We start from the raw sequence: 144,179 nt of genomic DNA, 5'->3' as shown, positions 1-144,179 counted from the left end.
TAATAATGTCTAAGGCTGCAAGATTGCTTGAGCTATTCCTGGAGGCAGCAGCTGCTGCAATACCTACTATATTACTAGAAACTGATTTATAAAATTTTGAATATTAAATTTACAATTACAGTCTGTGTAGTGAATCATACTCATTATCATAAATACATCTGTGCATATATACACCAAAACTGGAGTTTTCTCTATTCCTGGAATATTATTCCATTTATATACCTTTTAATGTAAGCCAAGGAGTTGTTCATTTCTTAAAAGCTAATGGTGAGCTAAGAATAAAGTGAAGATCCAGTGTCATAAATGGGCAAATGCTGGGTTTGAATAAGGTGACTAATTGTACAGTGGTAGCTCCTGGGAAAATACAGTCACCAACAACCTAGACAAAGAAGTAACTCACATGCTAATGAAAACTCCTGACTATGCTTTGGATGTGCTCTGGATCAGTTCTGGAAAAAAGAATAGAAAGAAACTGAAAAACAAACAATCTCTTTCTTGGTCTGAAAAACTTGATAAAATGCAACAAAAATTGGATTCCTTCAGGAAATATACTGGGTGATCTATCCAAGAAAAATAATTCAAGTTATACATACTTACTGTGGTGGACAAATCTGGAAAGCAATAATGTGAAGGACTGAGAAATGGTTGGAGTGGCTGTGCTTGTGCAACCTGCAGCAGGAGGTAATTGCTCACCTCCATACAACTCTGACAGAACACAGGCATTTCTAGGTAGCTCATTACACACACAACTTGAAGGTCAATCAGTGTACAGCAGAAATAACTACTGAGGGGGTTTTTGAATAGACAAAAGAGGGACGATTGGTATGGATCAATATTTATAGGTTGGTGAAAGGAAGGTTAAGTGGTTGAGAATCAATGAACTTGCCAAGTATCTATAAATCTAAGCAGCAAGAAGGAAGAGGAATTATTTAGGATGTCCTGAGGCAGAAGGAGGGGATAAATGAAAATTTAAGCTGGATAGTAAGATAAAAACTCTGATGCAGAAATGAACTGCACAGTGTAAAATTCTCCGAGGGAACTATTTAAACATCATTGCTTGAAGACTTAGAGTCTTGACTAAATGTATTTCAGCAAATAATTTATTTCTATTAGCATCAGGACATGCCCTTCTCACAAACTCCCCTTAATTTTGGTCTGTTTTGTGTGTGTCTTATGAAGTGGCAGCAGGGGCTGGGCTGGCTGTGAGCACTTGGCTGTGGTGCAGCAACATCCACACAAAAGCAGATCAGACCCGACAGGACCTCAGACCAGTCCGACCTCCCCAGATCTGTGCATGTCGATCTACATTGAGTGAGTACTCCCAAAAAACTCTTAACCTTGTAAATCAGAGCTTGTATTAGAATATAATCTACAATTAACTTCTTTTTAAACTAACATCTGTCTTTGCTGTTTGTGAGTTTGCAGATTATGTCTTTCCTTCCAGATTTACTTTTTAACAACTCAGTGACTTTCTCTTCTGGTCCTTCAGAATATTCTTCATGGGAGCACTAAGTGTCTCACTGATTTTGGCTACAGTCAAAGCTCCTTATAATGATTTTCTCATTCTTCTTTTGTCATATTGTGCCAGTGGGACCATTTTCACCAAACAGGCTCAGTTGCTTCCATGGGAAGAAGCAGCCTGCCCATGGGTTAGATGGGTCCATTGAACCCAAACACACTTTCAAGGAAAATTTGCAGACTGAGAAAGTCCAAATCAAACACTTACAATCCATTACAACCTCCCATAGTTTTAATATCCCACCTGTTGTTCAGGCAGGTTCAGACAAAATCAAAACACTCTGGACTCTTTGATAGTGTATGTGAAAGTAGTTGGAACCTCAAGTCACAGATGACCCAGATAAAAAAATACTAAAAGCTACTGCTGCTTCTGGCACTACCAGCTCTGTTGGAAGCCACAGTTAGGTGTGTCACCTAAAGATGAATCAAAGACAGATTTCCCACAGGAACCTTTGCAACCCAGTAAGATACTGGTGTCAGGGAAGTTTTTCCTGATGCTACCACAGTGTGTTCATCTGATGCCAAGACTAAGTTATTCCATTACATTCACATTAGTATTAATTTAGAAACTAAAAATCTATGCAATTATATCCCAAGTTATTTGGGTTGACTAGCATGAAGTAGCACAAAAATATTTCTCTGATGAGTTGGTTTTGTGTTCTAGGACAGATGAAGAGACCATTTTCATTGACAGGACCCTTTTAAGTTTCAAGTGTACTTTACCCTGTAGAAATGTCCTTTGGTGTGGCTTGTTTGGGGCTTTTTTTAACATCAACACGGGAGTACAGCATGTGCCCGGGAGTGAATAATGACTCTAAGATTATTAACATGTTGTTATTAAACTACAGGATAATCACTGAGCTGTCAAGTGTCTGTGTGTGCTTTTCATCGGCCCCACGTGACTCTGACTCCGGCACTGAGCTCCCAGTAGCTTTCTTTGATCCAAGGAGACTATTTTTCATGATCAATTGCTGAATGTGACCCCTTTGGAATTGCAAACAGTGGAAAGAAAACAGACATGGATAAACACTACTGAGTAACTAAAAAAAATATATTTTTGGTACCATTTGAAGTCAACCTAAACTCACTTTTCAGATGGCAATATACTGCTAAGACCAGTAATAGCGAACAAGCTGCAGCATAACAAAAAGTGTGAAGTTCTCCAGCAAAACACCTAATTCTGCTTTGTGGACTGGCTGATGAGTCACATACAAGGCACCTGCATCAGTTTGTGCCAGGGCCTTTAGTACATGCCCCTCTGGAGTTCAGTTGCCTGAGTCCAACAGTTTAGTGGGCTGAGCCCAAGAATGGTGCCTTTGCGGACAAGAACTGCTGTAAGGAAAGGCAGAAGTGAGGGCCTGCCCTTCCCTTCCTTTGGGAGTTGATTTTAAGCAGAAAGTTAACTATTGTTGTCCCCAGTTACTTTCCAGCCATGATCCAGCTGTGTCTGCCCTGAGCTCTAATCTCCAAACTTGGACCTGGACCAGGCCCACTGGCCGGTTGGTCTTCCTGGCTTGGTGCTGCCTTGTCACTGAGGTGATCACTAGGCTATGTTTGACCTTGATAGTTGTCTCCGGCATTGATGCTGATGCTGACTTGCTGATCTACATCCCAGGTCCTTGGTGGGGTCACTGCTGCCACCGGCCTCCTTGTCATGCTCACCTCCCAGCTCACCTTCCACAGTCTGGTGGCCCTTGCTGCTCTCTGACAGTTTGTCTCTTCGCTGGTTTCATGTACCTGAGCAACCAAGTTAACTCTGCTTGTTTCAGGAGTTCAAAATAAAATATGTGAACTTCCATTATAATTGCTTTTTGAGGTCCAGCATGGTTAAGGTTTTAGGTAATGGTATATTTTGCCCAAACAGATGAGTGAAACTGAAGGCAGATAAGAGATACCCTGTGAAGTGGCATGTTCAAACTACAGTTCACCTGCTGATAGGCTTTAATTTCTACCATCCTGCTGCTGTGTCTTTTCAGCTGTGAGAGCCACTGTATAAGATAACAGTAGCTTTTTCCACTGAAAAATTCATTTGTTTTGGTTTTTGGGTTTTGACAGGAAACCAGCATTAAATCACCAAGTTGTGTCATGCTGCTAAACTGCATGACAGCTTGATGCACCAAGGGATGCTCCTCACTTAAAATGTAAACTATTTATGCTGTATATTTTTCTACCTAAGGAGTCCACAGATTTTTTGCTCATAATGGCTTTCCTTTTTTCCAGCTAAATTACAAAGAAGTGTCTGCATCTCCATTCTGGTATCACTGAAGCTATCCAGCTCTTGTACTGTTATCTTACTCTACAAAATATTTTTCTTCTTTATGGTCATTATTTTAAAGCATGAAGGCAATTACATGTTTTTCCAGTGAAAAGAAGATTTGTATATCACAGTAACCAAGCTGCTGCTTCCTCCTGCTCATTCTGGCTTCTAACATAGCTCCTAAAGAGACCAAATGACTGTTTCATCTCCCAGCTGTGCAAGATGCAATTCTGAAGTAGAATATAGAAGATTATGGCCCATTATAGGTACCAGCAGGAAACTACTGCTGCTCAGAGTCTGCAGTTACAGAATCTTAGACTTCTCATTATAGCCCTTGCTGTATTTTCATACCTCCATTTAGCTCCACTGAAGATACCAGGTATCTTAATCTACTTTCCCCCTATAATTTCCCTGTCCTATGTACTCCCTTTATTTGTTGTTGGGTTTTGTGTTTTTTTGACAGCCCTTTGCAGCAAACCATTTGTCAAAGACTTGATAGTTTCTGACTACCAGGTACTGTATATTGTTTCTCTGGGGCACACCCCTTACAGAAAGGTGCTCTTAGCTCTGGTTAGGGAAGACTTTTCCTCTGATCTTGGCACTCAATGCCAAAATTATCCTTACAGTCTAGGGAGAAATACTTCTCACATTTTGAGATTTCCAAACCTCTTCTGGGTTGCAGGACCCAAAACGCTGTTTGGATGCTGCGAATTATTTGAATTCATTCATTTTGATGAAAAACTGTACCTTGGACTTTTTAGATGTCCTTTGTGATCACTCCTAACACAAGGTAGACTTTTTCAGTTTTAGAGAAGCAAAACACTAAATTTGCATTGTGAGATTAAGAACCAAGTCAGAGAAGTAGAAGATAAAGAATAATGGAACACTGCATACAAGGACCTGACAATAATCTATTTCCTTAGCTGTCACATTTCTCAGAGGTGCATTCAGGCAGTGGGGGCCAACAAGGGAGTTGAACCACATCTGCTTGAAGTCTTATTTCTCAGGACCAACCTTCTCCTGGCCTATTAACCTTCTGTTCAGACTCTTGACTGTATGTGTGCTATCTAGCATTAACCTTGTAGCATTTTTCAAAGTGCTACATAATTTCCTTCCAACTTCTCAACTTAAGGAAACATTGTATTGGAGCTTTGATTAACTCTCACTGTCACTGAAGGTACAGTTTAGAATTTGACCAGAGTGAACTGTGCTTGGAAAGATTTTGTTGATGCTTTTTTACAGACAGTATGTTGACATTTTGTACAGATGGAAAAATCTGTATTTCTTTCTCCCACTTAGCGTTCTCCTACATGTGTACACACAGTCCTTCATGCATATGTTTTCCAGTTTGATAAGGAGCAGATCATCACAGTTACAAGAGGGGAGTTTTAAACATCACTGTTTTAATTGTGTATGTTTACTCCTCACTCACAATCAGCAGCTACATCTGTAATTAGATTTGACAGCAAACAATTCCATTTGCATAATATGAGAACTTAATTTGTGGTAATAATTATTATCCTTTTTTAGGGCAGAATTTGCAAAGGAATTTACATACCTAACCTACTTTTATGGTTTTTAAAACCATCTTAGGCACTACTGTATGAATTAGCTGCCAATACCTTCAAAACCAGAATTTGGTATCAGTGTCAGAATATGCTACAAAAGTGAGATGAATGAAATACATCATTTTTATTTCAGTTTGTCTTTGCATTTCATTTGGGACACAATATTAGAGGTTGGATTTTTGGGTTTGTTTTTGGTTTTGTTTTGGTTTGGTTTTTTTGGTTTTTTTGGTTTGTTTTGTGTTTCGTTTTTTTTAAGAGAGAAGTTCTGGGTATTGCTCAGTTTTTAGCATGGGTTCCTGAATTCTGCTCTAAGTCCATGATTGTTACCTGCCCAACTTTCTTTCACAGAAATACTGCTTTTTCACATTTCAAGCTACCTTCTTTTTTCTTGTTTCTGCTTCAGATTTTCATTTGTTTCAAAGCTTCTGTTCCCTGTCATTATGTATTTGAGCATAACGGCCTCATCAGACAAGCATGTAAAGAAAAATCAGCAGATGTATATTACTTACATTTCAACAGCTTCAGCCAAACTCTGTCTGGACTTTGACACTTGATTGCACTGGTGTATTGAAATTAATGCTTTCCTAATTGTAGACAGAAGGGCAAGCACAGAAATGTTAATGGCTGATTTCTGACTTTCATGCTTGACCTGAAACCTGCTGAAGTCCATGGGAACCCTCAAAATCTTTGTTCAAAATCCATCAGAGGCACTGAAATCCCCATTATGAGCAGTGGCAGTTAATTGCTCTTTAGCCAGTATTTATTATGCATGCTGCACAAATGGAATATTAGAACTGGCTATGAGATACAAAAAAAGAAATAAGTTGTTTTACTAGGAATAAAAGAACTCCAGCTGGTTTAGATCTTCAAAATACTTTAGAGACTTCTTTGAGCACCTTTGGAAAGTTCATATGTGTGCCACGACAATTCAGAAAGATGAGAATTGCTGGAGAAAGAACTTCACAATGAAAACATGAATACTGTTCTACTGTGTATGTGAGACTTAATAACTGAGAGTAGTTGCATGCTTAAAGTTAAACATCTCTTTATAATGCTTGCAGATTTGACATAAAATATTTTTACTATATTTTGCTATATGATGGCAATATAATTTTGGATTATAAGTAATGCTCTACTCAGATAACTGGAAAGTTGTGATTGCTGATTGTGTTGCAATGACTTACTCCAAAACTCAGAAACCAGGATGACTCTGGTACTATAAAGCTGTAGATACTATCAGTATATGAATGTTAGAAGCTGGAAAATTCATTTAAAAACCACAAGAACCTGTCTCCTCAGCATACCTTCTGCTGAGACCCTCCTGTATCTTAGGCATTTGCTCTGTAGGCAGGATTTATAGAGATGTTGCAAGATGTGCAGGTGGGTGTATCCATATCATCTGTGTCATGATTACCACTAAGATGCCTGACTGGTGTTCCAGTCAAATAAACAAACCTTCATTCGCAACACCCTGTTTTTTCATATGTAGGTAAAAAAAAGTCAGTGTCAACGTTTCCTTCAGTAACATTTTCAGTCTCACCTGAAACTTTCAAATACTCGTCAGTAACCTGCAGGCAGAAATGCTGCCCTAGGTGCACGAGCAGTAACCCTCACAGCCACAAAAAGGCTCAGCAGTGCCACTGCCTGCAGTTGGACAGAAATTGCCTGAAGTCAGAGAGGGTTCTCAGCTGACATTTCTTAACTATTATTTCTGTTGCATTCCAACAGGGTCTAATTGTTAATTCAGAGCCCAGGCAATTTCCACAGTCTGTCGTTATATATTTATTACATATAACTGACTATTCATTTTCTACACTTTTCCAGAAATCTGAGAAATGCAAAGATCTACGACAGCATCAGCAGGTGCTCAGCGAATCTCCAGGTGAGTTTACATGTCACTGAAAGCTTATTCTCTCTCACAGATCATGGCAAAGTTGGACTTAATGAACTTCTTAAAAAGGAAAATATTTGAATGGCTGTGACTTGGGTTGTTCCATCAAGCTGAAATTGGTGTTGTTTTCCTATCTCCTCCATCATATCTGGTGATTGTGCCTGTAGAGATACTCTTTTTCTCAAAGTGGATCTAGCACCTGGCTAGCAAGTACTTTGTGCTGACTTTCCCTACATCACACTTGAGATAAACTAATATCTTGGATATCCACCATGTAATCTTTGAACATGCTGCATAAAGTAGCAGAAAGTCTGGGCAGCAGGACTGGGTTTGGCAGAATTTTCCAAATCTCTGACAACACAGCTGGGAGTATAGCTCTTCATGTTCGTTCTCATTAGTACAATCAGCTTCATCTTTCTTTGCCCAAAGGACACATTCAGTTGAGCATTTCCCTCCCATCTGCAATAGGCTAAAATTTATCTCAAATCTTTTCAAACTTTGCAGAATATGATACTTTGACAAGCACAACCTTGGAGGATCTAATCTTTTTGTCAGAGATAAAATGTGGCTCTTGACACAAAATCCATGTGATTTTCTTGTAAGCTTTACCACTGACATTGGATAGTTGGGAACGTTTGAAAAGCAGCTTGACCTTGTTGCATTCAAACTGTGCTTGCTGGAGTTTGATGCTTAGTATTTCATATACCCACTTTGAAATTCCATCATGCCTAACAGTTTTGGGTTGTTCAGGGGTCCTGTAACTGTTTGACCCTGGGTTCAAAGCTAGCAGGGGGGGACATTCATCAGCTTTGTACTGTGGGAGTTAGAGGCTGCAGGATGGATTTGGGGAGCTGCCTTTTACCATGCATTGACCTAAACTGTCACAAAATTTGCAACAAACTCATTCAGGCATGCCTGGTTTCAGAGTACCTGGAATGCTTCTCTTTGAGCAAGGCAATGTGTTCTATCACTTGCTCCTGCAGAAATCAGGACACTTCCTGCCCACTCACAGTTCCTAGGTCAGTATAACAGAGGATTAATGACATTGTAGCATACGGAACATTCTCCTCCTCAGGCCTGGGCTCTCCTTAGCTCTATTTATACCCCTGGATTTATTCCATACTGTTCTGTTTAGCACTATCTATGCCTAAAGTGCCGTGGCTGATATAGCCATTTATCAAAAATATTCCCTATTGGGTAACTGAAGTAAAACAAGCAAAAACTGGGGAAAAAAAAAATAAAAATCTACCACTGAAAACATGCAAAGATACTTTTTAAACCACAGTGGATAGCCAGGCAGTGTCCATGAGAGAAAAGGATGGCAAAGGCTTGTGTGTGCCCTGAGTGAGGTGGAACCATGCACAATATGCCATAGACTTGCTTTGCTTCTGAGTTCATTACGATAACCTGAAAAAACAAAAGAAAATGACACTTTTATGCTCACATATCCTGCTCTGGCAAACCTGTTTTTGAAGATGGAGTTATTTGGAGCATTTTAGTTTGATTTAGATAACTTCAGAATCCGTTGGGCCCAGTTAAACAAAAGAACCCTTTAAATACAAAGTTAACGCTCGTGTTCAGGGACAACTAGTGTACATTCTCTGTGTTAATATGATATAAACTTCTGAATTCCCTGAAATACAATTGATTTCTACTCATAGAATGGAATGTCTGTAAAAAGAATCCATAATCATGGGTGGTTCAGCTCTCACCATGATTTTTTGCTGGTATGTTAACTCCAGAAGCCATAACACATCTAAAGTATTTATTCATAACGTCGTCTTGTACACGTTGTGTATCTGCATATTAGACTGGAGAAATGCTTACACCAGCAGAGTTTGTGCTTCCAACAACCTTTTTTATTGCTAGCTCTTCAGATTTACTAAGCAACACAAATTAACTCTTCCTCAGAATACCATTCCATCAAATAAAACTGCCATTATTTGTAATTGTGCAACTCAGTTCAGGATGTTGCACTCGCAGGGTGACTCATCCAGGAAAGGTTCCATTTCTGCACTGGATCTTTGCAGGTGCATTAACCTTTCCATTTCAGTCTATCTCTAGTAAGTCTTAATGTCTAGAAATTTCCATCTAGTGTTTATGGGTGTGTTTTTTTTCCACCATGGTAACCAGAAATCCAAGCCCACACCTGGTCTTACAGAGATCAGGAAGACTTTAAATTAAAATCCAGACAGCTTTTTGGTATAGTTAGTGTTATGCCTTCTTTATCTTTCATTATATTAAAACAAGGAGGCATGAAATGAAAATAAAATTCAAATTTGCCCTTCTAGTGTCTTCCCCAAGTCTGCTACACCAGTGATATCCCTGCTGGCTTTGAACTGAGCTTCTGAGACCAGTGTCTGATACGATCCTTGCCCTCTCAGCTGCTTCCTAGAGGAGTTTGTGCCACTGATCTGCTGACAGCCAGGTCGCAGTTTTTTCTTCAGCATTGTACTGAGGGCAGAAGTAACATTGTGCTGTTGGCAGCGGGTTTTCTTTTCCTCCCCCTCCACTTTTAAAGTTAATTATTAAACTCAATGCCAGAGACAAATGATTCTTGAAGACTGAAAAACTGGGATCTTTCTAACGGACCTGGATTAATTCCAGCCGGTTTTAAGCACCTTTCTCCTTTAGCTAGAAGAGGTGATTTGCATGAAGAGCCTCCTGACTTCGGTGTCTTTCTGGCATGTGAGGTTCGTGCTGGCAGGCTGAACCCTTAGGCCTGTTTTAGCGGCTCAGCTCTAACGCCGGTGCACGATCCCTCCGGAGGTAACTGCCCCGTCCCCTGTTTCAGGACAGCTGCTCTGACGGCGCGGGCCGGGCGCCTGCGGGTTCCGCTGGGACGGACCATCCGACGGGCCGGCCCGAGGGACCAGCCAGCCCAGGGCGGCGGGAATGTCGCGGCCGTTCCCTGGTGACAGGAGCCCCGCAGCCCCGGGCGAGATGCGGGACCCCCAGGAGGACGCACCTCCCGGGGGACCGGCCCCGCCCCGCCCCGCCCCGCCCGCCCGAGCGCCCGGCGGGGCCGCAGCGCCCTCTACCGGCACGGCCGCCGCTCCCCCCGCGCTGCCGAGCCGGCCGGGGCTGGCGTGGCCGGCGGGCGCCTCCGTGGTGTTTGCCCCTTTGTTTGCGCTTGTTCTCGCAGTGACCCCTGAACACGCAGCGGCGCCGCGGGGCCGGGCCGGGCCGGGCCGGGCCGGGCCCTGGGCCGCTCGGCGCTGGCGCCGCCGCCGCTCGGCGCGGTCCTCCTGCCCCCCGGGGGCGCTGCTCGCACCGCCCGCCCTCGGCCCCGCCGCCTCCCCCCGCGCATGCGCGTGGCCCCGCGGCGCAGCGCCCGCCCGGCAGGTTCCGGCGCCGGTTCCTGTTCCGGGCGGGGCGGCGGGATGGACCGGGAGCTGCTGCGGCAGGCGCTGAGCTACCACGGCCCCGCGCTGCTCTCCCTGCTCCGCGCCGAGCAGCACGACAACCCCGACTTCCGCGGACTGCTGCCGCCGCCGGGGGCTGCCCTCGAGCCGCCCCGCGGGGCCCCGCACCCGCCGGCCGCCTGGTGAGGGGTGCGGGGCGGTGCGGGGTTTGCGGGGCGGTGCGGGGTTTGCGGGGTGTGCGGGGCGCGCGGGGCGCTTCTCACCGGCTTCTCCTTCCCCCAGGAAAGAGACGTCGGGCATTGACACCGAGATAAAGCGCTTCATTGCCAGGAAGGCTGACCTGCTCTTTGCCCACGCCTGGAGGCCCAACGGGCCGTTCTGCGACGCCATCGAGGAGCATGAGGGTGAGCGGGGGAACCGCCGCAGCTCCCGGAGCGGCCTCCGGGCGTAAGGGCCCTGCGCTGGGGTTAGCGGTGGTTTTAAAAATCGGGTGGAAAAATTTTGCCGTTGCCTTTTATAGGCACTGTACACGCTTCCTGCTAGCGCAGGTGACTCGGGTTGTTGCACGTGTTTTGCCACGGTGAAGGATTTTGTGTTGTCAGGCTGTAGGTTGGCGGGTTTGTGACTGAGCGTCTCCTGTGTTGCAGAGTATTACGCTGTCATGCCTCCCCTGGAACGGTTCCTGGATGTTCCCAGGGAAGACAGGAGAGAACTGTTTTTTCGGGACATCGAGCGCGGCGATATCGTGTTTGGGAGGATTACTTCTATCCGTGAATTTGGCTTCTTCATGGTGCTCATTTGCCTGGGAAGTGGCATCATACGGGAGATATCAGATTTGGAAATCAGTGTGAGATACAGCTTTGATCAGTAGTTTGTACTGGATGAGTGGTGACTGTGTGATGTGTTGGTTGTCCCCTGCGTCTCTGGATGCAGCGGGAGGAGGTGAAGCTGAACTCGGGGATGGTGGGTGGTATCTGAATTTGTGGACAGCTCGTGGTGCTTTGTTGAGCCAGCAAATGCTTCTTTTTATGACCCATACTCAATATTTAATACTTTTGAGTTGAATATTTCATCGTTTACGGTTGTGTAAGTTTTTGTTTTAACTAAGCTCTTATTTTAATATCACAGCTCTGATGTGATGAACTAGTATGTTAAACTAATTAACTTCTGGTTTGATCTTGGGAAGAAAAAAGCCCAGCTTTTAGTTTTGTTTATGATAGTTCTGCTTTCTTCTGTTGCAGGCTCTTTGTCCCTTGAGAGATGTTCCTCCTCAAAGCAACCATGGAGATCCTTTATCTTATTATCAAAATGGGGACCTTATTCGAGGCAAGTAGCTGCACAAGTTGTTGGGAATCTGTTTTGAGATGTTTCTGTAACTTAATCCAAACTTTTATTGTTTCTGTAGCTGCAATCAAGGATGTTGATCGTTACCATGAGAAGCTCACGGTGTCACTTTACAGCTCAGCTCTTCCACCCAATTTTTCCAGTACAAAACTGGGTGTAGTTACTTCTGATGACCTCCCGTTACATTATAGGTAAGAACATGCTCTTCAACTGTACTTGCTTGGTGTAGTTAGTGAGTCTGAAGAGCATCCTTGACAGACTGTTATTTATACTTGTCAATAGTGTTTCTGATTAATTGGATGACTGCACACTTTCTGTGGTTTATCTCTTTAACATACCTGTTTCTGAGTATGTCAGGTGTGCTTGGTCTTCAGCATCTTTGCCAAAATGTAAGGAGAGCAAAAAGCAGAGTGAGGTGTGTGTCACTGTGGGACTGCTTTAATAAAAATAAAAAACCTATCCAAACAAAGAAAAAACCCACACAGCAACAAAAAATACACCCGACAAAAACCTTGAGAGACTGGAAAATGAAATTCTTAAAATTTTTAATTGCTATTAGAAGACAGAAGGACACAACAGCTCTCTGCAATGTTTGTAATGTTTTTGTATGTCCTGGAGGTGCCTGAATGGGTGCCAGAATAGGTCTCATTTAGGCTCAAGGATGCAGAGGTTGCCAAGTAGAAGAAAATGTGCCTGTAAAAGAGAACAGCTTGTGAGCAGTAATATATATATCAATACAGGCGTTTTAATGTTAAATGTAAGCACCATAAGATTGAGTCTAGTGTCTGTGAGGTTGTGTTTGTGTACTTTGCTGGTGTTTTTAAGGCGAAGCATGGAAGTTGCTAACACAGGAGAGACATTTGAAGAGGTTTTGCATCGTTCCCCGGGCTTCGCTAATCCGTCATTAGTTGAATATCTAGCAGAAAAACTAGGACTAAGTGAATCAAATCCACCCTCTTTGCTGAGAAGCCTTCAAATGTAAGTGATTTTTACATTGTCCCTATCCTATAGCTTCATGGAGATTATTCTAATCCATTGAAATAGACTTGTGAGTGGAAGTCCTAGACCACTTGTACTTAAAGCTTTTTCATTTTGATTTGCGTGACTGCGGCTTACGTGTCCTTAAGGATTTGAAAGGAGACTTCTCTAGAGGAAGAAATTTACATTTGAAATTCTGTTCCTCTGAATAAGCAAGACACCTTCTCACACACAAGGTTTCATACCAGATACTTCAGGAATTTATTGCATAGAAGTTGTCTACATCTTTGGACTGAAATGCAGGATGTTTAAGTTTCAATATTTTCTGTTTGATGTTTTTTCAGAACGCTTATTTTTATAATAGATCTGATCTCTTCGGTAAAATAGTCTCAGACATATGCAATGATTGATGTTGTGAGCCCTGTACGTATATTAGGCCCTAAAGCAGGTGTGAATATGGTGTATTTTTGTTACATGTACCGTAGCTGTACTAGTTCAGTTCAGCACTTTTAGAATGGGTTGGGAAAAACTGGTTTCAGAAACGTGAAAGAACATTCATGACTGAGGAGGAGCAGTAAGGCATTGTATAAATAAGATTCCAGCTTATTTCAAGTCCACTACATATTTTGTAGAGTCAGAAGGTCAGCTTGATAGTTTTGTTTTGTTTTTTTTTCCTCACAGTAAAAACTTCAGTGAAGAAGATTATGCCCCTGCATTGAGGAAAAAGCAATCTGCATCCTGGGCCTTGAAATGGTACGCGATACCTTTTCTTGTCAGAGCTTATTGTTAGGTTGGATTAGGTTCCAGGTTGTATTTCTTAAAAGGAAATACATAGTGAACCAGTTTTTCCACCACATGAGCTGTGATCTAACTAGGAGCAGCCCTAACTGCCAAGTGGGTACAGGATAGATCAAGTTTCGCCATTCAGTTCCAAAACACACGTCAGGTTAAAGGGAGAACTTAGAATATTTATAACACGCTGGTGAGATGACAGCAAGATTTGTGACAAGACCGTATACAAAGTTTTCCATTTTAGAATTGGGGGTTGAAAGTCCTGATGCTGCTTGTCATGCTATTTTAGCCTCAAACTGTAGATTTAACACATGCACTGCCTATTTTTGAAAAGTTGTGTTTCCCTGGCTGCATTTGAAACAGCAGCTCTGGAGAGGTGCTGTTGCATTCACACTGTGCAGTGTCTTTGGGCAGGCTACAGGGTGGAGGAGGCAAAAGAGAGACTGTTCTCCTAACAAGTTTGTGGGTTTTTTTGTAGCAAAGCTCTTGAATCTACTAGCTAAAAAAAAATCTGAGTGAAGCCTCAGAATTTCTGGTTTCTATGCTAACAAAACAGTGCTTTTTCTTAAAGCAGTAGTGTTTTACAACTTTGATTAACTGCAGAAAATGTTGCTTATAATGATAAATATATATTTTCATTTTTTTTAAGGAGCCTGAAATGAAAAGTTCTGAAATGCTACTCATATCAGTTCTCTTCCAATAAGTTAATCTCTTAGCAAATATAGAAGAAAGGATCAGGTATTTTGAAATGTAAAACCTCAAAATATTTGAGTTTGAGATGAACTAGTTTCAGTGTGTGCTGTCTACCTATCTCCCCTTGTGTCATTGGTCTAATGGTGATTTTTAGCTTTGGATTTAATGAAGCCAGTTCCAGGTTAATAGCGGTTGGTCACGTATAGATTTTTGTGCAGAAAAGTGTCTTAAGTATTCATTCCATAAGTGAAAAACAGTGTAATGTAGTAGCACTGTCTGCAGAAATGGTCTCCAGTGACTTAAGATTTTGGATTAAAGACAGTATATTGTTGTGGAATAATGTCAATATCACGTTTGTTTGAAATGCCATGATAACCAGGTCAAGTTTTATTACCTGTCTCTTGTTTGGAACCATAATTTGTGAGCAACTGACAGTATAAAATCTGCATAGAGTAACTGTGCCTAATATTTTCTAAATATTTTTCATCAGTGTGAAGGCTGGGGTTGATTATTTTAAGGTTGGGCGCCATGTGGAAGCCATGAATGAGTACAACAAGGCTTTGGAAATTGATCCACAAAACGTTGAAGCTTTGGTAGCACGTGGAGCTCTGTGAGTCATCTTGTTTCATTGGTTTTTTTCTACTTCATGAAAGAGAAACATCATTAAAATCCATGCTACTTTTCTGTTGTCCTAGATATGCAACAAAAGGAAGTCTGAACAAAGCTATAGGTGATTTTGAAATTGCTTTAGAAAACTGTCCTACCCATAGAAATGCAAGAAAATACCTCTGTCAGACACTTGTGGAAAGAGGCGGACAGTAAGTGTTGGGGTTGTGTTTCTCTTTGGTTGTTCACAGGTTTTCTCACAGTATTTTTTAATACCATTCTAGTTAGGACACAGATGGCATCTTTCCTTCCTGATTGTGTGTTAAACAACAAAAAGTTTTTGTTGGAAGTATACCTACTTGTGCAGTTGGTTGACACTTTCTTCTCTGTCTCAGTTGAAATCCTGGCTAAATACTTGAGGTTTAATCCTTGATATCCTTTCACTGGTAGGGTACCAGGCTTGCATAAAGTCTTGTGAAATGTTTGAATATATTCCAATAGGTTGTTGGATTTTTTAAAGAAAGTATTTGTAAGAAAATGATGTTCTGAAATACTGGTCTACCCCTGTAACACAAAATTTTATTTTTTTAATATTCAGGTAGTAGATTTCTTTTAAGCCCTATGTTAAGTAGAGAAAGACAGTATTTTTGAAAGTGGAATTGAAATTTCAAAGAATAGCAGTTCCGATGATGATTAGAAGATAATAATGTCAGAAATGCCATTTTATTTCTTTACTGAGGTGGGCTAAGGTGGTTGGGTCTTGGAGGGATGCAGTGGTAGTGTCATAGTGCAAATAACAAGGTAATCCCAAAAATAAGAAAAAATGTCAAAATCTGTTGTTTAATTGTATATAAATTATCACTTGAATTTAGGTTGGAAGAGGAAGACAAACTAGTAAATGCTGAGAATTACTATAAAAAAGCCTTAAGTTTGGATGAGACATTTCAGGAAGCACAAGAGGCCTTAACAAAGCTCCGTAAGCACATGCAGGTGATTCTTTACTTTCTCTTCATATAATATGCTCAGTGACAATACGTGAACATAAAAGGTCATACTAAATCTTTTGAACAGGGAGAGTTCAAGTTGGTTTGTCTTATTCTCTGCTTCCCTTCTCCACAGTAAATCTTTTATAGTGAGCATTATGGCTGTACCTACCAGAAGAAAGGTACCTCTTGGTGACTCCACTGTTTTGAAGAGGGTAGTAAAGAAATGACAAATAGTGGAGACAGGGAAAGAGCAAATAACTGTCAACCCTGTCAGCTAAAACAAGAATAAGAGTAGTCCACCACACAAGCATGATTACTGATGTTAAAACATTCTGTGAATACAAACATGCAAAACGTGAGACACTTACACAAGCCAAACAAACATTCCATACCATTGGATCAGCCAGATCCTTGTCATTTGGAGTAGTTATGAAAAGATAACCAGTCAAAACTAACTCACAGGAGTGTCACAAGAGGGGAAATTAAGAGGTGCTTTAAAGGGAAGTGGCAGGAGGTGGAAGGGTGGGTGGACAGGCAGTTTTTAGCTTTCTCCTCTGCTGTCTGTTTTTCCCCCCTCTTCTCTTGCATGCAGCATGTTTCCCAGGTGAGCCCTGGTGGGGCTCTCTGTTAATCTGAATTGTTGTCTTTTTTTCTTTTGTTTACCTCCTTTACTTGTGTTGTCTTCCAGAGAGGATCAAAGAGTAAAACAGCACTGAGGAGCAGGCTTGTTTTGTTCTATGCTTCTGCATGTAAGGAGTTACATAGACTGGGTAGATGGCCCTGGGCAGTTCTTCAGTTGGTGGAGCCATAATGCTGACAGGCTGTGTTGAAAAAAGGGGGAAGAGGAGATATGACAATCTTCTTAATAAAACTGAACTACATCATAGCTAAACCATTGTTGGCTGCGTTAAAAAAAGGTGTCAGTCTCAGCTAAAATTGTGAAGAATGTTGTCAGCAAGAAGGAGACCAATTTTACTCTCCTTTTGCATTTTCCTGGTATAATAGGTCATTGCTGCAGCAGATGAAACCCAGGGTACCAGCTACTGTTGGAAGATTTGAAAGGTGTTAGCTGCTACTGAGGGTTTCCTTTGTTGTGTCTGTTGCTAAGTTTTGAAAACAATAGACTCTTTAACTCACTCTCAGTATGAATTAGACCTACTCTTTATAGCTATAGAAGGCAGAACTATGATCTCTAATAGACTTAATTAGTTTAAGGATTATTCATTTGATGAGATATTCTGTATTTACCTTTGTTTTCATACCTAAGTCTGATACTATCACTGTTGTGCTAGAATGGCTGAAACAGCCCTGAAGTCTTTTTTCCTGTAATACTGATTATGTGTTTTTCTCCAATGCATTTTCTTCTGAATTGGACCGTTGTTGCTGTATCTGACACCTGGTGCTGCTCATCACCAACAAACCCTTGGAACATGATTTCTTACGTAAACTATGCCTCAAACTGGTCTGTGAAATTGTTACAAAACGGTTTGTATTGAAACATGGCCAACTTGGATACATTTTTAAATGGGTTCTGCCATGTTTTACTTGTGAACTACAATAATGATACTTTCCCTCTAACCTTTCTCTTTTTTTCCCCCCCCTTCTTCTTTTCTCTGTGTTGGTAATACTGTGTTTTTCTTGCATATTCTGTCTATCCCTTTTGGGCTCCATGCTTCCTGGTGTGCTGGATCACGGGTACCACTGCAATGGCTGGTTGAATATATTCTTTTAATGGAATAAAAACTGCAATATGGTCCTTAATGTAAACCTGATTATCACAATGGCTAATGCCAAACTCCTGAACAATATTAATTCTTGATCTGGGAATCCTGGTAAAACATCCCTGGTGTAATTATATATTTGAATGGGGTTTGGGACATGGGGAAAAATACCCGTGTTAACACTTCTAATGTAATTTTTTTTTTATGATGCTTGGGTTCAAAAAAGAAATCTTTGGAAATGAGGGAGAAACAAGCTGCCAAAGAAGCAAGACAGAAAGAAAAGAAAGTAGAAACAAGTGCAGAAAAATTGCGTAAGCTCTTAAAAGAAGAAAAAAGGTAACTTTGTTATATTCAGAATACTAATTGTGTGGTAAAAAGTACAGATAAGACTATGGGCAGTCCATTTCCAAACAGGTTGTCCAACAGTAAGCTAGGTAAGCTGCTTTTCCTCCAGAATTTTTTTGTGTATAGAGTCCTTTAGTGCATAAAACCTTTAATGGAGATATATGTGGAAGAGAAGTTGTTTGAACTGTACTTCACAACATGAAGTATTTGCAACACGTAATGCCATATTAATCTGGGAAAGATGCCTTTTATAGCAAACTGTTCAGGGCATTTAATCTTATTTCTTTGATAAAGAAAAGACATTTGGAATTGTCTTGCCAGATGAGGCTCAGTTTCCATTCATGCCTTACAATCCAATTTCACCCAAACTGGGGAATACAGGTTTGCTTTCTACGTGGAATTTTTTCCTGATACTGAAGATTATCTCACAGATTAATTACATTTTGTAGGTTGAAGAAGAAAAGGAAAGTTTCAACTTCCTCCTCTTCATCATCATCATCATCATCATCAAGTGATTCTTCATCAGATGTCTCAAATTCTTCTTCCTCCTCCTCTTCCTCAGCTCACAAGAAATGTAAGAAAAAGCATCGGAAGAGATCTGCGTCTGCTCACAGCTCCAAGAAATACTCATCTAGAGCTTCTTCTCATTATAAAGATCAGATAAAGAAAGAGGAGTGGTATTCGCCTCCGGCTGATACCTCTGCTTCCTTTCTTAACCAAAATTTTGAAGTGGAAAAACTGCTGGAAAGGCAGGACAGCTTAGTGTGTCCCAAAAAAGAGGTAAAAGAGAAAGACAGACACTATTCTTTTTCAAGGACTTCAGGTGATGATGAAGACACTTTTGGAGGTAGGTCTGAAGATTCAAGAGATTCTTACAGTAGCTCTAGAACTCTGCCAAGTAGTAGCAAAACTGAAAAATATGGTAAGACAGATAGATTTTTCTCCAGTCAGAGAGGATCTTTGGGTTCTTATCATAAATCAGATTATAAACCCAGGACACGTTATTTTAGGACATCAGAAAGGGATGAAGAGTGGAGAAAAGAGCCATTTAAAAAACATGGTTTAGGTCAAGACAGGTATTCTGTGTCTCCAGCAGGGTCTGACTATTCTGGCAAGTCAGTGGGAAAGCACAGATCATATTCTAGTACCTGCATACGTGAAGGTGAGAAAAGTGATGATTGTGGTAGGCACGTGTTAAATCAGCACAAAAATGAAAGTGAGTATAAGAGTAGGAAAAGAAGTTATGAGGAGACACCTAAAACAAAGGAACCAGATGAAGAAGTGTCTTGTAATGACACAGCAGAACCAGAAAGTGGCATTAAAAGAAACTTGCCCCAAAACTTAGTTAACATATTCAATCAAATAGCTGAGTTTGAGAGGGAAAAAGGTAGTAAGCAAAAGAAACAGTGAAGTACCTAAAAAATAGTATTTTGGTGAGTGTAGTTAAATCAACTTTCATCCAAGTATCTGTTGAGGAGCCGCATGTGAGGGGTCAGAGGAAAGGCAGAATTTGTTCTGTCTTACAGAATGTCTCAGAATACTTTAAGATTGTATCGTGGAAAGAGATGCAAGGATACCTTACATAAAATACCAGTTATTTAAAATCTAAGTCTCCTGTGCTCTTAATCTGGGATGTTCCTGTACAATATTCTCTGGTTGACAGGTTGAAATCCTCTGATACCCCTGGGCTGTAGTTAGCTGTAACTCACACAAAATAGGCACTGTAACAACAGGCGTGTTTTGGTTTTGTTTTCTTGACCCCTGGGGTACTACTGACTCTTGATATTTTTGTGTCAAACTTAGCTTCCAGCTACAGAAAGGTGATCAGTGAATGAAAGTCATGTGCTATCGATGTATACAGCTGATCTGATCATTAAATTTTCTGAGTTTTTTGTAATTCTTCGTCTTGCCTTGATATTTTGGCTGATGTTGCTGGGATGTTTCATACTGGTGCACTGGTGCTGTGTGCTGCATGGGTGGTTGGAACCCTCCAGTGTCTGTGAAGGCAAGTGTATTCCATTCTTTAAATGCATCCAACATATTCTCTAAGTAATGTAAAAAAAAACCAAAAACACAACTGAAGAGTTTTAACACAGTGTTTATTTTGTAGGTAAGCTCAACTGCAAGCCTTTGGGTTTTTTTGCTTTTAGCTATTTGCTTTACAACTAGCTTGAAGCAAGCAGTTGCATTGCTGTGGAAAAAGTTGTGCTCTGTTTACAGTGAGATCTCCAAAGATGGCTGGCAGAAGATGCTAAGGTGCTACTATCTGGCAGACTAGAGAATGCCAGTTGTACTTCAGCTGCAAGTTTTCCAAACAATTCCATAGATAGAGGCCAGTTGTAAAAGAGGTCCTTTGTAGTTTTGAATAGAAAAAGTAGAGTTTCACTGACTGTCATCAAACACTGTCATTGTTCAATTAAGATACGATCTGAGGTGACCGTATGATAAATAGTCGAGGCTGATCTTGAAATGAAGCATATGCTTTCTTTCCTGAGTTGTTGCAATACAGTCTATTTTGACAGCAATGAAGATGCCAGTTTGCAAGAATTAATGGCTTTAACATAACTATTTTTCATTATAAAATAAGTGAATTAGTAACTTTTGAGGGGTTTTGCCTATCTTTAGTTTTTTAACAGTAAAATGATGAAGTAATGTAAAGGTTACTTCATCTTATTCTGTAAAGCATATGCTTAACACTTCTAGATCATTTCTTGCATACTGTAGAAGAAAGTCAAAATATACATTTCTGACATAAATTAATGCTAAGACTAAGTTAATGCAAAGACCTTGTTAAAGAAATAACAGATTAACAAATTAAGAAGTCCTAACTAGAGTGAAGCCTTTAGCGTGGCCTTCAAAAGATTCCTTAAGGCTATTTTTTGCATTCATAAACAGCAGAGGTGCTTGCTTTGCTGGGTGGCTCTGAGCCAACAGCAGCTGCTTCAGGGCTGGTAGGCAAGCTCAGATTTATGACTTTGAGTGAAGTCTGACTAGAGCCTGACCTTGTGCTTCTGCAGGATCTGAAAGACAAAAATTTACTCATCAGCATACAGAAATTCCTATATCTCAAATAGAGCTTCTAATGGTGGCTTACAATAAAGCCACCCAGCAGCAGTGTTTACTCCAGGGAAGATCCCCTACAAAGATCTTGGTAGGCATTAACACTAATCATTTAAGTAACCTGTGGGAATGTTGCTAGAGCAGAACTGATTCAACATACTACATCCATGATTAGTTGAAGATATGTTGAATGGGGGGGGGAAAAGGATCAGTAATACATGTCTGCCTGCCTTATTTTATAGGAAAGGGAGCTCACACTGCCAACTGCAAAATGTGGCTGGAGTTCAAACCTGTGCTTTTACAGTGTGAAACTACTTCTTCATTAGAGCACAGTTAGCAAAAGTCAATGAAATTATGTAATTACTGTTTTTGTTTAAACTGTGATGCTGAAGCAAACTTAATTCTATGGTAGAAAATCTAGCAAACTTAGTGGGACAATATAAGGAGAACATTTTGATAGAGTGTTCAGGAAGTAGAGATGAGATTGAGAACACCTTCAGGAGTGAGGAATTCTGTCATTTAAGGACTAATTTTGGTGGTTTTGACTTTAAAACCAACCAACAAACAAAACAACAGTGCTGGCACTTACGGGGTAGAAGCTCCTGAGCCGTGTGTGGATGGTGCTCGAGAACTTCGACTACTACCAGCAGAAGCAACTCTAGGAAGCTCTAAATTGGCCTAGAAAATTTGGAAGGAAAAAAAAAAAAAATTGACTTAAGTGTTGTATAATAGGACTGGGTATATCAGGAGGGTTTCTAATCCTTTGTAGTTGAAGAGATGTTGAAAGCACCAGGATTTTTGTGGCACTTAACTGGAAGCTCACCTGTTTAAAGTACATTTGAAAGGGTGTAATTAAATCAGGATTTGCTTCTAGAACCTCAGCTAACAATTTATCGATGTTTTTTTTGAAGCTCTTCAAGTCACGAAGATCAATGTCTCTTTCTTCCTGAGTTTCTGTTTTAGTTTTCTTCAGAGACCGAATTTCTCTGGATAGTCTGGAACACTTTTAACACAAATTATTTTTAAAGCATTACCATGATGAAAATACAACACTTCTCCACTATTCTGCTAAATTTACATTGGTTGGTTTCAACCATGCTAGTGTCTTTACAGTTACATTGTCATTAGTGAATATACAGACCTGTTTTATAGCCCTTTCTAGTTTTAGCTTCTGTTCTTCAATGTCTTTGTTCAGCTGCAAAACAAGAGCTTGTTTTTCCTTGTTTTGCTCTTGGAGAAGGGCCTTCTTCTTCAGTACTAGATCAACATTTCTTTCCATGCTCTGCAAATTCATTTGAACAATAGTTTTAGTTTATAGAGCAGTTCTGATATCCTTTCACTTTCCATATTACTTTGTGGGAGGGTCTGTTATCACTACTACTTGTTTATAAATGTAGCTTGAGCAATTAGTACTAATGATAACTCAATTCAAAACTTTTTACCTGTCAGACTATTTAGTAGATAAATACCTGGATAAAGAGACCACCAGGTGATTTAAGAATCTTTAAAAAATTACTTGGAAGGTACTACTATTGAAGTTATAGGTGTGTATTTCCAGATGTGCCCATGAGTAGCATCTACAAAGGATTTACTTGGCTTTCTTTAGTAAAAGTAATACCATTTAAACTGAAGCACAATTAAGGCTAATAAAACAGAGTATGTTCTCCTAGAAAAAAACTGGAGCCTAGATCCCTTAGGACACAAGATGTGTGGCTTTTAATCTTTGCAGCACTGGGCAGGATGATACAGTACTGTGGGGTATGCTGCACAGTGTGTTTTCCTAGATGCCAGAAAAGAACATCTGGAATTTTGAACCATCTGGCTACAGAAAGAGAATTTCCTCCTCTTTCACTACGATTTAGATACATGCTGCAGCCTTGCCTTTTTGACTGGAACTTTTGCCTACCTGGATATCTTCCTGAAGTTCCCTGATCCGTCTTTGCTTGTTTCTGTGTTCTTCATCAACAGCCCTTTTCTCCTCCTCTAGTTTTAGTATTTCCTTATACTCCTCACCTGCGATCCCAAACAATGAGGCAGCATTAATGTTGGACAAGCAGTGCATACAACTCAATTTTCACTTCAAAATAAGTTGCATCACTGAGTATTACTGTATTTTCCAGAATTCTGAGGCATCTCCAGTATCTAAAAATTTGTAGTTAGGTAGCCCATATTTTAAAATCTGCTGTGACACTACACTAAAATATTGCCGTTTAACTTTTATTCTTCCTCGTAATTTCCCCAGATGACAGGTTACTAATTTGGCTTAACCCCTTGGATCTGATAGACAGTGATGATGGTGTAGCCTAGGGGTTGGTCTTCATCACTACAGCACATGAATCTAAGCTGCTTGGGTAGTTGCTCCAGGCACAGTTTTATGCCCCAGCTGGCTCAGTGTACCACGAGAAGGGCAGCAGTGGCAGTTCTGCTTCTGTAATTGGAATTAGTAGCTGTGTGTGATGCAGCACTACAGAGAAAGCAGGGGTTTTTGTACTACGCAAACTTGTACCCACTAGAGCTCAGTGCTTCAGCAGCACTCTTTTCTCCTGGGCACCACTTTTTTCCCCCAGTAGTCATCTTCATGCTTTTGCCTCTTCCGCACACTCCTACTTAATGACTGTTCACAAAACTGATAGAGGCTTAGAGATTTTAACATGTATCAGATGTAAACATGTAAAGATTAGTTAATTATGCCTTACTGCACTTTATTCTGTGCTTACTCTGCTGAACTATTGACAGTAGCATGTGAATTACATTCCCTTTTGCTACTATCAGTTTAGTCTGTCTTGGAGATTACTTCTTTTGTACCATGGAATTTCCTCACTATATCCCTGGGTTCCACCATCACCCATAACTCACAGGGCAAATAGCAATTTCTGTTTCACATACTTGTCTCAGCGACTGCCTTGAAAGAGTTTCGGTAATTGCTGTTGCAGTTATTAATAATGCACAAAGTATTTTCCAGAGCTACAATTTCTTTTTTAGCTTTGCAGATCTTTGTATCTAAATCAAGACGTTTACATTGAAGTATTTCCTTTTCCCGTGCAGCCTGAAAATAAAACTCATATTTTAGGTGACTGAAAATATTAGGAAAATTATCCAGAAAAAAAAAACAAACCTGCATTATTGAGAACTTAAAATCCTAGGCAGATATGATGCTTATATCTGTGTTGTCAGGCTTGAACTGAGATTTGAGTTACTAGGTAATTGGAAGGTGTGGTTACTTACAGTATTGGAAGTTCTTTCAAGTATTTAATCCGTGTGCATTTCATTCTAGGTATCTGCTACTCCATCTGTGCTCACAAAGACCTGATTAGCAGTAGCCAGTTTGTCTCAGAATTACTCACTTGAAAGTCTTATTTGGTCAATGAGATTTAAGGAACACAGACAGCTGGTGAAGGGAGGGGTTTTCTATAGCCCTCAGAAAATCTGATATGGTGAGAAGTGTTCATAGTTGGAGAGGGAATACACCCAGAGTGACCACAGGGATTTATTGAGGGTCTTCTGCTGTGCTGGATCTCACAATAAACAGCAGAAATACCATTGTTATGAAATTTAACACTTAATGAGAAAAAGATGGACTTCAGATCCAAAATGGCAGCTAAAAACATTTTGCTTGAACAGGAAATTAGAGAATTTGTGGAGATGAAAAAGAAGAGATGTTTGTTCCAGAGTCAGGGTATTGCATCGTGGATAAAGGGTGTTGGTTTTTTGCAGGTTTGTTTTTTTTCGATGAAAAGTTGAGTAGGCAAAAAGGAGAAAGTTGACATTCTTCAAGGTGTAAATGTCATCTGGTTAAATAAATACTGAAAAATAACTTAAAAATAAGTTAAATAATACTTAAAAATAAGATTGTGTGAGACTGGGATGAAGTTTTCCATTTACAGCCGATTACCATGTGACTTCTTGTGTCTATGTACATTAATGAGCACTGAAGTGAAAATTTTCAAACTATTCAGAACTAAAGCTCTACTGACACTAGAACTGACTATGGAGATTCATGTGAAATCACTGTATCATTTAAGTAACTAATATTGTCAGCTAATGTAAAACAATTGGACTGAAAGTAAACAGTAGGCAAGGAGGTTGTCTTAGATACTTGAACAGAGCCCAGGGAAATCCATAGCACAAATACTTGAATTATAATGAATTATGTTAATAAAATACCTTCTTTAGATAGTAGATAGGAGGTTCTTCCTCTTCTTCAGGTGGCATCAAGCCAGCAGTAAGAACTTTGTACCTGCATTTCAGTCTATCAATTTTACTTAGGCGATCTTGAAGTTTAGCACTGGTTTATTTGAGGAAAAAATAAACAGGTTGAGAAAGTGTTTGGTAGTGTCTTGTGGGCAGTTCTTGCTATAGCAAATGAAATTACTGGTGTTATTTCAACAGCATGCACACATACCAGGAGGTAGGCAGGGAAGCAGTTGTGCTGCTACTGTTTTTTGTTCCTTTTACTGTTCTTCCAGTCCAAATCATCCATTTTTCTGGTTAGCTACACTTGTTTTGCAGTTCTAAACTGAGTCAAATCTATATTCATACTCCAGATCCCTGTGTCCTCAGAGGCTGTGTCACAGTCCTCCCCAAACATTTTTAAAGGTTTGTGCAGCTGTAGGATTTAAATGCCAAGCTGCCCCCTGCTGATACTATCTTAATATTGCCATTACTAGACGAGCGTCAGCAACAGTAGGCAACAACCCCAAATCAAATTACATGGAAGTATCAATTAGCTATGTAATTATCAAAGGAAAAAAGCCACATAGTCTGCACCCTCAGTGAGCATTTAAACTCCAGTCACACTAAATCACTCTAATTTCCTGTTGTGTGGGGTGTGGTTAGCAGAGGAGTGAATAAAAAGCCTGCCAGACATCAGCAGTTCAGCTGCTGCAGTGTTGATTTTTGGCTGGAGATAGATACAGGGATTTTAGGGCTAAAACTGTCTCAGATACTTCACACTGATTGTTATAGAAGGGAAAAGTAATTTCATATGTGGTTGCTTTGTCAGAGGGAACATACATAATTCAGAAGATTTCATGTTATACAGGGTGCACAACGGAGAGCTCATTTGCTAAAAGGGAGGGGAAAACCCCAAAGAAACCAAACCACCCCGAACAACAAAAAAAACCCAAACAAAACAGACTTAGTGAATTAGTCAAAGAAATTCCAAGTTTATCAAACAGTTGGGAGTAAACCCTCTTTAACTTTTCCATTTAAAATATTTAGTCATACCTCCAGTCATATGATTTCACATTTCCTAATTGTTTTGAAAAATGCAGGGTCACACTCGTGCCATTTACTTTAAAAAGATGTCTGCAACTGGGGTTTCCTCTCTGTGAGTTCAACTCTATCAGAAGAAACAGTCATCTTTTGTCCACCAAGTGGTTAAAACTGTAGGCTGCATTTTGGAGAAGGGATCCCTTGCTAGCCTCAGCTGTCTCAGTATGTAACTTTGAGCAAGAGTTCTTTCATCTTCACTTTCTCTAACTGGAGAAACTGGGTAAAACACTTCTCTTTTTCAGTAAGTCCCCATATAAAATGTATTCAGTACAAGTTACAAGTTTAATTCATAACAGAGTTACCGTATGTGTTGCACTTCCCGCTCCTCAAGTCTTATCTGGGAATCCAGCATTGCCTTATGAATCCTAATTTCCTCAGTTCTTTGTGCTATGGCTTTATTTAACTCCAACTTTTGTTTTTCCACTGTCTGAACTTTCTCTGCCTTGTCACGCAGAATATCTTGAAGACGGTTCAACTCTAGTTTTAAGAGATTCTCTTCAACCATCATCTCCTAATAAACACCAAAAAGGTCTCAAGAAATCTTTTTTCAAAAGACAGGCCATTTATAACAGTTAATAAGTTAATAATTTTATAAAGCCTCCATTATTTTATATTTAATGTATATTCAAGTGTGAGACTAATTTTGCTCTGCATTTTAAAATGTTCTCACCTTCTCATTTGCTAACAGTTTACATGGTGAGTGAGACAGGGGGAGGTTGTTTCCTGAAAGGTTTTACACAAATTCATCAGACTTTCTAATTCAGACTGAGTTATGGGTTGTTAGACTTTTCCAGCTACAACCCTTTTTTTTATTTAGAGGTTTCATAGAAGTTAAGCAGACCTTTCAAGGAACTTTCTGAAGCAGTTAATATCTCATTTGAACCATTCTAACTGTCTTGGAATATGTTCTAGATTCTGTAGGTCTACAAATCATCTTGTTCTATGATCAAATTCAGATAGACCAAAGCTTATGAAAAGGAGCAACTGGTGAAGTTTATGAGCCCACACACACTTTGAATCATTAAAAAAAAAAGAAAATCTTATGGATCCCGAACTCTGCACTATTTTTTCTCCAAGTTTGCCATCAGCTTCTTTCTTTTCTTCCCCAGAATGTCATCCCCAAAGAGAAGTCCCAAGTTAGGGAGAGTTTTTATTGAGGTGTAAGTGCACCAGTTAAGTCAAAACTGCTCCTGCTACTTACACGCTGTATTCTTCTACTGCCTTAATGCTTCCTTTGGGAATGCAAAAGCTTATTGCAGAAAAGAAGTAATTAGAAGGTTTGGAACTGTTTGTTTCTCTTTATCAAAACAAGAGAACTTCCATTTTATTTTTCATTCCTTAAATTTGAATATAGAGAGACCCAAGCCATCTGCTGGAAAAAATCTCTCAATAACAAAACTGAGCCACATTTGCTAGCTGGCATCACAGATTTGGCACAAAAATTCACAGCTAGGTAAAGATGTCCTTGAACAGTAAATATACTTTATATTGTAAAGGCAACTGTTCTCAGAAAAAAAACACTGACCAGGTAAATACTGTGGTGCAAGTAATGTGTGATTAAACTGATAGCCCCAACAAACTTTATGCTGTATACAGAGGAGAAGCAATATTTTGTCTAGTAAGATAATAGTGATGAAAATTTCTTCAAAGTTTGGGAAGGAAGGTGAAAGTCAAGAAACTACAAAGAGGGTTCTTACAAATATAATGATGTAGCACTGTGGGAGGCACACAACAGACTTCATGTCAAGTCATGAGTTTATGTGTTTTGAAACAAACTGTATTTGCTGTATTAGCAAAATTTCAAAAAAATACTGTACCTGCTTAGTGGCTTTAGCTTTTTTTAACTCCTTATCTGATCTGTCATTGAAGAGTTCTAGTTCCTTTATCTTGGTCGTTAAGCCATCCTTTTCTTCTCCTGTCTTAGCCATTTCTCTCTTGATTAAATTGACATCACTCTGTTTCCAAACAAGTTATATTTAATTTATTTTGGCAAATGTAGGATGCAACAAAAGCTACCAGTTAATTTTAAATTAGATCTTTTGAAGTTCTGGAACCAGGAACTATAATCTTCTTGTGTCCATCTGCTGCTCTGCAAACAGTGCCTAGAGCACTGCAGGAGTCCTCATGCAGAGTGCTGTTGCAATATTAATGTCATTGTTTTATTTGGAGTGCAGTCATTGTTCTTTATACAATATGGATCTTTCAGCCAGTCAGGAAATTCCAATACAATCACATCTTTTGGTCTAGATAAAAAAATCTCCTGCTGTGTCTGACCATGACTTTGATACTAGTACTTTGTCTTCATAAAACCATCTGTCTTTGGTAACACTCCAGAGTAAGAATAAATTCCTGGAGGTGTGTTTCAGTGTTTGATTACACCCAAGGCTCAAATTTTGCATCTCTTCAAAACCAAACTGTGGGCACCAGTTGCCCAACATTAAGCCTTGTTATTGCATGGATCTCCAGTTAAAGGCCTCTTCTATAAGCAGTTTCTTCCTTTCACTCAATTGATCAATTTTTTTCTTAACTATCATTTTGAGAATGTAGTTGTTATGTTTTATTAAAAAACCTGACTTTTGTCTTTGCATAGTTTCTTTTTGAAAAGAGGTTTTTAAATGTGCTAAAATGTAGCTCATTAATGAATACATTTCTTCTGAAAAGTAATACAAATGATAAATTGGCTGCAGAATAACTGACTGGTTCAGATCTACAGGAAAGGTCAGTGCATTTTCTTTTATAGAATTACAGACAGTCACTACATAGTTGAAGACTGGAGAACAAGCATGTATATGCAAAATTCTCACAGAAAAACAGTATTTCTGAATTCTACATCAGGATGGGGTCAACTAACTCAAATACTGTACTTTCACTTGAGTCATGTTACTTGGTACACAGTAGCATCACAGAATAACATTCTATTTCTACATGGTCCTAAAGATGAATTCAGACACTGTAAGCAGTCAGTCACATCTTGCAATGAAAGCTAAGTTTGCCTTTCCAACATCCCACTGCTTGTCTTCATGCTAAGGTGTCTTAATTGCGCATTAATGACCCATTTTTCTGGAAGATACAAGGAATGTATGACATTTTCCACATGGGCTAATGCAAAGTTCAGGAATCTTATAATCTGATACCAATGTATTAATTACTAAAGCCCAATCTACTTAATCCACTGAGGTTTCTAGATGTTACACAGTCAACCTGGTATTCTAAGGAAATTACCTGAAGTTTCCTGTGCTGCGCTTTTAAAAGATCACAAGTATTTTTCTTCTCTTGTAAGGCTTTCTTAAGTTCAGCAATTTTTGCTTCCAAAATTTGTTTTTCATCAGCATTAACCTCCCCTTCTAACCGTGACAGCCGTCTCTGCACTTGCTGAATATAAATATCCTGTTAAAGTAATTTTAAAGATAATTAATAGTTTGAGATAATCAATTATAGTCTTCCTATAAAGCCAAAACACTGGATATTAACTTGGAGCTGAATGTTTGCTTTAGGACAGGCACCCAATTAAGCTATTGTTTTATAATAATTGATGGCTTATAGTCCTCATTAGCAAAATATTCTTAGATGCCTGACGTGCAGTGATGGTTCAGGAGTAATCTTCTAGAGGAATAACAAAGCATACTCAGCACAACCTGCTGCAGGGAGGCTGACAGAGGACTTGCCATCTTGCTGTTACCAGTGGGTGCTGATGTAAAAGAACAAATTTTCAAAGTGATGCATAGGAAATATGCACAAAATCCAATTAGTAAGTAACAGGATTTTGGCATGTACCTCTTCTATTGCTTTAAACATTTACCCTGAGGTGTCTGTGATTCAGGCGGGATCAAAGTGAAGAAGTGATTTGAGAAATTAGTGGTAAAGCAGCAGATCCAAAAAATAATTGCATACACAAGTGCATAATGGACATGTTACTCTTGCAAGTTTCAGTTACTTCAATTTCATCCATGCATCTAGAGACAGAAATAAATGCAGACTTCAAATTCTACTGCATGGCATTTCAAAAATGGTAAGATGCTGACAAAAATGACAGAGCTCAAGCAATTTACTCTCATTAGACCCAGTAAACAATCATAGTATAAAGGTACTTTCATCTTTTACCTGGTTATATATTAATTCTTGTTGTTTTAATGCATCTACATCAAGTCGCTGCAGTTGACTCTTCAGATTTTTCATTGCTCTTCGCTGTCCCTCAATTTCTGCTGCAACACACTTCTCCTTTTCTTTCTGCTCCTTGAACTCTTGAGTCTTCTTGGAAAGTGCTTCTTTTAACTGGTGTAGTTCTTTTTCTTTTTCCTAGTGGCAAATGAATCACTAAGTAGTGAGAACTAATTAGTAATCAATCACATAAGTAATTTCTGAGGAATTATTGCCCTCATTAATCATAGATAGGATGAAAAAGTGTCAATACTATATCCATTAATATGAACACAGAATCTCATAGGTCATCAAAATTATTGGCAAGAAAAGTCTTTAAATGGAAAAGAATGTGCATTTTTTTCTCTTTTTTTCTTTGACTTAAAGAGAATATAATTTCATTTCTTTTTAAACTTGGATCCTACCCTGCTATCACATGACTTTGTTTTTTTTCCCCACTGTGGGAACACAACTCTTTTCAGCCTTTCAGAAAACTAAATTCCTGTCGTCCTTTTAAAAAAAAACCCAACCCCCTCCTCATTGCTTTTAGTATATGTAAATATTTGGAGAAATAGAATACAAAGCTTTTCAATGGCTCATTAAGACTTGTAACTCTGTGTGTATGCACATGTATGTTCATATGTGTGTTTATGTAAATTGGAATAATTTTGTTTGAAAAATCAATGGCACATTTTAAAATCTCTTCCTTATTCTCAGGGGTGACCTGCCATGAGCACCCAAATCGGTGCAGGAAATAAGGTATAAGTATGGTCTGTTACAGTAAGACAATGCTGAACATTTCAAGTAACCTGAAATGTACAGAAAACAAACAAAATTGAGATTATTTTCTTTTTATAACCCTAACACAGAAGACAAACTATTCTTTCCTTCCCTCCTTCCACACCCCCACCCAAATCACCAAACACCTTCCCAACCTCAGGCCATTCAGCACACTATTTCCTGCTCATTTAGCATGGTCATAGCATGGAATGTTTGGAAACATCAGCTCCAAAACAGCTAAGCAATATGCAAGATTTTCAAATTTTTCACTGTTGTTACAGAACAGAAGCAAAACATGACTGTGCAATGTTCTAGTACATAACTGTTACTTCCATCTAGCCAAAAAGCTGTCAGTAGCTTTTAGTGGATGCCAGAGGTAAAGGCCCTGCTCAGAGCACGGATCCAGTCAGAATACTGGGTTTGTGTCCGGTCTGTACAATGACAGTTCCAGCTTCCTATGTTAATATGTAGGGACACCATCTTCTGAGTTACTAGGACCACTTATTTTCATCCACAGTTTTCCCAGCACAGATAACTGACATACGCACTTGCACCTTTGTTCACTGTTGATGAAACAGCTACATGTCATATTAATAATGACATTCCATTTCAAGCCATAAATGTTTCTTCTAGACAGAGCTTGCAAATTCAAATGAATCCTCATTTGCAGAAACCACGAAAAACATTTTACCTTCACAATTTTTTGTCTTTCCATTACTATTTCTTCCATCCTCAAAGCTTTGTCTTCTGCACTGAGTGTCTCCTCAGTCACAAGCTTCAGTTTATTGGCAAGACTTGCATTTGTTTCTTTAAGAAAGCTTAATCTAAACAAAATTACAGAATGTAACAAATTAAATGTATGTTGCATACACAACACTGCCAAAACCAAGCAGCATACCTTAACTGAGCAGCTGCCTAATAAAGCAGGCCAACCCTTACCCAATGATAAACAAGGCCCTAACTGATTTTTTGGTGCCTTTTAAGAACAGGGATTAATGGGAACATTTCCTAAATTGCCCTGAGCCAGAAACTGTGCTCAGGTTCAGGACATGAAGTAACCAGAAAGTTAGAGGCTTTAATCATCATCATTTAAGATTCTTTACTAGCTCAAGGGTCTGATTACATTACTAATCCTTACAAATGATATTTTTAAACGTCTGCTTCTTACCTGGTTTGTTTTTTCTGAATTTCTTTCTTCAGATTTGTTACTTGTGTTCTCGAAGCCTCTAGTTCAGAAGTAGTTCTGTCCATGGTGGATTTCAAAGCATCCAGCTAATAAATTACAACATGGAGCAATCAAGTTCTTATTTACTGTGGTATGTTAAGATATTTAAAATTAGAAGGGACCTATTTATTGGAAAATATTCAGTGCTTTCCAAATGAGAAGTGTTGCAAATTATGAGGTGGTGTAAATCTAATTTACATAATCTGAAAACTGGGGAAAAAATATTTCATAATTTAAAATCCAGACTGAATGATGAAGGTGCTGCAGGCTGCAGCTCTTGCCCAACAGCATCTGTGTAAGTGGAACCAAGGTTTTATAGCACACAGCTGACTTTGGTGAGGTTCTTTGTAAGCATGGAACTCTTCTGTATCTACTAAATACTGCTAACTCAAACTTTGTTGGGTACATAAAATGAGTTTGATTAAGATAAGGGAACTCTGTGACAAAAATACACAGATGTTTAATTTGGTAAAAAAGACATGCCAGCATACGCTCATTAAACAGGATAGGAATACTTGACAATCAGTAGTTTGTTAGTCTTCACAGTATCACTAAATAATGGGATTGTCTTCACTTTCACAGATGAAGAAACCTTATGAAGGATCTATAGCAGGTCTCTCTCTGTACCCGAATGAGCAACTGGGAGGTCACAAGTTGTCAGCTGAACAGTCAGTCAGCTTCCTTCCTTGTTTCTCACTTGCATGGCACAGGTGTTCTAACACCTAATAATGGGAGACTGTTCTCATTGTCACCTTAGGTAGTATTAATTGTGAAAAACACCAAGCAATAATCTCACACCTTGGAGATTAAAACCTACCAATTCTGTGAACTCAAGTTTGCCTGAATTATAGGGTAATCTACTAGCCTACTCCTTGTTTGAGCTACCTAGAGTTTAATTAGGGTATCAATTTACAAACCCCCTGTTACAGAAAAGCTATTCAAACTTAAGGCAACAGCAGATGCAGGTTTTTTAAATTTCACCCAGCTTGCTGACTAGGCCAGTGTTACCATTTTCTTGAGAAAACTTACTCAGCTTTAAGTGCAGATTAAATATAAATAACATAGTACACACTGACAGCTTCAAGGATGGCCTGTTCTCAGGGCAGCCCTATCCTACTGCCCCTTGATTAGAAAGCCCTGTGAAAATGTTTGGCATTTTTTCAAGAATTTTAACCAATAATACAAGACCATCAACACTCACTTCGGAGAGCACAGGATAGGAATTGTTTGGAATCTGGAGGAGATTTAGCTCATCTTATACAGTACTGTAGTCTACATATGCTGAAGGCAAGACATGCCTCCTGAAACACATAATAGTGTTTCATCATTTAAGAGAAAATTAAGCCATTTTATACCAACACAACAGAGAATACAAGTATTTTCAGCACTATCAATGAAAGGATTAAGTTGAGAGTTCAGATCCAAATAATCATCAGTAGACCAAGAAGAGCAGAAATAGTGTCGAACTATTAAGAATCCAGCATAAAACCAGAGAAAACCAAATGCTATTCCTGTATTTCCTCCATCTAGTCGAGTGTTAGGGTTAAAAGTTATTTTCAGTCTGATTTTCTGAACTGTTTGGTCATCCTTACCTCATCCTGCAGCTGAACTCTGTAAGAATCCTGTTTCTGATACTCATTTCGGAGCCGGGCAGCTTCCCGCTCAGCCAAAGAAATTTTCTTTTCATATTCCAGATTATTAAGAGTTTCATTTACCAAAAAGGAAGTCTTCTCTTTCAGCACAATTTCTTTATTCCTGATCTCCTGTTTTATCTCTGCTATGAGCTATCAGGATGAAAACATTTTAGATTTGCTTGCATTAGTTAAGATGGGTTAGATTAATAAAGGGTAGAACCAGAAAATAGATTGCTGTTAAGATTGCTCCTCTTGGTGTGAGAGATAGCTGTTACCACATCATTCTTATCTTATTCTTGACTTATACTAATACATCACAACACCAAATACTGCAATTGTTTTGGATTGTATCCTTGCAAAATACATAGACCTAACACCCATATGGGCAACATAACAAACCTGATATTCTTTCAGCAGGAAAATACGAGCAGAGCTAAGGATTTAGGTAGAGCTTTTCTGTACATATAATAATGATCTTTCCTCCCCTTCAAAAAAAAAACATTGTTTAAAATTTTTCTCTACACTGATCCTTCAGGCTTTTTCTGGTGTATCTGCTCTGTTGCCCTGCAGAACCTTCTGAGGAGTTCACCCTTCTTCTGACAAAGCCATGGTAAAATATACTCTATTTGTACCTCTTGCCATTGCAGCATCTTTGCATAAGACACTGTCAAAACCAAAGTTTCTCTCTTTTAGAAATGAATACTAACTCATAACACCCAACAGGATATTTCTGAGATTAGAAGAGGACTGTTCCTTCTCTCAAGAATGTACTTAAGGACCAATTTTCACCTTGATTATTTATCATAATTCTGACATAAACGCCAGGCATGCATTTGTTCATAGAAGTAGCAATGTTAATTCCTTCTATAATAAATGCTCCATTTTCTTTTTTTTCTGTTGCATCCCAGACACAGAATTCCCTCTCTGCAGTTAACTGTCCTTACACTCTTAAGAAATAACACGCTATATTGTTCCTTCTTAGATCACAGAAAATACTGAAACTGGTCTGCTTTGCATTTTACCTTGAGACTGAGAATTAAACCTTGTGTAGTATCAAGCAGAGCACCATTATTTACACTGAGATACTGCTTTCAAAATCACTATTTCAGTAGTATCTGAACTTCGAAACACCTTAATAAAATACAGAGGTAAACAGAAACAGAAGCCTGAACATAGAAAAGACCCAATCATTCTACATACAATGGCCAAAATTCCTATCAATATTATAGATGGAAAAGGAGGCTGAACTATGGATCAGTTATAGCAGTTTTACCAAAGCACAGTGATCAATCTGTTGATCTCTTTTTTGCATCTGCTGTATTGTGTTCTCCCACTGCCTGATGACTTCTTGCCTTTCCTGATGAGCTTGGCGGAGATCTTCAGCTGTCCTGTCAAGCTCCATCTGTTTAACAGACAGCACTCCCATGATTCTGTTTTTAAACATTTCATAGAGAACAAGATCTCTAGAAGCTTAAGCACAAACCTGAGCTGTTATGGTTTCTGTGAGCTCCCTATCAAGAGCTCTGCGCTTCTGGTTTGCTTGCGTGGTCAACTTTTCAACTTGAAGGGTTAATGCCTAAAATGATAGGATGCAAAAATATAATTCATTTGAAAATAAATCTGTAACGTCTTATAAATTCTTACAGCTCTGCTGTAATTAGGGGTGAAAATACAGAGACATCTATTTTACTGTGTTTTAGAGAACAAAACCCTTGAGATTGTAGCTTCCCAAATTTGTGGTCATACAAGAGGCCTTTAGCTCTTTGTCATCCCTTGGGACAGACTGGAGCTAGGCCAGAGTAGCCCTCCACCATGTATAAATGTGTACATGGTGTCCTCAGCACCAGCTTTTCACTTTACTATTCCTACTATGCTGTGTGACTTGCTGACATAAAGGATGTCAGGAAGACTGGCTGTGTAAGCTACAGTTTTGGGGCTAAGTAGTTAACGAGTAAAAAATTCAATCTTCTCCTCCCTGTATTTAAAAGCTCAAACAAATATTAATAGGGATACTTACCTCTAAATTATGATACTAGAAAACTAACCCTTATAGAGGCTAAACTTGTGACTGGAGTGTCTGTTTATACCATATGTCATTATTCCAGGCAGCTTTACTGAAATAGCCATACTTTGTTCTCAGTAATATTAACAAATTCAGTTCTAGTGGGACAATCTACATTCTTTGTCCACCTTTGGCAGGAGTTTTTTGAACAAACTCCTCTCTTAAGTCAGTGGCACTGTCTTCTAGACTTTATTACCTATTTGAGCACTTTCTCAGAAAAGCTCCAACTTGGATTTTACCCAGATGAACAAATCCATGTCTTCAATTATGCTGTTTACCTTTTATATAACCTGTTACCTCTGACCTTTAAAATTAACCTCCTATGGAATTGCATTGTTGTGCTCAGCAGAAACCGGGTTAAAAGTGCTGTTGTACAACATATTTCTCTATCTTACTTGATTTGATAACAAAGTCTTCAAATGCTAAAATTGTTCTCTGATTTGTTTCTGAAACCTGCTGCAATGTCTGCTTACTCTTAGTTTCCCTTCATCTTGTCGTGTGTACTTCTGGATTGCCATAGTATCATTGTCTTTAGAATTCATTTCCTTTATCCAGCTCTCCAGAACTTGCTCATCACAGTTCATCTGTTCTTTTAAGTTTTCCAATTTCTTCGTGGATTCTTTTACAGTATTCTAATAAAATCAGAGATAAATTAAAGGGTTAATATTAAATGTCTAATATTTTATTTGAATAGTAATTGAAACAACCAGGTCAAGCTACTGTAATAAGTTCACAAACATCTTGTTCTCAACAGAACTGCTAGTTTTCCTTTTGTTAATTGTGTATTATATTTGAGGACTGCCAATACCCATCCTGGTCTTAAGGAAGAAACAAGACATAAATTTATCACATACTTAAAATGCAAATAATGTGCAACAGAAAAGTCAGCTTCTGGCGAGATATACCTATAGGTGGGATATTTATTCCACATCATCAACTGATGTGAGGCATCTTAGGGTAAAGTTTTTTCCCCCAAACACTAAGACCCTGTTCTTAGATCCTTCTCCTGCATATCAATTTACAAATGGCCCCACATGACTGAAGTGTCTTCCTGACACAAATGGATCCAGGTGAATCGCAGGGATCTCTTCATCATGCTACTCATTCTGAGAGACTGGAGATTATGAACGGACTTAAGAGAAGACAGCAAATAATAATAAAAAAGTGAACAGAATTTAAATTATTTGCAGTAAGAAAAAGAGACAGTTCCATTAAGCAGAAAAACACCTGCATTAGATAACATTACTTTCTTTAATGCAAAGCAAATTTTTTACCACGAAATCATGCACCAAGTTTCTTTTATGTGAAGAAGGAGAAGATCTTTCACCAACAGTTTAATTTTTAAACCATAACGAAAATACCTGTGAGGATTAACAAGATGGTGATATGGATGTGTGGGTGTGTCTGGCATTAAGAGCATTAAGAATGGCAGCCTTTCAATATCTAGTTATTATGTGCTAAGTCTTGACCAGTCTATGCAAGGAGATTCTCAGTGTCACTCAATTTACCTACACAGGGAAAAGCACCTCCAGGTCATTTATTATAGTTTGTGAGATTCAGTATAGCTAGCTGTATTATTCAATATAATTAACTATTCTTGACTTTTATTATTATTTCTGTTCGTGCAAGTGAGGACAAATCATAAAATCTAACTGCAATATGGGTGTTCTCTTAAAAAACTTTAAACCTTACTTCTTGACTGGTTTTCTTTTCTCTTAAGGAAACGATTTCATCTTCTAGTCGTTTAATCTCACTTTTGAGACGTCCATGTTCTCTCTCAGCAAGGGCTTTTAAGTGTTGTTCAGTTTCAATTTCATTCTCTTTGGCTTTGTAAAGAGACTAGAGAATAATACAGTTCAGCATTATACAATAAACAAGAGGTATACACCAACAAAACCCCCTTTTTTTTTACATACAACCAAATCCCAAGTCAGAGATGAGAGGATTTTGTCATGTAAATATAAGAACTTTCAGAACAACGTTATTGTTTGGATTTTAGTATCTCAAATACATGTGTTACAATATATATAGATACACAAACACTCTCACCCATTGTCTTGTTATCAGATATCCACAGGTCAACTGTTTATAGCCCTAAAAGCTAAATTCAAAGATATTTCACCTAAGATTCAGAATCTTAATCTTTCAAAATCAAAATATTAATCTCTTCATCACCAGCAGCTTTACATCAGACTCGGGAAGCACAGCAAAAGAAAAAAATGGAATTGTTTTGTGAAGAGACAGAACATCACACAGCCTGGCCTACAGCATTATCTCTCTGTTGTCTCTCTGATAAAAGTGGCTCAACAAGGGTTTTCTTCCTTGTAAAATACAAATCCATTACTAACTAGAAGCTTCACTTAAACAGAGACTATTGTGTGCCATCTCTTTATATGCAGATTAAAACTCAACTGTAGCACACAAAGAACTAATAAGTTGTTCAGCTGCAGGGAAATTTCTTCAGGCATTTTCACCTAGGATATTTTACCTGAAAGGTGTGCAGCATTGCCTTGAGACTCTTTGGAAATGTAAACCACCCATTTTGGCCAGTTAACTTGGAGTGCAAGCAAAGACTTACACCTTAACCATCTCAGTTCATTTTTCACATCCAAGAATTAACTCTTCATTAGCACTCTACAGCTAACTCTTGACCATTACAAAGACTGTACATTTGTTTTTCACCTACACTGATGTTTTATTTTCCTTGACCAGCTTTTTCTTAGCATCTTCAAAAGTCCCCATTCAAGAAGAATTCTAAAATTTATCCTCTTGGCTTTCTTCTAGGTCCAGCCCTTTAATTTTAAAGGTCTTTCTAATGAACATCAAATAGTGTAACTGTTGTTTCCTGTGGAAGTCCTGGAATAATGGCCTGACAAATTATGCTGAAAGAATATATAGGGATAGCAGCCACAGAAAGATACTCAGGTTCCAAGTCTGTCTGACAAAATGGATCTGCCACAGGTAGTGATTTACCTGAAAGAAGCTTATCTCTTGTCTGACGTTTTTCAAATGAGATGTCATTGCTTCTATTTGCTCTTCACAGTCAGTCAACTCATTCTGCATGTCTGCTTTTTCTTTTTGCATCTTCTGCAGCTATTTAAAAGTTAGAATTCTCAATTAACTGCTTTTACTTGAGTGCTTGTGACCTGAAACTACTTAAAAAGATAGTCACAGTGCAATTACTGATCCAAAAGTGTAAGAAGTACGCACTACGTTTCTCCAAAGTCGTGGAATGAGAGATTTCAGAAGACAGGGCAACGGCAGCAGCCCAGCTGCGGGTAAGAGCTGCGGGTAAGAGCTGCGGGTAAGCGCTGCTGCCCAGCGCAGCCGCGCAGCGCGGCGGGGATCCCCGCGGCCCCGGGCGCTGCTGGGGCAGCTGCAGCTGCAGCTCCGGCTCCGCGCAGCCCCCGCAGGCCCGCGATCCCACGCCTTAAGGCGAGGGCCCCGCTCCCCGTTTCCCTCCACAGAACTCGAGGGGTTTTCCTCCCTCTCGGCCCAGCCCCCGGGGCGGCGGGCGGGAGCCTCTCCCTCCGGCGCAGCCCCTCGCTCACTTCCTCCTCCAGCGCCTTGTTCTCCGCGTTGGCCACGGGGACGGCGAAGCCATCGTCCCAGTGGAGCTCGGCCAGCACGGAGGCGATGGAGCCCCTGCCCACGCTCTCCATGGCGGCAGCCACAGGGAGAGCTCGGCCCGGCCGGCCCCGGCGGCTCCGGGCTCGTTAGCAACGGCGGCTCCCGGGCAACCGGGCACGGAGCCGCGGCGGGAGCCGCCCCCGCCCCGCCCCGCCCCGCGGCGGCCGTTGGCGGCTCAGGCGCGCGGAGCCCGGCAGGGGCGGTGCGGGGCGCGGAGCTGGGGCGTGCGGGGCCGGGCGCTGGTGCCCGCCTTGCGGCACCGCCCGCGCGGGGGTTCCTGCCCGCGGGCCCGTCCCCCGCTCCGGCGGGCAGGGCGCTGGCGGCACCTCGGGGCCCCGCGCCACGGCCTCCCGCCGGGCTGCGGCCTGGTCAGGGCAGGACGGGCAGCTCCCCGGCCGCTGAGAACACCCAGTAGATTTCTCGGAGGGTACGCGGTTCGTGTCCCGTTTCTGAACAGGTTTCTGGTGTTACCTCCCAGCCACCCAACAGGTGGGTTTCCTGAGCCAGAGATTGCATCCAGGTGGCCATAAACACTCGTGCTACAGCCTTCCTGTTCGCCCTCTGGGATGTGTGAAGTTGTGATGGCCAAAACCCTGTTTTGATGTCCTTGCAATGAGCTTTTACAGTCTGCAGCTCAGTGATGGTGTCCATCTGGTGCTGAGAATGACGTGCAGAGTACGATGAGTATCTTCCAGAGCAATGTGGAATGCCTTGACCTACGTTACCAGTGTGGGCAAGACAAAGATGGGCATCTGCAGGAGGATAAAAGATAGCTGAGCTAGATGGTCATTAAGAAAAAAGGAAACCTCTATAGGCAGAAAAATCAAGTTTCTTGAGATATCTGTGTTCCTGATTCTAGTACATGTGGAGGAAGGAGACTTGTAGAAGATCGGCGTGTGTAGACAGCTGGCTTTTCAAAATGAATTCTTAGGACCAGGAGCTCTCAGCACTGTATCAGAACTGGGGATAAGCACAAAAGGGATCAGGGCAGAGGTGACGCATTGGTGTGAGAACAGGGCAGAAGCTCCAGCTGGCTGGGAGGTGGCAGGTGAAAGGGCTGCCTGCTAAGTAGTGAGCTTTTTGACCCGCTGGAGGGGAGCGTGCCAAGGGTGAGGTACTGCAGAGTGCAGCTAGGTGACCTGACTGAGTTAAAAGGTTGAATTCCAAAGACACTACAAGCTGCTAGGAAGACAGCAGAGACTACAATGGCACAACACTGCGTAAATATCAGGGGCCTCTTCCTTCCCTACCCAAAATGAGAACATCCTTTTGCTCAGTGTGAAAAATCAATGCAGCTCACCTTGCAGGGTTTTTAAATTAGTATCTGGAATGCAATGGGGCATTGCAGCAATGAGCTCCTGACAATCTGGTGTTACCCAAGCAGAACTTGTGGGTTAAACACACGAGCCTACATAGTGCCAGAGAAGAAGACAGCAAATTATTCCATAGTTGTTTGTTACTAGGTGAACAGTCCTAGCCATGAAAGCAAGATGGTGATCCTGTGAAAAAATAGTTACTATAATCATGTGCCATAATGCATACAAGCAAGAACCTAAAGTAAATCATTCTTGATGCAGTTACTTGAAACACACACCCAGCTTCAGAATTTTCGTAATCATAAGTGGTCTGTTCATGACTACAGTATTTCTACATAATGCCTGAAAAGTATAAAGTATTACATGGGTAAAGAGCATTATTTCACAATTTTCATGGAAATTCCGCATCCCTGGACTACTCTTGCCTGACCCTGACTAAACACATCTCCATGATTCACTGTTGTTTGTATGGCTTTTCCCCTCTTCTGCTTGTGTTAAAATACTCTGCAAGTGCATAAATGTCTGTCAGAGGTGCTAATCCAGCAGATGGTGCTGCATGTCTGTGTATTCCAAAGGGGTTTTGTGTGGTTGGTTTTTTTTCATGTGTGTTGTGTTTTTTCATGTGTGGTTTTTTTTTAACAACAGCAGTTATCAGCTCCTCAGTTAAAGAGGAATATGTAATTCCTATTCTTAAATATATATATATACACAGAAGGGACTTTTCTAAAAATCTGTGTTATTTTTAAAGCAGTTAAAGAAACAAAAGTAATTGTAACATGACAAACTATTTTCCTCTATTAGCATTCTCTTTGGATTGAATTTTCAATTATGTAGACCACTGTGCCTATTTGTTCAAATGACACAAATGTATGACCATTGTTTCTGGCCTTTATAGCTCCTCTTGTGCCTGTTAAAAATATTTTATTTTTTTGTTTGGCTTCTTTTTTTTTCTGCCCATGCTCTTTAAACGGTTATCTCTGTGAAAATGAAGATTGTGATTTGCATTCTAGCAAGTGATATTTTTTTGATCTAAAATACAGGAAAATACATCTAAGCTATCTACTGAAAAAAGGGTTATTGGATTATTTATAACTAAACCAATACAGCCCGTTAGTCTCATTTAATCACTGTTTATAATAAATTTCACATGTGAACCTTTTCTCTGTAAGTCACAGGGTGTCTGATAATGGGATGTAATGGGGCACATTGTGTCTTCTTTTTCAGATGGGTGCACTAGGGCTGCTGACACAATGGAAGAAGCAAAAATGGGAAGAGATTGAGGGGACTGCACAAGTGAGTATGAGATCAGAACACATAAGGAGTTTGAAGGATGGAGAATCTGGCATGATAATGACTAATATTTGACTGATGTCTTTATTAAAACCTGGATCTTCTGACGTAGATAGGAGAAACACAGTTGCATAAAAAGCAACATTGCTCATAATCCAAGTCTGATCTGTTATCAGTTACATATAGTCTATTGCTAACCAGTGAATGATGTAAACTGGTGACAGTTTTAATGCAATGGTTTTAGGGGGAAAAAAAGACAAATGTAAGCCAAAAATTAAATACCTCTGAAATTTAAGCAAGTTTAAATAGATCACCAATAGATCCCTTTGGGGCTGTTCTATCCTTTTGGCATCTTTGTGCTGGGGAAGGCTGTGACTTCTGCTGGTACAGGGCTGCAGGCATGGGCTTTTGTGTGGTGGGTATGGGTGCAGAGGAGAACAAAACATCCTTTTGCTGCAGTATTCATTTGAAAAATTACTATAAGGCACACCAACATAGGGTAATTTATTTTAGTAGTACCACCTGAGTCGTCACTAAGAGTCTGCTAGGGTAGCTGTGACAACACATCCCTTTAAGTATAGACAAAAGCTTATTTTATGTCAGTGGTGAAGGGTCTGCACATCCCCTTTGAGCATCAGCCAACAGAGGGCACTGCAGCCAGCAGCCTGAATGGTGCCCAGTGGGTTAGGATGTACGTTTTCAAAACACTGTTCAGAAAATGTTCATGTAAAACCATTACTAGGTTTTATTTAATAACCTCCTAACCCCCTCTCTCTCTCCTCCTCCTCCCCTGTGTTCCTCTAATGCCTTTTACAGCTCTTGCTGCACAGCGTGAAGCCTTAGAGCTGTATTCATCAATGACTCACACCCTTGCTTAGGGGCCAATTTTCATGGAACCTATACAGGAAAATCTTGAAATGCACCTATCTCATGCAGGGCACAAGATGATTTCTCTATTCATTACTATTCCAAAAGGACTTGTTGCCCTTTGGAAATGTTCAGATATTACTTACATTTGTGTGTGCATGCATACGTGTACAGTGCTAACTTCCCTTTAGATTTGAGTGTTCTAAAAATAAAAATGTATTGTTATTATCATTGACACTAGTCAGCTGAAAGGTAACTAAGGACCTGCTTACACTGACTGGAAGCAGGCAGATGCAAAAGGAAAAGCAGCACTGTGCTTTAGATGAGCAAATCCTACAGCCCCAAGCACAAAACTTGTTAAAAATCACCTTTTCTTTGATGCTATGATTAGCAGCCTTCTGAGGAATTTGGGAGTAATGCCCAGGACTTAGTATGGGAAACCAAACTGCACTTTTGCCTCTAGAGATTATTTGTGTAGGTCAAGGTTATAGTACATTTCTAAAACACTAGAAGGAAACATGTTCCTTTCCCCTTAAGACGTCGTGTGTTAACTCAAGCTTTTAATTTTGTGGGGGAGAGGGAGATAAAATCATAGAAATTATTAGCCAAAATGACTTTTCTTTTTAAAACTCAGGACAAGAAGGGAGGCTGTACTGCAAAATTGCCAGTCATAAAATAATGATATTCTGAGAGGTTGCTAATTATAACCAGAATTACTTTAAACATTTTGGAGGAAGAGACTGAAAATTAATGCATAGCATAAAGCAGTTTTATTTACGCATGCACAAAGTAGCTTACATCCCTATAGGATTAAACTAATTGCAATATTTTGCTGTAAGTTGTTGTAGGAATTGTGTCAGGCAATAATGAATCAGAACAAGGAAAAAGAGGGTAAAACATACTTTTGCTTTTCATCTTGTTTTTAACTTAAGCATTTCAAAACCTGATTCTAAAAATAGCATTTTCCTTCTTTTTGTTTCTCAAACAGAATGGAAAAAATCTTTTCCTGTAGATCAGGCCTATCCAGTGACAGTACCTTCTACCTTCAGTCTGCTCAGGTGAGTTCCTCAGGAATGTGTTAGAGATCAGATTTGGTTTTTTTCCTATTTTTGGATATTGTTTGGCCTTAAGTGAGTTTTGCTAACATAACTTTTTTCTTGGTGAAACAGTTCTTTCCATGTTAAGATGGCTTGACAAGAGAGCATTGTCTTACAAAACTGCATAGAAATACCAAGTTTCACACGTACATTACACATAAGAGGAAGATTCATGACCCTGTCAGGCCCAGAAGATAGACAGTGAGTCCCATAAAGGTAGCAGCATGATCCTTATTTTAAAGATGACAAAACAGAGGCACAGAGGGTAAATGACTTGCCTCATATTGCCCAGAATTCAAAGTAGGATATGAGAATTTTTACATGTGTTTTATTTTCAGGCACAGCTTTTAACACCTATATGAATGTAATTGCTGTTTTGTTTGCATCAGATAGCCTGTATCCAGTTCTTCCTTTCTGAAGTCCATTTGTGCTGGAAAGAATATGTAGGGATTGTGAATGTACTCTTAAGTAGCATTCCACAGTTGAACTAATTGCCAGGCCAAGCAATCGACCACAGTACATGGGTGAATAATTTGATCCATGATGGATTTGTGCTCTACCAACACAGCCTGAAATCTCCTAATGCTTTTGGATTTGACTGTGAGCTGTTCATTGTTGTTTGAGGCTGTTCTTTTATATTACCATATTTTCCTTGGATATCATTTGTGTGTCGCTTATCTTTGTATAAAAAGCCACATCTTTACTGTATTGCCAGGGAGTAGTCAGTAGAAGCATACCAGATTTACTGCTGTTGACCAAAATATGACAGATAAAAGTGGTGCATTACAAAGTTCTTGCCCTCAATCATGCAGAAGGCCCTCTATGCTCCTGTGAGCAGTGGTACACGTGGCTACACTCTAATGGGAGAAGTGTTAACAGCAGCCTAAGACATTTTCTGCAGCAAAAGGAGATGGAATCTTCTCTAAGCAGTTACCTTTTATGTAATAATGTCAGTGGTTAACAGAGGGGGTTTTCTTACCCTAGGTCCCCTTCTATTTAACTTAAAATAGAAATGCTATTAGTTTGACTAGCAGGTTGGTGTATCATGAAGCCTGGCCATGCATGGTGGCATGTTAAATATAACCGACAAAAGAAGTTTTACTGCAGTAGCCATTGTCTATTCTCTCCTTGAATAAAAGACAATAAACAAATAAAAGGCATCCTAGAGCTTCAGTGGTGTTAGGTGCTTTTGGCAGGTCTATTGATAGACTGCAGTCTCTTTGGAATACAGAGTGCATTGCTTTTTATTACAGATTCTACTGTTAGCATGAAATTATGAGTAGCTTCTCCTGTTCTCTTGGCCTCTGTTGACTCTGAAAATCCAGCTTTAGTTACTAATGAATACTGTCCAAAATAATTTCATTTTGGTAAAGGTCACATATATCCTGTTATCTTTAGACTTCTTCTGGCAATACAAATGGCTTGTGTTTTCACTAACCCTTAAAAGAGGGGAAGGTTTGATAAGAGAGAAATGCCACAAGCTGTGATACGTGCTTAAGGTAATGAAGAATTCAAAGATTACAACACCATGCCTCTCTTCCTATGTACAAGCTTTGACTTTCAATGAATGTGATTTTCCTCATAGATGTGGTGAGATTTTTGGTGCAGGGCCACTGCACAGCTGAATAGGCCCCAGCTCAGCTACAGGATACAGAAAAGACCAGAGCTCCAAGGCAGCCTGCTTACATTTTCCTGTGTTACCTATAAACAGCATCTCTGTGTACTGTTCTTTCTAGTGGAGTGCAGCTGCTGTGATCTCTTTCCTGACCATCAATTTTCTTGTGTATTCTTTTTTACTTGAGAAATACACTTACTTGAAGAAGAGTTGCACTCATAAAGGAAAAATGGGGTACAACATTTGAGATAAAGAAAAGTTGATATTGTGAAATGTTATAGACAAAAGTGGTGGAAATTGCAAATGGATCATTTTAATTTTTTTTAAGATCGTTTTTGTATTGTTTTATTTTTATCACCTTCTGTATAAACAGTGTAATGGCAAAGCAAGGGCAATACCATGGAAGGCCTGTGGTGTTACAGTTCTAGGAAGCTGATCAAAGAGAAGAAGCTTAGCCCGAGCTTAGCCATAGCCTTTCCCAGTGTTTTGCTGAAGTCTTGAGTAACTGCGATTTCTTCGTTCCCCACTTGTGTCTGTGAATCCTCAGCTCTTGAGTCCTTCTGCTTCTGGCTTGTAAAACCCTGTGTCTGAATAAGATTCTTCATTTTCATCCTCATTTTGGCAGGAGGGAATCAGAACAGTTAATATTTATTTAGCAGTTCCTTTTTTTGTGGAAGGAAATTGGCCTTCCTCCTACCAGCATACATGGAGAAAGAGAATGCCCCAGAGTTGTCAAGGCAACAGCTTTTGCTTGGGGAGCCACAGAAGAGGAAGTGCCAGGAACATCCTCCAGAGAATGAAGGTCTTTTGTTGTATGTCATATAAACCTGTTCAGGATGGTTCCTTTACTGCAAACAGTATCTATTTATGGGTTAGTGAAAGTAGAAGTTATACACAGTGCAATGTAATAAGATGGAACTTATGCTTCCGACAAAAACATTCTCATGTATACACAGGTATACAATTGCATGCCCAAACTGGGCTTCTCTTCAATGTATTCTGTTGTGCAAGGCCGTTAGATGGCCAAGTTAAAAATCTCATGTAAATCAAATGTTCTTAGACTTTGGGAAAGGGAGCTTGTTTTTCTTTACTACTGAGAACTTTTAACAAGCAAAACTTTCTAGTTGATATTTAATCACTATTCAGTGCTGCAGAAGAAGGGTTTCTATTGGTCTAAACTACCAACTGGATTCTTAGTCATATTTCTTGCCTTCACTGGGAGATTTGTTTCTCATGCTGGACAAACTTTAAAAACAGTGAACCAGATCCTAGGCTGGTATAAAGCACATGGCTCATCTGAACTAACAGAGCCATGCTAAATTTCATCTGGTGCAGACTGTGGACTGCATGAATTCAACATGGAAAACGCCATGGCAAGAGTGCTAGAAACACATACAACCCAGCAAACCACCTTTAATCTGTCACAAGGGCAGGATACCATGCATTGTGGTATTTCTGGAATTTCTACTTGCCTCAACAGCCAACAGTTAAAAAATCTTACATCTGTGCATTATAGTTGGAGGACTCAATGTATATCCCTATGGAGGAATATCAAATGATATGCTTCCCTTTAGACAACAGTAAGGCTACGTAGAGTTTAACAATGTATTTTGTATGTGGACATCAGATGGTCCTAGGACTTGTTGCTGTTTTACTATCTTCATGCAATATGTACTTGATAACTCTGCAGTGCATGTTTGCTGTGGTGGTACTGCTCCACGTATAGTAAAATACTATCTAGGACATAGCATCATCTTGTTTCATATTATGATCCTGTAATTTTCTTTAAAAAGATTAATCTTGTAAATACTGTGAAGTTATATTAGTTGCAGTAAGCTGTTTAAGATTCATGTGCAGCAGCATTATTTATAGCCAGTGACACTGATATGGTGCACTTACATATTCTTTGCCTTGACAAAAAAAATACTCAGACTTGATACATTGTTTGATTTTTATTTACAAAAGAACCTCCAAACTTTTACAAACTGTGGTGCATGCAGAATTTTAACACTTATTCCCATGTAATGTAGTCATTTATGTCACTGGGGAGAAAGTAAGATACACCTACAGGTTCAAAACATTACCTGTGTATTGGGCTCTTTGAAGTGCATTTCATTGCAGTGTCAGTCATTGCAGAATAAGGTTCTGAGCCTAAGAGTACAGCAGAAAATAAATATAATCCCTTTAAAAAGTAGAATATTTGAATTTACATTCCAACATAGGCAGTTGCATGAAATGATATCTCCTGACATGTCAGCTGAAATATCAGAAATCCTATTTCTAATCCCTTCCATGTAATATGGTGTGGGGACATAGATACGTATCAGCCACAGAGAGAAACAGCACAGCCTTTCAGACAGACTCTGCAGGCTGCCTATAATTCAACCCCCCTTCTCCAGCCTCTCCACCCACTGGTTGAGTCTCTTGTTGCCCTTCCAACACCTAATGCACTCCTGACACAATGGAGGGAGGGCAGGAGCAGTGTGGTGAAAAATTAGACACTGCAGACAAAAACTTGACAGACTGTCTTTCTCTTTGTGTCACAATATGAACTGGCCAAGTGAAAAATAATGGCCATTATCCCGTCTCGCTGAGTGACTTAAATGACTTACAGCCACATGCAGAGAAAGTTCTTTGGACTATTTCCTTGGGTTTTTTTAATTTAATTTGCATGATAAGATGTACAAGGTAGGTTTTTACAGTTTAAGCAGCTTCATTTTTCTCTGACCCCTGTGTAAGGTAAGGGTAATTTCACTGGACTCATTGGAGTAACGTCAAATGGGTGTTGAGAGAACACTTTCACAGTCCTTAGGCAACTTCCCAGTTGTTGCTTCCCTACACTCATTATAAGCTCCTATTTACATCTTCCCTGAGGTTTCTAGGCATGCTGTGCATTCAACCAGCACTGTATCTGTGACTGTCTTAGGAAAGATAGCTCTTTATGAATGGTGTTGTGGTTGCAACAGTTGTAATTTGAGTCAATATTCAGGAGTCTCGTGCACTCAAACAGCTTCTATATTGGTAACAATCTGGAAAATGTAGGTATTGTACTAAATGTTACATTTACAACATTGCAAGTGCTGTCTCAGATTCACTTGAACTTGTCTTTGACATTCCAGCCTAGTACCTGTATCCTGGGATGCTGACCAGGCCTGTCTTACCTTTGTCAGAAACCCTGTTCTTCACTTGAGATACTTTTCATTCAGAAAGTTTGACTAAACTTGGTAAACTCCTGTGAAAAGTTTCAGTTCTGAGAACAGTGTTCTGGAAGAATTCCCAGCAAGTTCTTTTCAAGACCTGTGGTAAAAGCAGCTATTCTCTGCCTCCATGTCCAGTTCCTTGTGCTAATTCAAAAGCACAGCCGTGGACTTCAGAAGAGCAGCTGTATGAGCAGAAGCAGCCAGAGTGTAACTGTGAGAGGGACCAAGAGCTGTGTAGCACTGTACCTGTTTATATCACATGGGAATTTGAGCCAGAAAACCAAGCTATCTGCTTTTGTGTGCTTGTAACCTGTCCTGACCAATAAATCCTTTTATTAATTGGGACCACATTGTATACACTTACAAAAGCCAGGAGAAGACTACTTGTACCTATTCAACCAGTTGCTGTTAGTGTGTGTGTCTCTTAAAATCACACACAGAGCAGCCATGAGCTTGATGTGCTTTCTAATCTTTTCATCTCCCATCCACTCTGCCTGCTCTCTAGAGTGTCTGTAGTCAGCATGCGCATGTCTTGTTTGGAAGGCCTTCCATCATACTAAGACATTGCATGTACTTAAAATCATGAGGCTTTCTCTGTGTGTGCCTGAAGCCATGCTTGCATGAATTAGTTTGGTCTTGAGAGCACATGGAAGTATGACTTGAGAGGCATCAGAAGGTGCTGGTTGTGTTTTATTAATAATGTAGATAAGATACCGTAAATAATGGCAAGCCAAAAGTATTCAGGTTTTTATAAATGCAACATACCAGACACTGCTTTCTTCCTTTTGCAGTGGAAATTCATCTAGTAATCTCTTCCCATTTGCTTTTTCTGATGGAAACAAAATCTTACCACAGAATTAGGCAATATTTCATATACCTGAATCCATGTCCATTCTTCCAACAGCACCTTTCGTTTTTTCTCCCTTCCTTCCCTTTTCAGAATTGGTGGTTAGACAGAGCACGGTGTTTTCTCAAATAGCATTTAAAAAGGTCTCACCTCTTTCTGGTTGTTATTCCCCCAGAAAATGCATTCTGTATTTTATCTGCTGGTTTGGAAGTGAAATAAAACCAAAAATCTACAGTTAATATAAAACTATGAAAGTTAAGAATTTGAAATCCAGGGAAGGAATTCTGGTTCCATATTTAATATGCATTAGAAACGTGAATTTAGTTTATAGGAAAATACTATTCTAATGAATTCTTACTTGCAGAAAGAGAGTAGTGTGCTGGTTTTCCTGGTTTTTTACCTTTGTTCCAATGTGCTAAAATCATAATTTTTTTGCAGCATGGCACCCTGTTGATGAGGCTTGAAGTACATGATAATATGCATGAAATTCATTATCGAGCAAATAGTGTAGTGAACTTTGTAGCAAATCATCGCAAAGTAATCTTGCATTTCTCTCTGGCCTTATTCTAACTGTGATTTCACTCTTCTGGAAAGGACCTCATACTGGTTTTGAGGTGACACACAAATGGGTTTGCTTTGTAAAATTTCTATTCTGCCTGTTTACGTTTAGGGAGCGGTGTTATTGATTCAAGCTGTACTGCTTTGAAAGTAGAAGTTGTTAACACTAAGCCCCTCCAAAGTTTCTCATAAATTTGTGGCACTTTGCCCGTGTTGCTCACAAACCAGCACAGGGCTGCTGGAAGGAAATGCTCCAGCTGCAGGAATAACTGGAGCCAAAAGGTAATGTCCAAATGGAAATGATCCAGTTTGTGGTTTTGCTTTGATCACCAGATGTTTATCATGTGACAAGCATTAGAGAACAGAGGAGAGGAGGCAGTGGATGGTGTGATGCTTGTCTTAAATCTGGCACAAGAGCTCATAGTTCAGCAATAGATACACACAAATAATTATTGGCTTTATCCATTTTGGTTGAGAGTTTTCTTGTTTTATCATGACATGGATTACAACAAACTGTGTCCCCATTCAAAGTTTTTTGGTTTGTTTTCTTAATTCTTTAAACTCTGAAAGACTATGGGAACAGGGCAAGGTACACTCCAGATTAATAGTACAGATTACTGTTTTAATTGGTAATTTGTCTTTATTGAGAACATAACTGTTCTTTGTGTCCTGGTTTATAGTGATGTTAGTAAATTTTAGAGTACTATTCTCAGCTCCTAAGGGTTGCAGAAGTGGATTTGTATCTTTTTCCTGGTTTTAACATTGGCAGTCATTTGATTTACCTTCCTCCAACACAGTGTACTTGAAGGAGCTTTTTTCAGCTTCTCTTAGTTATGAATTAGTTGAGCCATTTCAAAATGCATAGAATCGAAAGGACACTTTTGAGTTTTCAAGTCATAACCCTTTATCATCTCTGTCAACCGTCTCATATAATGCAAAGCTCCATCTAAAATCTCCTTATGATTTTTGCTCTTACTGACCTCACAGGATGGCTGACACAAACTTTCGGTGCTCTAGAGATTAAAAAGCCTCTTGAAAAGTCCATCCTAAATTTATTCAGAATCTGTTTATAGGTACTTTTTCTGGTAATAGAAATGTGATATGCTGCATGCCGTAGAATTTCCGAGTGAATTTGGGTAAATCAATCTTTATGTTTGACTGTTGTCCTAAAGCATCAGTCCTTTCCCTCCATCCTCTCCCATCTGGCCACACATCTGTGTCCAGTGCTGTCCCCTGTTGTCAAGTCCTTTACTGTTCTATGTCAGTACCTTAGTCTGGCCAAAGTGAGCTACAAAGCTATGGCAATACTTGCCTTTCCTACATTTGTCTGTTTTGGTTTTAAACTCTCCAGATCAAAGACTGCATCTTTTAGTGAATCACACAGTGACAACCACAGTGGATCCCCACATTTAGATTTCAAGCCAGTACTGCTATAAGGTCCCAAAAGAAGCAGCATGCTTTTTTGATTGCTTATCTTTTATCACACTTTTTAGGTTGTGCTGCAAACATATCCAGCTTTACTGAAAACAGATTATATTCTCTGCTGATTATATTTCAGCTTATTATTTATGATATAATCAGAATTTTAAATTAGATGGGCATTTTTTTTCATAATGCTTCTTCTGAGAAGCATAGGTTTCATTAGCTGTGTAAATACCCACTTGTCGTGGGTATTTACCATGAGGTTTTTTTACTTGTGAACTTTTTGACCTATTTAGCAGTTCTAAAAGCAATTAGTTTTGAACCCTCTCTATTAAGCACAGAAGTGTGTGATACAGGTTTACATTGCAACATAGTTTTTAATGTAAGAGAAAATAATGCCACCTATTGGTTTGGAATCTGTGAAAAAAATGTGTATTTTATAACAGGTACTTTTATATGAAACAAAATTTTCTTTAATATTTTTAACAACTTCAGAATGTACTGTCTCCATCCTTCACTGTAGTATTTTGCATACATCTGATATTTTTGAGTCTGTTTCTCACAGCAGTGTTGAGAAAATTTCATGCTTTCACATTTTTCAGCTGTAATGCTATTTACTTTGAAGAGAAATGAATATCCTCTAGTATTCTGCCAGGTCCCTCTCTAGATTTCCACACTGAGGTAGTTTTATTTGATCCTTTTATGCCAAAGATTAAATTTCCTTGTGTTGTATGGTGAGATACCAGTGCTTATTTTCAGGGAATAATCTTATGGAAAGTTTTGTGTTTTAAATTATTTGCACCCAAGTCCAAAATGCCAGTAGCTTTTGTTTCAGTAACAGAACACTTGCTTTGCTGTCATGTATCTGGAGAAAGCCCAGTTCCCAATACTTACATGTGTTCTCCATCTTCCATCATGGGGCCAATCCCTTAGTTCTTACTTAGGGAAAATTAGTAGTTAAGAATACTAGTATTTCAAACATAAATGCATCGACTTACACTGAGTCAGTTGATGGGAAGGAATTCACTGAGGAGTTCTGAGTGTTCATGGGGTGTAGGGTGTTTCAGTTAGAACTGGACTGAACACATTTCTTCATAACTTGATGTGATTCAGTAATTCTGTACTTTCTGAAATGCTCATTTAACTTTACCATGTAAATGTTGTGTTTCAGAGCCTGATCTCACTGTCTGTATTCAGACAAGTATGCACTGTCTCCAATGATGAATTTTACATTCAAAGAGGTTCCCCTGTGACAGGAGTTTTGCTTGAAGAGAGGAAGCTGGATCAGTCCCGCATGTTGTAGAGACTTAAAATCAGGAATTAATATGCAGTAGGGCTATCACAGTGGCTTTAATTCTACTCACATTAATTTTCACTGTTATTATTAATTAAACCCTGAAAATCAGGGATTTAATGGAAACTCTGACAGTCCTTTAATTATAGCATTTCAACAGTCTTATAGTGTAGTATGTCCTCTACTAGTGCACAGGACAGTCTGTACTTGAGAGGGTACAGAAAGAAGTTACAGATTTTGGTGTTCTTTATGTTCAAAACGTTTTTTAAGTCATGACAGGCTATTAGTCAGGGTTGTCTGCAGCATCAGGGTAAGTTATATAAGGTGAATATTTTAATTGTGTTGTTCAAGAACAATTTGGAAATAGTTGTGTTGTTTTTTTTAATGCAATTACTTATTATTGATCAACATTATCTGTCATTGTTTTAGGAAAAAGCATTACAGTCTGTGGATGTCTCACAAGCTATTTATGTAGCACATGGTGTTATGCTCACAGATATGTCTACATCTGATACATCTGATATCATTTAGATGGCAAACTCTGGCAGGACCTTTTTTTTTCTGTTTGCCCAAGAGCTGTCATTGTGGGGTCCTGAGCAGAATTCCTATGTGCACCCCTGGTATAAGCCATAAATTACAGTAATTCATCACAGGTGATTTGTATCACTCTGTATAAAGCCTTTGCATTATGTTTGTTGTATTAAAGCTTAGGCCTTGACTGCATAGGGCAAAAGTTATGTCAAAATCTATGGAGTAATTTACAGATACTGAATTGTCAGGAGGCATAGGAAAGTGCAAGGAATAATCAGATATTGTGGATAGCAGTGTTCTGTAATGTTTTATACATTGCATTTCAATGTATTCAAGCATACAACCATACAATAATGTATGAAACACAGTATTACACCCTATCTGCTAATTTTTACAATTCTCTCATGAATTGTGCAACATATACTTTCCATTAAAGAACATTCCTGGATTCATGAGAGTTTATGATAATTGAAATTGTCATTGAAGAGTGAAGGGAGATGAACAGTGTTTTAACTCTGCAGACTATGAAGGAAGTACAGTCTAAAAGTCTCAAAACCACAGACGAATTTAAGACTATCTGTAGCTGTTAATAACATTTACAGGAAAAACATTGAATGAATTTATAGGAGCTGAGTAATGAGTTTTTATGGGTTTTTTATATTGGTAAAAACTAGTGTTTAATCCGTTAATCTGCTTAATCAGAAAACAGAACTGTAAGAAATAGAAGAAAATGTCTATATTCTAAAATTAATAGGGAAAGGAATTTGAGGATGTTCCATATTAGAAAGAATTTCAACTTTTATGTGAATCATACTAACAGTTCTTAATGTTTATAGTACAAAATAATGTTTGAATGTGTATATATACAAACCAATTCTAGAAACATTTTAGGCAGTCAAAAAAGTATTTTGCTAGGAATCCAGTGAAAACTGTGTGTGATGGTTTTCATTTGCATTGTATATTCTATCCGAACAAAAACTTTTTAAGATTCATTACATACCTTGCACAAGTTGTGTTTGACTTACCCTGTTTTTATAGAGCTACATACATTGGAACTTGAATTACTGAGTAGAACCACTCTTTGCATTAGCAACTGCTACTGAGCATTAGGAAGCATTCTTAAGAGTTAAAATCTTCTGGATCACTTTAAGGATGATAAACACATGAGTTCCTGCAACCAGAAGTTCTTCTCTGAGATGCCAGTCCCAAACACTCTGCTTGTTTTTTCTCACACTATTACCCTGAGTTAGGCAAAAGTTACTGCTATGAGTAAAGCTGAAATGGTCACATTTCTTTGTTATCTGCCCATGAAGAGGGACCCACGCTCGTGTACCAGTACTTCTGGTAGCCATGCATAAAAGTCGCTTAAAACTCAGCAAAAGATCTTGAGTGCTGGCCCAGGAGATTACATCACTGGAGGGCAAGCTTGCCAACTCCAGAAAACCACCAAAGCTATGGCACTATACTTGGTGCCACCTGCCACAGAGAGAACCCAGTGCTGAGGACATAAGTTAAGACCCAGAAACCAAATTTATATAATCAAACTATTCAGCTGATTCTCTCTTTCTTCACTTAACTTTATAAAGAACCCACACTTCTAGTTTTGGTTCTGGCAGATTTTCAGAGCTCCCCAGTTTCTTTGTAATCTATGTCTAGTTTAAAACCTACTGTTAATTTTTCATTTTCCTATCTATCCAGAGCCATCTTTCATGGATGGACATTTAAAAGACCTTATTGAGAAACTGTTCTTCACTGGAGCTTGAATTTGCTGAAGAGAGCCAAGTAAACTGATTTCACATCATGCCTAAACCAGTCTCATAGCTACCTGCTGCCTAACAGAGCTGTCTGCTCCTTCCCTTTGCCAGCAATCTGCTCTCTCTTGCTCCTGTTACCCTACTCTGGTACCTAAGCATGTCCCAGCTAAACCAGTTCAGGAGGCTCAACTATCAGAAAACTAAATTAAAAAAAAAAAGGGATAGTTTTCTCCTGGTTTACTTCTGTGAACAGACTCACTGTGGGAGCTGGTGCAATGGAGGTAGAGGAAGAGCAGGACTGCCCCCTTGGTGGCAAGTAGCTCTAATTGGAGTTGCAGGGCTCTAACATAAAATGATGGCCTGAAAGCTGAACAGTATTGTAGGTCTCTAGTCCCCTCTGAGAACACAGTATGAAATAAAATAATATCTATAGCAGATAACAAATAAATATGCATTTAATGTAAATTTAGTGAAAACCTCCTCCAAAATAATTGCTTCAGGTTGTTAGGAAAGCTGCTTTACTGCAAGAACTGCAGAGAATACTTCTTAGCAGGGCCAGCATTGATTGGGTGGGTTTAGCAAAGCTCTGTGGTGTCAGCCATGGACAACACTGTTGTTAGCATTAGAAAATTGCCTGCTGCGTGGATGGGCTTAATGCGCTATTATATGGTGTGGATGCAAATTTAATGGGCTTGGAAATGGAGAGATTGAGTCTGAAACCTGTAGGGCATGTCCTTGGCCCAAACTAACCCACACCACTTTGAATCAGGAGTCTGTCTGCCAAAGTGGAAGGCACTAAACCAGTAGCTGATTATAATCAGGACCCAGTTACTTACAAGGGAACTTTGACTGGGCAGGTGACCACAATGGCATTTTGAATTTTTCTGTATTTGTATTTTTTTCAAGGAGCAGAGTATCAGTCAGTTTAAATGCACATGAAATACCAAGGCCAAAGTGTTAAAATTACATTTAAAAATAGCATAACAATACAGGCAATATTAAAAGAATGCAATTTGAGAAGGTGTCCTTCCTCACACAGTAATGGGATTGCCACTGCTGCTCAGCACATCACAAGAAAGTTTTATCTTAAAAGACCAAAATAATATCATTAACAGAAAATTAAACATAAAGTCACCATGAACTATGGACTTAAAAGACCCTCAAGAAATGAAAACCAATTGTCTGTTGGAAAACCAGGAGGTCAAGTAGTCATTGACCAACCAAAATCTGCACCGATTGCTGAAACGTACGGTACTTTCAAATCCAATTAACTGTTTCAAGCAGACAGTCCTCATTTTCTCTTTCATCAGGAAGGGAAATTTGCAATCATATATTCCAATGAAAGTTAAGTTGTTTTGATCTGATAATTGTCAGATGTATTTATCTTAATTTGGAAGTTTCTAATGCTAAAGCACCAAGCTGTTCAGATATAACAGAAGTACTGGGAAATGAGGTACAAAATGCTGGAATTCAAATTAACCAATAAATATATTTTAATATATATCAGCAGGACTCTAGAGGATTCCATTAATGTTGAAAAATAGAAAGGATTTAGGTTAATTTGGTAAGAAGGCAGGTCAGAACGTTTACAACAGTGGCATAGAATTGTATAGAGATGCAAAATTTTTCAAGAGAGCAGAATTTTTTCAAAAACGCTGACTCTAGCTGTCACAGCCCTGCCTTGGTTAAATCCAGTGGAGAGATATGAGGACTTTCTAATTTGCTTTCCCTCTATTTTAATAATAGCTGTGCATAAGTAATTTATGAAAGGCCAACCAGGCAGTGGGCAACAGAAAATTAAACTCATTTTATCTGAAAGCAGGTGGATTTCTATATATCATTAGCATGCATAGAATCCTCACAATGTTATTTCTCATACTGATGGAATGTAACCAAATAATATATGAGTTTTTTGCTTATGCACGAGTGAAATTTTTAGATAAAAGTGCCAGCCCCAATGGCAATTTTCTGCAAAACGAAAACTAATTCTGCGAAGCTTCTTATTACTGGGAAGACTCATTTGGCTTGCATTAGAGACTGACATAAGTGACTTTAGGATTTTACTAGCAGATTAGATGAGATGTGCTATATGCATTAGAGAACGTAGCAGCGGAGGCAGAAGAGTTTGTGGCACTTAAGGACATTGGCACAAGTAAATTGTTTTCATTTATGACAAGCTTTTAAATTTATTTATTTTTTTCCTTCTTGAGAATATGTTTTAGTTTTAGGTTTCCCTCACACTTCACCAAGATTAAAAACAAGCTTGCTTAAATTATTCCTCATGTTATTTCACCCACTGATACTAAATCTATTGTGTATCCCTGCCTTATCACCTGTATTGGCTCAAGAGAGGCTTATGATGAAAACAACACTGAGACTAAATAAATGTATTGTCAATGTTATTCTAAGCTAAATGAGGAGAGAGAAGCAAACCACATATTTTTCTACTTGCTGCATTTTCACTCTTTGTTCACAGAAATATATTTGTGATCTATGCACATATTGTTCAGAGTATTTTAAAATATCTGCTACAACTGTTGGAATTAACCAAATGGAGCTTTCCTTTTTTGTTACTCATACCCAAAGGTAAATCCTGCATAAGGCCTTTTTCCAGTCTTACACCCTGATTAACAATAAATGGCATTTGCTAGGCAGTATTTTTCTCTAAGGCAAGAAGAAGGAATAAAAGACTAGTTAAGTCCATATTCTGTATGGCACTACATAATGTTTTACCATGAGGATGAAGGAACATTCAGGTAGTTTGTCTCAAAGTGAAAGTGTACGTTTTCGTTTCTTAATTCAATAAGCAATAGTAACAGCTACCAGGAGTTAGCAGTAGCTACTCCTTTAATGGATTGTATTAGTTTGTACTGATTTTTTGTAGCTGGCAATATATTTGTTCACATTTGAATTTCAAAAAGGAGGGAAGATATGACTGTGTTGCTGGAACCAATAACACTGACCCAAGTCATATGACACAGATAGTTGTCCTTTGTCATCCCAATCCATGTGAGGTGACTGTGTCCAGCTGCTCTTCAGCTGCTTATTCAATTTCTTGTATCAGCACTCATGTATGTCACACTTACATGACTTTTTTCTTGGTTTACTCTGATAGCAAAGTTTATATTGTCCTTCCTATTCGGTACTTCTACAGAGATATCTTGACTACCAAAAGCCCTGAGATATAGGAAAATACAATCCTCAGGTAAACTGCATGGGTTTAAACGCAGAATGACTGTTTACTTCAGCAAAGCTAAAAAGCAGAGTGTGACCCAGTGCAACCAATATTGAAAACAGACTTTAGATTTTAAAGAGAACCATTAAGTTCTCTTCTTAGGTGAAAATGCTCTCAGTCATACTGAGGCAAATAAAAAGTAGTTCTGCTGAGGTCAAAAGATTTCCTTCAGACTTTGCTCAGTACAAACAGGGACAGAGTCTGGCTCTGTTGAGACATGAACTCAGCTAATGTACTAAATTATAATGATTAGCATTCAAATGGCAACATACAAGCAGATTGATTGCAAGGCTCTTTGCACGCTCTGGTTCATAAAGTCCCTCCCCATTGGAATCACTTGCCACTGTTAGCAAATGTGTAAAAGAGAAAGAAGAAATAAGAAATACAAAAAAGCTGAGACTTCTGTACTGAGGTGCACAGGCATTTTGCCTCCATCTCCTGAGATCTGGCTCCTGCTGGCATAGGAGAGCTGAAATGTAAGGAGAGGTGTATGTTCTCATTCCAGATCTGCCCTTCTCCATTCTGAGTCATCTTGTACCTACTTCTCTGTCGAATGATCTGACCAGTGCTAATTTTTATGTGATGAAAATTTTCACAACAAGTGAAACGTCACAGCAAGTTGGTTCCTGTGCTGTTTTCTATAGCTTAATTAGCTGGTCTCCTTCTTGTGTTATCTTTGTTTTAAATCAAATATTAGTTGTGGAAGACCTGCACAGTAGAACGGGAGCTCCGTCCTGCTATTCCATAGTCCAGATACTTCCTGGGTCTTCTGGCATTATCCAAGTGCACATTCAAACAAGTAACTCTTAGATAAGTCAGTTCAGCTCCTTCAGTGCTAGAAAATGCTTTTTCCTGTGCGATATTCCTGTTTACTTTTGGTGCTTAACAGATACGTACACAAAGTGCTCTAGCTCTTTGTGGCCTTGTGTAGGGTGGTACAAAGTGTTTGAGTTGATTATAACAGCGATTAGAGCATCGACAAAAGACAGGATTGAGAACAGAGAAAGTAGATAATATTGTGGAAGAACTCTAGCATAATTGTTCGTTGCAAATGGACTAAGAGAAGGTATATTATTTGTCTGTTTACATCTTATTTTTCATCCTATTTTCTTTCCTGCTTAGTTAGAACATTCAAGTCAGAACAGGCACATGGATATGTCTTTATTTTTCTGCACTTTCATTTAAATGGACAACATTTAAGGGCATTCAACCATCTGCTTTTTATTTGCAAGCAGCAATCAAAAAGTATTTTCACTGTATTATTAAAAACTGAAAAATAAATACTGGATTTTTAATCTTAAGCACTGTAAAAATGGAAGGAGATACTTTCCAGTAAGTGTCAGTAAGTCTAGCTCTAAGTTGCTTGTGTTGACATACTGCTGAAGGCTAAAAACAGCTTAAACAGATTTTATTTGTTTGTAGGGCAAATTATAAAATGTTCCACCAAAATAAGTAATGACAATTTTTGTCTACATAAATGTGCATGTAAATGTAATGATGTTTGTTGTCATTTCAACATGACTACCATTATTGAAATAGAAGAGCCAGTACTAATTCTTGCTGTCATATTTATTAAAAAATGAAAATAAGGCATTTAAAGAAGCGTCAAGGTTTTCAGTGTTGATCATTCATCTCCTGCATGCTCTTAGAATAACACCCTTAGCAAAACAGACAGACAAAAGCTAACTAGAGTTCTGCTTTCTAATCTCTTTAAGAAACATACATTTGAAGATAATTTTCAACTTCAGAGTGTTCTGAAACTCAGTGAGACCTTAATGAACAAGATATGAGGTTTTGTTATTGTCTCAAAGGTTGTATAACCTCGGCACGGGGTAAAAACCTGCAAAAAGTGTGCCTTTGTTCTCATCAGCCAAAGGAAACCCTTCTCTTTTTTAACTGAATACTTAGAGGTTACAAACTGTGCTGTGATGAGCTCTCATGGTGCCCGTCTTCCGGTGACACTATCCGCAGGATAATAATTAACAATAATATGCAGGCAAAACCCCCCTCAGTATTGAGCTTATATGTGATTTGAACATGGCAGTGTTTTTTCAGACTCCTTGGAAGTGAGAGTTCTTCTCCTCCCTGACTCCCATCAGTATTTGCCTGCTGTCCTCAGCCAGCAGCAGATCAGCGCACACAGGGCAGGGGAGGAATATTCACTTCCTGCCTGCAATTATGTACAGGTCCTTTCATGCTCTAGCAAAATGTACTGCTGCTCTCTTAAGAAAAACTGAGTCTGTGGCAACTGATACTATTTGAAACTTTTCAAAAGCTTAATTTCTGAATTTTATCAGGGTTCCTACACCTGTCACCAGCCTCTCAGCCTTGTACGATTTCGTACTGGCTGCTATGTAGAGATGCTGTCCTCTTGGTGGGAATGTCTTACTGTGGTCTTTATGCTTTCTTCTGCTTTGGCAGATGGCTACAGCATGATCAGGAATGGAACTGGAAAGTATCATTCCTAGGTATCAATTACTGGTTTGAGTAGGGGTTTTTTATGGCTGAATAGATTGGAGATTGAGAAATCTTGAATTCTGATCTTGCCTCTTGCACCAAAGTGGCATGTGACCCCAAGTGGGAAGTGTCACTGGGGTGGGTGGTGTCACCTGTTTTTTGAAGGAATGTCTAATTTTTCATGCCTAACTAGCTATGCTTTTAAAAGGCCTGAGTATTCACAAGCCTTACAAATAATTTTGGCTTAAAACTGCAGACATGCAATGTCTTTAAAACCAGATGCTTCATGTGTTCCAGAAAGCAAAACCTGGTTTTGAAACATTTGAATCTCTCTGTGCTTCAGTTTCCCCTAGGTGCTAGCAGGATGAGATAGAACCTCTGATGTAAGAGTAAGAGAGATACTAATTTATTAATATCTGTGAGGTACTTTGAAGAAGTGAATAATAACCATGTGCTTTTCCATTCTGAGGGCTCACCAAGTGTTGGGTAAAGGGGCTGAAGTCCCTGTACCACACTGTGACACAACTCAGTGACTGTATTCTGCAAGGCAGGAGCTGCCTCTTTCCAGTGCCTTTCTGGAGCAGCAGAGAGGGGCCAGGGACACTCATGGAATAGAAAGGTGAAAAATGAAAGGCTGAAACAGAACATTTGCTGAATGCAGGAGCTCTGTGCAGGGTTCTGCCCAGTTAATTCAACAGACCTTCTGCTAGCTATTAAACAAATTGCTAAAATAGAGGCAAACACAAACACAGCAAGCTACACAGCACTATGAGACCATTTTGGGGAAAAAACCTCTGATATAGGTCCTATACATAATTCTGATCATAAAACTCAGGAAAATATTAGAAAACTTTTATTCTTCCTTTAAAAATTTATTTAATTCACAGATACTGCTTTAATTATTCATGCTGATGATGCGGTATTTTGTTCAGCAGTTTCTGAGAAGCCAGCACCACAGTCTGCTCACCAATTGTTACTGTCGTCATAAACTTTCCCACCATCTTTCATCTTATGTAAATTTAATTCCAAACACACCACTTCATGCTTTATTATCCCACAACAGCAATTGCATTTGGCCCTTTGATTCATCTGTGGAGAATGCATTATGAAGCAAAGCATAAATATCATAAAATGGTTAGTTCATGGGGCTTCTAATTTCAGGAACATCACAAAATGCTAATTCGTTGTCCTCATACTAGCACAAAAATATATTTCGGTTGATGTCATGAGGGTAAATCCCTGCTCTCGTCCTTCACTTGGAAAATGCTGCAGCTTAAAGAAACTTAAAAGCTCTAATAAAACTTAGAGCAAACCAACTTGATGGAGCGTTCTTCAGTGTATTCTGAGCCTTCAAAATAGTCTAGGATGGGAACTAAAGTGAAGAAATAACAAGTTGCATCTCCTTCTGTTTTACCTGCCAAGTATTACGGAGTGCAGTTGTTTTCCTGTTGGTGTAGTTGATCTTTTATAGTGGCAAAGCTGCACCTTCAAAACCAGTTGCTAATTGTAATGGTACTGAACCACAGAAAAAATCAAGACAATTAAGCTGTGTATGGCTCTAGGAAGAGAAAAGCCAGGTTTGGGCAGAACCCATAGGTGGATGTGAAGTTTCAAGTGGGGAGTGTAGGGTGAAGGTCGGAAATCTGGGCTGGGAAAGAAGAGAACACGTTGAGTAGAAAAAAAATAATAATACACTGCTTCTGTGTGAAAACTTCATCCACAGATGTTGCTATATTGATTTTCCCCTATTTTCAAGTACAATTCATCTTGAAGATTCATGGACTAGGCAGACACATAGATTTATTTTGGCTTATATTTAACACTGTAAGTAGCAGAAAAAGTTTAATCACAATTTCTCAACTGTTAGAGGCAAGTGTGGGGTGCGTCTGTGTGGAAGAACAAGAGGATTGAGATCCACTGACAAGCAGGTTAGGCTTCCTCTAGGTAGCTCTGCGTTGTGTGACCAGCACTTACAGTGCAGATCAGTAGGTCTTAGTGCCCTGTTAGAATTTATGATCTTTGCAGAAGATAATTTCCTTTTCAGCAGGTATCAACCCAAGGTGCTGAATACTATTTTTCATTTGCTGACATATTTGCCTTTAATTTGCCCTTTTTCCATATTTTAACAAATACATTGTGATATTCTTTGTATCTTTCCAGCTCATTCCTGAGAACATAGAAAGCCCTGTGCATATTGAACAGCTCAGGGTAAGCTCAGTGAATGTGTTTATGTACAGGAAAACTGAGTGGCTGTGACTTCTGGCTTCTGCCCTGCGGTGCTCTGGAAGAGCAACCTTTAGAGCAGCCCCCAACATGACACTCTCATGTCTCCTTTGGTCTTATCACCAGCCTTATGATCTGTGTGTAGGAGGGTGTGGGCAGGGTGCTAATAATCTGGCTGTACACAACAGGACTCACACCATACAGAGGTAGCATTTTGGTTCTGTTTGGCATTTACCACTAGATGGTAGGCAATTTGGGGCCTAAAGATCATGTAGAAACAGTGAAGGACTTGTTAGCTTCTGCTTTTCTTGTCCATTAATTCTAAAACTTTTCTGAAATCAGCATTAAATAATCATATTACACTAAAATTTGTCAAGTATCCTTGTCTCACCTTCCATGTCTGGTAACTAGCACAGGAAATTCAGTCTGCTGATACAAGTATGGAAGTGCTCCTTTCAGAAAAAAAAAAAAAAAAAAAGAATATGATGGTTCACCTAGTTAGTTCACATTTCTGGCAGTCTGAATCTGAAGTAAGCAGCTCTTAACCATAATTTGCAACAAAAAAAACGAGCATTGTTTTGTAGCTCACACTCAGAATTACTTGTAAAGTCATGAAGATAGATTATCAGCTGGTACAAATTCAACCTACTTTTGCTAGGATGCACAAGATATATTGATTTATGTTAGGATATAGTTCGTTGTCTCTCAAGACTGTTTATGCAGCAGGACTATTGTCCTGCTGGCAAAAGTGTGTCTACTCCTGCAGTCCCGCAGCCTGTTGTAATTATATATGTGCATAGGAAAATACTCACTGCTACGATTCCTTCTTTTTTTCTTTGAGTTGGGAGGATAGCAATTGGAATTGGGAAAAAATGGGATCCAACACCTACTACAGGCAGGGCTGTTTTTTTACACTTTGGATCATGCTTGCTTAGGATCAGAACATTTCTTTGTGTAATGTGGCTACCTTGATTTTTGTACTGGCTATCAAAATTGTTGAGTTTGTGATTTTTTTCTCTGCAAATCATCCTCATTATTTACTCTGCGATGAATAATTTAGATATGTTACTTTTATGAAGACAGGAAGGAAAATTGAGTCTGTATCTCCAACACCAGCAGAGAGTTTCTAAATTGTATTAGGATGGAGTTTCTGAAATCCGGTCAGTGCTGTAGATTATTTTATATATGAATGGAAAGGAGTAAAGTATATTTATTGCAAGGTGCATTTACATTTTCAAACCTGTAGGTAAACTTTAACTTCTTAATAACATTGCATTGGTAGGAAAACAAACTTGCTCACCTTGTGTTTTTATATTTTCTTTAATTTTGGATATTACAAACAACATAGGCATGGAAAGCCGTAATAGCCCATGATTTCTAATATTGGGTAAAGCACAAATATAAAATATACTTAAAGCTCAGCTCTAAGTAGATTATAAACATTTAATATAGAATGTTATCATAATATTCAGAGCACCAAATTGCAGACTTCTGTCACCCACTTTCGGGCATGCTTCTGAAGATCATAGTTAATTCTGCTGATTTATGGTAATGCTGTAGCACTATCATATGCAGCATCAGAAACCACTAACAAGCTTAGGATAAGCTTGGACTGAAATGGTTTGAGGTTTAAATTTCTGTAACGATTATAAACTAGAGGGAGTGAAATCCCACTTCAGCAAAAAAATAAAAGTGTCTTGTTACAATTCAATATTTCATCCTCGTTCTCTCCCCCTCTCATTCCAACCCCCCTTTACTTTCTTTTCTCTCTAGCTTCTCTGAGGAGCCATATTTGAGAAAAGTAATTTTAAATTGTGACTGGCATTTTTAAATTTAAAAATAATCCTTTTTGTATTGTAATGCGCTTTATAATTAGGAGACACAATGTTAGCATTTATTGGAGGTAGAAAAAAGCTAGGCTGAAAAGTATTAAAATCAACTAGATTTTTTTTGCCCATTTCATTTGAAATGATAGCTATTTATAAAACAAATCTGATGACTTTGCCAACCCTTCCCATAAACATTTTAATAACGTGTCAGATTTGAGTGTCTCAGGGATACTATGGACTACAATTACTGCAAAAAAACTGTTTCAAAACTCACTCTGGACTAGGGTTTCTACAAAGCTATTGAAGGTGTGCAAAGAGAAAACATGAAGAACCAGAACTTTAAACAACACTGCTCTTGCTTCGTAATTAAATTGAAGGAACTATGATCATTTACAGTTGTTGAGAATCCACCTTTGCATGGTTCTCTTCCCACACTGGGCTCCATCTCTGCTGTGCCTTTGTGAGAGCTGAGCTCAGCAGGCATTTTTGGCAAATGGATGACACTTTTCTACAAATAGAAAACTTCAGGAACCTTGTCATTGTTTTAGGTAGCATATTGCCATTTTCAAACTGTAGCTTCCCTACTCCCATCAGTCCAAATAGATTTTTTTTCTCCCTCTAGCTTAATGAAAATGGAAAAATTGCCCCAGATTTCAAAAGGATTTGAAATGTTTGCTTTCTGTGCATTCAATTAGCTAGCAACAATCAAATAATGATATCTGAGTATCAAGTCTTAAAGAAAGCTTCTTCTTAAAAATTATCTCAATTTGAGCAGGTAAAGAAATTATAAACCTGCCTCCCCTCCCACCCTAGTGCTGTCATTCATCAAAATTAAAGTCAAGCATTAAATGCAAGGAGAAACAGCTGAATTTTTCCTTTTTTTGTGGAACTTGTACTGACTGATTGTTCTACCTCAGTGCAAGCTGCTTGATTTTGTAGAGTTCTGCTGCTTGTTTCTTATCTTTTAGAAAACAAACCATGATGAAGCATCAAGGAAAACTTTACTATATAGGGCCAAATTCAGGTATACCTGTTAGCTTCATTGGGATTTTTTTAAGGCAAGAAAAGTCACTGCCAGTTCCTTGTAGTTTATTGAAGCTGAGCCAAATCTTGTTTACACCAACCCTAATTGTACCTCCATATTGCCGTTTTCGTCCCAAATGCTTGAAAATAGGAATCATGACTTAAACAAAACTCCTCATAATTTTCATTAGCACCTTTTCCCGAGTAAGTTCTGTACAACTGATCATCTGAACTCAACAGCATCAGGGTGTGATACAGGGCATGACTGTATGGCAATGAGTTTTACCTTCATCATAGGGAAATTGGTGCTACCTCCAACCATGTCATATGGTCAGAGTCTACACAGTCATGGGTTCTCACTTCAGAACATCTCCCGTTTAAAGAAGCTCATGGAATCCACTGCGGTTCTGCTGCAAAGCTGAGGAAGGGAATCACCTCTTCTGGGATCTGAACCCATGTCTTCCAAGTTATTCAGCTGTTTTGCACCTGCTGCCAAGGTTACTGAAGTGGCCAACGTTCAAAGCTTTTTACCTTAAAAATGGATCTAACTGGTGCTGTTTCTTTTACTCCATCAGACTAGCAGAGATGGGAAAAGGAAGCCACCAGGTTCTGTAAGATTTGGGAGGGCTCATCATCTGGTGTTGAAATACTGACTCCACATGCTACAGCTTTCTTTTCAGGATGTCACTCCCGCCTCCACACTCACCACCAAACAAACATAGAAATCTACTACTGTTCTCCCCATGCACTCCATTTTCTTCCAATCTGAGAGCCATTTGTGTGTATAATTGAAAATTAGCAGTGCAGCTGTTTGAAGAGAGTAATTTATCACAGCACATTGTTCGCTCCTGACACTTTAGACCTGGCTCTAACAAGGCAGTGGTTGCTGGGGGTTGAGCTGCAGAAAGTGATTCGGCTGTAATGCCGCGTTTCCCCTGCTTTGTTGCTAATTGTAGCCTCTTTTTCTCCATTGAATTGGGAGTTGAGTAAAAGAGCTTGTTTGCTCTGTGCGACGAGGCTGCCAGGGCCGCTTGGGCTATTATCACAAGATACTCTTGATCTTTTGAAAAGCAGGAAATAGAATTTTTCTCCAACAGGGAAAGTAATTTGCAATGCGTCCATTAGTTCTTCATTAAAGCAAGATTAAATTGCACTGCAAATCACATCTGTGTTTGGATGATTAAAGGGTGGCATTTTAGAGGCCAAAACTAATTACTAGCCAAAATGAATGGGAGTGAAAAAACAGTCATGTTTTTACATTAGATAGTGTGGCTTGTAATTAGATTCAAGCTAATTCCACTATTTCTTCTCATTTAATGAGATGAGCCTGTCCTCATCTTTTTCTAGGCCATGCTAACAGCCCCAAATGTATAATTTTGATAATACTGAGAGTTTACTTTATTGAAATTTCTTAGCTACCTGCCACAAGTGACTGTTCTGTCTAGTGGTGCTTCATTATCCATCAACACAAGCTACTGTGCATGGCCCAAGCAAGCATCTCAGGCAAGTGCTGCACATTTTTGTGTATGTATATATACATAACTATGAATTTATGTGTCTGCATATGCACACACAGGTATACATGTAATGCCCATGGTATATGTATATGTTTTTTGTTAAATTAATACAGGAATTTTTGAAAGAGTATTGAAGGAAAGGAAGATAGGTCTTTGCATATCTGGGAAGTACAAATCTCCATGGAAAATTCCTTTTAATTGTGGAGGTTTGTGGAGGTAGTTGTTCTTCAGGCATGAGAAGAAGGAGGTAAATAGGTGCATCAAGTCGTGAATTATTGAAATAAGTTATTTCCTACATTTAAAAATAATTATGTTCTGCTAGTTGTTGTTAAAGCCATAACTCTCAGTAGACACTTGAAACTGATAGCCAATTCCAAATGCCCTCTTAATTAATTAACTTTAAAATATATTATATTCCTAATATAATTTACTTTTTTTCTCATTCTGACAATGAAGCCTGGTGCTATTTGAAAAGGAAGGAGGTGTAAAGGGCCACAAATTGGATGAATATGAGACTCAGAGAACAGGTGCTTCTTCTGTTCCTTGGGGATCCTCTGGGAAACAACAGTTTGGATGTATGCTACCTGTTCCATAAAATTTCATCACAATTATTCCCTGAGATGGACATGGCTAAATGTCTGTTCACAGACCTCCAATGAAACATGCTACTGGGCAGTGTAGAGTGGTAGCTGGAGTGGGGCAGAGGGGAAGGAGAAGTACAGAGACTGCTCTATAGCCATGCCTCTGATCCTCCAATTTCCAGAGAGATTACTGGAATTTGGGAGCAAGGCTGTAGCTGATTCTTGAAGATGGGAACACTATTCACTTCTGTGTTCCCAGCTCTATGCCCACTACAGCATTCAGCAAAATGCCCTGAGAGGTGTGTGTAGAACAAACAAAAGAGCATGACAGAAATCTTGCAGTCAGGAAGAAAGATACCTTAAAGAATTTCTAATTTAAAGGACTGTTCTGCAAACAAAAACATTTCTTTTCATAACTTTACTATTGGCATTATAATACTTTTAACATAAGGCATAATCAGGCATTTGTACTTTATAGTAGCTTCTTTGGAGCACAAATTTGATTAATAAGTGGAGTGTATAATTCTTTTCCAGTTCTCCAACTGTTTTTTAAAAGGTCACCAATACCATTTAAGGGGAATTTGCCTTTGTCTCCATTTGCCCTGTCCTTACTATTCCTGAAACATTTGTGTTGGCCATTGTCTGGAGACAGAACTACAGAAGAGATCTTTGATTCAGTCCAGGGTGGCATTTCTTAGGTTCTCAGCACTTTCTGCTGGACTAGTCACTGAAGGTTGCTCCAAGTAGACAGACCATCACAGAGGACTTGTGAAAATGCTACAAATTAATTTATAATATATATGTAGAGCTGTGCTTTCATAAAACAATTTCTCATTTGAGCAATATCAAACAGTTCCTGCTACCTGCAAAATTATCTTCATCCTCACTAATTTATGAAGGCATTTGTTTGCTTTTATTTCAAAGCCTTACTATCTTCTATGACACTTGGGACAGTCAACATTATAGTCCATTTATTTGTTGCATGTATTTTCCTAGGTTGCTGGTTTATAGCAGACTTTTTTTGAAGATGGTATTTGTAAATTACAGCCATGAAACTACCTCCTGGCAGAATAGCAAAGGGGTGATGGAGCTGACTTCTCATCAGTTTTCAGAGATTTAAGTTTTTTTCTAGAGAAGCAACAATGTATTCCATGGTTGCCAGCTTCACCTAAATTTACTCTTAACAATCTGCAAACGTAGTTGTGAAAATAATGCAGAAGTTCTGGCAAAGCAAAAGGTAAGCTTCTTGACTGCAATTGAAAATGTTGGTACAAAGAAGATAAATCCCTCTTGATCATGGAGTCCTTTCCTACTCCCCATTTAGGAGCTATCAGACAACTTAGCCAGAGGGGCTGACTTCATCATATTTTGCCCCATGAAAGTACTTTTTCAGAATGTACCTGTAGTTGCTTCTCTGAGTTGCTGGCTGTTGATTTCATCTCATGGTTCATCTTCCAACATTATATTTTTTTTTTTTTAACTTTTTGGGTTATTTTTAAATCTCAGAAGAGAGTGGTTTTAGTAACTCAAATATATTGTTATTGCTGAAGATCGATTTCTGATTAATTGACATGAAAAAACTTGGCTTTAAGGATTATTTAGTGTTATTATTTAGGAGTCACAAAGGGTAAAATTTTAAACAATAGTTCAAAGTCATAGTACCATTTTATTACATGTGTAACAATTAATGCTCTCTCTACATTACATCTTAAACTCACAGGAATGTCCCTGCTGTGAGTCTGGTTTATAAAACAGTTGTTGAAATCTTGGTATTCTGAATGTTTTGCCTACATTACTTTTCTCTAGCCTTTATCAGTTTTAGGGACTCATGCCATTGCACCTGCATTTGAATTCTTCTAATTATAGGGAACCCTGCTTGCTAAAACAAAAAGAGAATGTGTCCATTTATCATTGCATGTAGTGAGAAGAACTATAACTGACATTCCTGCAGATATCCTGGCAAGCTAAAAGGCTTCTTACAGCTAATGGGAGTGGCTAAGAATTCATCTGAAGACAGAAAGGCCCTAGTTTGTTCTAGAGACAATTTATATTTTCTAAACTGGGAATTTCAGATTTCAAAACTTTTTAAGACCTCTGCTAATCTTGAAAGCTTCCTGCAACAATGGACCCAAAGTCTGCAGTAACGAGCCTTAAATTCCACTTCAAAAGCACATAAATATCCTATATTTTCAGCTTCCTCATGTATTTCTTTGCATGAGTGTGTGCAACCATGTAATATGTAGTTTTCTAAACAATATACTTAAAAAATGAAAGATTTGCAGATTCTACAGAGTTAGTTTTCCCTGTGGCAGTGGTTCCCAGAGTGTTTTCTACCAATTATCACCCTCAATAGCAGTTGGTATACATCCTGTTGGATCATTTCCAGACTCCCTGTGACTGGTCTACCATAATAGTAGCCTTCCAGATGAGTAACAAGCATTCTCACATTTTTTTAACCTTTCTGTATGAATAGTAAGCAATAACTTTTGGGTTCAAACATCCAACTCTATACATGCAAATAAGTTGTCCACATAAGTTCACTACAGTGAGCATGAAAGCCAAGATAGCATAAAAAGAAAGATAATAGGTGGTTTTTTATCCATAAATAGGTGGGGTTTTTATCCATAAATAGAGAATCTATAAAAAGTTACTATTAGTTCTGAGAATGAAAGAAATAGTAAAAGACCAGATTATCTTCCTTCTCCATACATATAACAATCATTTAAATTTGCTAGCTCTTTCTGATAGTTTTCCAGAGAATTAATGACCTTTAAGATATTAATACCATTATATATCACTATGTATATATATTTTTTTTTCTTTATGTAAAGAATTCATTACATTTAAGGACTTTATAGATTAAGTGAGATACAACAGGAATTGGCAAAGAAACATTACATCTAACAGACAAAGAATGGGAGGGAAGCAAAATTAATGACAGACTACTAGATCACTAGATTTTTCAAAGGATTAACAGTTCACAACATCAGAAACCATACTTCTGATGGGAGAAGACAAAGAACAGATGAGTTGATAATAGAGATTTCTTAATCTTCTTGAACTATATTAAAAGTATTTGTATGAGTGTGTCTGTTGGAGGGCTTGCAAGTTTGCTCATAGCTCAAGAAATACTGGGGGAAAAGTGAGGTATGAAGAGGAATTTGTAAGAGAAGAGGACAGTTCTATGGCCTGCAGCAGCAGGAGAGGCTTCCTGGGCAAAGATGCCATGAGAGGTAGGAAGAAGGTAGAATGGATCATGAGGACAGCACCTTTAGCAATACAGTCAAGATTTAGCTGTAAGTGAGGAGAGGGAGCCAGCATTGTATGACTATCCACTGGCATCTTCAGTGAAATCTTAGGAATAAAATGTTATTTGAGACAGAATAATTTCTCTCAGTCATGATCTTGGCATTTGGTTGAGATACTGTAATTAAGGAAGTTGATCAAATTTTCTAGTAACAAATTCTGTACTATGACAAGTACTATTCAGGTCACACTTCTCCTTTGAAGTTTTAATGGCCACTACAATTTGATGTTAGTCACTCACTTATGTTTGAAGTAAGTGTGCAAAGCCTTGGCTGTCTCCATTTGTCTCTAACTACTTTAGAAGCTTCTGAAGGCACTGAGCTCATAAAACTGCAGGCTTCAAAGAGCTTATTCAAAGATTCTATTCTGCTTCTGCCATTTATCAAAGGGGCACTTTTAAAATATATATCTCTTTATAAGAAAATGTTTTTTAAAATATAAACCTGACAGTGAGGATGATTGAAACAAAATCTCCATTGGCTTCAATCGCAGCAGAACCGAGTTCCATAGTTTTAAAGATAACATTTATATTTCTACAAATAACTTTCTATTCAAGTAAGTTGCTAATAATATGGAATCAGAATTAATTTCTCTTTTTTTCCTCTGTCCTAATTTTGTGGAACTTCAATCTGAGCTTAACCTTGAACTTTAAATCAAATTTTAAATTTAATACCACAATAGTGAAAATTATTGTCTTTCCTAAAGAAAACAGAAACTCACTGTTTCTAAGTAGAATTCATCCTGTTGGGCAGATGCAAACCTGAAGAGTCAGTGGAACTGTAAATCTAGATTTTAATTTATTAAAAAATAGGGTAAGAATTCTGTAGTTTATCACTTCCATGATAGATCTTTCAGAGATCTAGTACGTGAGGCTGGATAAATTGCATGGCAGAAGAATAATACCTACATCCCAATCCTAGTGGGATGCTCTCTTGTCCAACCCTGCACCCAAAAACACAGCAGCAGATTTTCTGTTGACTTTACTGTTAATTAGATCAGCCCCTTAACTCACCATTTTAGCTTCGTTAAGAATCATGGCTTAGGGGAAAAAATGGTAGTGCATGTCTAAGAAATTGATATGATATAAACCAACAATGACTTTAGAAATGCATCTTTAAGGTTATAAAATGCTCCTACTCCTTCCTTGTCCTGACAGCTCAATGGCTTGTTTTGTTTGCTCCAACAGTGGACATCGTAACATCACAATCTGTTGCCATGGAAATGGCTGTGATTTTATAAATTCAGCTTTGTGTCTTCATGATTAAATCAGACAGGAAAAAAAAAAAAAAAATAGCAATAGGGAAAAAGCCCTTGTTTAAGGACAAAAGCAATTTTATTCTAAATTCAGGCCTAAAACCTTTGACTTCAGTGGGATAACTCTCCATACAAACACTTTTTGAAGTTACTAGTTTTCTGTTGTTACTTACCTGGCATCTCTGGTTGCTTTGGGCAGGGATGGCCACATCAAGTCTGCTTGAACACTACCTAGCAGAATGACCTGATTCAAGTCTCTGGACCTATAGCACAACTAAATAATGATAAAATTATGATAATTCTATTGTGAGGATAGCTAACAGCATGGGCAATAGCCATCCAAACACAGGACTTCAATGAATTTTCTGCATTTGCACTGCTGTATTTATCTACCACCTCAAGCATGTTTACTGATTACAAGTGACTTTATTCTGAAATAACTTCACTGGTTTAAATAACAATAATTCTTGTGAAATAAAATTATTATTATTTTAGATTAAAATTCATTACACCAGAAATTAGACTGGAATACCTAAATGATAGGTACTGCTAGATCCCCTGTTTAGAAAAACTGTGGAGTCTGGACTTCTTAAACAAGTGCATCCAACATGTTTTCTTCTGCAGTAGCACAGTCTCTTTATTTAATTAATAGAGGAAGAAATTTGAGGATGGCACTACATCTACCAGTCACTGTTTTTTAAGTGCTAGTTGGCTTTCCAGGCTATTATTTTGAATTCCTGGCTCCTGGAATGCCTAGCACTGCTTGGAAAAGCATGATACTCTTTGAGCCTGCATTAGAAGTAATGCAGTTGCTAATCAATAAAAATTAGCATTGATGCCATTTGATAAACATATACATTTCATGGTTCAGTTCTGAAATACGAGGGTAAATTATGGGCTTGCTGGCAGTATTTTGTGTTCATCTTGGCAGAACCACTTAGGGAGACCAACAGGATGACACAGTCCTACATCTAATGTTTTAGACTGGACTTGTATTTAAATTCAAGAGTTTACCTTTGCTTGGAGATGCAGTTGACTGACTAGACAAAACCAAGTTCTGTAAGACTTCAAGTCTTGCCTTTGAATAATTTTTATAAATTACTGGGACTCTAGGCCTTTTTTACCCTAGTAGATTTTTGGTTTGGTTTTCGGTTGGTTGATTTTTTTATACCTCAAGATAGCTGGAACTTTGGGACATAGAATTGGAAGTTGTCCCATAGTTCACTGAGTCCAGTTCCGCATGACTGTAGATAAATATAGAGTACACAAGAATATCCACTGATAAAGTGGACAAATCTAGACACACACCAAACACCCATATAGTAAAATTTAGCTCAAAATCCAAAGTTTTGAATATCAAAATAAACCAGGAGACGTCTTCTTTTGGAGACAGGTGGTTTATTAGACACTAATAAGGGCTGGTTCCTTCTGCCAAGGCTGCTCTAGTTTAGACATTTACAGAGCCAGAGAAAGAATGGGTGATTGTGATTCTTTAGTTCAGTGGTCACATTTCAACCCATTGCAGCCAGCAATGTCTTTTTCAGCAGTCAGTCATGGGATAAAGTACTGAAGTAATCCCAGGGATAGGAGCCAGAACATGGTTTTTTGCTGTACAATGTTTTTCAAAGGGAATGTATTTCAAAACTTCTTTGATTGACAACATTATTTGGCAAAAATACTTTTACTTTCTAATAAACTGTTGGATAAGATCATTGATCATTATGGTTCAGACCTCGCTAACAAATCTATATAATGTGAGGTTAATCATATCAAATGTTTATTGTAAAAAGAATAAAGAGGCCAAAGCAATTGCTGCAGTAAATTGACTGGATATTTTGAGAGATATTGAATAAGTCTTCCTTCCAAATGATAGTGTTAGCAAAGTTACAGACTTGATCTGCATTCATTAGAAATGTATACCTTGGCACAACTATAGGAAACAGAGATAGCAAAAGGTGAAAAAGGACAAGTTGGTTTTCATAAATGTAGGACACCTGTAAAATATTTTACGTCTGCTCCATAAAAAGGGACACAGTAGTGTGTCTAGCAAAGGTGGCACAATTGTATTAAACCTTAGCTTGCATTTTGCTGTGTCTATTCCAAACCTAAAGGCAGGGATATACACAGGAAAGGTTGTCTTTTCCCCATTTGTAGTATTTGGTCTAATAAATTGGACAACCTTTGTCTGCTTTGTATGACTTGCTCATATAATGCAAACATGCCCTACTCAGGAAAAATTGTTAAAGTATAAGAGCAAACACATGTATATGAACAAACAGCTTGAGGACAATGCAGAGATCACATGGGGGCAGTTCTCTCTGAGACTAAATACATTTTCAAAGCAGGTTTTTGTACCTGATTAGTTCCTGGATGTAAATTTCAAAATAAATACTGGCATTCAGTCAAAGATAATTACTAGAGGCATTATGAGCCTGACCACTTACTGTCAAAAGCAAAAGCTATGCTTGTTTAATAATGTAAAGAGAATGGGAACTCTTATGTCTGAACCATTTTGAATCACATTACAAGAAGATGGAAATAGCACAAAACAATGCAACAGGAATCCCATGTGAATTTGGATTGAAGAGCAGTCTGCAGAATCAAACTATCAACTAGATGTATTGGGTAGACCTTCTCTGCTGATCAGGATTCAAATGTTTTCCTTAAGTCTCTTAAGCACTTTCTTAAGTTCTTCGCATGCAAAGGTTCCACAGTGACATAAATCCCATCGTGCTAAACTGTTAAATGCCAAAAAAATAAATGGTTAAAATAAGAGTTACTAAGTTCAGACATCTACTAAGGTAATAGTAAGCCTACTGTTAAAAAAAACAAGGTGAGGATCCAAATATAATTGCAGATACCACAAGTGCATATGGAAATGCAGGAGTATTATTAATTTATATTTTTAAAAGCCTAGGTTCAGAAGTGTTACGTTGCTTCTTAGTAGATAACTCTTTCCAAATTTAACCAGCCCAGCAATTAAAAGCCATCAAAATGCCATGCCCTGAATCTTTAGGGTTCTAGACAAAGAGTTAAGTAATTATATCTGGACTGTTTATAGGAAGTTAAACTAATTAGTCCCATAGTTTGAGAGACCGACTCTACAGGGATATAACAAGAGACAACTTGTTGTCAGAAAAGGATTAATGGTACTAACTACATAGGAGTTGTATTCACTGGCAAATGCATCAGAGCACCAAAAGGAAGGGACAGTTGCACACAACCATGTGAGCCTTTAAAAAGGACCAGTAGATGCTCAGGTGCCTGGGCAATGAATAGCTGCCTGTTCCACTCAGGCTGAAGCTTGAGGAGAGTGTCACTGATAAACTACAAGGAAGACTGGAACAGGGGAAAAACTTACTCAAGTTACAGAAACATATTATTGATTGGTTTTAAAGTGTAACAAAGCAGAAAAAACCCTCAAGAAGCTTATACAGGATTAATCATTCTGCTAGATGGTCACCCCAAAGTGCAATCTTCTGATAAATTCTCATTTTATATATTGAGTTAAAATGGAATATGCTGAATAACAAAGGCTTATCATAATTTGGCCAAGATGGGGTTCCATGCAAGTTCAGAGATAAAGGCTTAGAAATTATAACTGCTTCATTTTTGTAACTCTTTGCTGTAGCAATGGAAGTATAATACACCCTGCTTGTATGATCACAAGTACTAGAAGAAAAATCAGCATAAATACCAGAAAAATTGATTTTTTAAAAAACAAAGTATCAATAACATAATACCTTTTTCTTAAACTTAGAGTATCAGTTACTAGAATTATGATCTGAGACTTAGAAGCTAAAGGAAAAGAAAAACATTGCCAATACCTAACACAAACAAGAGGTCCTGATGAATCCTGATAACAAATGACCCCTGTTTCAAACTGAAAAAAACAAGATAAATTTCAGACAGTGGTTGCTAACCTAGGAAGATAACAGGTAGTCCATTCCCATAAAAGTCATGTATTATCATTCACCCTGGGTCAATTTTACAGGAAGAATAGAAGCTCCTTAGACAAAACTTGGAGTAGTCTACAAGGATATAGACAGTATGAGTGAGAGGTTATAGTAGCTACTGGAAGTGGTGATTATGTAGTTTACACATGAGTTTTTTAATCGTTATTCAGATAAAGCTGAGGTTAGGAGATAAAAACAGCCTATTGCCAATGCTTTTGTTATCCCTTTAACACAAAGGCTATTTCTAAGCTTGCATGGGATTATTTTTTTTTAAACTCTCATAGGGTAATCAGTATATTCAGGGTGATGGATATTTCAGGAGACTGCTTTTTAGGCCTTTCTTTGCACTAAGCAATTTTTATATCTGTCTATCTAGCTTGCAAAGGTCCTATCCACCACTTTCCTGCTCTGTTAATGTTCCAGGAAAACCCTGAAGTGCCACTCTCCTTCCTTGTGTCCAACACTAAGGGTGCCCACCCAATGGCAGGACATCTCTGCATCCTTTCTTCCAGCCCCACAGGGGCTCTTTCCAGCCCTGCACCACTCACTCCTCATCCTTTACAAATATTGGACTCTTGTGGCTCCCTCCTCCAGACCTATCTTTTATGCCATTATTAATTCTCTTATTTCTACAGTGAGAAGACAAGCAGAGATGAGATGTTTTGTTGTCATACTGCATGGTGTGAATAGCTTTGATCTGTAGACAATTACAGATCATATTGAAGCTTCTGGTTCAGCTGCTTCTATATTTGAGCTTCATATATTCCCTGTTTAGCTTGCTTTCTCATTTGATTCTGCTTAAATCTGTAAATACCTGTGCACTTTTGCCTAGGACATTCTTCAAGAAATTGTGGAACTGATTAGATATATTATTGAAAAGTTTCCATGTTACAACCAAGCTAAGAATAAAACCTGGCTTCATTTGGCTACCTGTGTGATCTGCCGTGGTTCCCGGGGTGAGCTGTTTGGAGGATATGCAGAAGCATGTGTGACTTTAATGTTGCTATTAAGGTGAAGCCATTGTGACAAGAGCTGTGACTAGTTTCCATAAAGGTCGTTTGAAAAGACAAAACCAGGACATCGGGTTTACTTTATAGGTAGGTGAAAGAAGGCAAGGGGCACAGCTAGAGGAACTGGGAACCAAGAACAGCCAGCTAGAGAAAGTTCTGTGATCAAAGTCTAAGAAAAGAGTGGTTTTTTTTCCATGAAATTTGCCATTAGAGATATTGAGGAGGCCTATATATTAAATTCCTGAGTTTTGAGGCACTGTAATAGAGCTGTCAAACAAAGATATAGAAAGTGCTACTGTTTCCACTAGACATGACAAGCTAAGGATTCCCAACAAAGTAAGCTAGCCAGGCCACCTGAAGGGGGATAATGAAAGTGATTACATCAGCAAAGGGGAAGGAACAATCTAGGTAAAGAGTTGGTGGATGTTTGATCTTGGAGGGTTGCTGTTACCTCCAGTGCAGTCATCCAAAGCTGTCTAAAAATTAAATAGGCTAAAAGAACAAGAATGCCTAGGATTTCTTCCAGGAATTTCAGTAGTTGCCTACTAGGCATCAAAGGAGACTTCTTTTGAACCTTCAAATATACAAGAGGGTCACATGCACTAGTGACTGCAGATTTGGTAACCTATTATTCATTATTTTCTTTTATTGATTGTTTTACATCCCCAAGGCATGTGTGTTGCTTTCTGTGCCACACAAAAAAAAAAAAAAAAAAAAAAAAGGTTCTGTAAAATCTTGGGGCTTTTTTACAGGACTAACAGCAGCTGTCTTGCATTGTTAATGACAATGCCAGCCTATTTTTCCCCCTATTAATTTTGATTAGGGGGTCTCTTATGAATACTAAGTCTAATTTTTATTAAAAATTATGTCCTGCAACCAGAGGGAAAAAACGACAGATTGACCGAAGATATTTTCTCTAGATACAATTTTATTTAACAATTAGCTTTAAAGATCTAAAATCAAAATACATTCGTTATTTGGCTTAAACACCTTGTTGTTGTTTTTTTAAAATAGAACATTAAATGCAATGCTTGGGTTATACTGACCTTCAGGACAAAGAGTCAAGCCAAAGCAATGAGAAAATTGTGGAGAAGTAAGGTATCACCCACAAATATAAATAGCCACTAATTAAGTAGCTGTAGTTAGAAAAAGAATATACTTGATTTATAACTCTAGGTGGCAGCAGTGGAACAAAATAGAGAAAAATGTATGTCTATGATTATCATTATACTTGCTCACTGTTAATACGAAATCCATTAATTAAATACTGCTGATGGTGTTTCTTGACACAATATTACGTTTATACTCTAGATGGCAGCAGCATCACAAAATAGAGAAACATGAGATTCATGGTATTCCTGCTGTGTCCAAATGTGCAGCCCCTTCAAGTTTTTGGAGGTAAAAGTTAGATAGGTCGAAATGCAGATTTCCTGTAGGCACTTTCCCACCACAACAGGAGAAAAAAAACCAACAACTATCAATGACTGTTAAATATCATGTACAATTAGAGGCAAATTGCTTCTGAAGTAAGACTACATTTTACCAGCCTTAGAACATTCTGGGGTTTACTAATGGAGAACTGATGTGCAGCAAATGTAAATGACAGCACCTCTCCAGCTGGGTGTAGTATACTGATCCTTAGGAGTTTGTACCTGTCATGGCACATACTGCCCTATCATGGATCTTGCTTTTGTGCATTAAGAGAATTACAGCTTTTGCAAGAGAATGCAGTAGCAGTGAACATACCATATATTCAGTCTTCAAATTACAAGTTTTTGCATGCATCAGTTCAGAAGGACTTCGTATGTGTAAGTCCGGGTCAAAGGACTTTGAGGTGAAAAGAAGGCATGTGCTTCAGATTTTACAAACTTTTGGTAAAACCCATGTTGAATATTTTTTAACAGAAAGCATCATAGGTGCCAGCTGAGCAGAAGGCTGATCTGGAGGTAGAAGCAGGAGGGACTGGCAGTAGAAGCACATAACCTCAGTTTCCCTGCTTTTTCCTCTCTTGATGAAGAAAAGGTCCCAGTTGGATGAAAAACTCAAGAAGCCCAGTAATCCCTTCATATGCAAATCATTACCTTTTAGGTCAGGTGACAAAATTCTACAGAGAATTATTTAAGTATAGTAAGTTTGTGGTTCAGATCATTGCAGGTGTGTAATTTTACTACAGCTATGGCCAAAAGAACAAGTATCCACCAGAGCCTGCATGACAGGCCATGTAATGCATCACCAAGGGTAAACACTGAATATTACAGAAAATCCAGTGTATGAAGAGATTCTCTTCTGTATGGGGGAAAAAGAATTGACTTTACAGCTGAGAAAGAGGCTGGACTGAAGAAACATGGGGCACTCACTTTCTCCAGGCAGCTGGTGCATTATCCTCAGCCTCGGCAGCTTCTTGAGGGTTAGGGAGGGTATCACCCACTCCAGTTTTAATCATGTTAGGAGCACATTTTGTCAGAAACAGATTGTTACCCTGTGCCCTGGTAGGGTCACACTATGGAGGTGATTCCTTTGACACATTTTGGGACTGTGCCTTGTTCAAAGGTACACTTGTGTAGGCTGAAGGAGATGACACACTGTGATCTGTTCATATGATCTATGAGTAGGACTATGTCAGAGACCCAAACATTAACTGGGGGTCCATCAGGTTTTTTCTTGGCCAGGTACTATTCACTCAGTATGGAAAGGTTCTTGGTCTGTGCTACTTATGCGGGGAAAAAATGGATTTTTAATCAAAGTATTATTTTGTTTTTAAAAATATTAAATCTCTCTAGAAAGAAAAATGAAAGCAGGGAAACTAAAAACTAACTATGGCTGTATCATCAGTATAAAGCTAAAGTGAGAGTTAAGGAAGTCCACTTAATGAGTGAATACTAACTGAAGTATTTTATTATATAAATAGATGTTTGTTAGCTATGATTATATCGGATTAGGTTTACATATTCAGATCATCAGTTCCAAAAACTGTAAACTCTAAATAATTCATTATGAGCTTTATGATTATAAATGCTAAATAATTTAATCTGCTGAAACTGTAACTCAGAACTGGTCAATATTGTGATAGGGAAATAAAAAAAAACAAAAACTTTTACCACCTGAACAAAACTTTCTGAGAAAAATATTAAGGTCTCCTTTCAGTTCTTCTATGGTGGCTAATACCTCCCTCTTCTCAAAAGTAAGCTGATCAGACTATTGTTTCAGACTACTTAAAACTGTTACTATGTTTTCTGGCACTTTCCCCTGATAACCTTCAGTTGCTTATAATGAACAAGTCTAACTGCATTTTCAAATCCTAAACTTAAATTTAAAATACTCTGGATGTCTCGCACCAATGAAAAGCAAGGATAAAGTTGGAGAAAGTAAAAAGAAATACTGAAGGTTACCAAAACCCCACAACTCTTCTGTCCTCTGTTCTTACAGTCTCTTGGAAGAAGAGGTGTAGTAATCCCAGAACCAAGTGGTGGTGCTGGTACTGTGCTTCACTACAGGCTTTCTTCACAATGCAAAAAGAAGCCCATGCACAGCCTGCTCTGAAGCTCTGCAATTAGATGTACTGAGGTTTCTATTTTCTGTTGAATACCAGGTGCCACTTGGACTGTGAAGCATGCTACACGTCTTTGGCAGTCCTATATAACTTCATGATTGCAAGCCAGTGATCTGTATGAGATCAGAGTTTTCTGAGGATTAGGCATAGCTTAGCCCCTTGTCCTGGAGGTACAAGTTCCTGCTGGGAGGGTTGTTCCAGGGAGTCAGTGGTTCCACAGAAATAATATTTTTTCCTATTAAAATGAGATTCCTGTTGAACTTAACACTGTGGCATTAATTTTGCAAGATGTATACGTGCACATTCTGTCTTTTAGTCCCTCCATGCTGTAGCCAGATTCACAGACAAAGCTGTTCTACTGGTGGGATGAAAAAGCACAGTGAAATTAAGAGCGTTGTATCCTTCACCTGGGTAACATTTCTCTGTTCCTTCTCTGCTTTGAATAGATACTTTCAAGGCTTGGACAACTCTTGATAGTAGAGATCCCATTAGCTGGTGCCAGCTAATGTTGCTGATGGGATAAGGGCAAGGACTGCTGCTGCCTTCTCCATAATAATATTTATATATCTATATAGATATAGATAGATAGCAGTAGTGTTCTTTTCTGTCTGCCATTAAATTTGCCAGCTGCAGAGCAGCTTTATGCTGTAAGGGACTAATCACCAGGGCTCATAATTTTGTTTATTTCTTCTTCATTGCAAGCAAATGGAATATTTCTTTAGCAGGAATTTCCTGTGCCTGAGACTGCAGTATACTTACCTACTGCTCAGTTGTATGGAGAAAGGACTGAAGACATGTTCTAGAAATAGTATCTTGAAGTGGAGTGATGCAGGAAGAGGAATGATACAAGAAGGCTATAGAATGTATGTGGGGTTTTTTGGAAAAAATGCATTAAGACACAAACATTTTCTGCATGAGTGCCCAGCTCACTGACACAATGCCACTTCACTGAAGTGGTCCTCTCAGCCTGTGAGGTACCATTGTTAGCCAGGGAGACATAAATTACGCCTTGCTTTGTGAACTAATTTAATGACGAAGCATAGAGGTGTCTTAATTTACTGAAATGAGACAATGACTGAAGATACTGAAAAGCAATGAGATTGTCACAGAATCATTGTAGCAGAACCTAGCTTCTTTGCAGTGTTCCTTAACCTTTTTTAATTATATTTTTTCCTTATGCTTTTTGAATCATTCGTGTGATTTCTAAGACGCAGCCCCAACTATCCCCCCACCCCAACCCCTGCCCATTCATAGCCTCATTGGGTAACCATAATTCCTAAATACTGTGATTCACCAGCACCTCCATCTGCCTCTGGTGGACATTCTCTAATGTTAGTGCCTTGGAAGTATCACTAGGAGCAGGAAAATTCTCCAACTAGTATTTTATTAACAAATAGATATTTGCTTAGTAGCATGTGAAGGTTATGTAGTGAGAAGGACTTTTGTGCAGGTAATCTAAACTGTTCCCTGGTATAGGTGATTATGACAGGATCTTTCATGAGAGGTCTATGAAATAAAAGTTACTCAAAATTAAATATCATCGTATCAGGAAGAGAAAATGTCATGTGGGTGAAAGCACTGTGCTGAAACAAATTATCTGTCAAATTGATCAGCATAAACTTTCTGATAGAGCTGTCTCTATCAGAACACAAAGTCTCCTCCACCTGCTTTTTGCTGCTGTGTGATAATGCAAAGTGGAGATGTGGAGCCTTCATAGCTGGGAGTTGGATCTTTGCTTTACGAAGCCCTGGAACCCTTCACACCATGAGCTGTAGTGGTTTTGTGTACGGAGAACGAAGTTGGCCCTCTCCAGCTACAGGTCAGATGTACCCTGACTGAGATGATGTTCTTCAGTCCATGTTCTGCTTAACTTCATAGTTTGAGTTCAGCATTAATGAATATTATGATTTCCACCTCGTGGATTTAAAATACACATTCAGTAGATCTTACACTGACATATACATTAAAACTTACATTGCTTCTTTAGTAACCAACTTGGAGCAGTATGTTTTGAACTGAAGAACTCAAACCTAGCAGGAAAAAAAAATAATCTCAGAATTTCATAGTGAAAGCAACTCTTATCTTTGAAGCATGAACGTGCTGCACCAATAATGTTTGCAGCTGAGCATGCAGATTCTTAGTTTGGTTTTGCTGATAACTAAAAATTAACAATTCAGCATAAGTCTTAATATAGACATCTCTCTGTCTGGCACCTGCAAGGCTTTCCTCCAGTACTTTCTCTCTCTTAATGCTTTAAACATCAGTATTAGCAATGACTGATTCAGCAACATATGCCTTGAACTTTGAAATAGTGACTTGGCACCTGAGCCTAATACAGTTTCAGAAAGACTGTGCTCCCTTGCAGCTTACCCAGTCTTCCCTTACAAGTTTACAGGTCAAAATGTCACCAGGCTATATTAGCAGACTATTGATAAAATGGAGACTTTCAAAGTTAGAGTTGGTATTTTTTTAATGAAACTATTTCTATTCTGATAAGGGGATAGGCAGAGATATGTTTTGTTCATAAACAAGTTGACCCTTTCTTTATGTTCAGTCTTATCTACTACTGCATTTTACTTCAGCTAATTTTCCCAGAACCATGAGAGAATGAGACAGCATTTTTTCCACTTTTTTGACCTGTCAACAGAATTGTTTATTAAGTCTCGTGCAGTTATGTGTGCACAAATGTGTTGAATGGATCTGGGTAGATGATACAAGTTGAAATTTGAACAGCAGAGGCCTTGACTAACTGGAATATAAAGCCTAAAATATCATGTATGCACAACATGATGAAACACTGGAAACACAAGCTCCAAGTACATTTTCAGCCCTGAGGTTATGGTGTCAGGTCTTGGTTTGCAGGTTTTCCAAACCCAGTGGTACAAAAAATATATCCTTTGCTTTTAAACTGATTGAATTTTGTGCGGAATCATTGACAGACAGTGGTAACATATCTACTCTGCAGAGAATATGTAGAAAATCAAGTATGATGTGTAATCTCATTATCAAAGAGAAGCCAATGCTTTGATGTCAACAAAAGTGCTTCTGTGGACTTTGATAGAGAATTAATTTCTGTAATCTTAATTATTTTTCCTCTGTCTTAATTTCTTTATTGCACCATGAAATAGTGCTTTCCTAAAAGAGAGCAAACAGCTTGGGGATTTTATTTTGTTTGTTTGTTTGGGTTTTTTTCAATTTTCTTTTGGTTTTAGTGAGAATATTTGTTGTTAGTTGAGTTGCTGAGAAGAAAGTGAAAAGCTTCTGTCCAGAGGGACAGTAGAGGATACATGTGTCTTGTAAGAGAGATGTAAGTGGCATATTAGCCTTATGATGGAGGCACAGGAATGATAAGTGATAATTCATTCAAAATCGCCAGTTGTGATATTTTGATGTATTATGACAATATAATCTTGTGTGTTAATGACAGATTATAATATGTATATTTATAGGGAAGTATTTAGCCAGATGAGATTTGCTTATGTTAATTCTACTACCTGTGTTTGAAACTGATAGTGGCTGTTACTGAATAGTGCTCAAAAAAAAGGCATGCCATACCTTCAGAGTTAGGTGAGATTGTGGGTTTGGAGGACTCTCTCCATGGTTTTTTGTTTCCTCCTCACTCTTCAGGTTTCCTAGAAAAATACATTCCATGCAAGAACTCTTGTGTTCTTTTAATTTGAGGATATTAATTTCATTTAGTTGTGTGCCCTTTTCACAGGCTCAATTTAATGTGTCATTTTTCTCTGCCACACAGAACAGGGATGAGTGAGGAAAACCCAAAACTTTTCTGAAAAAAGAGCTTTGTTATATCAAGCTTAAACAGAAAAGCAAGAGTGACAGGATTTCCATACAACTGAAAGATTATCTTCTTTAAATGTGTAACTCATGTTTGCTCTTTATGGGTAGATTGTTAGACTGTATGTTCAGCTCTCTCAAGAGGCATTTAGGACTTCAAATACAGTAATAAATTAATTTGCAAGATAGAGACAATAATGAAAGATTCAATTTCAAACGACTGATGCAAAACTTCTGTGGAATTTTCAAACATTAAAAAGCATAAATGACAGCCTTATTTACGTGTGTAAATGAACCCACCAATGAAGTAAAATCCAAGGTTGGCAGCATTAGGAAAAGAAGCTACTTTTTTATCTACAAAGATATTTCACTTCTAACAGTGTTATTTTGAGCTTTCTTCCACGTCACTTGGCCACCCCACTCCCTTAAGAGGCCAATGACAACAAAGTGAGGGCAGATTAGAGATCTAGTCTATGCAGTCCTTGCTTTTTCTTAGATAACTAAGGTTACTCTTGGCAACGAGGGGGTGATGAGTTGACACCCATCATCTAAGAAAGGAAACCATTAGTTTACTCAGAGGCCAATAGAAAGCTACCAGATGGGAACAGTTTTCTGTTGCCATCTATCAAGGCTAAAGCACAGTTACCCAGCCTTCTGTGACATCAATTTTATGCTGAGAGCACAGCAGTCTCAAAAACCACTGAAGAGCCATTTACTTGAAAAGTATAAGAAACATCTGTCAGGGGCTAAAAGTGTTAAAGAAATTCTTCACCATATATTGAGTTGCAGATTCTTAGGCTCAGGTTACACGAAAAACATTAGCAGTGAAAGTCCACAAGATTTATCCTAATTTATCAGATTACTTCCTCAGAAACTCTCCTTTTGAACTGCTCTTCAACAGAAGAACAAATGTGTAGACTTCAATGCTTAATAAAGCTGAAAGCTTCTCCCTGGGGTAATTGAATTTTTTCTATCAAAGGGCAGATAGACCTGGTTGCAGCTGCAACAAAGAAGAAACATACAAAGCCAAGTGGAAAGCAGTTAGACAGCATTGGTGGTGTAGGACCATTGAACATGGTCTTGCTAATTGGAATCTATAGCACAGGACATTCAACTACATGCTGGGCAAATGACCCTGAAAGTTTCAAGTCTATCTAGTATTTAAAAAAAAAAAAAAAAAAAAAAAAGTTCAGATGTAAAAATAATCATACGAATGATGGATTCTGTATCCTTGAATGGGCATAACCAACCAGAGATCTGGGTAACTGGCAAATTTCTTTTTTAAATAAGGCCCTTTGAGTCCCATATATGCATCTACTTTCACAAGCATTTCAAAACCTATCTTCTAATAATTTCACACAGAGCTTTCAGAGAAGCAATGTTCAAAAGAATGAAAGTAATGAAACACAGCAAAGTTTTACATTTTTATTTCTGTACTTTGGGAAAATTCCTATTGAAGACAGAAGGCAGTTCAAATTGGAATTGCTTTACTGCCAATAAAAATGTGTGACTCTTGATCTAATGAAAAATTAGAGAGATTGAAAAGCAGAAGTAGACTTAGGAAGGATTTCAGTTACAGCAGGATGCAGCCCTTATTGCATTTGTAGTTCAAACTGTGATCTCTAAGGAGACCTAAATTGCTCCAGAGTGTGGAATGTAGGGTATTTGAGACTTTGTTTTCTCAGAGGAAAAAGTATGGGTAGCTAGGACATCAGGCTTTATTGTGATGCATTTATAAAATACATTTTATTTTAATATAAAATAAGATGTCAGCTAATGATGAAAATGTTCAATTTCTGAAACATTTGTCATGTGAATTAAAAGTTGCTATAAATGGTTCCAGTAAGTGGAACTACTGCATTTTTTCAGAGTTTCCAGTGCTACAAACTGGTCTGGGTAAGCACACTTCTATTTGATACAGAATAAGCCATTGTATTTGTTCCTGTTACCGGTGTGCAAGGATTCACTGGCTCAGAATCCAAACTGTTGTTCTCACACTGTAGCTTTGTGAGCACTGAAGTATTTCTGAGAAGTGACACAGCTTCTACAGAAAAAGCTGGAATTACATCTACACTTCACAATGTGCTCACGTAGAAGGATGTCAGAACAAGCTACCTTTGGCATTGGGAAGACACTGCCCATGTTTGCTGGCATTCCATGGAGGGCAAGTACCCTCCTGAAAGGCAGGGCATCTCAGCTTGTGTGTAGCACTGTGTTAGGTGCCTGTGTTGCTTCCCATGCAAATACTACTTCAGTCAGAGCTTAGTCCAGTATCTTGACATGATGCCACATCGACTGTGTGGTACAGACATGCTCAGACAGCAAAAGAACTGCAGTCAGATTCCTGCTCCAAGTTGGCAAGAAATAGATGTGTACGTGGATTTCCCAAATAGCAGTAAACATTGTGTTACATGTGAATTGGTCTTGTGGGTTCATGTTGCTGAGGTCTTCTGCCATCTCTTCTTCCCTTGGTTGTTTGGTCTTTTTTGTGAGAAAAAACATGTGAATGTCAGAGGTGACAATCATGTATTTTCATGTATTCACTAGAAATTTCCTTTCTCTCTTGCCTTTCCTTATTTATCACCCATTTTATCAATCATCTTCTCTTACTTTATCTTTTACATTCATCAAACTTTTCTATCTTTATTCATCAAAGCCTTATTTTTGAACTTTTATTTCTCTGTTATTGGAACCTCTTTTTCTTCTGCTGTTCTTTTCTTGCTGTTTTTGACTTTTCTATTTTTATCATTTGTCTCCTCCTTGTTCATATTTCTTTTCTTGCATATTTCATCTGTTTGCGTTAATCACAGAGTCACAGAATGTTAGGGTTTGGAAGGCACCTTGAAAGATCCTCCTCAGCCCCTCCTTTTGATGGCTCTTTAATGTACTTGGTTTCTGACAATTAGCCACTGTCTAAATCAGCATTTTAAACATTGAGCAGAGGAGCTCCTTTCAGAAGTACCAGTTCAGCCCAGCAGGAAAAGTCTAGGGCTGGAAGTATGAACCCACTGAGTCAGGGCAGACCTGTGGCCATGGACAGTATGGAAAGAGCAGATTAAAGCACCCTCAGTTTTTAGGGCTCAGATAATGAGTCTTGTGACAACAAATCTCTGGTGAAATCAAGAACTGCAGTGTCTAGTATGCCAGGCAGCCTAGAACATTTGGTATCAAGGTACCAAACAAGTGAGAAAAATAAAAGGAAGTATGCCAAAGACACCATGTCCAGAGCACTTGTGCAAAAATATTATTGATTAGATCAAAAGGATGGTCAGTTTTGTTGTATTTATCAGAACTCTCTACTTTGGCATGAAAGTAGCTTCATGAGTTCCCTTTTTCATCTCAACAGATATGCTATTAATGGAACGGGGTATTTTTAGAAAGATGGAAAGAAGAAAAAGGCAAGAGTCCAGATTTTATCCCACCCTCTTCAATGGCATTTGTGATACAACTGGAACACACGTACCAGACCAAGGTCACCTCAGTTAAGAGAGCAAAAGCCACAGAAAACATATTTTAACTTTCTGATAATTGTTTCACTGCTGTACTGCCTGTACTCTACTGCCTCGTTGGATCTAACAGCAGAGCAGGGTTTCAGGTAATGTCTATTTATGTGGTATCAATTACTAGCTATGTATTGCAGACTTAAAAATGTGCACATTTAATCCCTTATTCTGAGTATTAGTATTTAATTTCTTCAAGTCAGTGCCTGTGACTAAAGTAATGGAAAATGTTCCCCCGATTTTTTGCGGGAGTTGAATACAATCCATTGTGGAAAAATAATTGATGTTGAGATCCTGATAGTGACATATCAACATTCTCAGTACTTTGCTGTGAAACACTTATCGTTGCTCCTAAGGCACTGAGATTCAGTATTTATCTGCCAATTTTACATATCTATAAAAACATGCATATACATATATCTCTCTATCAATATATAAAACAAATATATATATATATATATATATATATTAAAAAATAAATGTGTTGTCCTACCAGTGGGATGTCTCAGAGAAATTTGAAAATACCTGTATTCAGAGTGTTTTACATTATTATCCTCCCAACAAATTAACAGAAAACTTATGTCTCATCTCTTTTTCTTTTGTGGAAGAGACAGATTAAGCCAGCTATTTAAAGTCATTCTTATGTCCCTTCCATTTAGATAGTAAATAAGGTACCCACCTAAGTACTTTGCTGTACTGGGGCTTCAAAAAGTAAAGCATGGCAAGACAGAAACTTGTTTTTGGAACTCTGGAGAGCAGAATACCTTGAGCTGTAAAGTGATCTCTTCTTGAAATGAACTACTTTGTGCTTTAGATTACATCAGGTAGTCCTATAGGAACAGAAATAAGTTTACAGTTTCACAGAGATGCATTGCTAACTTCTTCCTACCTGTGAGTGCCCTCCTTCCTCTTCCATACTGAATTTCTGCATTTGGATTGATGTGCATCTCTCTGCTACTCCACATACATCTTTGTTCAAGTGCCACTTTTTTGTTGCTTCATGTCCTTTGGCACCAAATTCCTAAACCTCAGATCATGTATTTCTAATAACATGCCCACTGTCTCTTGCAAATCTTGCTCAGGACTTCATTGCCTTGTTTTAGAGTAGTTCTTGACCTTAAGAAATTAAACACCAATTCTTGGAACCATCCTGGCCTTGAACACTTCCAGGGATGGGGCATCCACAGCCTCTCTGGGCAGCCTGTACCACTGTCTCACCAGACAGCAAAGAATTTCTTCCTAATATCTAATCTAAATCTACCTTCTTTCAGTTTGAAACCCTTACCCCACATAAATCTACATTACCTGGAACCCTGCTCTGGTCCAGTCCAACACTAGAAATGCAGGGATCTCTTTACACAACTATCATACCCCAGCCAGCAACTAAGCACCACACAGACACTCGTTCACAGTGGGATGGGGAAAGAATCAGAAAGATAAAATTGAGAAAACTTGTGGGTTGAGATAAAGACAGTTTAATAGGTAAAGCAAAAGCTGCATGTGCAAGCAAAGCAAACCAAGGAATTAATTCAGTACTTCCCATTGGTAGGCAGGTGTTCAGCCACCTCCAGGAAAAAAAGGCACCATCATGCTTAATGGTTATTTGGGAGGACAAATGCCATCACTCTGAATGTGCCCCCCTTCCTTCTTCTTCCCCCAGCTTTATATGCTGAGTATGACATCATATGCTATGGAAAATCCCTTTGATCAGTCAGGGTCAGCTGTGCCAACTGTGTCCCCTCCCAACGTCTTGTGCACCTCCAACCTACTGTCTGGTGGGGTGGGGTGAGAAGCAGAAAAAGCCCTGACTCTGTGTAAGCACTGCAGGGGATAAGGAAAACATCCCTGTACCATCAACACAGTTTCCAGCACCAAGCCAAAGCACAGCCCCACACCAGCTGCTGTGAAGAAAATTAACACTATCCCGGCCAAACACTGACACTAGAAGTTGTCCCAGGTCAAGTCCAAACAAAGGTAGCCTAGACTTGCCTGAGGATCAAAAAAGGTCCAAAATTTGAACAGCAACAAAGAAATAAATAATAATTTTCTTCCCTGGTTTTCAAGGAAAGTATTCAGAAAAAAAAAAAAAATTGTTAATTTGGGTTTGTGTTGGTAACAATAGTAATAGGAAGGATATAACTCGTAACACTTGGAGATAGGAATGTCTAGGTTTGGACGTCTAAAGCTAATACTGTGGCAGGCCTTTCCACACCATTATTCACTCTGACTTCACACAACCAGAGAGATCCCTTTCTGGTGCTCAGGGCATTTCACTCCCTGGCTTAGAACAAAGTCAAGCACAAGCCAGGTTATTTTTGATCAGCTGCATCTGCACTAGCATTCAAAGGACGCAGATGCAAAGTGATAATGAAAATTACCAAACCAAGCCAACCCCACAAAAAGTTGTATTGTGAATGGATGAGCCTCAGATCATTGCATAAAGTCAATTAAACAGCAGTATTCTCATTTGAGTTCATTAAAATTTCAGTGAAATGACTTTGCAGTTTCTTTATTTTGTGCCAGACTTAACATTGCTCTTACAGCAGGCATGGTCTAGTGCCTCTCTTTGCTTTTAGAATGACATCAAACTTCTAGTTTTATTTTGCTTATTTTCCTGTGTTGCTAGTGACAAAAATAGGAAGACCAGCCAAGCAACAGTAAGCCAGAAGTTCATCCAGTGTCAAAAAACAGGCTCCCTATCTTACCATTCAGTGTGAAATTACTTCCACATAGTAGTCTGGTGCCTGGGTGTGTATTTTGCTTTTGCTGAGAGCACACATTATCTCGTGGACTTTGAACAAATGAAACCTGAATCATATTACTCATCATAACTTTAGCATAAATACAGACTGTAGTCAAAACCAATTTTCTTTTAATATGGGTTTTTGAGATATTTAATTAACTCAGTGACTTTTTTAGACTGCAGTAACAGGAAGTAGAATATAAGAGTAAACACCTACTGCATGCTGTGGATTATTAACACTTTTTTATTCTGCTAAACTTGGAGGAGATTAACCCTATAACTGTGGAACATTTTAAGTTCATTGCATCTAGACAAAGACAGATAAATGCCAGTGCTATCTTCTTTAATATACACAAAATTAATTGGCTCTAAAGATTTTTCCCTTTCAGGATAGGTGTAAATAACTACAAATGTTTATTTGCAGTTATAGAAACACTTATGATTTCTGTTTTCTCTGATTTTCCCACCAGAAAGAGGGTTTTAATCTGCACCACACAAAAATGTTTTTACATACACTCACATAGCAACACCTTTTGTGGCTCCTATTTTCAGAAGTGGTGTCTGCTTACAGTACTTGCAGATGTATCTGGGCATGGCACTCAGTTCAGCAAACCTCCAGACAAATGTTCATTCATTGGTAAAGGTCAGGAATACATTTGTAAAAGGCTGCTGAAAATTGGTAGAGATTCTTCTTCAGCGCAATATTCAAATAGCACAAAAATCACAAGGACAAAATAAAACAAAACACAAGCTTTTTTCTTTAGTTTTCTTTCCATTTTTACAACAAACCACTGGCCCTTTACACAGTGGCAGCCCCACAGGATGATCTGTATTAAGACCAAATGCCTTAATACTAGTTTTGTGCCACAGAGTAATAGATCACCTGCTCTACTTGTACAACTCAATTGGAGCTGATTTTACATGTCTCACAAACTTCCTTCTGCTGCCCAAAATCAATACATGGAACACAGAACACATACACATAAATGAGTAAACCCCCACACTGGGAAGCAGGTAATTTTTCAAAATAACTTATCCAAGAGTTTTTCTGAGTTGTAATGTAGTTCTGTCATTTGGTAAGACATGAGACCAATAGGAACTCATAATATCCTTTCAGTATTAATCTGTGTTGCTTGTCTCCCCTGAGGACCAGGGATGCACAGTTAATTTACAAAGGGTCTAAGTGCTGCCAGTTGCCTCAGATCCTGCTAAGGCTGGAAGTCTCTGGATGGACATCTCTCATAGGCATCAGCCTTCTGCCCAAATTTCAGAACAGGCAAGTGAACCAAAAAGGTTTTTACCCACTTAAAGGCAAAGCTAGATTCATTTTTTATCATTATTTTATTTTTTTTTATTGCACAATTTGCTAAGTGTCAGCATTTCCCTTCACTGAATGGAATGTAAGACCCAGGTTATTACACTCTGCATTTGTAAGTAAAGGCACAAGTCTAAATTTAGTTGACCTTGATTTCTGCCTAATTCTTACAAAATATGCTAAGAATGTATGCTTCTGGGTTTTTATTTTACTGAAGAGTGGGGGGTATATATTCAGCAAAACACAGCAATAACCCTCGTTTTGCTATCAGCAAAGACACTGAAGTTAATTGGCATACAAGTTAGTGACTAGTTTAAAACTACAAAAATTTTTCAAAAATCAACTATCAGCCTACTAGTGGTTTGAGGGCTATCAATTTGTGCATCTTTAATAAGTTAATATAACCTTAGTTTAAAGACCAGTATTCTGAGGGGTTATGTTGTTGATTTCGTAGTTGTCTCACTCTTGACCAAGTCCCTGAAAATGGATAAAATCTATCTGCTTTTGATGAACATTTATTTAACGGAGTCTGATGTCAGAAGGTCCTGGAATGACAATTTCATTCTAACCTTCAGTAACACACATGGTAAGATTTCCAAGAATTCATTTTTGTATGAAGCAGAGCATATCCCATGTTGATTTAAAAAATGCTAGTGATAGGAATCTAAAGAAGCATTTATATTTTTTTCTTTTACCTGGATATTTGCAGATTTGGGCCAAAAATTAGAATCTTAAAATATTTAAAACTCTACTATTGTAGTTCTTCATGGTGAGTTACATTTTCAATCATTGTTTTTGTGGCTTTTTTCTTAACTTTCTCCAGCTTGTTCACATACTTCCTGAATTTTCAATGACAGCATTTGGAAGGATGGGGTAGAGGGTGGGTTGGTTGGTTATTTATTGGAATCAATACTTTCAAAGTCTCCTATCTTGAAAATATGGTTTATATTGCTCATATTATATCACTATCATAAATGCTTTTTCCATCCCAGAAGTAGGCAGGCTTTATTATCCTTCATTATTTCATTCTGAAAGGCTGCTCCTGAAACTTCCTCAACTTCCCATTTTAAACTCTAATTTCCAGATTAAATGTATTAATCATGAGTCTGTACCTATTTGGGAGTCTTTTTGCTAGTCTTGCTTTCTGTTTCTCTTTGGTCACTATTCCCTCTGCATGCCTTCATGTATTTGAAGACAACAATCCTAATCCTTGAGTGTTGAATCCTTCACCCTTTATTTTGCTCACTTAAATATGCAAACTTTTTCTGGTGTCTCCCACTATGGGTCCAAAGGACATAGAATCCTTCTATCTCTTGCTTACTGTCCTTTTGGCATGATGAAACTTGCTCTCCCTCATGCGTTGCTGAACATTTTCAAGAGAGGACAGAGAGTGGTTCAACTAGACTTACTCATCGCATCTCCCTGGCCAGAACTGCTCTAAGAAGTGTGGGTGGCAGTTTCACTGTGGGTGTTGCAAAACGAAAACATAAAATTAATCTCCTTATGTAGTCTTGTGAAAAAAAGTTGCAAGTAGCTACTATCAGAGGATGACTTGAGTTTTCAAAACTCAGTAAAGATCCTCATAGAATCATAGAATCATAGGGGTTGGAAGGGACCTCGAAAGATCATCTAGTCCAACCAAAGATGATTAAGGGAGTGGAACATCTCCCTTATGAGGAAAGGCTGAGGGATCTGGGTCTCTTTAGTTTGGAGAAAAGGAGACTGAGGGGTGAACTCATCAATGTTTACAAATATGTAAAGGGTGAGTGTCAAGAAGATGGAGTTAAGCTTTTTTCAGTGATGACCAGTGATAGGACAAGGAGTAATGGATACAAATTGGAGCACAGGAGGTTTAAGGTGAATATCAGAAAATTTTTTTTTACTGTGAGAGTGACAGAGCACTGGAACAGGCTGCCCAGAGAGGTTGTGGAGTCTCCTTCTCTGCAGACATTCAAAACCCGCCTGGACGCCTTCCTGTGTTATGTGCTCTAGGTGACCCTGCTCTGGCGGGGGGGTTGGATCCTCCCTTTTCTTATTTCAGTAAAAAACTAATTTGGTTTAGTAGTTACTTCTAATTTACATTGAGTGAAAACTCAACTTAGAAGAGATTCATCCTTACTGGTCTGGCAGATACGCTTCTAACTATTATGGTCTACAAACTAATAATAACTTTCTTCTAGCCCCGTTTTCTCCCAGGTATAGCAATCTTCCTCAATATTAATTTGTAAATAACCCCGTTGCTTTTAGCTACTATCATGTACGCACTTCCAGAAAAACAAATTTTATCAGGAAAATTCAGGTGCAGATTGCATTGGCTCAAGCCAATTCTCCTTATCATTACTGACCAGAACTGTTCCCTGTTTTGCAAATGTGGACACCCAGGAACCTCATGTAGTTCTGAAGTAATACTTTGTATTTTAACCAGTGTCCTGTTTTTTTATTCCTGAGGACAGCAGCTCATGCATAGTTTGATTTCTGCCTTTTTTTTTTTTTAAGTCCAAACATCTTTTTTGTAGTGGTTGACGTTGACAGTCTTGTCTTGGAAGCTGAAGAGATGAACGTCAGGCTGTTCAATCTTGGGGCAATGAAAACTTTCTTGTAGCAGAACCGTTTGCTCCATATTATCAGGTTTCATGCTTGGTGCTGGGAGGTCCTGAGTGCCCTCTGCTAATAGCAAACGGGGCACCTGCCATTTGGTATGAAGGACTTTCTTACCTATGCGCAGCCTAAGCATTGACAGAGCAAATTGTGGGTAATTTCTGAAGATTTAAACAATACTTATAATGAAAGGTACCCTACACTTGTCCTGTGGAATAAATATTATGCAAAAATTAGAATATTCATGCATGGGAAGAGAGTATAATTGCTTTTTTTCCTAAACTTTACCTTGTAGCCAAAGAAAGATATGAGTTAATGAGTGGAAAAAACTCTGGAACAAGTAGAGCCTATTGGGTTTTCTTTTTCCAATTAGTGTCTCGCATCCCTTCAAGCTTCACCACAATGACTCAAAGCTTTACTGCGCACAAAGCCTGTAACTTTGGCTCGACCTGTGATCTTTGTTTCTTTCCCCTAACAAGCCTCCCAGCTCATCCCCATACCCTCAGATTACTCACAACACAAGCATAGACTATACATGGTCCAGGAGTGGCAGCCCGAGCACCAGGCACGTGGGGCTTGGGCAGCAGCACACGGGCCGAGCTCGTGGCATCGAACCCACGTCTTCCCTTCTGTTGTGGCACATTTCAGTCTCCTTACCCCCCAACCAGCTTTCTCTAAACTTTTAGGCCTGCGTTCTCTGAAATCCTCACTGCCCTGACAGGCATGGTTAAAACTGGCAAAAAAAAGCTACCATGGGAGATTAACGCAGAGGAACTAAAAATAGAAACACTTGATGGGTAAAATGCCATCCTGTACTTCTGTTCATTTTGGGGCTGACATCTAACAGGAGAGATCAGCAGAAAGGGCATTTCAAAGTATGGTTATTGGTATTTCAAGCTACGGCAAAAAAAAATGTATGCGTTTGGCAAGGACACAGGCCTTTCATCGAGCCCTGCATGACTAAGCTGATGCGAGCATTGAGCTCATCGCAAAACTGGGGTCTGATTGCGTTGTGACAGCCATCGCCTAGCAGAGTCACGGACTATTTTTTTCTCTGCAGCCGCAGCCGCAGGGCCGCGGGCAGCACGGGCTCCGCAGCGGGGCCAGCTGCCGGCGCCGGGCCGCGCCCCGGGCCCGCGGGGCCGCTCGGTGCTGGGACAGGTGCGGCAGGCGGGGGAGCGCCCGCCCCCGGGCCGGGCCGGGCCGGAGCGGCCGGGCGGACAAAGGCAGCCGAGCGAGGCGGGGATGAAAGCCGGCTGCGCGGCGGGGTGACGGGCTCCATCTTGGTTACACCGGGCGGCGACGCAGGCTGCCTGAGGCGGCAAGGGAAGGGAAGGTGTCCCCTAAGGCCCAGCCTTTTGAATCCCAACTCGTTAAAAAACACCACCGGCGAAGCAACGCGTTCTCCCGCAGCGCCAGCCCGCCGCCCCCCGCCGCGACACCTGCGCCCGGGCGGGAGGCGCGCGCCGCGGAGCCCCCCCCGCGCCGCGGGGCCCCGGCCGGCAACGGCAGCCGCGCCCGCGGGCCCCGGCGCTGTGCGGGAGGCGGCGGCCGCCTTCCCCGCAGGGCCCGCCCCGCTCCGCCGGCGCGGCCCGTGCCCCCGCGGCCCGGGCGGGCCCCCCGCGCGGCGGGGGCGGGAGGGGCGGGGCGGGCGGAGGGGGAGGGGGCGCCGGGCAGCGCTCCCCCCCGTGGTGACAGTTTCTAGAAGCACGTCCCGGCGTCCTTTGCGCGCTCAACATGGAGGAGCTGACGGTGGAAGTGCGCGGCTCTAACGGGGCCTTCTACAAGGTACCGGCGAGGGAGGGTGCGCTGGCGGGGCCCACTCGGCCGGCCGAGAGCGGGGGGAGGCAGCCCGGGGGTTTCCGCGCTCGGTCGGGGGCCGGCGGCCGCAGGCGGAGCCCCGCGCCGGGCCGCGGAGGAGGGGAAGGTGAGGGGGGGAAGGGCGTTGGGCGAAGGTGTCTGGGTGTGGCGGGGGCGGTGGAGGAGGCTGCGGCGGCGGGGAGGGGGTCGGGGCTGGCGTGAGGGCAGGGGGGCCGGGGGCGGCGGGGACGGAGCGGGGCGGCGGCGGCTGGGAGAGGTGGTGACGAGGCTGATGAGGGCTCCTCAGGGGAGGTTGGTGTGTGGGGAGGGAGCGCGGCGGCAGGGCCGGGGGAGCAGAGATGCACGGCGCGGGGGTCTGCTTAGCCTTCATTTTAGAAAGGGGGAGTGGGCGTGGGGGGTGGGTATTTTTGGCTTTTGTTGGGGATGGGTTGAACTGAGCCGGAAATGCTGATTTTAAAATATTTAAAGTAATTTTTTCAAGATTTCGAATTTATTTATGTCATCAGAAAGCTTCCTCCACCATCACCCTGCCTGGAATGTCAGGATGTTACAGGATCAATGCAAAATATTCTCAGCTGTTGCCTGTCAGTCATTTTCCCCTAAGCCTGGCTTCAGATGTTTAAGAATCCCAGCTCTTTTTATGGCAAGAGCCTTCTGTCTTCCTTCCAGGAGGGCTGATTCCAGCCCGTATTGTGAGCATGCAGTGTAGCTGTGTTCTGGGAGTATTTAATCTCAGGGCTCTCTTTAGCTGCTGTGCCTAACCACATATGTGGTGTGGTATTGCACAGGCAATTATTTCATGGGGTGGGGGGGTGGGGTACCCTTTTTTTTTTTTTTTCCCCCCAGATTTCCCGTGTGCAGCTGCGGGTTTGGCTTGGAAGTCATGTGGTAATTGCACAGAATGTAAAGGCAGTTGGTGTTTAAAGGATTGTAACCAGCTGACTTCAGGAGTTAGGTTTTTCAACTGGCTGGCTATTAAAAGAGACAAATAGGATATACTCTTACGAGGAAAGAGTGTAACGGGGTAAGCTATGTCCCTTTGCTAGGTAAGCCTCTTTTACCAAAATTGGGAGGTAATGAATTATGTAAATCAGACACATTTTTAGTTGAACTTTGACTAATACACAGAAATCGACATCAGAGCCATTTGGTTTTAGAATAGGATACTCCTAAAAAGAATTCATTTTTTTTATTATTTTTTTTCCTTTCCCCCTGTCCATTAGGAAGCCCAGATTTTTGGAGACGCTCTTCTTATCATTTTCTACCGTGTGATTTTGGAGAACTCCATAAACCATGGATTAATTGTTTTTTTTGCCTAAGAGGAATGTGAGACTAATGGGAGTATTAGGAAGTATACTGGATTCTTGTACTGAATCAATCTGTGTGCACAGAATTTATTACAATAAGCCTGATATATAACATCTGTAACGATGGTGTCTGGTGTCTCCTAAGTTAGTGACAATTGTCAGGCTTGGATTAGCACCATCGTGTGTTTTAGTCCTGTGAACAGTGGCTAACAAAAGCAGAAATTTTACTTGGCATTAATGGCTTTCAGATCAATGAGAAATGGGGATTAAGTTCAGTGATGGCATCTTCATGGTGAGTGAGGTCAGATTAGAGTGATTAGACCCATAGGGACCAAATCCCCAACTCAGAATAGTTGGCTGTTGTTCATATGGATGGGAAGAAAAGCCACAGAACCCCCCTAAAACCCAAAATCTAATAAGCCGAGCTAAAAACACAATTTCAAAATACTACTCTTGTGAGCTAAATGCAGATGTGTCTGTCAGTGACTCCATTTTGTGATTGTTACTGTTGAGGTAACCAGAGGTTATGATGCGTTTTGGAGCTGAGTGACACTAAAGTAACTTTCTGGTTTTAAGTTTCTGAAGCAGAGGAGGGAGGTGTGGCTGTCTCAGTTGGAAGGTACCATATTTTGAGACTGATAGCAATGATAATAGAATTTGTAAGATAATGAGAACTGGCTCATCTTGTCTAAGCCCCATGTCACTGTATAGTAGGTGGCAAAAATTTTCTGAAGAGAAAATCAGAATTTGTAAAATGGGATAAAATTTGAGGCCCTCAGAACTGTCTGAGTTCAGATGAGCACAGCATAGCTCCCGGTAAATGAGATGGGAAGGAGCCTGCTGTGCGAACAGAGATAAAAAACAAGATAATTATGTAAACAATTACATGACAGAATTTTAAAAATGAATTCTTAATATGAACTACAATTTAGCTGTAGTAGAACAAATGTAGTGATTAAATCTGTTGGAGCATTACAGCGGGATTTTCAGTAGTTAGTAGAGGTACAACCATGGTAAATGACGTTCTTCATAGGTTGTTTTGTTCCTATAATAACTGTTCTTCATTTTAGTAAAATTCACTTTTAACAGGGAGTTCTTCCTGCATGTATTACTATGTATATGCTATGGTTGTTATATATTAGTAGGGAAAATCATGTTCTTTATTAAAATACATGAAAAGTCAAAATGTTTTTTGTGAGGCATTAATAAATGGACACCAACTGTGGTTATGGTAGATACCCCAAGATAACTTTTTTATGGTCTGTTGTGTACAAAAATATCTAAATTTAACCTTTTATTTCTAAATCCCCAAACTAATTCATGTTTTATTGTCTTTTGCTTTAAATGTGTAATATAATGTGGAGGACAATATTTGTTTTTTATTTCATCCCAGACTGAATCAGTATACAGCAGAGCCAGTGTTTAGCCACTCCCTGCAGCCCAGAAAGAAGACTTTGCATATGTTACAATATTGAGCACCCATTGTCTTTAGAGAACAGATGGTGCTGGTGGGGCTCAAAGTGGTCGTGATCTTCTGAAAAAACTCTGTATTGTGGAAGAAAGAAAAGCATGAACAGGGTTGATGAACTCTACTAGTGAAGGGTTTACGTATATGAGAGGTGTGGTGATTTCCTGAGAGCAGAACAGTTGATGTTTTCTAGGTGAGTGCCAGAGTGCAGATTAGTTTTTATTTGGGGGTCATTAGTAGACTTTTCTATTTTTATGTGAAATAGTAAAAAATACCTGGATGTCTTTGGGCTCGAAGTAGGTTGGAGGGAGCGAAAGTTGAATGCTCCCAGCCTCATCTTAGCCTGACTGCAGTATTTTCACAATCATTATTGCTTGTGTGATTAAGATCATGAAGTGATTTGCAGAATCACAGATGGTTGAGACTAGCAGAGACTGTGGGAGGTCATCTGGTCCACACCTCGGCGCAAGCAGGACCATCTAGAGCCATTTGCCCAGGGTGGCTCGAGTGTCTCTGAGAATGGAGACTCCACAGCCTCCCTGGACAACCTGTGCCAGTGCTCAGTCACCCTAACAGTAAAAAAGTGTTTTCCTGATGTGCCTACAGAACCTTCCGTATTTAGTTTTGTGCCCATTGCCTCTGGTCGTGCCAGTTGTGAAGAGTGTTTGTGCAGCCCTTGGCAAGGACAAGACAGAGCTTCTGCTTTATCTAGTATCTGCCTCTGCCTGTGTTTGCTCACTTACATGCAAATGAGAGCCCTAGTTCTGCACCTTGCTCATGAGTTCAGATGTCAGCTTATATGAAATAGGTCGGGCCTTACAATAAAAGCAGACCAAGGTACATAAATTAAATACCAAGCAACTTCCTCTACCTACATCCTTCGGTGCCATCTGAGTAACTCTGAAATTGCATTATTCACTGTAAAAAAAACCTTCTGAAAAACTGACTCTGGTGTGTTGCATGCCATTGTGCTCTTGCTGTTCTAGAGTAGCAGCTGTTTAGGTTTTGCCAGGGCAATAAACAGGTCAAAATGTGAATTAGGAGGAAACTCAACCTTTACTATGTGGGTTCTAAAGTTCTTCCTTTTCAGTCTGTTCCTCTTTCAAGAGGTGTGGTTGTTCTGGTGACGAGACTGACTGAAGCTCTGGTAGCAGGACTTGGCATAGGCATCAAAGTAGAGGCTAGCCAAAATAGTATTGAGGAAAAGAATGGTGTACCCAACATTATTGCTCCACAGGTCCAACGTCAAAGCATGGTGAGCAGTTCTGTGTGGCAAAGTTTATGTATTAATTAAAAAATACAATGGCTCTTAAATTTTTTTAATTAGTGGCTTTGAAAACCACTCGGTATTCTGAGTGGTGTTTAGCTTGACAGTTATTAAAGCAGGAAAACTGTCATGAAGAGTATAGCTTACACAGCTGTTTGAACCCAATTACTACACCAGGAAACATGGTGACAGGAAGGACTTTTTCTTTAAAGATCTTAACTGTCTTATAATGGTCAGCATTTTTTCTGTCTAGACCTAATGGGTGGGATATTTCAGACATATTGAAGTTATTACTGACTTCTTGAAATTGGTATAAATTGATGCAAGAAGTATCTAGTCATTTCTGCTGTTGCTGAGCCATTTGCTGGACCCTTTTTGGCTGATAAAAGGGAGATGTCCCAGGCAGTGGTTATTGATTGCTGATGTGCACAGTCAGTGGAGAGTGTCTGTCAGAAGTTCTGCCCTTCGGGAATATGCGTTTGAAGAAAGCAGTGTAAGTTTTGTGAAGCATTTAGACTTAAATGAATAAACCTAACTCGGGGGATTCAGTTCTGAAGTTCTTGCAGAACTGTCATAAGGACCCTTCAATTTACATGTGATCATTATAGTTGTGAATGTAAATAAGCAGTAACGTCATGGGTTAAACTGTCGTTGCTAGCATTGATGTAATAGTTCAGGATCTTGTTCTTACCTGATTCCTGCTTGTAATGTTTGTGTTTTACAGCAAGCTAGATCCGCTTGCTTTTATCACATCCTGCACCATAAGCAGGTGCACCTAGTCACTTGTAACGAAAATAATACTTCATGAAGTTCAGTCTTTTTTTGCCCAGTGATTTGATTATTTACTGCTTCGACTTTCTTATTGTGTTTTGGGTTGTTTTTTCTTATCCTGGGCATCAGCATGGGATGTGTCTCTTAGTAATAATTATTTAATATATTCTTTACCTTAAATAGTTATGTATGAAGTTCTTGCTTCTGAAAGCAGTGAAAGGCTTGGTAATTGGATATAGGCTTCTTGACCTCTATGCCACTGATTCAGAAACAGTTCATGCTACCAGATGCCAAAGCATTTACTGTTAGAAATTTGCTCAGCATTGGTAAGGTGATCTTAGTACAGTTTTTGAGGTGCAGGTGCGTGTGACTCAAAAGCCAGCGCTGTGGCTATCCCTGGGAAGAGTGTTTGCAGCTGAACAGCACCTCATTTTTAGATTGGACTGGCCTACTTGTGGGTCAGGTAAAGTTATGAAAGCAAGATGAAAAGAGAACTTGAGTTGCATCTGCCTGTTAGACAGATTTTGTGACTTTGCCTGGAACTGGATTAAAAAAAAAAAGTGTGTGTGTGTATATATATATACACAGAGACACACAGTTCGCTGTAAGGACATCTCAGTAAGTGTTGATCCGTTTATGTTATCAGCAGATCCTAATCCTAAATCCTTGAGCAAAACCTGGGTAAAAGAGTGTGTGTATGGCACAAGATGAAGAAGTCTCAACTGTAGTGATTTTTGCAGCAAATGATCTGTTGATAGTTTCCTGTCCTGTTATTCGTTCCTAATATGGGATGGCCCTATGTTAGATTTGCTGGATATCTGATGTCAAACCTAGGCAAGAGAGCTAGTGATATTACTCCTGGTTTTCCAGGTGCTAGTGTTGAAAGCCTGACTCTGCCAAGTGAGTGGCAGAGACAGGTCTGTACCCAAGTGCCTGGGGAGCCAGCATGACATTAATAGCCTGTAGTACAGTATAGTCTCCTGCTGGCCTTGGGAGCTGGGCTGCAGCAAGCAGGGCATACATGGGCCTCCAGGGAGCCAGCTCATAGCGAGGACTGCATGACTGACACTAATATCTGGACAGTCCAAATTGGAGATCTGGCAAGATGAGGTCACATCAGTTTTTCTTCCCTGCCTGCCCTCCACAGTTTTGTATGTGGTGTAAAACACACACATATGTTACGTTTAAACTTACTTGCTGAATATAATTCATCATTACTGATTATGTGTTTAGCATTCTCTTTTCAACTCTGCCTCATCACCTCTGTTTGAAATGAGGATACACAGAGCGATGTGTAAGGAACATAGAACATTTCAAACTTAGATATTGCTGTTGTCTATCTTGGGCGACATTGCTAAATTAAATTTCAGTAATGGTGTACCTTGTTCATTTAAGCAGAAGTTAAGATGGTGCATCATTACTCAATTTATTAGACATGACTGTTGCAAGCTTAGGCTATAAAACTATTTGTATAGGTTACCTCACTGATAAATAACTCCTTCAAAATTCCTAGTTGAAAATCAGGATATTTTCTTTCCTGTTTTATGTTCATAATGTCCTTTCTGAAGAAATCCTTATGAATTTATAGCATGTAACGTAACTTTCAGTGTAAAAAATTCTGCCTCTTATTGCAGAATATATTAGTGGTTTTTGTAAAACATTTTTTTAAAAATACCCTCTAGGCTCTTGGACTATTTCTTCAAAAATTACACTAAATCTCATCCTGACATGCATGAAATCCATTTATCTATTTTTATCTTGGAGTTGTAAGTGACAGCTGATAATGCTTATAGCAAAGGTCAGCGTTGTAGGGAGGAAAGAAACGTGCAGGAATTCTTACTTTCAACAGATGTTTTGATAGTACTTCTGCCATCTTTTTTGGCAGTGGTGGAATAATTATTGCAAAACTGTATTTAAAACCTATATTAAATTCTGATTGTTTCTAATGGTATTCTAAATGAACCATACAGTCTATCTATAATACCTCACAGACTGCTGTGCTTCGGTTACTGTAAATGGGATTTCTTCTCCACAGCTGCAGAGAAATTGATAATAGTAGGAAGAATTATGCTTGGAATTTTTTTACTTTTATGTTCCTCCTTCACATTTTGTGTTTATACAATTAATTAGACTCTGATCAGACTTTTTTCAAGCCTCACAACAGTATAATTATTCAAACAATTATGTAATTCTATTTAATGTTTTATATATGTCCATTTGTGATCTGAAGTGCATGCCTGATAAATGTTATATTTGATCTTGAGTGTTTCCCATGTGTAAATACTGTGGAGTGAAAAAGCTCGAGAATGCCAACTGAAAATGCTGTTCAGATAGTGTCAAGCAAGTTACTGCATACATGTCTGCTGGCCATGAGTCTGCATTATGTTGTCTTATGGGAAGAGCAGTGCACACACTTTGAACTGAAAGACTTCCTTGTTTGGAGTAGTTTGTGGTATCCACATGGTGCTGTAAAATGTACAGATGCTGTGTTGGAATTTGTACTTTCAATTTTATGAAAAAGTGTTCAGTGTTTCTGTTTATGCAGCTGACATTTGTGCAGTGTCAGCTGTTAGTCTGCTGCTAGTCATATCTCTGTATTATTGTTTCACTTCAGCTTGCCCATTCTTTAGCAGGATGCTAGCTTGGAAATCAGTTGTGAATATTAAACCTGTTTGTAGTGTTACACAGAAAGCCAGACTTTACCTGGTAAAAGACTAATTGAATTCCTGGAAAGTCAAATGCACTTAAGATTCCTTTTTCCACTTCTTTTGCCTTACTAAATAAAACTACAGCTAGTCAGTGTATTTGGGATTTTATAAACTCTGAAAAGCATTACGTTTTGAATGTTTTTCAGGTATTTTAATCTCTCTTCATTCTGCAGTTCTATTTTTTAACAAATGACGGATAATTGTATTCAGATTTGCAGAAAAAAAAATTAGCTACTATAGGCTGATTTTAGAAATTAAATAATCCCCTTCCCCCATGTTGAATAGTGTAAGAGGATCCAATAACATAAAGAAGAGGTAAAGTTCAGCTATGAAATAAAGCAGCATAACGTAGCAGGAGCAATACTAAATCACAGACTCTTGGAATGCAGATAAATGGCTGTCCATAGTAGGGAATGGAAGCTCTTTCTGTTCATAAGATGTCATTTGGCAGAATGTTGGACTGCATGAACTTGGTGCACAGTGCTACAACTTGGGTGTTTTGTGCCTGGATAGAGTTTGAATTAATTGCAGTAGAACAACGTCTGTTTCCTGCACTTCACACCATGTTAATTCGTCCCCATGTTGGGTGGGATGTGTTTAAAGGGGACATTGTACCATAAATTTAGTAGAAGTTTTGCTTTAACTCTGTTCTTAGCCAATACGTATTTCAAGAAGTAACATTTTGTGAGATCTTTGCATCTTTAAACAGACATAACTTCAATGTTCCTGTTCAGTTCATCTATCCAGAACCTTCATTGAAAGGGAAAATCCCTAGTTATGAGTATATTGTATTGTCAGCTGTTTCAGTTGCTTACCTTTCAAAGATGGAGAATTGCCTTCCTTCCCTTGCAGTGGCAGGATGGCCTTTGCAAGCATTTATTTTATAAGGAACACAGTAGGTGGTTCAACGAGGTGATTTCTTTGGTATCTGGTGACCTGCTTTGTTCAGGTGTACCAGTGTGCTTTCTGCCAGAGCCAGTATTCTGTGTTGCTGGCTGGTTTTGAGTAGAGCTCAGGGAGCCGAAAAGCAGGTTTTGAGCAAGTGCCTTCACATCGTTGCCCAAATATTAATTCAGGTAAAAGGAGATGTGTTTATGTAGGACCTTTGCAGCCAATTGTCAGTATGGGCTCCTTCACTGTCATTTTGTTGAGGGATCTCCTGTGTCAAAATTTGTTTCTCCCTGAGCTGACACATAATACCTCTGTGGGCGAGTTGCTCCTTGCTCAGTTGGTAAGTTCTTCATCCTCCCCAGTTGGCAGTTTCTTAAGTGGATATAAGCCATTCAGCAGATTTCCTGGAACTTCTCTTAACATAGCTATGCAGTTCTTACTCCTTTAAAACTAGGGGCTCCTCCTTGACCTCCTGTACTTGGGCAAATACTGGACGCTAGCAAATGCAGGAGTAGTTTGAAAGATTTTGTCCCCTTACCTGCATTTTTTGCAATGTGCCTGCCTGCCTTAACCAAGAGATGTAGGAACTCAATTTCTGCATGGATACTTGAGTACAATTGTATCTGTCAGGTCATTCTTTGTCTCTAGGTCTTTGACATAATCAGTGCCCCCTAAAGAAGCCCTTTGTTTTTCAAAAGAAAGAAAAAGAAGTAAGATTTCTCCTCAGTTGTTTCTGAGATCATAACAATGTGACACAAAAAAATGTTGCTGTTTTCCTGTGAGGTCCTACAGGTATTTGGCCTCATACAGTCCACAATTTCATACTTGAAAGGCAATACCAGAACTGGCTCTATGGAAGCTTGTGTTGCCAAATTTTACCCAAATATGCTGTCATACCTTCTGAAGGACAATTGTTTGGCATTCAGTTTTGGGTTGAGAAGAACACCTTTAAAGCAAACCATGCTTGGCACAGCTATTTGACATTGTAGTGTGAATTATACTAATTGGTCTGGGTCTGGTTCTCTCACATTTTTCCTGTCAAACAGTTTTGCACACCTATAGATAAAACAATAAATCATGTCTGATAGTTTTCAGTTGTAAACGTGTTGGTCTGATCTGAGCAGTCATTTGAAACAATCTGTGTGTATGGTACTTCTTGGAATAGCCAACTAAGAATATCATTAACCTCATGTGAACAGTGGGATCATGTCATGGAACTTCCTAAATTGGAACCGTAATAGTAGTAGTGGTCTGTTTGGCTTAATTCCAGGCTGTATTGAAATGGCTGCCTTACTTTGATGCATATGCCTTCTTATAACAAAAATATTTTTATTTTAGGGATTTATCAAAGATGTTCATGAGGACTCGCTCACAGTTGTATTTGAAAACAAGTAAGTATTTTCTTAAAAAAATAATACAACCTAACATTCAAAATATTATTAGTTTTGTCGTTTTGGTGTTGTTTTCTGTTTGTTTGTTTTGACATTAAGAGGAAGATTTCATTGGAAAGGTTTAGTTCTAGAAGTACAGTCTTACTATTCTGTTTAGTCTCCATGAACTACTTTCTTGAATGCTGGATCAGAATTCAGCTCATCAGTTAGTCTATTACATGTTTTTGGCATCTTTAGTATCGTTTGTAGATGTGACAGCCAAATTTAATTAAAATAATAATCAGTGTCCTGATACTCTTACACTAAAGCAGAAAAAGATGGAAAATACCAAAGTACTTCTATGAAATAAGCAAGTCTCTGTATGTCTAAACTGAGGAGTGACCAGTGTTCTCAACCAGAAAGAAATAGAAGTTTCCTGACAGTGATTGATTTTCCTTTTTAACTATTAAGGAAATAAATATGTGTACATATCCAGTCTAAAGACCCTATTTTTTAAAGTGAAAAAAGTGCAAATCTGCAGGAAGTTATCCATGAGGCCCTTTTCATTTAGTACCTAAACACAGCAGTGCTACTAGGGACTTGTAGTGGCGAGTCAGAGGTAATCTATGGGATGATAAAGTTCAAATGAATACTTGTTCAGCCTTCAGACTGATAACACCTTGGATTACTTGGGAGATTCCAAGGCTAATTTAAGATATTCTGGGAGCTTCATCCTCTTCCCTATTTCCCTTGCAGTAGCTAGGTGGAAATCCTAAAACTCTGTCAGCTTTTGATGTGCAAATTGTTACTAAACTCTTCGAGCACCAACCTGTAGATTAGTCTTTGAGCCTTTCTATAATAAAGAGTTCTGGCTAATAAAGGTAATACTAGAGAGTGTGTAAGTGTCTTTATAAATGGTATTTTGTAGTCCTGTATATGTAATCCTAGAGTGTGTATGTGTATCCTACATATATGTGTAGATGTATGTGTGTATACATATATACAAGTGTATAAAAATAAATTCTAGGAGGCAGAAAGAAGTAATCTTAGGGTTTACCCTGCAAAGTCCAGTGTTTTTTACTTGGCAGCTTGTGTTTTATAGCCCTTCTTTTATGACAAATAGTTAGAAGATGAAGTGGCAACCATAACTACCACTTACTGAGAAAGTTATGGAAGTTGTTACTGTCTCCTGGGTTTTCATACCCCCACCCCAAAACCCAACAAACAGAAAAACCAAATTGGGTCCTTCATCCTGTCCATGATCTGAGGAGGTGTGACAGCCTTAGTTTTGTATTAAACGTCCATATTACTTTTGTTTATGCTTTGAAGGCAAAGAGCCTCCTATCTTACACTTTCGTTTCAGAAGCCAAGCGAGCTAGAGGAAGTGCCTGTGGTCCCCAGCAGGAGTCTAATTGTTGGCAAACACATCTCCAGTGTTTAGTATCCATGTGTTTTACAGAAAATCTGGCAGCAGCAGCAGCGTTTCAAAAAGGATGGGCTACAATATATGTCAAGTGTTTTGTTGACAAAAAACAGATATTAGCTGGAAGTGTGTATGCAGTTCTAGTCAAATTATTCTGTGATGTAAATCTGGTAAATTATTACCCTTTTGAGGGAGTTAAATTCATAAGGGCTTTAGTAGAACCAAAATTGGCAAGAGTGTCCTGTCCTGAATACATCATTCTGTTGTGATAGTCATCAGTACTAACAAAGTAAACACATCTACTCCACTAAAGGGAGTCTGAATTGTCAGGTTGTAGTTCCTGCTATTATTAACCAGTCTTATCTACAGCTATTGTAAGGTTCCCAAAGTTGATATACTAGCAGAGAATGCTAATGAAGATTTTGTGGCTGTAGCAATAGTTAATCTCTGGGCAGATATCTTTGAGTCTTTTAAGAAACTTTTTTTTGGAGATAAGGAGGCAGAGAATGAACACAGAAGCTTCAGGAGCTGGAAACTTATTACTCTATAAGACAGAAAATTGGATCTTGAGGTGCAGTTCCATATGGAGTCACTGGTGTTTGAAACAGCCACATTGAAGGAAAGACTTCTCCATTGTAAGCATGCACCTCCCTTTTCTGTAATTTGTGCCAGGCATTTGGGATAATCCTTTCAATGATTATGAGTCAGTTTTGGACTTTTTGCCATCAAAACTTTGCTCATATTCTGGGAACTGAGTCTTCTGTGTGGTTTTCAGATATTTTAATAAAAAATACCAAAACATGTTGCAGCTGATAGGGGTAAGTCATAATCGGCCTGTCCGCTTCTAGTTGATGGAACTGGTTGTGATGATTAGAGACAGAACCAAAATTAGCCTAATGCAGCTTCAGGTGGATTTTATTGAAGATACAAGGCGTCTCTAATCATAGCATCTCATTATGGACAGTTGATAACTTTCTGTAAGCTTCCATTTGCTAGATCCTTTTAACTACAAGGCACAGCTGAAATTCTCAAGAAGACTTCAGCAGCTCATTTGAGTTTGCAAGATTTTTGGTTCTGTTGTTCAGTTGTGTTTGTTATGCTCACAGTGTTTCTAAACAGAAGTTAAGTTTTATATGTCCTGTGGTGTAGGAAATAGCCTTAATATTTGCCTTTGCATCTGTGAGGGTAATAACTTCACAAAGGTGAGGAGGGGAAGGAAAAGTCCAGAACCTAAGTTTAATGACTCTTACAGTTGCAACAAGGACAATTGGGTTGCAGGTGATGTTTTGCTAGCCCCCTTCACCCTATCTGCCAAACAGAATGGCATTTAAGTAAATTGTTGAATCAAAATGCCTTCCGACTTCAACAAAAGCTAGGCATAATCTTCATGTGTTTTTCTTGATTTCCAAGGCTTCACTGTAGTTCAAGTGTATAGTAATGGCTAGTGCAAAACCATATGGGTACCTTCTGTCTTCATTACATGAGGTGCTTGAGCATAAGCTCTGTTTCCAGATAAATCCAGTAACGTATTCGTCAGGCAGAAAGTTGCAAAGTGCCCTCAGCTCTTAGTATTGAGACTTGTTATACCAACATAGGCTTCTCTTTCTGCGTGTTTTAGAAGTAAGCAAAAAAACAAGTCCTTCAGATAGTCTAACTTAATAAGATTTTTGGTTGTGGTTTTTCCCCTGGTTTTATTTCAGCCTGTATATAGGGTCTTCAGTTGGGTTTCTGACTAAAACAAGTGAGAAACAGCTGATAGTGTTATGTAACTTTTGGAGTAGAAAGAAAAGGAATTTCAAGACAACACAGGATGCAAACTGCTCCAGTAGTCTTAGTAAAATGCACCCAAAAGATACACTTCTACAAGTAAAATGTTTTGTAGATCCAGCTAAGATAAAATAACTAGTCTTTCTGTACAAGAAGGTAAACATTTAATTTTATATGCCTGGTAGCAACTTGTATTGATACGCAGATATAGAAGTATGTTTTGACCTGAACACTTAATAGGAAGTGTTAACAAGATTGTGGGTAGAAATAAGTTCTGTTAATGATCAGAGTCAGATTTTCTGGGAACACTTAAAAAATCAATTGTGAGCAGTTCAAGTGTTAAGTATGAGGTGAAGAAGTGGTGGACTGCAAAAATGAGCTTATATCTGTATAACTGCAGAAATGTAAGTACATTGTGTAATAATCTTTTTGCTGGGGTTTTACGAAAGACATTTAGTGAAAACAATCAAGTTATATTTGTCAGTTAATGTAAAAATTGTTTTGTCATTAGATGTGTTCCCAGATAACTATTTTTGTCTTGACAGGATTATTTTGTTCTTTTGCTTGTAAGGTTTGCTTGCTAGCAGTGAAGAAACAGACTTGATTATATGAAAATAGAAATAGTGAGTTTTAACTAAACTCAAGAGTTCTAAAAACAAAATCAAGAAAACAAAAGGAAAATTCTAGAAATAATATGTAATGTCTTTTCAACTTTCAGTTGGCAACCAGAGCGCCAGGTACCCTTTAATGAAGTCAGATTACCACCACCCCCTGATATCAAGAAAGAAATTGGTGAAGGAGATGAAGTGGAGGTGAGTGTGTCGTAATGAACTGTCCCGATGAATGGACTATCAGTTATGTGTGTGTATACGTCCTGATACATCACTGTCCACTCAAGGCAGCAGTGATGATTGTAATTACACCACCAAAGGGAAGATTTAAAATGGTGAATGTCTCCAGGAATTGATTTTTTTGCTTTCAGTGAAACTGAAATTTTATATTTTTCACAGAAACACCAATGGAACTTTCTCTGAAACTTAAAATAGCTGAAAATGTTTCAGAATAAGAAACAAAACTGTGTAGTTTTTTTTTTTTAATCTGGAATGCAGCTGTTGGAAATGTTTTCATATGGAGATGTAATAACAATCTTAAAATAACAAGAGTTTTAAACTAGTTAAAATACGTGGTACAGTCTGGTAAGAAATTGTATGAGTTGTACTGTTTTACAGAGAAAAACTTATTTAGAAGTGATGTATTAAGCTAGGAAATTAAAAGAGGCATGTTCTGTTCCCAGCTCATTGTAGTGTATTTAGTAATTAGTTTAACTTCTGCTTCATTTCGGTAGTCTTAGGAATATCAGGTAAGCCAAAGACAAAACAAAAATCTTAATTGTGGAGTTACTTCTCTGTGTGAACTTTCAGTGTGAAGACAGTGCTTGAATTTAGTGAGGAATTTCCCCTGAATAAGCATTAAGCCAAGGTTCTATCTTCATTTAGCAATTTATATTGAATTGTCAGAAATGTATGCAGAGAATCTGTTCACAGCCCCTGTAGTGCAAAACAACAAAAATTTGTGCAAGAAGCCTGTTCCTCAATTTATACAAAAATTACTTTCTTGTAGAATACTGTTCAATTTTAATGAAAATTAGGAAAGTTAGGTTGTTCTTTCTTGATAGGTCTGTATGTGCTTTCAGTGTTTCTTACTATTCTCACTTTCAGGTTTATTCTAGAGCAAATGACCAAGAACCCTGTGGCTGGTGGCTGGCAAAAGTTCGAATGATGAAAGGGGAGGTAAATTACTAAAAAACCTACTGATTTCACATTGTTATATTAAATACAGTAAATATGAAAGGTCTTTGTGATGAAAAATCTGTGAATAAAGTACTACGAACACAAAACATGACAAAACAGAATTGTTGAGATCACTTTGGAACGATGCATGCTCTGTTACACAGCTGAGTGTTGTGTTTTTATAGCTGGGCAGTAACTCTCATTATTAGTCATTTAGTTGCTTGGAGAGCTGTATACACACAAAAGAACAGGACTTCTAACAGACCTACTTTCTGAATTAAACTATTTGCTAAAAATTAAGCAAGGCAGTACACTTCATCTGTGGTTGAAGTCCATTTAAATGCCTTAAAACCAGCGTGCTGTAGTTACCCATGCATGTTGCACTGGGTTCTTTTTTGTGTATGTCTTTCTTCTGAGTGTAGTGGAAAGACACTGGTTGGTTTGCTTTTACATATTTCAGTATTTTGACATATGTCAAACATATGTTGACTGTTAAAAGAGTTGCAGCTACAAAGTAACACATAGATTCAGAGACTTAAGTATGTAGAGCTATGGCAGTCTGATACACTCATTAGAACTTCATTTTGTGAAATGACAGCAAGAGAATTCAGCTTTGTAGAAGGGTCCTTTGTACTAAAACAAAAAGAAACGGGGTTGAGAAAAAAACCTCAAATTTATGATACTGTTTAAAAACTGTCAACAAATAGTAATTGCTGTTGAGCTCTGTAAGAGCAAGGTGGGGGTAAACAGTTACCAAATGAAGATTCTGTTAGTTGATCCTTGTGGATGAACAGCTTGCGAAGAAACTGAGAGAGAAGGAGATAAACTGAGTTAAAGGATAGCTTGTCATTTGAGGTTATTCGGCTTCTTCTGTATGTCAAAGAAATTTGGAAGTTTACTGTCAGCTTGCTATGCTGCTTATTTTTTTTAAAGTAGTTAAAAATTCTGAATTTAAATTCAATTTTATCCAATTCCTAATTTTCTAATGTTTTTGTCCGGGGGGAAAAAATAGGATTATTCATCCTCAGATGGCTGGTGACTTTGTGCAGCATTGTCAAAGTAGTTGTTTTATAGAATTGTTGTCCCCAAAAAAACCCTCTCTCCTTTGTACAGACTATAACATGGTTGCATATTCCTGTTTTTTTTTTTGTCAAAGTAAATTTGAAATACACAAACAAGTCATGTATCTAGTGATAGCTGTGTGATTGTTCAGATAACCAGAATTATCTTAAACTATAGGAGTTAATTTATTTCTTGTAAGCATATCAAGGTAATTCTTTTAAGTTTAGTTGTCTGGTTAGTGTTTAGTTTTCATTATTATCACTTAGCTTGTTTCAGAGCAGCTTTATATGATTAGGACTTAAAACTTGGAAAATAGTGTGTGGAACAGTATGTCGCAACCTTAGTGATTTACTTTTTTGTAATACTTGAGGAAATTGTGTATGTTGGCAAAAACAGATACTAGTTTTGAGGGAGGAAGAAAAGAAAGTACTGCTCTGCTGCCAAATTGCAAGCAGGTGGAAGGCTGCATCCCTAACACCAAGCCAGGCTTTGCAGATACTATCCACACAAGCTTCTTTATACTTGAACATGTTGGATGGAAGTGTAGGAGAGGATTATTAGTAGCTGCTAAATCTTCTTATTTCTGTGGCCTTCATAAATTTGGGATAGTATGTATCAAAAATATTGCATTTTTATTTTCCTTTTGATCCTCCGTGATTCACAGGTAGTTTGCCCATTGAATCAGTGGATTTGCCTTTTTTGTTTGTTAAACTGTTGCAGAGCAGATATTTCTGTAAAGAACGAGTTAGGTTTGCTTCCCTGTTAGGTATTTTCTCGAATTAGACCTCCTGTAATGATTTTGCATTTTGGAACTTTAAAGTGGTCTGAAGCAGGTACCTGAAGAGAGATGGGCATGAGAAAAAACAAATATGCTTTTGTGTGGGACTGAAATTATGCTGATGATGTGCCCTCACTTCGCTGAGGCGTCAGATGGGTACTGAAGTATGTCTACCCTCATTTTTGTAGAACTGTAACATATCCACTCAGATACACTTTTTAGTTTATATATTCATAGTTTGTATGTTCTTGGTAATACTGGTAATGTTACTATGTCTTTGTTGTGCCTTATTGAAGTTACCATTTCAAACAAATCCATTTCTTCCACAGTTTTATGTCATTGAATATGCTGCTTGTGATGCCACTTACAATGAAATTGTCACTTACGAACGACTCCGACCTGTGAATCAAAACAAAACTGTCAAAAAGAACACTTTTTTCAAGTGCACCGTGGATGTTCCTGAAGATCTGAGAGATGCGTGAGTAGCTCTGCGCACTTGAACGCATTTTCTGTATTTGAAGGGGGGGGAACCCTATTTGGGCTATATTTTAGAGGCCAATTTACATGTCCATGAAGAACCTTAAGGGTGGTTATGGCTGCAGCAGCTGCTTCAGAAACTGGAGCCCTGCTGAGCTTTGGGGGTGAGCACAGAAAGCAGGTTTTGAAATGGCAGCTTCAGGAGAAATAAGCTCTGGCACCATGTTAGGTAGAATGGGGATTTTCCAGTTTCTCAACACTTGCTATAAACTGTTGACACATTCTTGGGTTTCTGATCATGATATCAAAGGTTCTGCTTTGATGCAGCTTCTTGAAATAATAATAATTTTGCCTCCTTAGGTGTGCTAATGAAAATGCACATAAAGATTTCAAGAAAGCTGTGGGAGCATGTCGAATTTTTTATCATGCTGAAACTGCTCAACTAATAATACTGGTAAGTGATTATTTCTATGTAAACGTTGCATGAATTTTCAATATATTATTTATGGGAAGCATACAGTCAGCTATATATTTGTATGGAAAATGGTCAAGCTAGGTAAATTGAGAGATGTAATGTAACTAGATGTGCTTTAATTTAATCTTCGGATGTAGGCCTTTTTAAGGGGGGCTACAAGTGTTTCACTGCATTCAGCCTAAATTTAGGAGCAGCTTTCAGTCTTCTTGTTGTGAGGATTTTTGTCATCCACAGCTGAGTGCCATTTCACTGATGTGTGCACATGGATCAAAGCTAACTAGCTCACTTGTGCTCTGGAGCAGTAGATTTCCCCTGTACTTTATTACATTGTGCAATTTGACCTACAGCTGGGTTTCCACATGAAGAACTTCACCTCTTCAGTATAACCATTAAGGAATTGTTCACTTAGATGCTTCAGTCACAGTTTTCTCTTATTACATGATCTCTTCCCAGCATTAATTTCTCTTCACTAGTCTTCCTTTGTATTATCCACTGGAACCTCACTGTCCAGAATTGTTTTGCCTTCTTATTTCCTTAGCTCTGTCATTCAGACAGTGAGTGACAAGTTATTACATATTAGAATGATACTTATTTATCTGGAGAGCATCAGGGTGAAATAGTTTCTGTGTACATCCAGCAGCGAAATCTTTAGTGTAAAATACGCTGTGAGTGAGAACAGAAAATGGTTGGTTTGCAGATTGGTGCTGAATTTGTCATTCTGTGTTTTAAGGAAGAATAACATCCATGCAAGTACTGGAAATTTAGATCATGTTTATGATTTAGTTTAAATAGGTTCCCGATTTATCCTTTAAATGTGGATTTGCTTAAAGAGTTAAATACGTCTTCCTTCTCTTTTGTAGTCTGCCAGTGAAGCAACAGTGAAGAGAGTGAATATACTGAGTGACATGCACTTGCGCAGCATTCGTACCAAACTGATGCTTATGTCAAGAAATGAAGAAGCTACAAAACACTTAGAAGTAAGCCACAGCTTGTAGTTCTTGTTGCTTGAAACTGTGTATTACGTGTAACTGTGCATTACATTGAGTGCATGTGGATGAATCTTGCTTTGTTTCCCTTTCAGTGCACAAAGCAGCTTGCTGCAGCATTTCATGAGGAATTTGTAGTCAGAGAAGATTTAATGGGACTTGCTATAGGAACACATGGCAGTAACATACAACAAGCCAGAAAGGTTCCAGGAGTTACTGCCATTGAACTTGAGGAGGATACTGGTACTTTCAGAATCTATGGAGAGGTAAGGGAGGAACTTGGTATGAATCTGATGAGCATTTTCACTCTGTCTGCTTTTAGAGTGGAGAGAGCTGTACCCAGAACTGAGGACTGGAAATAGCTGAGTGTTTATATGCATCTTCACACTGTGCTATGTGTATTGCAATACAACACTTCGTTGCGGTGGTGACCTCCATGAGATGTGTTCTGTCCTAGCCAGTCCATGTCCTGGTGGACAAGTTCTGTGGTTGTGTTGTACCTCTCGCTCAACCTGAGAAAAGAATCTTCTGCTGCTATTTTACTTGATCAGATTTTTTTTCACTATAGGCTGCATATACTGTTCCTGTTGGTTCTCCCCCTTCTGCTTTCTAGTTCAAGTGTGTGTTGCTCCAGGGACCTTGCCAAATGTGTTAAAGTGTGTATCTGCTGCTTTTAACGCTGTTTTTTTGCAGTTTATGCTGGCTGTGGCAAAATAATGCTGGTTTGCTCCAAGTTAACTCCATTTGTGTTACTGTGTAACTGATGTACTTTTAACTCTCTCAAGTGCCTTGATATAGCTGATCTTTGGACCAGAACAGTGATCCATTCAGGAGAGACAAGAGTAGTGACAAGGGTGCCACTGTCACCAGAGTCCTGTCAGAAAATTTCTTGAGGTTTTTTGTCCCTTGTCACCACTCTACAGGTGCAGTAACACCCAAGTCTCTTGTGTTACAGATTTAGAAATCCTTGATTATGTGCATTTTCAGGAAGCTGCGGTCTTGAATTATGCTGCATGCAAGTCAGGAGTAGAACCTGGTTATGATCCAGGAGTCAGATGATGATGATATTGCTGAGGGTAGAACAAACTTCTGTATTCTTCAGTATCTCTGAAGTTTTATGTCCTTTTTTGAAAACTGTAAACACTTCCATGTTATCAAGGTGGCATCAGATCCTTCTTTGACGTAGTACTACCAGTAAATCACATACTACTGTTCATTAAGAAGAACCGGACAAGCTAAATGCAGCAGAACATTTCGTGTATTGTAGTTTCCATCTCTTTAACGTGAATGATGTCATGCTGAAACTTGTGGAAAGGTTATGACTGTCACCAGCCTCTTACAGTAGTGCACAGCAATGATTATAAATACCAGATGCCTCCTAAGTAAAAATGCCTTTGGACACATCCAGGCCTCTCCTTCCTAGAAGTGATAGCTGCTTCTAAAAAAGCCAGGCAACCAAAGTATTCCATGTGATGAGGCCTTTGGCACCTGGGTAGCCTTGTCTACTCTTTTTTCCTCTTTTCAGCTGAAGTTGTCAAGCAGACAGGCCCTAGTGGCTGAATGCACGGGCAGACAATTTTAGGCTGAGATGTGTGGGAGAAGTGATCCAGCATCCTTGACATTGTAGCCAGGGGCTGAGAGTCTCCCATCGTGAATGTTCTGCATACAGATAAAAGTTCAGTGTTGCTTGGCCAGAATCTTTGAGGCAAGGAAGAGGTAGATAAATTTTAAAGAAAGCTGTATGATCAGGAGGAAGCTAAACTGTATGGGATGCTGTTGATGCTTTTTCTCTGTCTGGTCAAGACCACTTTGGTTCTTTGGATCCTTCCCCTTCTGCTTGAATTGCTGCTTGTGATACCTATTATGGAGGCCACAGTACTGTGAACTTCAGAGCTTGGACAGTGGGTCCTTACTTTTGCAGTCTTCTGCTTCCCCAGAGAGGTGGAGCCTTATCAGAAACAGAAAAGCTCCTCCTAGACCTCAATTACTGGCAAAACTCAATTGCATTCCTATCTTGTGCTATTTTTAACGCTTGAGATTCTTCCCTCTTACATGTTTTTTTTAAGATACTTAACCATGTGGTAACAGTTCCTTTAGACAGAAGGTTAGGAAGAACCTAACTATACCAGCTTTTCAGGAGTCTGTTTCTACTTGTTTTCCTGTTGGAGAAAACAAGAAAACTCATTTTCCCTTTGGAACTCTCATTAGCTCAGTTCCATTTGAACTAGGAGACTAATAAGCTTTTATTTTCCTGAAAAAAGACTTGTATCACAATGGAAAGAGCCTGTCATGACTTAGGAGGACTTTGTTCTTATCTGCATGGGGATAAGGCTTTTCAAATTATTCCCAGAGGTAGTTTTAGGGAAAGTCTAAAAGAGCAGCAAGACTTTGGAGAATTTTCATAACCTTGTCTCAGGAACTGGTGTGAGGCTCCTGGGACAGATCCACTGTTTCTAACAGGAGTGCTCTCCAGTAACCTGTAGCCACTAGATCTGTGTTAGTGACTGTTACAAAACATTTTCCCTAAAATATGCAGCCATGCAGTCCTTGTTTCACACTGGTTTAGAACTTTTCTGCTGCAAATATGGTAAATATAAGGCTGAGATTAGAAAAATACCCTGTATTTAGCCTTTCTGTTGAAATCCTCTTCAAATAACACGGATGTGAAGTAGCCAGAGCATGAATGGATGTATTGACTGCAATTCAAAGTTAGAAAGGTAGTTACTAGTAACTGGAATTCTTTGGGGTCTCTAATCCATGCACACGCAAATTTTTAGAGAGAGAGAAATTACTTTTCAGAATTACTAACTGCAAGGAACTGGGATTGTCCCAATCAGCTTTGTAAGCTATCTCAGGTTGGGGTGTGAGTGAGTCACACAGGTTGTACTTGAGCAGAAATTGAGTGCTTGTGGCAAAGTGCTGATATGCTGTGGGTGCACTGGAGAGCTGCAGTTAATGGCAGTTGTTGATTTTCTTATCCTGACTCTGTTTCTGTGAAAGCAGTTACTGTTCCTTCATCTTTATTTGTGGAAAAGATTGATAAACATACCTCTGGGCAAGACATTGTGAATTCTCCTTATTTGTGGAGTTCATTGAAGGTGAAAAATAACTTCTGTGTGTTGCAGTTTGTATCATGTTAGGAGTTGCTTTGAGTATTCAGCATAGCCAATGACTTCCTCTTCATCTGTTTTCCATGCTTTATTTCTTGTTTCATTATCTTGAAATCCAATTTGCCCATGTTTGTCTTGTAATCATGGTGGCCTCTGCCAAAAGTAGAGGTTTTAGGTTTTTTGTTCTTCTGGGTCTTCTATAATTTGTTTGAAAGATGCAGGAGCAGGTAGTTGTCTTATTTCATGTGCTGCCTAAAAAAATGACAGATGAAAGGGCTAAGGCATTAAGTGCAAAATGGAAACTGTACTCAAAAGCTGGCATTACTGACTGGATGCTGATATTTATTCCTTAATTCTGCGCTTTTGCTGTTGCTGATTTGAAGCTGTTTCTCGTTTCAGCACCTGTATAGTCTCAATTAACTGTCAACTTCTATCATTTAATAATAAACCTACAAGATCACATTTATGGGAGTTCTCTCCACTAAGCAATTACATTGTCCTACCATGGAAAACGTTGGAGATGAGCCGTGGCCAGAAACCCACAATGTGGAAGGACAGTGCCTTGGTGTTAGTATTATTTGCGATGTAGAGGTGATACAGGATGAGGACAGATTCCTTGGTGCCAGACACCATTTTAGCCATCATGGTTGGGTTCAGGTTGCATTAGTGTAATTCATCTGCAGTTATGGGAGAGTTTGTCTGAAGGTGCATGTTATTCAGACTTAGTTTCCTGTCAGGCATAAGGAAGGAGAGAAACAGAAGAATTTTTGTAGAGAAAACAGAAAACTTCCTACCTGTAACCAGTTTTGAACAGGCTGTGTATGTGTTGTGTCTGTACACCCTGGTGCCTTCCTGCACTGCTGCTGCTCCTTTGACTCTGGTTTCCCTGATCACTGCCAAATTCCCCTGTTGAGCACTGTGCTCTGAACATAGCCTCGGAGCCTTTCTGCAGAGACACCCTTTCCTGGAGATACAAGTGGGTTGTGTGCTGGCAAGGCTTGTGTGTGTGTGCACACCCAGAGGAGTAGCTGCTGTTGTGGTTTTGGTAGCATTTATTCACTGCGGGTTACTGTGTATTTGCAAACAGTACTTGCTATTAAGAGTTGCCTGCAAACTGAATCTATTGGTTACAAGAGGTTCTGTGACTATTTTTGTTGCTTTCTGTCTGTTCTCTTGAATGCTGAGTAAGAGAACAGAAATTATATAGAGGAGAGAACTTTAATTGCTGTTTATTTAGGCTGTTCTGAAAAATCAGCACAGTGTTCTTATGGAGAAGGCTGTAAAGCCATTTACTGCTTAGAGTGAGCCTGTAAAGTTCTGTAGAGAGATTGCCATTGAACATGAAATGTCTTTAATCAGGTGACGTAATCTTTAAATACTGTCAAGACACAAATGAGTCTAAAATTCGTTTTCTCCTTCCCCATTTTTCCACGTATGGTCCTCTGTGAAGTGTCATAGGGTACTGCACATAAAAAATGATGTTAAAATCAGGTTTATATTACTGATTATATCAACAGTAGTGCGGTTCCTGTGGAGAAAAACTGGGTGCTTCCAAAGCAGTCTAGAGGAAAATGCAGAGGTTAACTTATAAATTTGTGGCTTGCCCATCTAATCTTAGCCATGCAACTGCTCATTCACTGCAATGAGATGAAATGAGATGCATGATCCAAAGTTAATTTTAATGTAGTACTCTTGTAAGCTGAAGTTCCTATGAATGCTGGTAGGACATCTTACAAAATTTTTGTTTCAGTACAGAATCTCTGTGATAATGATTAAATTGATTTTTTTTTTTTAATAAGTGGATTGTAGATTTGAAAATTGTGTCTTGATGTCCTGGTTTGAGCCAGGATAAAGCCAATGGACTTGGGAGAAAAAGAATATAATTAGCTGGTATTCCCCAGTTACTGTCTACCAGAAACTGCTTGAAGATGCATCTGTGAAGTATTTTACATCTGAGGTTTAGTCATTATGCGTTGCAGATTGTATTTTAAAATGTCTTAAAATAGTATGGAAAATGTTGTTTTATTAATTATTGATGCTTTGTGTTGCTACTGAATTTTGTTCTGGGCATTTTACTCAATTATTTCTTCAACATTTAGTTCAAAGCTGGAGTAATCTTACCTCTGTTCCTCTTGTTTTGAAAATGTTTGATGTTTAGAAGACTTGCAGCTGGTACTACAAGGTTTTATTTTTAACATACTATATTCGCAAATAACCTCAATTTTCTAAATTCATTTCTAGACTGCGGAAGCGGTAAAAAAGGCTAGAAGTTACCTGGAATTTGTGGAGGATTTTATTCAAGTTCCCAGAAATCTTGTTGGTATGTAATACTGCTAAAACTTGAAAACTTGGGGAAAGGGAGCCTAATTAGCATGACTGCAAAAGATTTAGATGCCAGTACTATATTTGATTTCTCCATTTAAGTGGGAAGTGAATAATCTTTTAAAACTATATGTATTAGGGAGTTAGGAAGAAATTCCATATATTGTTCATGTATACTACTTTCTTAGGATTTTAATGCTTAAAATTATTTTATTACGAACTTGTAGTATCTAATTGTAATATTTGAAGTTCAGGTCCTAGTAAAAAAATTTGTTGCTACATTGACTACTTAAAAGTGCTGAAACTAAATTCCAAAATTTAATATGGGAGTACTACAGTTGTGTTGCAAGAGTGATGCAAGACGTGTCATGCTACTGCTCCCTTCAGGGTTTGGACTTGTTAGAGATGGTGGTTGCTGGTGTTGAGCCGCTGTGTAAATGGCAGTGCTTGGATGTCTCATCCTCAGGCTGCAAATGGACAGTTTTCCATGTTTCAGTTTCGTGAAGGTGTAGCTTCCCAAGCCTTGTAAATGCATATTATGGCAGCTTCTGTATCGCAAGCTATGTAAAGCTGGAGTTAATCTCTGCTCTCCTTCAAAAAAAACATGTCTTTCCCCAATCCAGTCTTCACAGGGTACTCCTTCCATTTCCCTTGTTCTGCTCCTCTTAGCCTGCTTGTTGTGCTCTCCAAGTCTGGCAGCTTCCTCATCTGCATTCCCAGCTCACAGGCAGTGCAAGTATGAAGGCTCTGTCAGGGGCTGCAGGTGGTGTACCTGATTCAGCAGCAGTTTAGATGATCCAAAGCAGAAATTAAAAGCTGTCCTTTAAACTCCTGTGGTTTTGGGCTTAGAGCTTACATATTATAGACTATGTATTTAAAGACTTCATGTACAAAATCCTAAAAAACTCCTTCCAAGGCTTTATAACTTGACCAAAGTGTAGTGTTTGAGGATTTGTTCTTTGTTGTTTTTTTTTTAATAGGACCTTTGCAAATTATGTATCTAATGCAACCTAATGATTCTCTCATCTCCCAAATGTTAAAGCTTGTTTTAAAATTCAGATTGTTTGCTAGTTTGTACATAAACACGTTTTTTTTCTGTAATCTCATTCAGCAACCTGGTTGAACCAAAGAACTTTGCTAAATCTGATGTTTTATGAATGGAGTTCTTTACAGGTTTTGGATAGTGTTCAGTAATGTGAATAAACCCATCTGGGAGTCATGGCACTAGTCACAGTAATGTCGTTAGCTGAAAAGGCTACTCTTCAACAATCCAATACCAATTGATGACAAAGGCAGACATCTTGCCCAGATCACCTGTGGTCATATATTTCGATACACTTTAAGAAGTTGCTGAAGTTATAAGAAGTGTAGTGATCATGAAGTGTCTTGCTATGCCCAGTGCATTTATTTCTGTACAAGAGAGCAGATGCCATCTACTGAACTGCTGGTTTTGGCTGCTGAAGCTCCTTGGCACTGAGGACTTTTCCCTGGATATTGACTAATGATTATCCATAGAAACATGCCTACAAGTGTAATGACTGTGGTTTATTTTAGTAGTGGTAACAGGATCACTATGCAAAATGAAATTCTAGGTATACAAAATTATTATCTGTATCATGCTTTTTAAAGATAAAAAAAAATAATTAAAAAAAACCAAACAACAAAACAATAACCGTGAAAGGGTTGAAGATGAGGAAGCAATTTTTAATGCTTTTTGCACTTTGTGTCATGTTGATATCAGGAAGTTTCTTAGGGACAACTCCACCACATACTTTTGTTTGTTACACCCACTTTTTTCAGAGGTTCTACTTTCCTTTACTCATAATTTAAACATGAATGTATTTAATTGCCAGATACTTGTCACTGGGATAGAGAAATATTTCTGCATAACTTTAAGGAAGAGCTAAAATCATTAAGCAAGAGAGCAAACTAGTCATTTTGAGATTTAAAAATAAAAGTTCTCAAGAACTATTTGGTTTAGATCCCACACATGATCACAAAATAAATTTTTAAAGGTAATACAGGAAGTACAGGTAGTACTCACATTTGTTGTAAAGGTAAAATTAATTTTCAGAAAACAATTACAGGACAATTACTTTTTTTTTTAAGAGGATCCCAACAAACATATATTGTATATACCTGTCAAAAATACAAGAAAGATAGAGGGTACATGTGGAGCCAGGGACTTAAAATAATTTTGATATGAAATTTAAGAGGCATTTGCAAAACTCTTGTGCAGTTTTACTCTTAGTCTGGTCCTATTTGAAACCTGTATGTAGTGGTGACGTTAATCAATACTTGTCATTCTGTGCATATAGATGTAGGTTGACTTGGGAAGTTTTCACCTCTTCCCACACAGTGTGAGGTTTTCTTAGGGGGTTTTTTGGTACCTCTTTGAAGTAGGAGAAAACTTTGAAGCAAAGCAAATGGTAAAGGAGAGTCAGGTGGTTGTTACAGTTATGCTATACATAACTTAAAGTATGAAGAAACCCTTTAAAATATTTTGCACATGGGTGCAAAATTAACCATTCTTGCCCTCTGAAGGAAAAGTTATTGGAAAAAATGGAAAAGTGATTCAGGAGATTGTAGACAAGTCTGGAGTCGTCAGGGTGAGAATTGAAGGAGATAATGAAAATAAACTCCCCCGTGAAGATGTAAGTACTTCATTCTTTCTTCCTATGATTGGGTTTTCGTTTTCAAAACCAGCAATGTAGAATCTTTTAAAAAGAGTATGTAGGAAAATACATGCAGAAGGTGAGAATTTCAGGGGCATGACTCAAGTTAGTTCAAGTCCTACCTTACAGCATTAGAAAGGCATCACTGCTTCATCTCTATCATTCTCCAGTTTATAAACACAGTCTTCATGGCCCGTGCACCCTTTTTTTATTCATGGCCAACCTGTAATAGTGGTGATGTCCGTGTCACAAAAACAGGGTGTCTTTTCTAGGATAGATGCTTATGAATATTTAATAATGCCAGTTTGTAACTTTTCTGTCGTTATAGAGATTCTGAAGTTTTTTTCAGACTGGCATCTTGCAGTAAATTTTATATGAAACAATTCAAGAAAGGTTTTTTGCTGCTGAAGCAAGACCTTTTTGTAAAATCTTTCTCCCGTATGTACTTTTAATTTGGGATAGTGTTAATAGTGTTTGCATGTTTTAAATATATGAGGACATAAGATGCTATATTCTAAAGCTGCTTCATCTTTTAAAGTAGGTTTAATGCTTCTGCACACCTACTGTGATGAACACACAGCAGTTGTGTTGAGGGTGGGGGGATAATAAAAACACTGTCAAGTTACCTTAACCTGCAGAATAGGTTGTTGAGAAAGCTGAAGTCCCTAACATATAAATCCCTTATTTTTGCCACAGTTTGAGCTAGTGCATCCATGTGGTGCAAGATCCAGCTGCTGTCTTTGCTTGTTTCTCTCACTTTTGTAATATAAACAGATTTTTTTATAATTTAAACAGAAAGCATTGTTGAGTTGATAATGCTCTTCCTGAAAATAAGATTTGACATTTTGTTTCTGTAGGGAATGGTACCGTTTGTATTTGTTGGTACTAAAGAAAGCATTGGAAATGTCCAGGTTCTTTTAGAATACCACATCGCCTATCTAAAGGTAAGTGTGTTTCAGAAGAAAGAGTCTTGAATTGTTTGAAGTAGCAGAATTCTTGAGCAACAGCTTTGGTGAGATTTTCAGTTGATAAACTGTTCCTCTAAATATTAGGATTTAAGGTTTGGTGCCTTCAGCCTACCCCTTGCCCAGAGGTGTTATGGAGGCCTTCAGATACTTATAGGCAAGAAGTATTGTTGGTGTTGAAAGGATTGGACAGTAAACACTGGTTTATGTGGCAGTTAATGTTCTGTCATTCTGAGTTTGAAGCTCTTGTGGGATAGGATGGAATTTCTAGTAGTAACACACTGTAATACTATGTCATATTAGAACAATTATCCATTTAGACAGAAAAAATAAATTAATTTGAATAATATAACTTTTTTGGTTTGTTTTTTTTTAAAAAAAATTGACTAGGAAACGGGGTAAAGTGTAGTTAAGCAAGGTAGTAATAGTCTTAGATCACCATGCTGGAAGACTGTTTCTTAGAGAGCGGTTTTAGATTTCTTCCCCAGAGATGGCAGAACTCTTAGTTGAATTTCATTATTTGCAGTTACTTTCAAGTTGGTGTTAACTGTCCAACAGCAATGCTAGTTTTTATGATGACTGTACAGATGATGGCATTTTGTGAGGAGGTAAAACATTTCTTTGTCATCCATTTTTTTTGTTTCCTTTTATGTAGGAGGTAGAACAGCTAAGGCTGGAAAGGCTCCAGATTGATGAGCAGTTGCGCCAGATTGGTATGGGTTTCAGACCTTCTTCTGCTAGAGTTCCTGAGAAAGAGAAGGGTTACACCACTGACGAGAGCACCCTCTCCTCAGTGCAAGGCTCCAGATCCTACAGCGGCAGAGGGAGAGGCCGCAGGGGCCCCAATTACACATCTGGTTACGGTCAGTTTGCTTGAACGTTTATGGAGCGTGTCCACAGTGTGCTTTTGAATCCATAACTGTCTCTAGATTTCTTTGTGGTCATTGTAGTTGTGTGAAGGCAGGGTTGAACATTCAGAATTGCCGTTTTATTTTTTTACATAGATCAAAACACTTAATTAGATTTACATTCTTGTTGAAGTTTTAAATTGAGAAAATGAACAAATGGAACTCTGGTAAGATCTTGTCCTTCAGCAGTAGTAGTTACATCCTACAGTGCTGGGGAAGAGCTACAGATGGACACTCTTCAGGAGACACAAGTAAGAGAATAAATTGAAGATCTGGAATTAGAGAAAAATTGTTTGTCTGATCATGGCTGCCTTACAAATGTATTTTTGAAAAGTAAACCAAAATAATTTAAAATTGAGACAGCACAAAATACTGGTTTTTGGGGGGTTTTTGTGTTGGTTTTTTTTTTTCAATTTGGTCAGGAACTAAAACCAACTGGATTTGTTGGCAATGTAGTGGGATATTCTGATGTCTTTTTAAATGAACAGGCAACTGCTGTTCAGGTCCCTAGAGGAGTGCACATCCCCTTTCCATTCAGCAGCATCTCCTGAAATGGAGACAGACTGCATTTGAATACGGGTGTATTTCACAAAGAAATATAGGTGCTCCTCTCAACAGAAAAAAATGTATCTGTTCAATACACTAAGTTACTCTTTATCATTTACGTGTTACTGTTGTAAAATCAAGAACTTGTCTGATTTTATAGTCTTTCACTGACTGTAGCTTCCAGGATCATCAGGATCATGCCATGTTGGTCAGGTTGATCCTAATGGTATTGCTAATGTTTGTAGCTTCCTTCTTTATGGTTTTCCAATTAACTGTTTGACTAAGCTGTAATGAAAGTTGTTCAGTTTGTTTATGTTTAGCACAGACTTTGATTTATGAAGCTTCCCTTTCCCCAAAAATGGCAAGAATTGCATCTTAGAACCATATGGATCTAAATTTCTTTATTCCAGAATGGTTAGTAGGGAATGTTCTCGGATGCTTAAAATGGTAGATGTTGAATTTTTAAGTAGTAAAAAGCTGTGTGGGTTTGGTAGCTCAGAGACAGTGGGACATAATGGACAGTATTTAATATAAACAGTTAAATTGTTCAAGCAGCATTACAACAGCAAGAAGAGGTTGCTTAGCAACCACCTTCAGCTATAAAGTTGTCCTTGGGAATTTCAGAGAAGTTGCCTAGAAACTGCACCAAATGCCTGCAGTGTATACACAAAGAGAGGAAATACTCTTTAATCCTTGATTTATCTGTGTACATAAATTACAGTTTTGGTAATCTTTGAGTCCTTATTTTGCATGTCATTGCAAAAAAAATTTAGCTTGAGAATCTTAAGCATAGGTAATTCATGCTCTATATTTTATATGTGCATATATGTTTATATTTTATAAATTAATACATATAAATATATTAGTATGATTTTATAAACATATAATATATTTAATTACTGTATTTATACATTTCTGTGTAAAATATCTGTATATATTAACTAGCTATGCTGGTTGGAAGACTTCTGTAAGAAATCTGAAACCAGAATATAATCCCAAATTTCATACTCATTTCCAATTTTCTTTTCCTTCTTGTGCAAAGGTACAAACTCTGAGCTCTCTAATCCCTCTGAAACAGAATCTGAGAGAAAAGATGAACTTAGTGACTGGTCCTTGGCAGGAGAAGATGACAGAGAAAGCAGACAGCAGCGTGATAATAGGCGACGTCCTGGAGGACGAGGACGTAGTGTATCTGGAGGCCGTGGGCGTGGTGGACCTCGTGGTGGCAAGTCATCCATTAGCTCTGGTACTGTGTTTGAAATGTATTTGGAATTTAAGTTTTGTTCCTGGCAGTTTTCTGTATAATCTCTTATTTTAAATACTCCATTTTTACATTTACATTTTCATGCACTGAGATGTCAGTAGAGTTGTGTGATAGTTTCTTGTCATGCAGTATGTTATTAGATTTGTATTCTCTGCTCATGACAATCTTCATTTCCTTCCTCTACCACACACAATAATGGTATCATCAAAGTTGAGAAATCTTTGGCATGTTCCCTGTGGCTGCCTTCCGAGTTACACTTGTGTTTAGATACAGAAGAAATTGCAGAACGAAAGTTATTAAATGTTTTATCAGAATTTGACTATGCTAGCTCATAACACTCCAGTTGTGTCAGAAGAACCATGCTGCTATGAAGTCAAGGCTGTATTTTACATGTTAAGCAGTTTTGAGTAAAATGTCACCTTGAATATCTTTGTGATGAGAGAATACAAGTGCCTGCTGTGGTGCCACAGAGGACTTAACTGTTGGGTTAGAGTCAGAAGAACCAGTATGGAATCACGGTTACCATAGTTCTGTGTATTACACCTTTTCTTAAGCTTGCTTCATATTGTGAAACTTCCAAATGCAGATGTAAGTCAGCCTGGAAATGAAATTATATGCAAAGACAGTATCTTAAATGCAAACTTCTTGTTTGTTCAGTGCTCAAAGATCCGGACAGCAACCCTTACAGCTTGCTTGATAACACAGAGTCAGACCAGACAGTGGATACGGATGCTAGTGAATCTCACCACAGCAGTAACCGCCGCAGGAGGTCACGCCGGCGAAGGACCGATGAGGATGCTGTTCTTATGGATGGAATGACAGAGTCTGATACAGCTTCTGTTAATGAGAATGGTTTAGGTATGTAAACAGTTGGGTGATCGTCCCAGGACAAATGTGTTGTCCGTGTAAGTGCAGTGAAACACTTGTTCATTTTTGTTAGTGACAAATCATTGTTCTGTTAAAGTTTGCTGTTGATTAAAGAAGGACTCCTTCCATGGCTCTGCCATGAAATCTGTTTACTGAGCTCCACTAGTATTTTCATATGTCTCTTTTGTAAAAATACCTGTCAGACAGAGACACCAAAGACTAAGTTGTTGTTTGCCATTAGTTCTGCTCTTTTGATAGAAATGGTGCTGTTGGATCAGCCTTCTGTTTTCTCCTTGCTAAACCTCAGTCTCAGTGCAGGGAAGCTACTTCAGTAGCTGTTCAACTGAACAAGCTGTCTCTACTCAGCTTCTGCTTAAGTGCTTCCCCTCAGTAAATTTTCTTGATACTCACTGAGACAAGAATATAATTTCTTGCTTAATAATGTGGAAAAAAAAGTTCTTTCTTGGGTTATGTGGCTAAAATTTGACACGTGGTTACTTATTTAATAAATGAAATATGGGGTCATTAAGCATATGCCTAAATGTTTTAATGAGCCAAGAGCAAAGAAGTAAAACTAGCTTTTGCATTATTATGTATGCTTTCAGTATTCTGTTTTTCTTTCAGCCTGTCTTACTTAGCCTGTCTCTTTAACAGAAGCAATTTTAAATGCCCCATGCTGAAACTGCTGAAGAATTTATTTATTTTATCGTCAGAAATAGTTCATGGTAAACTTTGCAATTGCAGATGATAGTGACAAAAAACCCCAGCGACGCAATCGTAGCCGCAGGCGTCGCTTCAGGGGTCAGGCAGAAGATAGACAGCCAGGTAATTCGAGTGGAGCTGTGGGTAATCTCAGGTCAAAAGCATGAGAGAATGTTGTGTCTGCTGTTTTACATAGAGCTGCATAATGTCAAAAGGTTACTCAATAACTAATAAGACTACTAGATAAAGATGAAAGACGTTTCTTCTACTAGGAGAACTTATACAAGTTCTTAATCTGCCTAATGAAACTAATTTATAATGTCTAACTTTTTGCTTGGACATACAAGTTGTGCTTCTGATCCAATTCTCATTGAAGTCAACAGCCAGACTGCTGTTGAGTTCAGTGGTTCAGGATCAAGAGCAGCGTGGACGTTGATGATCTGCACTCACTTGCATCTGTGCACTTGCATTGAACGTGACACAACCTTTTCAGCACTGGCTGAGGGGCCCAGAGGTGGGCTGGTAGCAGGATGCGGGTGCCCTGGCAGAGCAGAGTGAGGGAGCTCGCCTGGGCTCTGCCAGGCCCGTGCCCATATCAAACTGCTGCTGCCAGTCCTCCGCTGCCGGGAGTATCTCCAAGTCAGCCACAAATTGAGGGTGGGAAGGAGGAGGAATTTAAATGAAATTGCATGTTTCCAGTTTTTTGTTGTGGCTTGTTGCATTTCTTTTGTGTGTACTAACACTTGAAATGTTAAAGGTGAACTAGCTGATTTTCATTGTCATGCCCTATGTAGAAAACGCTTGTACATACATGGCTAAGGTAGAACAGAAGGGCTCCTAGAATGACAGGCTCAAAATTCCACCCATATTTGTCTTCTTTGTATCGGTGGTGTTCATACAGCATCTGATTCAGGAGAAAGATTTGTTGAATTACACTAATCAAAACTTATGGGCAGGAAAAAACCCACAAATACTCCAACCCCTAAAATAAACCCCCTAAGTAACCCATTACTTCTCAGCATTCTGTTTTTGTAACAGTGGTATGACTTTATTAATTAGAGGAAAAAGTAAAAATTGATTTCAGCTTTTATTTCTAAGACACTAATTTCAGCCAGCAACATGAGAAGTTAGTGATCTTTACATAGCGATGATATTTTTTTTCTAAATCTTAAGTATTCTAAGAACAAAACAAAATTTCCCAAACAGGATTTTTTTTTTTTCCTGTTGATGTCTTTGTTCAAGATACCATTTTCAGTTTGCATAATAATATTTTTTAAAACAACAGCAAGAGCATTGGTAGCCAGTTATACTGTCTTTCTGGAAAATCTGCTAATAATTTAATCTCTTCATAAATACTTAGTGTATAGGGAGTGAAATTAAGACAGAAGGAATGTCCCCTCCCCCAGGTGCTAACAGTGTACTTCAGTCTTTTAGAAATTTTATTCACATTGTTATATGTTTTGGGCTCCTTCTACATGTATGAATATTAACAATTGGTGTCTCACACTGTCTGCATAAAACATGCTTCATCTTGACATCAGAGGAGCTGGATACAGACCTCATTTTAAAGGAATAATTCTTCTTGACCAGAAACTCACTTGTCTTGACAATTACGCAAGAACCCAATTATACCAAGGCCCATTACTGCCACAGAAAGTTCATGTGCTGTACTTCCTATTCTGATGTAGGTTTCAAGCACAATCAGTCCTAAATCGAGAAAAAATAGTTCACCTGAATGCATGATATACTAAATATAATTGACTGTACTGTTCCATAGATAATGCTTGCCAACTCTAATGTGCTCATCAAAGATATGAGTGTTTATTTAAATTTGTAGTACCATGTATTTTAAAGATAGAATTTGACTTCCCATTGGTGTGGTTACAAGAGGGTGGGATAAGACAAAACCAGGCTTACAAGAACATGTGCTGAGGTGTTAAGAAGAAAAGAGGTCAGAAAAGCCCTGGCTGGTACCCAGGAAGTGTAGCAGTAGCAGGGCAAACATGGCTGTCCTGCTCCGAGCACATGCAGGCTCACACAGACCCCCTTCAGTGTCTGCCCACACCACAGTTAACCCACCAGCCCCAGTTAACTCTGTGGATTACAGTTGAGTTCTCCTGCCTGTTGCTTCATGAAGTAACAAAGATTTGAATGCTACTTTATCATAAGTGATCCCATACTCTGAACCTCCCCCAGTTCTTCTCATATTTTTATTTCATTTCATTAGTGTGAAATTCTTCACTACTTAAGATAGTAGAACCCCATCAACAGTCTAGTTGAAAGAGCCTGCAGACTGATCTCTTCAAACCCAGTACAGAAAGCCCTTATTTTCCAATAAAATTTACAATTGACTAAAATTACTTTTTTATTAATATTCTACCTTCAGATCAACATGTAACCACTGATTTAGTGAAAATTGTATTTAACAGAAACGAATTGATCCTTGCTAAGTAGCTGATACCTGTAAGTGTGAAGGCCTTTTGTGAGGAGTTTCCCAGTTGTAGTGTGACTTGCAAACAAAAAGACTGTGAAGCTTAATGCTGAATTAGACTTCTGATGTGAGCATCACTGTAATTTTTTTCCTTGAACAGTAACAGTAGCTGATTATATATCACGAGCTGAATCACAAAGTAGACAAAGAAACCCTCCTAAGGAGACACTAGCCAAAACCAAGAAAGAAACGGTAAGATTTTCTTAAAATTTTTGCTTCTTTTTTTCCTGTTTCCTTGCAGCAAAACAGTGAAAGATGCTTTGTTTGGATCACTCTGCTTTGACTACAGATGTGTAGAGTTCAAGAATAAATTACTAAAAGCAAAAATGGCTCAGAGTAAAAAGAACAGACATGAGCTTGAAGACTGTGATTGCAGACTTTAGTGACCAGTGTAATGCTCAAATTACATTTTTATGCATTTTAAAAGACTACACTTACTATTGTAGCATTATGTAATAAAATGTGAAAATTATCCATGGGTGAGTCTTGAGAACCAAGCCTTAAAACCTTATAGGTCACTACGTAGAAAGTTTAGTGACTTTTCCAGACTATTTTAGAAAGAATTAATGTTACAAAGATTGTAATTTGAGATCTGGTCTGCTTAAAGGATCAGAGTGGCATTACATATCATAACATACTCAGTGATGTTGAACTCATTGCTACAAGTGATATTGGAGTTTAGGACAGTAAGACGGATCCATTGCTGTATATGATTAACAAAATCTAATCTTATAAGAGACTTTGAAAGGGATGTAAAACTCAGCTTTTCGGTCATACTCTTCATTGGCTTAGGCAAACTGAAATTGTGAAATAAAACGTTCTGGGCATGCTGGGGTTTGCTGTCCCGTGGCCACCCTGGCCTAATTTCCTCAGAAGTGTCTGATACAGAAGTTTTGTATAAGTGACAAGGTCAGTAATCGGATGCTGTGGCAGGATACTGGCACAGACTAGAGATGTTGCCTGTTGTGAAGTCCCTGTGTGAGCCAGAGGGAATTGGATAACATCCTCTAGATTTCTCTGGAATTCTTACTGTTCTCCTGATTTTGTTTTTCCAAGGCAAAAGATGCGATTGATGAAAACAGCCCTTCTGAAAAGGCAGTGAATGGTCCTGCTACAGCTTCTGGGGATGAGCCTTCTAAACTACAGCACAGTCCTGATGAAAAGAAAGTTACCGTTCAGGAGGATGGAAATAAACAGGAAGAAGCAGTGCTGAATGGTGTTTCATAAACTGAAGTTCCTAGTTTACAGTTCTTTTACATTACATTTAAAATAGTGCTTGTATAAGCTTGCCAAAGATAGAATATGGATCGCCAGTCTTGACACCGCACTTTCAGTTCCTCCATTTTGGAATACAGAAAGGGGAGGGATCCTGAAGAAATCATATGTTAAACATACTTTGACACCTACTGTGTTATAAATATATCATCAGATGTGCCTTGAGATAGTATATGTAACATTTAAATAAACAAAATTGCTGGCTATAGGAAATGTTATTTTGTTTTCAAAATACGGCAAAGATGTGAGGGGGATCCCTAACATAATACTCTTTATGAAAGCATTAGCTGCTTTTGTTACATTTTTAATAATATGCAACCACTTCTTCACCTGAGGAATACTAGAAAGAAATGCAGTCTAAAATATTTTGCACTGAAATGTAATTTCTCCATTAGTTTAGTCTGGAAACTGGTCTGTTTTAATACATGTTTTTTAAATGCTGTATGTAGAGGAAAAATCTGCAGACCACTGGAATACATTTGTTAAATTCTCATAATCTGCAGGGATACTGGGTGACATTGGCAGTGACTGTTCTACATTGAGGCTTTGTTTGGTTTATTTATTAAACTGTACAGTATTTAAAAATCAAACATAGCTTTAGTTAACACTAAGCTGAATTAGTCATGTCCATTAAGGCATAACCTGAACTACTGAAAAGATCAATTTCCAGAAAGTTTATTCTGTATAAACTACATATGTTAGTCATTAGTAGAGTATTTTTATTTTTGTTTTGGTTGTTTGATGTGCAATATGTTTTTTTTTGTATGCTGGTAGTAAAAGAAAATAAACTTTGATCTTCCATCTGTTGACTGTTTCTATCGGAAACTTAAATTACTATTGACTTGAAGGTTTCAAGCTGTTGACACTAACAGTTTAACCTGACTTGCAAGGCAGCTGGAACCTTTTAGTCTTTCCTAAGAGTTGGTAACATGCCAGTCTTCCATTCTTTAAGGTGATGATGTAAAGTATCAGTTAACAAGTCTAAAAACAGACTTCTTGGCAAATCACCTAACCTGACTAACATATATAGGAGTTAATGCAGATGTAGTTTTTGGTGGAGAGGTTAGAAGCATAACGCATCCGTCTTTTCAGGCACACGAGCAGGAGCAATGCCTTGTGTTCTGTGGTCCTGCTCTGACAGGAGTGTTGGACTCAGTCATCATCTCCAGAGGTCCCTTCCAACCTCTAACATTCTGTGATTCTGAGAAGCAGGAAAAAGGTATGGAAAAACATCCAGGTAGCAAGATGCTATAAGAAGTCACAGCAAGTGGGTAGTGCTGAAATTGTGCTGACTTGGAAGAAAATTGTCTTACCTGATTTCGTAAGAAGTGAATATGGACAAAAACAAGTACTGAACCACCTCTGCCTCCAGCTGCTGTACCTGATACAGCTACAGAAGAGCTGTACCAGCTACCTTTGGGTATGTATTTTATTTTAGGTAATGGGCAGTTTTTTAACAGGACTAAATTTAGTGTTGACAGTCATCAGCAATGTTCCCTCCTGGAGAACAAACAGGTTAATTACAACTGAAGTGTGCACAAGCATCTCAAATGATAAGGTAGCCACCAAAGTGGAGATTTAGGAAACAAAGAAAGGGCTATGTTTAAAAAGTATTGTCTGGCAGGGAGAAACTTGAAGTACAGTAACATTCTGCATATGACTTGAAATATGCATACTCTGGAACAGCTGCATGGCTGTGCTCCAGCTGTGGTTTTCACCACACTTTATTTAAATGCTGTAGTAAAGCAAAGTTATCCCTCCCTAGATACAGGTTCTAAATGTCTTCTGTTTCATACTCATCTTACTTTTTGATCTCCTCTGAAGGCATGGAATTCTTCCTCACTGCTGCACTGGAAAGACTACATGGTCTGTAACTACTTACAGAAAGGCAGCACCAGCAGGCAGTGTTCACACAGGATGTACAACCACTCACACTGCTACAAAGCATTCTGGAGAAATTAAAAGCTCCAAGATCTCTTGTACATATGAACAGATGGTGGTGACTCCTGCATCTGCTGTACAGCACCTTCACTAGGTTGCAGAAAGACTGGCAAAATTCTCGGGAGTGTGACAGAAACTCAGGCCCTAATTCAGGTACTTACACAGGCATCTGCTGGGGTACATTAGGCTTTATCCAGCTCAGGTATATTCAATGGTCTATGTACGGAGTTTTTGTTTCCTTGTTACTATAAATACAGACCAGTATGTGAATTCTGACTCTATAGGCTAAGGTAATGTGTAAAACTACAGTACTTAGATTACATATCTGGAATTTATTAATCCATTAAATACTGAAGGTTACTAAGAAATTTGGGACATTCCAGACCCATGAGTGGCACTTAGGAACCTCAACCAACCTTGTTTTTCAAATAGCAAAGACAACCCAATACATTGTTTCCTATACTTTATTTCTTCAGCCAGAAACAACCACACATCTGTTCCAATTCTTCCCATCAAATAAATCCTCTGGATTTCTTCCACTCCCTCCCCAGACTGGTTCATCATGCTGACTTTGGCAGTATGAACTTCAAACATAGCTAGCTTAACAAAAAGTGGGTAACAGCATGTAAGTCTGCTGTATCTGGTAACGTGCATTGGCAAAACCACATTATTACTGTTTTACACTGAAAACATTTCCGAGTGGCAGGTTTTGCAGCTTAATAATGAACAGCTATGAAAAAAACTTCAAGCCTTGCTCCCTCACACACTTCTCAAAAAAGTGACTAAGAAGTGAGAGGGGAGGGAAGTACCTCCCTGGATTCCTATTCCCAGCTTCATTTACATTAAGTTGAAGACTGACATTATAACTTCTCTTAAGCCATTTATCAAAAATAATCATTTGCACAGACAAACCCTCTGATTTTCTGTCTCGTTCATTTTTTAGCTTGGTCTTCCAGTAAATCTTTAGCTTCATTGATTTTGGCTGCTACATAAGGAGAACCACCTAGAAAGAAGATAATCTCATGTCATGTCAGATGAAAAAAGTTCTTTCTTTCTGTATTGTTAATCACACAATGGAACACAGGATAAAAAAGTGAGTGGTTATTTAAGTTAAACAACAAACTGCATTGTGACTGAAGCCATGTTAAGTTTACAAATCCACTTTACACATCCAACCACTGCAGTCGCTCAATGTGCAGACAGCTCATTCATGTTCACTTGCTTTTAGTTTACTGGAGTGGTTTTGAACCCCAGTTTTAGCAGCTGTAAATCAGTCACTAATGAGTTAGTACAGTTTGTTGTCAATACAGCAGCATTAAACTAACAAGTCTGCAGATAAACCTTCCCTCCTAGTTGAAGGCCAGCATAAGCTGCTGCTGTGCTAAGGGACTAGTTCAGTTTTTAAACATAATGTACAAATAACTTAGGGAGACACTGACACAGAATCCTCAATGCAAGTGTTCTGAAATTGTAACTCACCAGCAGGTACAAAGATCTGCAGCATGTATTTGTAGCATGGATACTAGAATTACTCTATTTGAAGCTTAATTTATTCAGGTCACTTAAAACCTATGAAGTGCTCCTAGCAGTCTTAGGTTCTGCAAATTTTTGGTAAGGTTAATTTTGAAGTTACCTGTTGCAAGATGCTATCTATGAAAGGCATATCCCATGGATTATTTTGGTGCATAAAAGTAATGAAGTTCAGCAGTCACTTTAAAAGAAGCCATTTTACCTTTTAGTGAGAATTAAAAAATTAAAATGCAAAGCACTAACATGATTCTGACTCACTGAAGTAAACGGAATTTAGAACAGGTAGAGATGCCTTATGTTACTAACTTAAAGCATAACTAGATTCTGAGCCTTCAGAGTACCACAAACACTACTATTTCCCAGTTTAGTGTATTTAACAGACAGAAGGCTCAGTACCTGTCATTTATCATGAATTCCCAGGGCATTCAAATGAACTTGAACTCACATGGTACATAAAATGCCAAATATACTCTCATCTTTCATCTAAAATGAAGGCAACTCTTAAGTCTCATTTGAACAAATCAAACTTTAACCTAATCTGTACAGAAGACAGAGTAAGTAACAAGCTGTCCAGTTCTGGGCCCCTCAGTTCAAAGACAGGGAACTGCTTGAAAAGAGTCCAGCACAGAGCCACAAAGATGGTGAAGGGAGTGGAACATCTACCTTATGATGAAAGGCTGAGGGAGCTGGGTCTTTCTAGCTTGGAGGAAACTGAGGGGCAACCTCATCAATGTTTACAAATATGTTAAGGGCAAGTGTCAGGATGGAGCCAGGCTCTTCTCAGTGGAGAACTGGAACATAGGAGGTTCCACATAAACATCAGAAAAAACTTCTTTACTGTGAGAGTGACACAGCCCTGGAACAGGCTGCCCAGAGAGGCTGTGGAGTCTCCTTCACTGAAGACATTCAAAACCCGCCTGGACACGTTCCTGTGTGATGTGCTCTGGGAGATCCTGCTCTGGCATTGGGGTTGGACTGGATGATCTTTCGAGGTCCCTTCCAATCTCTAAGATTCTGTGATTCTGTGCCTGTTGAATCTGTCTGCGTGCTTTAGATAAAACACAAAAATCTGCTCCAAAACCATGAGGATTAAGGTATTTTAACATTTGTTTTCACTTAAGAGTTTTCTGAGGGGGCTTTAGGAGCTGAGGCAGTCAGTGATATGTCAGTCACTTCCTCCCTACACAGTTCTACTAATCTGCATTAAAAACACACATTAATTAATTAATCTTAGGTTACTTACCTTTATCTGGATGATTCAGAAGCATGATCCGTCTGTGTGCTTCTCTGATTTTACTTCGGTTGGCTGTAGGGCTTTAGAAGAGAGAAAAACTGACTTAAGGGAACCTCTTAAAATCCCCCAGATCTTTTAAAGGTACCTCAGAACAAGCAAGCACCCTGTCTTATCCATAAAGCCAGGTATGTTTTTCTTTTCCTATTATTAATGTGTAGCATGTAAGACCTGGAGAGGGTTTCTAAGTTTTTTTCCAAAATACTGTATGTGAAGAAGACATGTTTCTAGCAGTCTGGCATGGTGGGGAACAGTCACACAGATGAAAAAACAGAACTAAGTCGTAACATTTTTACTGGGACAACATCTTAAAGGCCAGAGGAAAAAAAAACAAAATGGGGTCTTGATTTATTTTTTTTTTAAATAACAAAAACACAACAAACTTCGTATAAAAACTTCACCATTGGAAGTTACCTTCAAAGAGAGATAGTATCTTATTACATAAATGTGTATATTTGGTCATAAGTCTAATTTTTGGCAGGGATGGCTGCCATTCCCATAACTTGAGATACTCTGGAGTAAGTGATGAGTTTTACTTCCCAGGGGAAGCTGGGCGTAGGAAGAGTCCTGACCTGGCAGTGACATTCCCAGGAGAAGCTGGGAACAGGACAGTCTTAAGCATTGAGAATTATGTCCTATTCAAAGCAATCCAGCAACTAGGTGACACCACAGCCTCCTTTTTACCTTTCATTGGTAATAAATTTCCTTTTACCTCACTCCTAGTATTAAAGCTGCTTCTCGTTTTGTCATTTTGGGTTCAAATCCACCTCTGTAGTAACCATTGAAGCCCTGAAAGGGAAAATGTGTTAAATTTTAAATAGCACTTTTAAGATTATCAGTTAAAACAACTCATTATTGCCTCTGTAGCTGCTGTAAGACTACTGTGAAACTTCTGCACTTGTAATAAGAAATTCAGAGTATTGTTATTTAAATGAGCACTAAAACTTGCCAAAACAAGTTCTCCGTTAGTCAGCCACCAGAATTGATGAGATTAACAGTGTAGTTACTGCCAAAATTATATTTAGTATTAGAAGAAAATACAGTGATCTCATACAGAGACAACAGTCTGTAGGTATTACACCAAGTGAACTTAAAAAAACCAGATGTTACTGATAAAAACTTACAGGTTTTGGTAGATTCTGAAGTGCTTGTTTTACTTGTGGCTCCATTTGCTTCAGAGCTTTTACTGCATAGCGACCTTAGAGAAATCAGCGTTGGACAAGTCATCAAGATTTAGCAATTCAGTGCAACTGGTAACTTGTGGAACAGAACACGGAAGAAACATTTTGGGGACATAAAGAAAGTAGGAGCTTTGATATTTTGTTTCATTACAGCCGTGTTTCTCAATACAGGGTCTCCCAAAAATGTCCTACACTCGCTATTAAGCGACCCTCTCACCCATCGGCTCTGACGCAGGCCAGGGCAAGGACAGCTGGCTGGCCAGTGTCCTCCCGTCCTCTACAAACCTGCAAATCCAGCCGCCGCGATGGTCAGGCCAACTGCCACCACTGTACTGGCCTACACAGGGAGACAGGAAGGGTTTGTTTCACAAAGGAGAAGGAAAACAGCCCACCCAGCAGCCTGGGCAGCGGGTCGGGCTGGGACATGTTGACAGGCGCACGACTGGGGCTCATACGATTCACGCGGGTGGTGCCTCTCGGAGCCGGCAGGGGCACGGGCAGGGCAGCGCGGCTGCTCAGCAGCCCCAGGGCGGGCACCCCCGGCTGCGGGAGAAGGGACCCCAGCCCGGCAGCACCGCCCCGCAGCCCAGGCGGGAGCTCCCGGCCCTGCCGGGGCCTCTGCCGGGCAGCGCCCTCCCCGCGCGGCCCCGGGCACCGCCGCAACGACCCGCCCAGCTCCTCGGCGCGGAGAAGGGCTGAAGAGCTGCCGGACTAGACTGAGACACCCGCCGGCTCCTGCAGCGAGACCCAGCGGGCCCGGGCCCCGCGCACTCACCATGGCCGCCCCGGCGCGCCCTACGGCAGCAGGAGCGGCCGCAAAGCCGGGGCCGTAAAGCGGCGGGGCGGGGAGCGGCCCGCGGACACCGCCCCGGGGCGGGGCGGGCCGGGCCGGGCCGGGAGGAGGGGCGGGGGGCGGGTCGGGGGGCGCCGGCGGGGAGCGGAGCTGGGGCGGCGGGCGCGGGGCTGCCGGAGTGACCCGGGCCGCGCCTGGGCCTCAGGGACTGCTGGAGAGGGGCAGAGCACAGTGATCCGGCTTTACGGAAATGATTCTTGATGTAAATGAGCGATTTACAGGCCTGGCACTTGCATTTGGACGTTATTAATAACGTCGTGTCGTTGTTAATCATACGGTTCACGAGCAGCAGGACAGTCGGTGTCTGCAGCTGTGGCCTGAGGTCAGGCTTGGCAGCAGGCCCGGCAGCCAGGCCGAGCCGGCACCCAGCGCCCAGCACCCAGTTACTGCTTCACTTTGCTCACGTGTCAGAGCTCTGAGTGCTCTGACTGATCGTTTTCAGGAGTGAGAAGCTTCAGCGTCACCCTTTGTGCTCGCAGGGCTGTCAGCGTCCCCCTGGGCGCCCGGAGGACCTAGTGGGTGAAGGGCACTGGCTGTTGGCTGCTGCAGGCCTGGGCTCGCAAGCCCTCATGCAAACAGCTTAGTGTGAGAACTGATTGTCCATGAAGAAGCCTGTAAGCTTGTGGGCTCTTGCAGTGAAAGACAGAATTTTATTTTGCATAGTTTCTGTGAGTACTTTGGATAGGTCAGAATTTTAGTTTGAGCTTGAATTGTGGGCTGGTGTCAGTAAAATTTCAATTGCCTGGTTTAATTTCTTGTGAGATAAATTTTGGAGGTAGTCCTTCTGTGTCATCCAAATAAAACCAAAAGAAATTAACCTACTGCCTTTTAAATAGAGTAGGAGACAGGTTTGGTACTCTTGCGCAAGCATTTAATGAGATGGAAATAAAAATAAACTTTCATGTTTGATAAAGGAATCAAATCTATACATTGCAGAAGGCCCCTGACAGCCTGTGAAGACCCTTTCAAATGGGAAGTGGAGGTAGCAAGTGGGAAACAACTAGATGTTTTAAGGGGAAACAAAAAAGAGCCTGTAGATATATGGGTCTGGTAGCTAACTAGAGTTTCTTCATATGTAGAACAGGATTTGGATTTAAGATGGTTTCCTCTTTGTCCCTTCTCCACCAAAAAGTTGGGTAGGGCTGTGTAAAAAAGGGGGTGATGGCTTTACTGGGGCCTCAATAGTGCTTCATCTTTCATACCGTCTAAAGCAATAAAAATAAGAGACAGGGACTCCTTCCATGTAATTAATTACCTGAAGCTTGGTTCCTTCATCTTGCCAGAGTGTTTTGCTAGATCGAGATGGCTTTCAGGAAAAAGCTATCCTGAAAGGGAATTTTTTTGCTTTCCTCACTTTCCCCAGTCCCTGTAGAAGGAATGGTAGCTCGACTCGCAAAGGGGATTTTGCAGATTTATACTTTGTGGTTCTTTCTATTGTGAAATTCCTCATTTTAAGAGAAAAAAGGATTCAGACCTGTAGATGGTGAGAAGGAAAACTTGCTAGAGACTATGAGGAGATTGTTTCAACCCAAACAGCCATTGAATTAACTGAACCCAAGCATATAAAACACTACCCTCTAAATACACAGTGGACTAGAAATAGTTTGTGTATAACCCTTCTTACTGTTCTGTTTTGATAGGTTTATGTAATAAAAGTGCTGCTGAGGGCCTGGCATATGTGGAACTGAGGACATGATGTACGTGCAGTATTGTAAGTTTTTTGGTTGTGGGTTGTTGTTTTGTTTTGTTTTGTTTTTATTTTTTCTTGAAACATGCAAGTTTACCTGGATTTCACTTGGGAAGAAACCCACTCTCTGGCAAACTGCTGGCCAGGTGTGCTGCACAAGGCCCATCCTGCTCTCCCCACTTCAGTCGTGACATTCTGCCAGTGAGTGGAAAGGGAGCAGGATGAGATCAGCACATCAACTGTGTTTTTCCTGGGAAAAGCTGGAAAGGTAGTCTAGGTGTCCAGGTCTCCTGCAACACCTTGTTTGGGAAGGAGGGAAAGGGACTAGGGGCATCTCTGAATCCCTCCTCGTAGTAGGGACACTAGGAAGGTGGGGCCCTACCAGACCATTCTTTGCAAACAGAATCAAGTATTTTGGACAACCTAGTGGTGTGGTCACCAGCAGCAGGAGAAATAGCATAAATCTCATGAAATTCACTAGGGTCAAGTGCAAGGTCCTGCATATGTGTCGGGGCAATCCCAAGCACAAATACAGGCTGGTGGAGAATGGTTGGAGAGCAGCCCTGAGGAGAAGGACTTGGGTGTCTTGGTTGATTAGAAGCTCAACGTGAGCTGGCAATGTGCACTCACAGCCCAGAAAGCCAACTGTGTCCTGGGCTACATCCAAAGAGGATGGCCAGCAGGGCCAGGGAGGTGATTCTCGCCCTCTACGCTGCTCCCCTGAGGCCCCACCTGAAGTACCGTGTCCAGTTCTGGAGCCCCCAATACAAGAAGAACATGGAGCTGTTGGAGTGAGTCTGGAGGAGGGCTGCAAAAATGATCAGAAGGCTGGAGCAGCTCTGCTATGGAGACAAACTCAGAGCTGGGGGGAGGGGGGGTTGGATGATACTTAGATTAGATGATCTTTGAAGTCCCTTCCAACCCAAACCATTCTGTGATTCTATGATTTGCTGGTCTCTCACGTCTTTGGCAAATGCACCATTTCTCAGGGTAGTGACATTGGGACATTCTTTTACTTAGAACTGTTTCTACCTTGTATAAACCCTTGTTTTTTTATCAATTGTTCAGCTGGTGTCACAGTCCCCTGTGTTCCAGATGAAAGCTCCAGCTAGTGGCTTGTGGGTGAGACAGACTTCTTGCTTGCTTCCAGTAAATATTTCTCCTTTAAATGTCAGAGCATTACTTACTAATTTCATAGGCCTCCTGGGACATCTCACTGTGTCCTTTGCAGAGGCTGATTTACCACTGTCATGTGTAAAGCAGGGTCTGAATTTTCCCTCCATGGTGGAAAAAGTATGATTATGTAGCATAGCAAAGTGTAATATGTTTTGGGTGGTGGTTTTGTGTTTGGATTTTTTTCCCCTTCGAATTTGTGCCTAAGATACTGCTGATGAGGGCCACTTAAAGAAACAGACACACTCCAAGGCCTGGAGAGCATTTGCTGCTGCAGCAGGGCACAATGTTGTCCTCTAAACTAGTATTTGCTTCCCTCACATTACAAAAGGCAAAACCATGGAAATGCCTGGGTGTGATTCTAGCATAGGTTATAGGAATAGTACAGAGTGAGTCAGCAGGTTCTGGTTTTGCTTCTTTTTAGGAAAATGAAAGAAGAGGCTACAGATAACTTTGACATTAATGCACTTCCAACAGTTAAGGTCCTCCATTTTTTCAAGTCTGTCCATTCTGTGCACAGCTTTTGTTTTGTAAACAACTCTTATTTTTGTTTGCTTAATGTATCTTTCTTGAATACTAAATAGAAACTGTGAAATGTACAGAATCTGTACTATTGTTGCTTTCACAGAAAAAAAAAAACAAAACCAAAAACCAAACCTTACATTACTTGTTCATTTGAATTTCTAGAATAATTTGATGTATTTTCTTATTAATTATGCAATTCATCTGCTAGGAGATAAATTCTTGTTCAGTCTGTGTTGCTAAATTCATGCAACCCATGCTGTAAATCTCCAGATGTGCCAACATAGGTGTATTGAAAGTGCATTGACAAGTGTGAACAAGCTAAACGTGTTGTGAATTGAATTTACAGTGTCATTTGCTTGAAGTCTAAGCTTGAATATAATACTGATTTTTCTGTCAGTGCCCATTCTGCTTCTTAATTCGGAGATTTTTTCATTGTATGTATAAATTGCATAGTTACAGTAGATTTACTTTCATATCCACAAATCCTTTCCATTATACATAACCACAGAAAAAAAGTAAAGTCTGAGATTCCTCTGCATGAAAGGGAGTCTGAGTAATGTTCGTGCTCCCAGTGCTACATGTAATGCTTTGGAATACCATGCCAACACTTCTCCAAAGACAAAAAATCTTAAGAGGAAATACCACCAAGCTAGGACACTTTTTGCCCAAGTCATATACACCTAAATGTCCATTCTTATGTCTGAGGCCCCATTCCACCCATGCTTTAAGAACATTTTAAATCATATTCTGTAATGATATTCTTTCAAACTCCTAAATAAATGTAGGCAAGTATAAGAGACTTTATGTCCTAGGACCCTCATGGGATAGAATTTTTCCCACCTCTCAGCCATGGGTTGTGGAGATTATATCAGTTGTATAGAAATGATTCAGGTGATCATGGCCTGGTCCTTTCAGAAGATCATAATGGAGTTAGCTAACAATACTCTCCACATGAAAAATACA

General features: G+C 39.1%; 4 protein-coding genes across 7 annotated transcripts; 2 read left to right on the top strand and 2 right to left on the bottom strand.

Annotated features, from left to right (window-relative positions):
* The first annotated feature begins 10,591 nt into the window (after positions 1-10,591).
* TTC14 (tetratricopeptide repeat domain 14) lies at positions 10,592-19,961 on the top strand. 2 transcript variants are annotated; one of them, XM_051626653.1, is made up of 12 exons: positions 10,592-10,781; positions 10,882-11,003; positions 11,247-11,446; positions 11,841-11,925; positions 12,005-12,134; positions 12,769-12,921; positions 13,603-13,674; positions 14,897-15,016; positions 15,102-15,224; positions 15,885-16,002; positions 17,946-18,055; positions 18,514-19,961. In XM_051626653.1, the coding sequence occupies exons 1-12, from the start codon at positions 10,618-10,620 to the stop codon at positions 19,472-19,474; spliced, it is 2,358 nt and encodes a 785-aa protein (XP_051482613.1). In that variant the 5' UTR covers positions 10,592-10,617; the 3' UTR covers positions 19,475-19,961. The 2 variants fall into 2 exon arrangements, 1 of the variants encoding a protein (XP_051482613.1); XR_007890223.1 differs by lacking the exon at positions 18,514-19,961 and having other exon boundaries at positions 15,885-17,483; positions 17,946-18,031.
* A 975-nt stretch (positions 19,962-20,936) lies between these two features.
* CCDC39 (coiled-coil domain containing 39) lies at positions 20,937-39,936 on the bottom strand. The gene is made up of 20 exons (XM_051626584.1): positions 39,788-39,936; positions 39,210-39,329; positions 37,929-38,075; positions 36,710-36,868; positions 35,658-35,750; positions 35,448-35,576; positions 34,133-34,324; positions 32,484-32,587; positions 32,007-32,139; positions 30,500-30,694; positions 29,621-29,785; positions 28,216-28,353; positions 26,701-26,909; positions 25,289-25,409; positions 24,011-24,170; positions 23,031-23,137; positions 22,266-22,406; positions 21,948-22,127; positions 21,714-21,802; positions 20,937-21,084 (listed from the first exon to the last, which is right to left on the bottom strand). Exons 1-20 carry the CDS (start codon positions 39,896-39,898, stop codon positions 20,937-20,939), a joined length of 2,841 nt encoding a protein of 946 aa, XP_051482544.1. The 5' UTR covers positions 39,899-39,936.
* Positions 39,937-97,232: 57,296 nt separating this feature from the next.
* On the top strand, positions 97,233-133,836 carry FXR1 (FMR1 autosomal homolog 1). Of its 3 annotated transcripts, none has more exons than XM_051626655.1 (17): positions 97,233-97,337; positions 107,121-107,173; positions 111,061-111,154; positions 112,061-112,132; positions 114,302-114,450; positions 114,810-114,903; positions 115,785-115,901; positions 116,006-116,176; positions 121,262-121,340; positions 123,887-123,996; positions 124,875-124,961; positions 125,638-125,845; positions 127,515-127,682; positions 128,358-128,558; positions 129,312-129,392; positions 131,861-131,952; positions 132,817-133,836. In XM_051626655.1, the coding sequence occupies exons 1-17, from the start codon at positions 97,287-97,289 to the stop codon at positions 132,985-132,987; spliced, it is 1,998 nt and encodes a 665-aa protein (XP_051482615.1). In that variant the 5' UTR covers positions 97,233-97,286; the 3' UTR covers positions 132,988-133,836. The 3 variants fall into 3 exon arrangements, with proteins under 3 accessions (XP_051482615.1, XP_051482614.1, XP_051482616.1); XM_051626654.1 differs by having other exon boundaries at positions 127,479-127,682; XM_051626656.1 differs by lacking the exon at positions 129,312-129,392 and having other exon boundaries at positions 127,479-127,682.
* A 1,586-nt stretch (positions 133,837-135,422) lies between these two features.
* On the bottom strand, positions 135,423-139,834 carry DNAJC19 (DnaJ heat shock protein family (Hsp40) member C19). The gene is made up of 6 exons (XM_051626667.1): positions 139,754-139,834; positions 139,264-139,315; positions 138,922-138,995; positions 138,510-138,586; positions 137,750-137,820; positions 135,423-135,979 (listed from the first exon to the last, which is right to left on the bottom strand). Exons 1-6 carry the CDS (start codon positions 139,754-139,756, stop codon positions 135,909-135,911), a joined length of 348 nt encoding a protein of 115 aa, XP_051482627.1. The 5' UTR covers positions 139,757-139,834; the 3' UTR covers positions 135,423-135,908.
* Between the last annotated feature and the right edge of the window lie 4,345 nt (positions 139,835-144,179).

The sequence above is a fragment of the Apus apus genome, chromosome 8 (genome assembly GCF_020740795.1).
Source record: "Apus apus isolate bApuApu2 chromosome 8, bApuApu2.pri.cur, whole genome shotgun sequence".
Lineage (NCBI taxonomy): Eukaryota > Metazoa > Chordata > Aves > Apodiformes > Apodidae > Apus > Apus apus.
This window is presented reverse-complemented; position numbering and strand designations above follow the sequence as displayed.

What these genes read in the sequence shown, in the direction of transcription:
- TTC14 (XM_051626653.1), top strand. Translation starts at nt 10,618, where the DNA reads ATGGACCGGGAGCTGCTGCGGCAGGCGCTGAGCTACCACGGCCCCGCG. An exon ending in CGCCATCGAGGAGCATGAGG is followed by an intron (nt 11,004 to 11,246) that starts GTGAGCGGGGGA and finishes CCTGTGTTGCAG; the next exon opens with AGTATTACGCTGTCATGCCT. An exon ending in GCATCCTGGGCCTTGAAATG is followed by an intron (nt 13,675 to 14,896) that starts GTACGCGATACC and finishes ATTTTTCATCAG; the next exon opens with TGTGAAGGCTGGGGTTGATT.
- CCDC39 (XM_051626584.1), bottom strand. Translation starts at nt 39,898, where the DNA reads ATGGAGAGCGTGGGCAGGGGCTCCATCGCCTCCGTGCTGGCCGAGCTC. An exon ending in AAGAGATAAGCTTCTTTCAG is followed by an intron (nt 38,076 to 39,209) that starts GTAAATCACTAC and finishes ATTATTCTCTAG; the next exon opens with TCTCTTTACAAAGCCAAAGA. An exon ending in AAAGACAAAAAATTGTGAAG is followed by an intron (nt 30,695 to 32,006) that starts GTAAAATGTTTT and finishes ATTTGCCACTAG; the next exon opens with GAAAAAGAAAAAGAACTACA.
- FXR1 (XM_051626654.1), top strand. Translation starts at nt 97,287, where the DNA reads ATGGAGGAGCTGACGGTGGAAGTGCGCGGCTCTAACGGGGCCTTCTAC. An exon ending in CTAACGGGGCCTTCTACAAG is followed by an intron (nt 97,338 to 107,120) that starts GTACCGGCGAGG and finishes TTTTTATTTTAG; the next exon opens with GGATTTATCAAAGATGTTCA. An exon ending in CAAGTCATCCATTAGCTCTG is followed by an intron (nt 127,683 to 128,357) that starts GTACTGTGTTTG and finishes TTGTTTGTTCAG; the next exon opens with TGCTCAAAGATCCGGACAGC.
- DNAJC19 (XM_051626667.1), bottom strand. An exon ending in GCTTTAATACTAGGAGTGAG is followed by an intron (nt 137,821 to 138,509) that starts GTAAAAGGAAAT and finishes TCTCTTCTAAAG; the next exon opens with CCCTACAGCCAACCGAAGTA. An exon ending in TCTGAATCATCCAGATAAAG is followed by an intron (nt 135,980 to 137,749) that starts GTAAGTAACCTA and finishes TCTTCTTTCTAG; the next exon opens with GTGGTTCTCCTTATGTAGCA.